Genomic DNA, 130,730 nt, shown 5'->3' with positions numbered 1-130,730 from the left:
TTAAATTGAAAATATTCAAAAACCTCTCCCCAATAAAAAATGAAATATCAAAGTACACAACCTTTACATACGCCAAAAAATCATATGTCAAATAACCAACACCTTAAAAAATCAAGAGATGAATATAGCTTTAAAAACTCAAAATTCAAACCTAAAATGTTCTTCAACCACAATACAATAAATTCTGAAAATAATAAATACTCACGCTCCGGTATCTATAGATTAAAATGTAATGAGTGCCTCAGCTCATACATCGGACAAGCAGGAAGAAGCTTCATAACTTGGTACACCGAGCATTTCAATGCTCAGAAACACAATAAACACTCAGCAATGAGCAATCACATGAAAGAAACTGGGCACAACTTCACCACAATTGAACAGGACCTTCAAATTTTAAAAAGAATAACAAAAGGTAGACTAATGCCCGAATTCGAAAATTTATACATAATTCTGGACTAAAAATTCAATACTAATAAGAATTTAAATGATCCAATATTTTCAAAACGGTATCAATAAACACACCTTCCACGTCAAGAAATACATCTCACCCCTTCCCCTCCCAACTTTAATTCCCCTCCACGCGCCAATCTTAAACCTTTAATTGCTTCACGCCCCTCTGCTTCTCCCACTGTACACAACTCCCTCCCGTTCGCCAATCACAAGTCTGACTCCCCGCCCATTTCAACCCACCCCCCTCCAACCCAGACGGCATGCATACAACACAAGGAGTAAAAATGTTAGTGTTCACCAGTATCCCGATAACGCTTCACACAACAAGTCAAACTGGCTAACAATGCCATAGGTAAGCACCAAGATCTTCTCTCCAACAACACTTCGACAAAACCTTCCCAAGTTTTTTCTGTTCATTCTCATCAAAATTAACTCCATTTTTTTTCTTCATTTCAGAACCAACCAATCACAACAATAATTCAGCAGCCCCATCAAACTTCCACAATATCTTCAATAATATTATTTCCACTATCAATGTTTTGAAAATATATTGTCATTCAGACGAAGAAAACAACAGCCATTCAACCTTCACGTCAAAATCATACCAACGTACAGAATAACAGCTCATCATCAGCTCTACAAACTTACTTGGATGACTTAAAATAAATTCAAGCTAACTATAAACTTCGTGTCAACACAGTCTCGGCCAAGAAATCTATATAACCTATGAACTGTTGACCACTAAACATCACGGGCAAATATGCGCTAACGTTAAATAATATTTGCCCAGCAAAACTGGAATTTTTTCCTTTATATTTTATATTCAACAATATACTTTATTTCATATTTATTCACTATATATTAGCATGTTATTTTACTTATACTTCAAACATTGACTATGGCTTTAAGCCATCAACTGTCACTCATAATTATATGACACCTCCATCCTTAAGTGTACTACCTAAGAATCTATTGGTTTTTAAGTATCATTTGAATGTATTGTATATCCTCACTGAAATGTTTTTATATGCCTTCCACTATATGTTAGATATCTAGTATTGACTGAGGCTTTAAGCCATCATCTATGCTACTGTACCATCAAATGACATCCTATTCTTCAAGTGAACTACATATGAGATTATCATTTTATTAGATTTTTAGTCATTTATGTACATTTTTTAATAACTGCCATTTTTTCACCTATAATCATCATCAAACACAATTTAGAATAATTTTTACCTGATGCCTGACAAAAGTAATTAGGTCTTGATAGTGACTGAAGATGCCTTACAGTAGGAGGTGAAACGTGTCTATCATTTAAAAAATGTTTTAACTTAAATGCCAACATCTTGTATTGTATTGAATAGGTGACAATAAAAATTAAATAATTTCCTATATTCATTATATGACACTTTCAATACGGACGAAAAATGAATTTCATCACTTGTAATAATCCTTGCACTTCTCCTTCGGCCAGTCCTCCTTAGCTACCCTGCACTTTTCATCTACTTCATTCTTTAATCGCCTGTATTTTCATCGTTCATCCATCAGGTCTAGTATCTCCTGAGTTATCCACTGATCTTAGTTGATCTTTTCTTCCTTCCTAACATTTCTTCAGTAGCCCTGCTGACTTCATTTTTCATGATTATCCACTCTTCCTCTATTGTGTTTCCTTCATCCTTTCTTTCAACTTGTCTAGATCCCATCTTTTTGCATTCCTTCCTTTCTTCAATTTCTTCAGCTTCAGATGGCATTTCATGACCAACAAGTTGTGGTCAGAGTCCACGCCTGCTCCTGGGAAAGTTTTGCAATCCAACACCTGGTTTCTGAATCTCTACCTAATCATAATGAAGTCTATTTGATACTTTCCATTGTCTCTAGGTCTCGTCCACGTATAAAGTCGTCGTTTGTGGTGTTTGAACCAAGTATTGGCAAGGACTAAATTATGCTCAGTGCAGAATTCAACCAGCCGACTTCCTCTTTCATTCCTTTGTCCCAATCCGAATTCTCCTACTGTATTACCTTCTCTTCCTTGACCTACCACCGCTTTCCAGTCTCCCATAAAAATTAAATTCTCGTCACCATTTACATATTGTATTAAATCTTCTATCTCTTCATATATTCTTTCGACTTCCTCTGATATGCATTTACAAGTTGCTCTCACTTCATCAGTCCACCTACATGTTTACTTTCTCCCAACTTTACACACAGTTGTTCCTAGGCATTCCTTTGGTGCTTCTACTACAGCATCCCTGTGTGCCATTAATTCTCTTCGCATATACTGAACCTGCTTACCGTCCATTGTTACAAATATTTTGCTAACCATATCCATGCACTTCTGTCTAATTTCCTCATCTGTGAGCTTGCATCTGTGAGATACTGGGTTTGAATCCCACTGTTGGCAGCCCTGAAGGTGGTTTCCCATTTTCACACCAGGTAAATGCTGGGGCTGTACATCAATTAAGGCCACAGCTGCTTCATTCCAACTCTTAGCCTTTTCCTATCCCATCATTGCCATAAAACCTATCTGTGTAGGTGCAACATAAGGCCACCAGCAAAAAATTTCTCAACCAGGAGATTTTCCACACTTATTTGACTGTAAACATATTTTACTTTCTCTATCCTGAGCGTAGAGATTCTTGGTTCAATGCAGATCAGATATGTGTATGTATGATTGAAAAATCCCCAGAAAACTCAAATATTCCAAACAGATGTTCTGAATACAAAATTGGTTCTGATATATTCTATTATGGATATGGTGTCCATGTACATCTGCAGAATGCTTTAAGAATGTATTCATAACTGCTAATTCCAACCAGCGCAGAAGTCCAGCAAATGCTTCCCATTCCTATTAGCTTTTATATCTTCACCACACTGAAGAGTTTTACTGTAGTAATAGTGCCCGACTCATATTAACACGTTACTGTAGAGCACTCACACTATCAAATTGAAAAATGGATAAAAGCTGACACAAAAAGAAAGAATAGAAACTTCTCAATTGTGATGTTACCCACATGTGTAGAAAGTCAGGTGGATAGTTCAGGTCACAAATTAGGAGATAGTGAATAAGATTGATAAGTGATGAAACGTCTGGCGAAAGTTGACTTAAGAAAAAGATTGACGGGATGTATGTTGGGAAAGCCAGAACTTGATCAACTGACTTCAAAGGTAAGTATATAGGGTAGGAATTTGGTACCAGTAGGGAAATGGTACAGATCTGAATAGATTGAGGGCATAATAGTTCAATAGAGAGATAGAGAGATTCATGGAGATCTGTATCAAGCCAGTCTACAGACCTGGAGGGTAGTGGCATTGTCATTGACTTCTTACCAAGGTGCCCATGGTTCAGTCCTAGCCAGTGCATGTGGGTTGTTCGAAATAAGAGCCTTGTCCCTGTGATCTGATTTCTGTGGATGACTTGAGGAAGTGATGAATAATGTAGAGGTACAGGCCTGCTTGCTTCCTTGGTTGGTCTATAAACTATGAACCTACTGATCATTATAATATTAATAATACAGATATATCAATTTTCTGTATCATTTTTCACTGAGAAGTTGGTGCAAATAATTTTCAGCTCATTTTCATATAAATACTTCTGTTGCTATGTGAAGTGGACCATAACATAGAGATCAAGGAAAAACCTGTCTGGCCTGAAGGCACAGCTAGTACATCGTACGTAATTATCATTCCTGATTACATTATAGTCGTCTGAATTGAATTGATATTCAAAACATTTTCAAATCTATAAATAATGAAGTATTTCATCTGGCATAATGTTTGGTGTGTAGAAAAGAGTCATAAAGTCTCCAATTATGAATGGTACTTTGTCAGATGTTTCATTGCACGACACATCTAGGTGGTAGTCTGGTAGGTATGCTGTACGTTGTCGAGTGGTGACGGCATGCTGGATGTCGTTCCTTGTTACTAGAAATGGTGGGTAGTTGTTGACATTTGAATGTTGTATCATGATTTCTTTTCCCGTGGATAGCTTAAAGATTGGTTACCTTGTAAGGTTGATATAATCTCCTTGAACCTCGTTCTCCTTTTGATGTTAGCAGAGGTATACATACCATTGTCTGTGTACTTCTGTATTGGCTCCCCCCCTCGCTCCCTATTACTAGCGAGAACGCCTGCAATTGCTAATTGTTGCGTTTCCCTCTTCTTTTCTCCTGATTGAATAGATTTCATGATATTGACAGAAAACTTTGACAATTGGTTTTCCAGTTTACTATATAATAGGCCTGTGTGATCATGGAGGGAAATTTTTGTTGTAATTTTTTCAAGTTTGTAATTGTTTTTGTACTATTTCTCATATTGTATTCCCTCTGCTTCCACTGAATTTATTTTCTCCTTGATATCAATATTTTATTTATGAATTTGTTGACTTAATGGTGTGCACATTCGTACTGACAGGTGAAAAATGTATAGCCGTTCCCAAGGTAAGAGCTACATTAAATTCACTCTGAAACATTCTGTTGAAAAACAACCAGAATATCAACAGTCATGGAACCACTGAAAAATAATGTTAAGAGAGAACTATGGGAGGAATGTGATGATCATTTATACTTCTCTACCTGAACAACCTATGGCTTGCTCAGGATGATTATATCACTTGGATGGAGCCAGTGGGGACATTTTTGAAATCAGTGTCCTTGCAATTGTAAGTACCCAATAGTGGTACTTAAGGAATGCTTTCAGTATGTAACCACAATTTAAAAAATCAGGCATCATATAAGGATATATAAATACTACCAGGTCATTCTCAGTACAGAGTCCAATCCAGTAATCTGAGAGTTACTTGTCCAGGTAGCAGTATAACTTCTATATATCGGCAGGTAAGATGGAACCCCATCTTGTTGGAACATTGAAATTACCACTATTATAACAACCTGAGCTGCAATGGATCAAGGTATAGCATACCTGTCGCAGTACCCTTTAGGATTCATACTCCTTGACCTGTGTTGGGGAAGCCATCTTGCAGTTTTACTCCTGTCTTTGTACGAGACAGATGCGCCATGTTAGAGATTACATTTTTCGATGGTTTTTTCCTGGTTTTCCACCCCTTTTGGGTGGGAGTTTTGGTAGGTTCGGTCCGTTTTATTTTTACTTGTATCTGTTAACGTTAATTGTGCTTGTACCATTATTATTATCATTCTAGATTCTCTTCCCGACCTGGCATTTTCGCTAGTAACAGTAACTTATTTGCTCATTCGTCCATAACTGACCCCTTTCCTAAAACACATTTTCTGCTGGTTCTTGTATTTAAGGTCACCTTTGTTAATTTAGACCTGCCGTTCTGGAGGTCACCAATCTTGTTAATTAAAAGGAATGTAGTTCTGCATCATTTTAAGACTTGGCAATAGTTAAATATGCCTAACCGTTCTGTAAGGTTAACTTTTATCACCAACCACCCTGGGTGGTAAATTGTTATTAATTGTTTTAAAAGGAGCTGAGGAAAATGAATACCAATCTGTTCAACGGTGTTTTGTCACTCGTTGACTGTCTGTTTTTAATTTGCGGTCGTCTTGGTGACTATTCTTGTTAATGATATTGATTGATCTTACGCGATGACGGTGTGTTGGTTGGAGACTGGCAGAGATTACGGTTGGAATTGGTTGTTCTGTGCTTAACCTGGAATTTTGGGGAATTATTATTCAAATCAATCAAATCAAATCTCTTTATTTGCAAATGAGGTGTCTACCACGGCGGCAAATGGTACACTAAAATACATTATTGTCAAGCACTAAATATTAAATTAACAAGAGAAGAAAATTTTCCTATAATACAATATTATACAATTTACGTTAACAATGTTTTCTATTAAACACACAGCTCATCCTTACTAAATTTATATTGTTTACAGAATTCTACTTATAATATCTCCTGTACTACTTACAAATACTGAAATACAGAATGTGGAATTACTTCAAATGATACTATACAACTGGTATAAGATTAATATTTACATTGCATTTATTTACTTATTTACTTTTTTTTACCCGTTCTGGAACCTAAGTAGCATAACGACCTGCTGCGTCTTAACCAGAAACCTTTTTGCCACCACTTTTCAGAGTTCCTGAAGGGCCTTCACAGCTACCGTAGTGGTCCCAGGGCCCTCGAAGTCCCCACTGTACTTCACCCCTACAGGCAGTCCCCTACTTTGGCTGTCTGAAGTCCTTAGACCAGGGGATGGAATTAATTTATTCACACACATTTTTTTCATTTACAATAACTTGCAATGGTCGAATACCTTCTAACATTTCATTTATTTTCTCTGTTGCTGTTTATTCTCTTCTTGAATATCTGTACAGATTTTGGAAAAGGATCAAACACTACCCCTGGTAAACTGTTCCACTCCTTCACACCCTTCCCAATGAATGAAAATTTACCCCAATCGCTTCCGCTAAAATTCCTTCTAATTTTATATTTGTGGTCAGTTCTGCCGATATAATTATTTTCCAACTGAAGCCTCTCACAGATATCTCCCCAGGCTTCTTCTCTTGTATAGGCTGTATATAATCCTATGTCTAGTTTTCTCCCTTCTCTTACTTACAGTTTCCTATCCAAGTTCCTTTAACATTTCTGACACACTACTCTTTCTCCTGAAATCCCCTGTTACAAATCTTGCTGCTTTCCTCTGCACACTATCTATTTCTTTTATTAGGTATTCTTGGTGAGGATCCCAAACACTGTTTGCATATTCCAATAATGGACGAACCATACTCAAGTAACTTTTTTCTTTTAATTCTTTGTTGCATCCTTTAAGTAGCCTCATTATGACATGGAACGATCTGTATGCTTTCCCAACAATGTCATCAACATGACCCTTCCAGTGCAAATTACCTTCAAATCTCACACCTAAGTATTTGCACTTGCCATCTTTTGGGATAACTACCTCATCAAAAGTATATTCAAATTCAGTTTTAAAGCTCCTGTTTGTAAAAGTTGTAAGAGTTGATTTGCCTCCATTAACCTTCATATTATTTTCTTCAACCCACTGGTGGATACTTTTAAGGTCCCTTTGTAATTCTGAACAATCCCAATGTTGTTTATTTCCCTATAAACAATTATGTCATCTGCATAAATCTTATTTTTGATGTTATATTGTTCCCTAAATCATTTGCATATATTAAGAAAAGTAACAGACCGATTATACTACCCTGTGCAATTCCCTTCCAAACTTTCTCTTCCTGAGATACATTATTTCCTACTTTGACTTTCTGAACCCTTGAATTTAGAAATGTTTTTATCCAACATGTAACCCTTACATCCAATCCTATTCCCTCCAATTTCTTTAATAATATTCCATGTTCCGCTCTATCAAAGGCTTTGAAAAGATCTATGGCTATGCAATCTAACTGACCTCCTGAATCCAATTGATCTGATATGTCCTGCTGAAATCCCACCAGTTGTGCCTCACAAGAAAATTTCTTTCTAAATCCATACTGGCTCCTCATGAACCAATTTTTATCATCATATATCCCTCTGATGTATTTCGATATTAAACTCTCCAGTATTTTACAAACTATACTGGTCAGGCTGATTGGTCTGTAGTTCTCTGGTTTCCTTTTATCACCCTTTCCTTTATAAATTGGTATTATTATAGATTCTGCATTCCTTTGGTATTACACTATTATTTATGACATAGTCAAAGAGAAATTTTAAATAAGACACTATGTACCACCCCATTGTCTTTAATACCTCCCCAGTAATCTGATCACTCCCTGCTGCTTTTCCTTGCTGAAGCAGTTGGATTCCTCTGAAAATATCTTCATTTGTGAATGAGAAGCTTCTTGTTTCCCTCTGTCTCTCTTCTTCTCTATCTTCTGTTTCAGTTTCCAACTCTTGACAATCATCTACTGAATCTCTAAATTCCCTACTAAATAGGTTTGCTTTCTCAGTATCTGTTAAATAGTGTTCACCCCCTTCTCCCACCTTTGTAGGAATTTGGATTCCTTTTCCTTTTTGATTCCTGATATATGAATACCGGTACAGCTTTTTCCATTTCCCTTTGTGGTCATTACCCTCTTGAAGTATCCCATTCATATAATTCTCTTTTGCTTCCTTTTTCACTCTATTCAATTCCCTCATTAGCTGTTTTCTAGTTTCTGTACTCTCCCTACCCTCTTTGATTTTCCTGTTTACTATTCTACATTTTCTTTTTAATTTTCTTATTTCCCTTGTATAATAAACAGGGTCTGAGGTCATTTTACCCTTCTTAACAGGTACACATCTCTTCTCTCCTTCCCAAATGATTCCTTTAAATTTAGCCCAAAGTGTATCCACGTTACTCCCTTCACTTATCCAACAACTGAATTGTGATTTAAGGTAAGTCCCAAATTCATCAACTTTAGTTTTTCTGTACAATTTCTTGTCTTGTGTAACCCTCTTATTAAGCCTTTTTGGTACGACTCCTACATCCATTATTACAGCCTTATGGTCTCCTATTCCCTCAATTACCTCAGTTTTATCAACAATTTCCCATGGTTTAACCAAGAATACATCTAGTAAGTTATTGAGACGAGTCGGTTCTTGTACTACTTGTGTAAATCCTCCCTCCCAAATTAACTTATTTGCCAGTTTCTGTTCATGGGCTTCACTTGCAGCTCCATTCCATTCAACTTCAGGCAAATTTAGATCTCCCCCGATTATTACCATATCATTATTATTCTTTTTATGACTATAATCTATTATTTTCTCAAAGATGTCCATGTCTCTTTCCTCTCTTCCAGGCCTGTATGTTGCTATAATTCCCACCTCCTTCATATTATCACAAACTAATTTCATCCCTAATATTTCATCCCTTTCATCAGTAAACCATACATGTGAACAATAAGTTTCCTTCACCAGAATAAATACCCCCCTCCCTTTTTATCTCCTCAGTCTCTACGATAGACTGTGTAACCTTCTGGAAATACTTCTCTATTACCCACCCCTTCTTTCAACCACGATTCCACTCCTATCACCACATCAGTCTCATAAGATTCCATCAATGTACCGAATTTTAATTGTTTATTTACCACACTTTGACAGTTTACCAAGAGCAATCTCAGACCCCCTTCCTCCCTAAAACTTGACTGTTGCAATTGGGTAACTTGAAATTCCTTACTGTCCTGAGTTTCTTTTTCTAGTTGACTGAGCCAGCTTGAAGTACAGCTGGCTCTTTCTACTAGTTTTCCTGGTCAGTATTATAACTCAAGGGAGTTGCCTGTTTTACAGTACATATCTTAAGATTAATAAAATCCAGAACAATATTTGCTATCTTTCGTTTACCTGAATTGTTTAGATGGAGGCCATGATTTGTATAACAGTATCTGTCAAAACTGCTGCATTCAATAACATGAGTATTCCGAAAATGTTTTCAAATTTTAACAATGTCTGTATTGACCTTGTCCACTTCAATGTTCACACACGAGTCTCTACTCAAATCATGCCTGTAGGGCACGTTCACTACAAAGACGTTAGTGTGGGTCAGCTTCCCTAGTGTGTGTTTAAGTTGTGATCTTACATTCTTCGCGTCGTCGTGAGCTACGTCGTTCGTCCCACCGATGATAAGCGCTGCATCGCCGCTCCCGAAGTTCCTATTTGCTGCTTCTACGTTTTCCAGGACACTGCTGATAGAAGCTCCTGGATATATTTCTCCGGTTGCTGCTATATTCTCGTCGTTAATCACTCCCGCAATTCTCCTTCCTTGGCTATCACCAAACACAGCTACCTTCGCTGATTTAGGCCTAACTGGGTCTTGAATTTGAATTCTAGGCCTAAATCATAAACTCGGCACGGCAACGGCAGCGGATCGCGATGAATTGGTTTCACGCGCGCGATCACTTTCTTCCAGAATTAAATTATTTAGGGCGTAAACCTATTTCTGATGTTTATTTCCGGATTCTTAGCCGGCCATCCACGAACTACTTGACACCACGTGCTCGAATTTGTTACTGGTACCGGTATAAAACTTGACGAATGGTCAGTCCCAAATTCTAGCGATCGCAGTCTTTCTTTTAATTCTTGATTTTCAACTTTAAGAGTCTCATTGTCCTTTTTTAGAATGTTTATAATTTCTGATGCTCTTTTATATTCCTCATCGACTGTTTTCGGTGCTTCGTCAACGCCGTCGCCAACAACAACATTCCGAACACACTGCTCACAAATCCAGTCAACATTTTCATTAGTTTTTACGTCTCTAGGGCAATTTCCGCACTTATAATGCCACCATCGATCACATGAATCACACAACATTCCATTTTTCACTAATCTTCGACATTTTCTGCACTTTTCGTCACATTTTACGGTTAATTTACTCGGAGGATAAAACACTACTTCGTCATTACCGGGCGCCATTTTGAAAAAATTATTATTATTGGTTTACCTTAATTCTTTCCCCGGTATCTGATTGTTTATTGGGGGATCCGTGTTATCTCTCCTGGTGATTTCTGTGCGTGAAATATTGAATTCGGCAGTAACTTCTGCGAATCCAGGAAAGCTCTTGCTGAGTTGGTGTGGACTTTTATGGCAATTACTTCTCAGTATTTGTGATGCCATTCTGGATTTTTGGCCTATGATTTTATGTATGGAATATTGTATTTAGGAGAAATATCTGCTTGCTCTGTTATGCTCCTGAAGTGTTGTGTTTGTATTGCCGTATTACCCCTTTCCTGGACTCCACTGCCTCGGTGGTGTCGATGGTGGAATTTCCTGCAAGAATACACACACAGAAATATATTACATACACATATACCGTAAGTCAACAGGAATACACATAGGTTAAGTCTACAAACCGTATCGAAGTCGACACAAGACATGGTATAGGCCTACATGATTAGGTTAGGTTAGGTTCAGAATGAAATACTGCTCCATTTGAACTGATTGTCATTATGTCTGAAACTTATCATAGAAACAAGATAAAAACGAACACTTACCCCAGTTAATAATGAAACTCTTGCCATTAGCTTCGTATCACTGCGACTGATACCTTCTTCGTCGTCTTCGTGTTTCAATTGCTCGTAGCAATGTACAAGCATTTCTTGACCTGACGTTTGTAAAGGACGTAACTTTGCTTTCCTTTTTCGAGGAGTTCTTGCAGATTTTTCTTCATTCTTAGACATCCCAATCGAATTCTGTTCGTATAAGTATGGGACGAAATAGGAATAAAATGTAGTGCTCATCATTTCACACAAACTATGTTATTAAATGCATTATCCGAACATGCCACAATTCTACTTACCTGGTATTAGCCAAATAGATTTACAATCCCACAGACAAAGAAAATACGCTTTAAATATTCTCGCAAATGTATCACTAGTGACTTTAACAGCAATGCCGTGGTAACACGCAATTCACGCTAGAACAGTGATTGAACATTGCCAACGAGCCAGATTAACGGTAAATGTAAGACGTCGTATCGGCAAGTTGGGTCCCTAAACTGTATGGTTACCGACACTGAACAAGACCCAACAGCAAGAAAAGTAACTATAAATCAATACCTTAATATTACAGGGGAGAAAGGGTAAGGTTGCACCCTTAGGGTACGTCCTTACACGGGGACGACTTATACATGAAAGTGGACGCTTACTGCAGTGATGGATTGCTTCCCATCTTCTAACACAATGACTGTACCTTAGGGTATATGTTGAAGTGGATAACTACCCCAGCGGGGGATTGCTTTTTTAATACTTCCTTCAAATATTAGCGTATTTATTATTGTGTAAATATGTAGGATTTTATTCTATTACGTACTTGTGAGTGTAGTCATAGATCGAAACACGGTGAGTTACCTTGGCATATATGGCATCTATGTAAGTACGCTGTTTATGATTTACTTCTCTTAATATTATTTTACTGGTGTGTATCGTTAAATTTGAGTTGGTGTATTTATTGTGATCTGAATTGTATCTCGGGATTCGTTTTGTACGGCGTTCAAGCTTCAACTGAGTGTCGCGTGTTACGGCGATGCCATTAGTGTCTCGGTAATCTTGCCTGGCTAATTTGTTTTTCCTTGTATTTGCGAGTGTTTGCTGGATGCATGTGCGGTTACTATCGCTGTCGTTACTGTGCACCTTTCTGTTGTCATTCTCATCTGATCCATTCGTGCATCATTACGTGTGTTTCGGCTTTCTCCTGCCCGTGTTTCGACCTAAATACTACGCAAGCACTAATCATCACTGTTTTTTATGTTATTATTATCATCAAATTTCGCAAATTTTATATTACTTTGGTCCACATATTTAGGGTTAGGATTGTATATTTTCATCATTACTGTGTGTGTTTCAGTATATTATTGTTCTCATTAAATGGGCATCCCTGCATTAAATTTTAAAAAGATAATAATCTAATAATGTAACTTGTAACATAATGGGTTTCATTGAGGGGTTTTGGACAAGCCTAGTGTGAGCGATCTGAATTTCGGGTTCTTATCACTTCTCATTGTTCTCGCTTATCTTATCGTGGCTTGGCAGTTACGTAACTGAACTGTCATTACTGTCTTGGCTTGGATTGCGTCAAGTTCTCGAGTGGCGTCGTGAATATAATAATGAATTGTTTTTTCTTCGTGAGGCGAGATCGTGTGTTTGACTCGGTTGTGTTGATTGTACCGCCTCGTTACCTTCCTTATTTATATCTGTGGTGTTTGGTTGATTACCTAGTCTATGACAGCTTTGTGATTTAAATAGTAAATTTGTTAGAGTTAATATTTTCTGATTTCATAGCGGGCCTGTGCTATACATTTTGGTCTGTATATGTTTTAATTTTATGTGATGAGTTGTGGGACCAACGCTAATGTGGCTATTGCGGGGAATGATTCTCCCACTGGGGATTGTCTGAAGCTCTCTATCCAACACATTTCTTAAATTAAATGTTAATATTTTATTTTAGGTATATTCAAATAACTTATTATTTCATTGGATGGTGCACCAGCATTTCTTAATTTGATGAAAAGGTACCATTTACAATAGAAATATGTTTGTTTACATTTAAATTATTTATTTACTAAAAAGGAAATATACTATTGATTATTCTGTTCGTTTCAATTTCTCCTTATTTATCACAGTTTTCAAGTTTTTAAAATTGAATTTTGAAGTAAATATCATTTACCAAATTTAAGCTTAATTTTAAGTTTTTGAAAATTTGGTGTTTTTTTGGTAAGTACCTCGACATTTCCTTGAGATCCCAGCCTCTTGTTTTTATAGAACATTTCATACAGGAATACGGTCGCACGTTAGTATGTACGACGAGGTGTTTTCGAAGATTCGCCTTATGAGAAAAGTTTTTACCACACTGATCACAAGAGAATTCCTGTTTACTAATCAGATCGACTTGCCTTTCTGCAGAGGGAGAGAATGTGTGCTGATTGAGTACATTCTGAGGTGGTAGAGTTCTCATCAGCTTACCTCCACTTTTCATTACCTTGCAGCTACTATCACATGTGTCTCCTGGACCTCTGATCAGTAAAGAAACGTTCTCAAAGCTAGAATAGAGAAAAACAAAAATGATTAATTTTTCTGAGTAAGGGAACAGAATTAAACACAGAATCCAGAAGCTATTTCAATATAAGCACCAAAACGTTTCTCATCACAATACAAGGCAACTTCGCCACAAACAGTTTAAAAAACCTTACACTATAGTGGATAGACATGTTTGTTTGAGTCATCAGTCCGTAGACTGGTTTGATGCAGCCGTCCATGCCACCCTATAAAGTGCTAAATCTGCGTGTCATATTCATACCTTGGTCTACTCCTACCATTCTTACCACCTACAGTTTCCTCAGAAACCAACTGCACAAGTCCTGGGTGTCTTAAGATGTGTTCTATCATTCTATCTCCTCTTCTCGTCAAATATAACCAAATCGATTTCCTCACGCCAGTTCGATTCAGTATCTCTTCATTCGTGATTTGATCTATCCATCTCACCTTCAGCATTCTTCTGCAACACCACATTTCAAAAGCTCCATGTTTCACTTCCAAACAATGCCACGCTTCACACGAAAGTCTTCAAAAACATCCTTTTAATTCCTATATCAATGTTTGAATTGAGCAAATTTCTTTTCTTAAGAAAGCTCTTCCTTGCTTGTGCTAATCTGCATTTTATGACCTCCTTACTTCTGCCATCGTTAGTTATTTAACTACCCAAGTAACAATATTCATCTACTTCCTTTAAGACTTCATTTCCTAATTTAATATTTCCTGCATCACCTGCCTTTGTTCGACTGCACTCCATTACTTTTGTTTTGGACTTATTTATTTTCATCTTGTACTCCTTACCTAAGACTTCGTCAATTTCCTTTACTGCCTGTTCTATGTAAACATTGAAAACGAGGGGCAGACAAACTGCAGCGTTGCCTCACTCCTTTCTGGATTGCTCCTTCTTTTTCAAAGCCCCCGATTCCTATCACTGCAGACTGATTTTATACAGTTTGTAGATAATTTTTCGTTCTATGTGTCTGATCCCAATCACCTTCAGAATCTTAAATAATAGGTCCAATCAACATTATCGAATGCTTGTCCTTCTTGATTCGATCCGCTAATATCAGACGTAAAGCCAGGATTGCTTTACGTGTTCCTACATTTCTTCTGAGGCCAAACTGATCTTCTCCCAACTCAGCTTCAACTTGTCTTTCCACTAATACGTTTAAAATTTTGCAGGCATGAGATACTAAACTAATGGTGCGATAGTTTTCACACATGTCAGCACGGGCTTTCTTGGGAATAGGTATAACAACATTCTGCCGAAAATCGGATGGGACTTCTGCCGTCTCATACATCTTACACACTAAATAGAATAACCTTGCCATGCTGGTTTCTCCTAAGGCAGTCAGTAATTCAGAGGGAAGACATACGGACGCAAAAGTGAGCTTGTCTTCCGACGAGTGGTCGATACTGTACAAAGCTACGATATTTCACTACAGTGAGTATGAAGTGTGGCTGAAGACAAATACTATTTGAAAATCTGACACTCCATTGTGTACCGAGTTGGCGAGGTAGTAGGTAAATATATAGTCGGATGGTAGCTAATATCAAACATTTATTATCTAGTTTCTTATTCTGCACATTAACAGCTTACTGAGAACACACACTCATAGAACAGGACACATATTTACACAATTACGCACGCTAGCACACTCTTTTTCTCTCTGTTCACTGTACACTGTATTGAAAGAGCGGCCGCACACCTTACAGTTCCTGCGCGTAAAAGCAGTCGTACATACCCATGCAACATAGTCTTTGTTCTTCAAGGCCCCACTTCACACAGCTTTACTGTTTCGCCTTCGCACGCCAATCCGACAGTCACAGCCGTTCGCACACTTCGCATTACTGTACTCAGCTACACATTCCTGTCATGATCGCTGCGAATCACTCACTGCTGAGCTGCAATCTAAGCAGGCTCACGATCATCAGCTCCTTTATATAAGGAGACCGAATGTTCCAGAATGGTCCGGTAGCTGGATAAGTGTAGAAAACTCTCGAAGCAGAAGGCTCCAGATTCGGCACTCTCGTAATTTACTTGCTAAGTTCATGCTACCACCATAAGTGGGAAAGGGGGTCTGGTCATTCATGAATGGTGCGGTCTAAGAGGAAGCGGGCGGACGATAGCAGATGACGGCACGAGCCAGGAGGAAGTTGTCGAAATGGCATGGCGGTCGCTATAACCATTACAATAAATCGCCACACTGGAGAAATAAAGAACGCTTTTGAATAAGGTTCATACTGAGTAATTCTGAAGATTCCCGCCCTTTACACCCAGTAAATAACTTTTAAATTTCCATTAGAATGGTGAACAACTGCGTAGATACCACTACCGCCGGGAGTATCCGTGTACTCTGGCCTTCAACTTCCGGGAAGTCAGAGAATGTCAGAGTTCTCAGATATCATCAACACATTATTTAAACTCAAACACATTACAAACATTTAAGCAGTAAGGACAAGTACGCTCACCGTAAGCAATTTGTACCTCAATAAATGCTTATAAAATTAAATTATATAATTAAATGTATTTATTATGAACCCAACGACCTGTTAATGTAAACAGGATAGTGCGATTTTATTTAACTTTTATAATATTGCGTGTGGCATATATCTCTGGCTTGGCACTGTATTACCAAACAGATTGTGCTCAAATTTGATCACGAAAATGAAGTATGTGAGTATGGTACAAAACAAAGCACTCCACGCACAATCTGACGTCACATTGAGTACAAAATGTCCTTGGTATCCCTTCACAGTTCGCAGCAACACAACGCGCCCTTTTCTGCCTGGGTGGTTCCTATCATTACACTTCACACTTTATATGGCAACTTTTGGTCGACCAAGTGCTTTGGGAACATTTGGCCTGAGAGGTAATAATTCTGAATCCCGTATTTGAACAGTGGCTGGAATATATCAAATCCAAACATTCTGTGCAGAATCCATGGCCCTGATATTTATCCTATATTTGTCAGCACTCTCAACCATTCTGTCAGTTCCCTAAGTACCTGTCATATTGGCCTAGCAGGAATGGGTAGGGCACAGCGTTTACCTTCAGCTGTCCCAGATAACATGGCATGGAACACATATTATTATTATTATTATTATTATTATTAACAAATACAACGCAAATAGGAAATTTCCCGGTGGCAATGACCATTCACAGTTGTGTTACAATAAGGTAAAGATACCATAATTACCAACAACAACAAATAACAGAAACAAGAGGACAACAAGCAATTCCATAGAAAGAATATATTACAAGAAGTACTAATAATTAAACATTCTATATCCAGCATAATCATACACAAATTCAAATTTTCTAAGATTTACTATTTGCACCAGAATTAGTCTTCTTGATATTCCACACAATAAAATGTAACGATTTCCAGGATTTCTTAACTATATTTTCCACTTGCCCTGACCAGTTTAAGTCTTTTCTAATAGTAATACCTATGTACTTATAACTATCATCTTGAACAACACCTACCCCACCCAAGTTCGTAATCCCTCTTTCCTATCATTTTAGCCTTTACTGAAACACAATTTCTTGCTTTCTCCTCCGTGGATTTTATTCGACTTTTAATCGCATCAATAGATCGTTCTCCTGCCCTTATCTCCCAGTATATGATGCAATAATCAGCAAAGACGCGCACTTCCTATTTGATCGAATCAGGCATATCATTCATGAAAAGTGTGAAAACATTGTCGCAATAACGCTACCCTGCGCTACACCAGATGTAACGCTTACTGGAGAATATCGCGTTTCTCCCACGCGCGACCTCTGAGACCTTCCATTGAGGAGTTCTTGTATCCATTTCACCACTCCGATGTCAATATCTGTACGTGATGATTTGTTAAGGAGGATGTCATGTGACACTAGATCGAATGCCTTAGCAAAATAAATTACTACTGCATCAATCCTTGACACATTGTCGAGGTGATCCGGTATATCGTGAAATACGGAACAGAGCAGGAAATTTCCCTAGAACCATGCTCCCCATTAAATGTCATTCCAAAAGAGTCCCATTTCAATTTCAAGTAGTCCACATTTGTTTGCACACGGTCTGTGGTTAATCATGTCGCTATTGTCACCCCCTTTGTGAATAAGAAATACAATGGCCGATTTCTAACCGTCAGTTCAGTGATATATTACAGGTTCTTATTGAGTACAGTAAGATCACTCCACCCCCGAATTTAAGTGCCTCTTTGTAAATAGAATGTGGCCCGAAAGATTATTTTTACTGTAGTTTGGAAAGACCTTTACTCAATAACGAAGCTTTGCGTAGTGCTTATTTAATGCTTCTGCTCTACATATGTTGTCGCCGATAAAACCTCTCTATATAAAGAGAAGGAATTGATTTGTCCTCTCACTTCCATCTTCGTATATATTTAAAAAAGGGTTCCAAGAATTTAGGATATTGTCAAGATATCAAGATATTTCTCTTCATCCACTTTTTTCTGCTGTCAAATGCTTCGCCAAATTTCTATACTTCACTTTAGACGCATCATTATTGTTTCTTTTGTTGATGGCTCTCCTTGTATTACGTTCTAGTTTCCTAATAGTCGCGGTGTAGTATGGTGGATCTGACTTTTTCCTATCCTTTGGGAATTAATTTATTCAGCCCCGTATTTAAAATGGTTTTGAAATTCAAATGTCAACTCTGCAGTCCTTGCTAGAAATGTCGAATGCCACTTCCTTTCTAACCAGAGATTAATGAATTAAATATTCCATCGTATCCCGTAAGTCATCCCCTTGCCCTCCTTTCACCAATTATTATAGCACAACATAAAGTAGTTTTGAAAATATACGGAGTCTCCCTTAGCATAGTACCAAATAGTCTGGGAAATTCCCACATGCCTCGTATTACAAGTTCCCCAAGAGAGATGCACTGAATTACGTCACAAGATACAATATTTGTCCGTTCTGACTGGAAAAACATCTTAAAGTGATCGTTTACACGTGTTTTGGAAAAGTTAGCTGCTTCGTGCGATAGCCCCCCCCCCCCGCAGTGGACCCAGCTCAGTTTACTGACGGTAGATTATGATCCCCTGCAATTATAGTCATTTTCCTTTAGCTTATATTAACACATGTCAATTCTGAAAGCTGAGTGATCGTGTTTAAACCTGATTTTGGTGGGCGTTGAGCTCCAATAATGTCTATGCTTTATTTATTGGGTTCATTATTTACTTCACCCCAATCATATCGCAGTCATCGAGAAACGAAATTATGCTGACCTCTGACCTAACTCAAATGAAAACTGCCCCTCTTTTGGCCCACTGTCCCGTCTAAACGTAAGAAATTTTGGACTGAATATTACTGAATGATATATATCTGATAACAAACTTTTCATTCCCACAATTATTTCAGGGTCACTCGCATCAACAAGGTTTTCGAATTTTTGCGATTTTATTATCAATACTTCCACAGTTTATGTGCAACAAGCTAAGATACTTACCCGATCCGGTATCACACCCTCAGAATATTCTAATGGTGGCCCCGTTGTCGCTGCTTCGAATCTGGTCCTATCGTGGATATTAATTCGACTGCCCGTTGTGCACCGTCATCCGGTTGGGTGGAAAAGGACTGGGTAGCCCTCGAAAAGAGTTCACCTAGTCTCACTACTCCACGCCGGTGGAGGTTAAGTTGACCTCTGCTGAAGTCCCTGTCATCGACCCAACTGTTGCGGTCTAGAAAGAGTGATCCTGAACTTTCCGCCACCCAGTGAAGATCGTCGTTCAACCTTCAAATATTTTTCTATGATACATCTGGTCTCCTTAGTATACCACTAATTACAACATTTGCCCTCGGGAAGTTTTTCTTAATCGACATCACTAGATCATAAATGTCCCTCATTATGTATTCAGACCGTTGCCTTCTCCTACGTGGAGAATTACTGCTTCCTCATTTCCGCCGCATTCGTCCTCTATTTTCCTGTTCAACTGTTCCACTCGAATTCTCGACAGGCACATCACTTTCACTGACCTATTTTCCTGTCCTATACGCCGTACGATAGAATCGCCTATCACCACACAATTTACCGGTTTAATATTCTCCTCAGATAAATAAGTGTCTACATTTCTCAAACACACTTCCTGTAACTTCCTTCGTAGCTCTGTAATTACGAGATTTGCTTCATTTAGTTTGCGCTGAAGTACTTAAACTTTTCCTTTGTCGCTTGTCGGATTCCCATTAATTAAACCCTTGCTACAAGCCATCCTTTCATTATCAATGCAGCCAGTATAAAAAATTAGTCACCATTGGAGCTTATCATCCGCCAAAATCAGGTTTAAACACGATCACTCGTCTTTCAGAATTGGTTTTACTGAACCCTTTCTAGCCTTGTACAGTAGACTATGCCACCACGTAGGTTAAAGCCAAGTATATCCTTGACAACAGATGGGGTAACGCCAATGCCTGTGCAGGATTCGAACGCACACTTCTCCGCACCCGTGATCTTGATTACCGGCATTCTCGAGGTGGATTAGTAGAGTCTGGAAACTTAAAATCTAACTTACAGTCTGAAGGGTGTAGAGGAAAATTCAGGCCGTTCTATGCTAAAGCAAATGAAATTTTCCTAAAATGAGCAAACTAATATTTAATGGCCTTGGTGACAAATAAATGTCATTGAAAGAACTATAACAAAGCCATACATATGTTTACGTAGGTTATTAGGACCACATTTCGGAGCACGTTACCCTCCGAATAAAACACTCACATGCCGAGATGATTTTGAATTCGTTTCAGACAAGTACATCCGCATTACTAATACAGTAAAGTACTGTAATTACAAATGCGACAGCAAACTCTATATTACATTTCCAATGACACTGGGAACAAAGTTAAACAAGAATAATAATTGAAGCTATTTGAGTGGTTAATGGCCACCTACCAGTTACACGAAAGAACGAAACTAAACAAAATGAACGAGTAATTGGGTCCTGGGCCAGAACTTACTGCCAACAAGCAAAGAAAACCACATATATCACCCAAACATAAAACAACAAAATAATGAAACAATACGAAATCAACCAGTGGCTATGTGTAAATTTCTGTCAAGGTCATGGAAAACACCCGGGCGAAATCACGTTGGTTGCCGTTATTCCAACCACTGATCTCCCGTTACGGCAGGTTGCTAAAAAGGAAAACCTAAATACATTATTTAAGAAAAGGGGTTCCTAACTACCACATTCATTAATTAATTACCTGGCCTTACGACCGAACAATCTAATAGAATAAAAAACAAATGATTTAAAACTCGAGACGAGTATTGATCGTATAATACGAATACAGTAAAGGGAGTGCGTCCTTCTCCTATAGCACTGTACCTCCATCAGAGAGCCTCTCATTTAACACTGACAGCTGTAACATAAACGAGCAGTCACGCCCCTTTAGACCTTTAGTCTGGTACCCCATTCAACAGACACTTTTGAGACATCCACTCTAAGGACAACAATAACTCTCAAATCCCAGCTCACAGTAATGTCTCCAGCAAACATTCGGCAGGATATGCAAATCACAACTTGTAATTTTATCATCAAATAGGGACTATCTCGCTATCCAATTCCTGTTGACCAAGTCTCAAGAAATATATACCGGGTTTCATAACCTGAGCACGCCCAAGGGAAAAACTCAGGACACACAGAAATGATCTCTAAAATTTCTCTAAAATTTAGGAGAAAGGAGAAAATCAAAATCAAATGTTCTTCCTTATGGAAATCTCTATCTAAATGGTGGTTCCGGATTCGAATCCCAGCATCCTTCATAGTACACCATACAGCACATCTTCACTAATTTACATTACACAATCGAGTGCATTACTGATCCAACCAACAGGCTTCAAACACATCAATTTACATGCAATTACTATACCATTATGTTCAAACACCTCAATCTTTAAACTAATGCACTCAAGAAATAGATAAAAGTTCCTGTTCTGGAACTTTACAACTAATACACTCCAAAAATTGAAATATATGATGATTGCGAACTAATTATAACAGTTGAGTAATTACAAAGGTCCCTTCATGACTTCTGTTAAATTAAACTAAATTAACTCACTCAAAAGCTTCTTACATTAAATACCTAGCTAGGATAAATATACATCCTAATCGAATTATGAATTACTTACCAGCTGTGCATTCATCATTACTTATAATGGGATTACGTACTTATCTGATTACTGCATTTTGTTTTCCGTTCGAAAAAGGCCGTGGAGAGAGAGTTAGGACTCCATCACTAGTGTTATTACCACGGGAATATCAGGATTCAGAGCTGAGTTGGTGTTACCTGGTTTGAACCTCGTTCTCTACTGCTGAACGCTGTTGCAGAATGTTGGCCACACGTTCACGTGACTTCAAGTCACCACCACACAGTGACATCGTCCCGCACTGGATTTATGCCCCGATATCTGTGTTTCAGCGTGCTTTACAGTTTAAAACTATTCATCTTTCAATAATTAGCTGGCCCACACTAAATGCCTTTCCTCCATATGGTCGGCATTGTAATGATCAGACTATCACTGAGATTAATAATAATAATAATAATTGTTACCGTGTTTTGGTGGTAGTTATGCATGAAAGAAGGTGCTGGGTGGTGAAGGGGTCTCAAGCTACTAAAGTGAAATTAATTTTAAAATTTAACAAGGTTATATTTTCTTTTCAAAATTAGGTAACAACAAATAGAACAGGTACTTAGTAGCCGAAACACGACTGACAAATACATTTACATAGGTACCCCATTTGGGGCTTCAAAAAGTCAGAAACATAATTCTTGAGCCATGAGCCCAACCTTACAATGAACACCATACAACAAAGGGGCCGAAAACCCCCAAACATGCCAGAAACACCGGCTTCCAATTACATCCAAAAGCCTCCTTGAGGCAGAAACACAATTTTCAAAAAGGGCAACTTCCCCTTAAAATACAAGCCTATCATAGGCCACTCCGAACTCCACCTTTAAGCCGTCCTCAAAGGACATATACACAGGGGCAAAATACCCAATCTACTGAGGTCTGTTAAATGACAAGAAAGTTAATACATGACCTCTAAAATCACAATTTGAGAGGAGGCGAACTTGCACTCCTAATACACTTTGTCTTTAAGACCTATTTTGGCTCTAAGGCCACTGATGCAAGGGCTAATCCCATACTACAGAGGTGACTTAAGAAACTACTAACTTACATTACTGAAGAATAGGTTGCGAAAAATAAGTTCACCTCAAACAATGTGAGTGGGAGCTCGAGAGGGTTAACACTCTCTATCCCAGTATGTCGCTTTACAAGAGAATAGAAGAAAAGAGAAGTTACATTTTAGGAAAAGGTTACATAGGGGAACGCTTAGAACCTGCCCCGAAAGTTAAACTGCTGAGCTGGCAAAGAAAAAAATTTATTAATCGGCCATTACCTTATTGTTGACCGCTGCCGAGGAAAGAGGCGCTTCCCGCCTCCTGCTATGTACTTAATACACTGAAAGATGGAACAGAAGTGGCCCGGAGACCCTAAAATCAGCAGTTTAAATACTCTCGCAGAAAGTTCTAGGCGTTAGGGGAAAGAAAACACCCTCCCACAAAGATTTTATTGGGTAGGACCCCGCAACAGATTCAAGTTGGGGAAAAATACACCAGATTGGTCAGAAATTAATTGAAAAAATTCGTGATTGGATACATTCAAAACAAGGGGAAGAAAGGGGTAAATATTGCCAACTTAAACAATGACAGAAAGAAATTTAACAAAGAACAAACTCCTGAAATTAAATTTTCTCCAACAAAATAGTTCTTTGACTCCGCACTAGGGTGCACTATTGTTGATCTTCAGTAGTGTCCTCTAGAAGAGAAAGTTCACACTTCTTAATACAAGCAAGACAAAAGTACGTCGAAAATAACACAGTTCACAAACTCAAAATTTCCCAGGTAGTGACATCTTCTGAGAAATTTGGAAATTAAGACCGTAGATAAAGTTCAGACTTCCTCCAGAAGAGGAGTTTCAACTGGCGCAACTTTTAAATAAACGGTGTGGAGGTGTACCGCCCGGTACAATAATAATAATAATAATAATAATAATAATAATAATAATAATAATAATAATAATAATAACACACCCGTCTCTAAATGTCGAAGGAATTATTCTAAATTCGGGTGCTCTCATACAGATACGTCTGGAACTGTTTCTGAATAATACTATATACATCTAAGCACAGTATTTCTGCGTGTTGTCTCAGTTTATCCCCGCACAAAGATACTGACTTTCACGACGCGTAACGTGGAGATAGCACCATGACACTTCCCGGACTGCACAGGTGCAAGTTTGTCTGCCCTATTTATTAAAACTGGCACACGATGGCTAACCCTAGAAACCTCCCAGGCAGGATATCAATCTATTCCATTGATACCAATAATATCAGTGAGGGAGTGCATTCAGAAATTAGCTAATATGATGATGTTTTGTCGTATGAGGAAACTAATCTGATCGTAAATTTCTTGCAATCACCCAAAGCATAATCCCTGGATTTGAAGAAACCTGGTGACATTTCTGCAGTATACCACGTGGTCCGTGTGCTGCGTTGGGACGCACCCTTTATGTGATACCACAAATGCGTAATTTCCATTAGTTGGAAATGTATAGCACATCACTTCCGGTCATTTTTCTTCTAAATTCTAAAGAAACATACGGTGTCATTTGTTATCGTAATTACGGCGTAAATCGAAGTGCAAATTTAATTTAACTTCACTTTTTCATCCCGCTGGGCTGGCTTTCCATAGAAAATTCCTGAGAGGGGTATTAACTTCTTGCAATTTTCAGCCCCACGGAATTATCACATGGCATGCGTGCAAGACTTGCCTCTTTTGTTTTCGTCGCAAACTTTTCTTCATCTCACTCACTCTATGACATGGAAATTTCCACATCAGTACTCATGCGTCCTGCTCTCGTTTCCACACACACACACACACACACACACACACACACACACACACACACACACACACCTAATACAGAACTTGTTGAATTAAATTGTAAATTATATGCGCGTGGATGAGTATCATGGCTCTGATATCGCACAGTGCATCACGGCAGTTAGAAGCTGTTGTCAATGCTTTTAAAAATTGAAACTCCACTTTCTTTGCTACTTTTGTATACACAGAATACGCTACCGTTCTTCGCCATTAAGTTTTGGGTAGGGAGATAGGAGCACTTGGGCATACAGCTTTTTCAAGCTGTTCCCCTTCCTCCATAGTCACACTGACAGATAAAACAGTAGACCTTGAGAACTAGACAAACTGATGAAATAAAACTTAAAGGGCATTTATGGATAATCCAAAGAATACACAACAATCATTTGAAGCAAGATCGCTGCACACTTTTGTACTTATTTTTGGAAGTCAGTATTTATACAAGGATTTCTTCCTTGGTAGTTCTCAAAGTTCACTCACTGGTGTCTAGAATCCAAACTTTATATCCCAGTGGGATAGGTTTTTCATTGATAAACTCTTCACACCCATGTCTACCACAGTACGTTATCGTACACTAATCATGTCGGCTGGCTGGAAGTGAAGGAGGAATCGGCTCTTCAGCAGGTCGCAGTCCTTCAGATCTTGTCACCAAAATTGAATTCACTGTTATCAGAAACACGATAAACCGGATAATGGTTCTCAAACCTATCCTTCAATAGTTCGAAACTGTCATCCTGGTCTCCCTCTACTTCTCTTACCCTCCATAACAGAGTCCATTATTCTCCTAGGTAACCTATCATCACCCATTCGCTTCACATGACCCCACCACATAAGCCGGTTTATGCGCACAGCTTCATCAAACGAGTTCATTCCAAATTTAGCTTTTAATTCCTCATTCTTAGTACCCTCCTGTCACTGTTCCCATCTGTTTGTACAGCAATCAATCTCGCCACTTTCTTGTCCGTTAATTCTAGCTTTGGCGGGGTGAGTAGCTCAGACGGTTGAGGCGCTGGCCTTCTGACCTCATCTTGGGAGGTACGATCCTGGCTCAGTCTGGCGGTCAGCCTCGTGTCGGTAGATTTACTAGCGCTTAAAAGAACTCACGGGGGACATAATTCCGGCACTTCAAAATCTCCGAAAACATTTGAAGGTGGATATTGGGATTTGGCTCATGAATGGGATATCCTGAGTCCACCCTGCTTTCACTCCCGTAAAGCAAAGGTGGTCTGAAAACAGACTGGTTTAGAGCTTGCTTTGTCCGGGAGCTGATTTCCTTCTTACAGAATACTGTTGAAAACAAGTCATTTACAGAACGAGCCAGAGGTCAGCCATTTGTCACGTACAACTTAAGTCAGCGCCATCATGAATTTAGTTAGCAATGGAGAGACAGTGCGTCAGACGTAACGCTCACGCCACAGCATCACAGCCACGGTAAATTTCAGAAGAGAACTATCAAGGGGTTTCAAGATCAAAATTGGGGTATGACAAGGAGATGGCCTGTCACCAATTTTGTTCAACCGAGGAAAATAAAATGAGAAATCTAAGAATCAATGAGGTGAGCAGTGGAGCCGGGGCTAGAAAGACCCACGATCCCAGCGAACAACTGCGAAGATGCTGCCCTTGCTGTGCAAGTCCTACACGAGAGAGACTGCGTGTGCTTGACGCTGCTGGTGTTGTATACAGTAACAGTACATACTGAGTGTTGTTTGGAGTGAAATACTGAAGTGCTACTTGTCATCAGAGTGGTATGTACAAGAATTTAGCATAATTCCGTACATATAGTAGCCTAAACATATGTTAATTAAAATTATTATAATATGTGCATGTAGTACTGCATGCTTGCCTAAGATCATGAATAATTCATGCAACTTTTACTTTAATCGAATTAAGACCCTGCAAAATAACCTTGTAAAATATTTTGTATTCAGTTTATAAACTCATTCTCATAAAAACCAGAGCACCTTTAAAGAATACAGTACGTATGCACGAGTATGTTCTGAAGAAACCGTGTTGGTTCTCAGGTTCAAGGTCGGCGCACAACACCCACTAGTAAAATGTGCCTGCCGCTCTCGTTGTGGCTATAAACCGAAGGTGAAGGATCAGTGTGACTTGAACAGATGTGCGAAAATTGTACCGTCAAATGAGTTTGAAAGAGGGCGTATTATTGGCTTGAGAGAACGTGATGCGTCCATCCAGGAAATTGCTGCTCGTGTGGGACGAAGTATTCCGGCAGTGCAACGGGTGTGTACAGAATGGTTCACAGAAGGCCGTAGAACACGACGAGATGGGTGTGGTCGTACCACCCAGATCACCCCGGAGAAGAACGACACCTCATCAGAATTGCATTGCAGGATAGATCTGCGTCCTCCTCGCTCTGATTCAACACTGGAACAGTGTAACACATCGTACTCTATCAAGAGTGACGTGTATTACAGTCGGCGTTACCAGCCTACCTTTGACTAATGAGGATAAACATGCTAGACTGCAATGGTGTACGGAACGACAGGAATTGCAGCAGAGAGTATTTTCGGACGAATGCACGCTCGGTGTAGACAAGACAAGTGGGTGCAACCACAAATCACAGTTGGTTTTCATCTACAAGAAGGATATCCTGCGACCCGTAGCCATACACTTTTCTGCACCCCAGATGCCGTATTTCAGCAGGACAAACACGTGCCTTCTTGTTGTCACATGACGTCAGACTGTTACCGGACTTGTGTGGGACGGCGGATGTGACCCAGTGCCAACCACCAATGATGAACTGTGGAACCATTCGCGCCTTATCATGCGTGGAACAAGTTATCAATGCCCATTAAGCACCCCGTGCCTACTAGGTAACACGACACATGATGAACCTAGGTAACTGAAATGCTAATTGTCTCTGCAGAACACAGCCTACTAATGAACATGTCCTGTGAATATGAACTTCCTATCTCCAGTCTTTCAAGGTGTTCTGTTTGTTATGAACATTGGAGTACAAAGTATGGCCTACTTATAAGCAATCATCTATTTGAAGTATAATTTTTTCACTTGCAGGTGTCGGCATATTACGTACACAACGGTTTATTACTGTGTGCTGTACCACAAAGTGGGAAAAGTAAAGGCCTTTCGGTTCACAAATACCCAAGTGGTAAAGACCTAAGACAGAAATGGCTGAAAATCATGTGACCAGATGCCTTTATTCCTAATTGTGTATTCAGAAAAACCTGTGTGTTTAGAACAGACAACGAATAAGTATTTGAAGCCGACAAAGAAAAGAACAGTTCAAGACTGAAACGGTGAAATGCCAATAACAAAATAAAGAAGATGCCTGCTGATTTTGAAGTAAAGATAGAAAAGACAGATGAGTTCAACAATCAGTTTCATATTAACTTTAAAGGAATAGTCGACACAAATGAGCACAATCCTGAATAATCAAACATGTGATTTATACTGCACCAAATTTTAAATTACAACAAGTTGCCAGACAGTTGGACAGGAAACTGCATAAAGCAGTGGATTATCTGTAAATTTTTTCGAAAGGCTTATGCACAAATAATTTATTCCAGCTGCATTGGCGGGGCATACTGGGCCATTACATAGTAGAAAAAATTGTACCATACAGGAGTGGCAGATACCGTCAAAGAATAAATGAGGCCAAAAAGTATGCTCCCTCATTACCGATGCTTACCTATATCTGGCATATCAACCTCTTACAAACTTCCCACCAACCATTTCTTTTCGAAGAGGCTGCCTGGTGTTGAACTGAACAATCTGACACTGTCAGTCATCAAACAGGTTGAAAAATATTTCTTTCATAATTTTAAGACTGGTTACAAATAACCTCATGAGAAATATGAATACCATATGACAATTACGAATATCATATGACAAACTGACTATCAAATGGGAAAGTATCAGAGTCTCAGATTCCTCAACCCACCAATTAAGACTGACCTCTATTCCTAGCCTTCAACCAGTGCTGCATTCTTAAAAAGTCAGGATGTCACTTTTATAGAAAAAACATGCATGCTGAGAAGATGAAACTAGTGGTAGCTATATCATAAATGTATGATGATGCACTTTTCTCAATATAAGCTTAGTGAGAATGGAATGGTTACAGAAGGATTTTGGCATAACTCAAATGGTCAAGAGAGTCAAGTAATGTGCATGGAATGACACTGTTAAGCAAAGAAACATTTGTAGCAAGCTGGGAAGCACATTCAGAAGCAATGACATGTTGGAATGCAGAGCAACAATATGCAATATGAATAGGATGTTAAAAAGGTTTTTTTCCCGGTGGATACAAGAGAACTCCGACTGTGAATTGATCCTTACGAAAAGATACAGGGACTCAGGAGGTCGGATGCTTGGTTCCAGGCAATGGCAGGTGGACACTGAACAAGCTTCATCCATCTTAAAGTAAGTAAAGTATTTGCCTTTTCTCACAGTGTGGTATTTATAACCCTTCTGTGCCTGTTCACCTGTTTCTATTTCTTGCATGTATCAATGGAACTGGCAACACTGACATATATTGCAAGCACAGAAGGAAATCAACTGCAAGTTCTGTTGTATTTGGTGGGAAATCAAAAATGTAGCTCCCTTTCAATTGACGTAATTTTAAGAGGGACACTTGTGGTAAACTGCACGAATGTGAGTGCTGAACATACTGTCAGAGTTTGTTGTTAAAGGTATGAAGTTCAAATTTGCTGTGACATGTGTGACTGTAACAGAATGCATTCTTCCTGAACCATAATTGTGCCCTGCCCTTAAATAACATGCCTCATCGCACAACAGGCTTGCGGAAAGGTTGAGCTTACTCGTAAATATGCTATACCCATCTTTCTGGAAAACACTGCTTCACAAGTAACTCAAAGGTTTGCATGTGTTTAAGTTCTAAACATGAAGCCAGCATGGAGGAAAGTCCCGTATTTGTGTAATCTGCCAGCCAGTGCACCGATCAATATTCTAGTAGTCCTGAGAGGCAAATGGTGGAGAAATTGCACTTTAGTTCAATTTACGTGGAGTGGAAAGGAGTGAAGTGTACAGCACAAAGCGATGGTTCACCCCAATGACAGAGACGGCACCGCCCCCATAAAGAGGTTCACTAAACTCAAAGCTGCCAATAAACTGCCGGGAAACCGATGTATCAACAGAGCATTTCAAAGCATGACAAGATCGATCACAACAGAACTGTAGTCAGTCCACAGTTCCTACGCTCAGCAGAGACTCTAGGAGTGACAAGCTTTGTGTACACATATAACTCATAAGACTGGTTTTGAACTCTACTATTGTCCAAAAGTTAAGCACAATCACTAAACGATTCCATACCGCTGACAGGAATGTCAGGCGGATTGCTGAACAAACGCAAGCTGAATCGCACACCACATGTCACACAACTTGTCCATAAAACAGTGCCATAAAGGTTCTCATAGCTACATTACACATTTGACAACAACTAACACAATTTGGCAATGTCTTCCACAACAAAATATGATGTTAATAAGGTGTACGGTTACAGCTTCGCAGTGACGTGGCATGCCCTCTATCAGATGCTCCAAGAGCTGTTGTGGCAGTCGATCCCATTCCTCCGAATAGGCAATGCGAAGGTCTTGGAGGGTCCTTAGTGGAGGCTGACGGGATGCAATTCACCTCCCCAATGCATCCTAGGAATGTTCTATAGGATTTAGATCAGCAGACCTCGCTGGCCAGTCCATGCGATGAATGTCTTCCCCAGTCAGAAATTCATCCAGCAGAGCAGCGCGGTGCGGTCAGGTAATATCGTCCGTTAAGAGGAAGTCTGGACCAACTGCACCTCTGAAGATCACAATGTTAAAAAGAGTCGAACATGTGGTCTCAGTACCTCATCCCTATCTCCGAGCATTAACAGTGTTCCTCAGACTACCCATGATGATATGCAGGTCCGTACGACCATTTAACATGATGCCACCACCACCACACTGGTCCCGTTCCACGATGTTCCTGTGGTTTTATCGGCTACTCGGTTCTTTCGAGATTAATGTGTTATGGGAACCGTTCTGCAAACTGAAGCGAGATTCATCTGTGAAAACCTTATGCCTCCATTCATTCATGGTCCAGTTTCGATGTTGACAGCTCCACGGTAAACGGGCCCGCTTCTGTGATCGAGTGAGCGGAACGCACACCGCTGGACACTGGGTACACAGCCTTGCTGTTCTGAGCCTCCGGTACACAGTCTGCCGGGAAACGGCAAACCATGAGACGGCTGCAAGTTCCGCCAGCAATTGTCTTGCAGCTGCACTCCGATTTCGTCAGACAGTTAAGGCCAGATATCGGTCCAGCTGTGGGGTGGTTGTCCTTGGTTGACCTGGTACTGGCCAATGACTAACATCTCCTGTGTCTGGAAATTGCCTCCAAACTTAGAAATCACACTTTGTGGCACATTCAAGGATACGACAACGTCGGTCTGTGTTTGGCCTGCTTCCAGACGGTCGAGTATTCTACCCTGCAAAATGGGGTCAAAATGGCGTCGTTCTGCCATTATGTTGCCACATTCAGCACGAGGCTCCACTGCGCACCCTATAACACGGCAAACGCGACTGCGGGAATATGAGGCGCAGGCACTGGCTGTGTTCACCTTGCGCTTACGCCGCTAGTCAAAGCAGGAAACACTCCTTTCCTATACAGAGGGAACACGTAAGGCTGATAGGTGCATATGTCGGGCGATTAGCGGTCTATTTCCTGTTGCCCTGCTAACTTGTAACTTATGCTTAATTTTTGGACACTAGTGTATATTTCAGAGTTAAAATCATCCTGTAACAATTGACATAGATGATGTTATTAACAGTGAATTTAGAAATAATACCTTTTTACAGTATGGGTACAATTAATGAAATAAAGGATAAGTACAGTTCTTGAACATGCAAACAGAACCTCTGAGCACACTGCAGGTTTGTTCATGAAGGTCGTTACAAGTCCAAAAAAGATTTGAAGTTCACCTAAATTCACAGATGGTGCTTCTGCACATCACTCACACAATTACTATATTTGACACAAGATGGAGCTAAACTCAAAAACTTAACAGTGTCTAACTGATGTAATCATAGACTTCATCAGGCGGGTTTTCAAATTGCACAATCTTTGTAGCAGGGCCAATGGTGTATTCATGAAGACTAGTTGGCTTATATGCAATATCGGCCTGGCAACTGCTGCAAAGTAAGAGAGCCATGCACAACTTTGTAGACGCTGGATCCATTCTCCAACAAGACATTTTCAATGGCTGTCCTTTCATCGGATCTTTTTCAGACTGGCTTCTTTGTACGGGAGTGAATGCTGGTTGACTGAGGATGCCATATTCACGTTAGAAGTAACACATCACATAACAGGAAGAATGAGCTGCTTGTACAAACAGGCCTTGGTGATGCGGTGAAATCGGCTGAATGAAGGAGAATTTTGGATGTGCTATCGACAGTAAGAGAAATAGGAGATCCAGGCAGTGTAAATAAACAACATCAGATCACCACAAGCATACAGACGATTGTAGAGGCACTTAGTTAATTCACAGAGGCTTGCAGACTGAATGCTGAAAGACAAAATAATTTATAACAAATTTGTAGGATATTTTGTTCTGTTTTTATTAATTTGACTTACACAAAGATGTCTACTTGAACAGAGAAACACAAGTCATTCAGAGTGAAAGATGTTATTCAAATATTATTGATGTTTAGAGGATCACCACCTGAATTCTGTTCCACAGGCGTTCTTGGACATCAACATGGAATTGTTCAATTCTTATTCTTCCCTAATCCTTGTGCACAAGTTCTACACGTAATCATCTACATCCCTGAAGCTTCAAAACGACAACTATTCATTTGTCTGATACAGACTGATTATCACCAGTCTTGTCATGTAATGTTCTAGCATAAGTAGAAATTATTTAAACGTGCCACCGTAAAAGTTGACCTTTGTTCCTCAAATGTTTAGAAATAAGAGTGATAATGAAGAATGAGATAGAAAACGCAATATATTGAACCCATAATACTATGATAATTTTTTTATTTATATTATATATATTTATTTCAGCTACAAATAAGTTTTTGAGAGTAGCCATATTTTATTTCGAGAGTCTCGCACCCTCCGTAGGAACAGAACTCACCGTGACGGGAGAACCATCCTCTCGTGAAATGCCGGGACACTTCGGTTGACAACGAGTACTGACTAATTTAGCAAGAAAATCCTTCACAACGAGAGATTTTGGCGGCAGGAATAAAGGATTGAAATTAATAATAGACATTACATGGAGACAGAATCCCCAGGGTGAATATAAATGCAATTAAGCCCGGAGGAATCTTGGCATCCATACTCGGGGATGTGTGACACATGTCGAGGTCATCTCTGAAGAAAGACCGCGAAATTACATGTCAGAAATAAATTTCATACGTCCGTTGCAAGTTTGAAAAAATATAAAAATAACACCAGAGTGAATTATAATTGTCTGAACTTGTGGAATCAATTTCAATAAAGTTGGTCCAGCAGATGTGGAATTAGGATTTTGCACCACCAAGCTTCATGGTGAGGGTAGCGTCCTCTATAAAAGGAACCCCCTCCACCTACATTACAACACTCTATCTAAAGGTCTGGACGGTGGAACCCACATTGCTCGTCTACAAGATAGTGCGGGGTTTATTTCTCAAAATAACAAGTTATATATTCGTGTCGATGATTCAAGTAGAGTATTCAATTGAAGGTGATAGAAATTCTTCTGAGCTTCCACCAACGAAAACTGTGAAGACATAGATATCTCTTTAAAATACTTAGCTGATTTCCTCTTATTACACTGTGTGTGTTTGATATTGTAAAAAGGGAGTTTGGAGGCTAGTCAGAGGGAGGTCTGATTTTTGTTATCTATTGAAACACTTGGCCGGTTATTAGGGTGAACTAAAGCAGAGTCCCGGGAAACAGTCGCAGTCGCCACTAGAGAGGGAGGTTCGTTGCTAAAAAGCGAAGGAAGTGCGTCATTTGCGTTCTCAATCGATAGCGAGTGTAAAATCTGTGTATTTTTGAGCTATCTATAAGATGATGTATCCTGTAGTCATGAGTGGCCAAATCCGAGGTCAGCTGCCAAAATGTAGCCAGAATCTCCAAGATGACTCTTTACAGGTCTTATGTTGTAGATCGAATTTGTTTGTTTCAATAACATTTTCAGTGCGTGTCGAATTAATATTTAATAATGATCAGGCGAAAGTGTTACATTTATGGTCGTCGTGTGGAATTCTTCAGGGCAGCAAAAATCACGTTGAGAAACTGTAAAATGCGAAGTTTAAATAATGTGTTAAAATTCTTTGAGACAGTGTTCAAACTGATTAAAGTTGGGAAGGTGATAACGATAATATAGTCGCAGCGAACATGATCATTTCGAATATCCTATGAGTTCAGAAATATTAAGTCGAAATAATAATAATAATAATAATAATAATAATAATAATAATAATAATAATAATAATAATAATAATAATAATATTTACAGCGGGATAAAATTTTTCTATGTTATACATGTATTTAACAGAAATGTTGAATAAGATTTGCGTTCGTCTCGAAATCCAGTGAAGTCTGATAAAGTTATATTTATTCGCGGGAAGTTAATTTTTGTGACATCGTGTATGTCGGTGATATACGTAATCACGGTGTGTTATTGTGTTCTTGACGTCCGAAAGTTGTAATAAAATTAATGAGAAGATTTGTTCGTCATGGGAGTATTCGAGGTTTGAAAGGTTTTCAAACAGGAAGGAAAGGATTGTGCCGGAATGATATGTTGAGAGAACAGCTGTGTAGATATTGAAGGCATAGGAAGCCTGTATTTCATGAGTGATGCCGCCGTGATGATAGGCGATGAAGATGAATTTTTGAGACAGGCTATATTTGTAGATGGCGAAGAGTTTTTGAGTCAGGATATATATTAAACTAGAAACTACGTTAAAATCTACATTAAGTAATAGCTGGATAATTTCAAAGTATTTAAATAAAGGTGCTATCTTCTTTCTTACATCATGAATTAGTGAGATCGCTGGTGTTTAAGAAGATACACTGACGAGGGATTGTATTTAAGAAGATACGGTTACATTTAAATAAAATCGACACCATTTTTGATCAGTAAAGGAGATGGAACAAATTATTAGACTTCCAAAAATCTCCCTAATCATTCAGCTTGTTACACACCGGTAACTTTATCTTATTTCGTAGAATTGCCCTTCTCTTCGTTCATTATCGTTTTTTTTTTTGCTTCCATTGACATTAGAAGCGGTACTCATTGATCCAACATCTCACAGGTGATAGTGAGATAGATGAATTGCACAATTACTGAAAGAACTAGCTCTGCGACGTACAAAGGAGAGGGCGAGGAAGACGGAAGATGGCGTATACAACTAATAATAATGTGTTAGAATTGGGAAGAATAGATGCTTGTGACACGGAGCCATCATTTATCAGTCACCTTTCCCTTTAATCTAACTCGTAACTCGCTTGTATCCGACGATGATCATCAATACGGACGAGTGTCTTTACACAGATTAATAAGCTCTTTTTATTCCTTAAGCTATTGTCATGAGAAGAACAACATCAGTGAGAGCCTTCCTTCTTGAGGACACTAAGGTAGAGGGTTCGATGTTGTCTGAGATTTTTAAAATTTAGAAATGTCTTAATAAGGTAGCTTCTGTCTCAGTGGGACCTTGTAAGTTATTTCCATGTAGGTCCTATATCTCATTAATTTCTTTGAATGTGTAATAAATCAAAATAACCTTAAAGTTGAGAAACTTGAACAGTCTGTAATCCATCAATCAAGCAATCATCAATGATCTGCATGTTAGGGGGTCGCCCAGGTGGCAGATTCCCTATCAATTGTATACCTCATAATTTACATTTATTTATAACTGGCTGATGTACCCGTTCTTCGCTACGGGATTCTCAGAAAGCGTCTTTGTGGTTTTCATAACTACAGTTAACTTAGGCCATTAAAAAACGTCAGTAGGAATGTAGGGATTAAAAGCAATGTTATGATATGAAATTCTCGCTCAAATGCAAAACCGCACATTTCCTCTCTTTTAACGACGAGTACTACAATGCCGATCTAACTGTCCAAAGTTCAAGTACTGCAATGACCAGGCCGCAGACAATCGTGAACACCCCTCTGCCATTGCTCTGTTAAATATCCACACTGCTCATTCCCATCAGTGCCTCAGGGTAGGGATTGAACGAATACTATTGTCAACCAGTTTGTTACGTACCAGTAGTATCAGAAAATTTATGAACCAGAGGAATGGCATGCTTCAGCTCCGCAGCTACTTCCCGCCAATATACAGAGAGGCTGTTATACTCGGTACGAACGGGCGAGTTGGGCGTGCGGTTAGGGACGCGCAGCTGTGAGTTTGCATCCGGGAGGTAGTGAGTTCGAAAACCACTGTCGACAGACCTGAAGGTAGTTTTCCGTGGTCTCCCATTTTCACACCAGACAAATGCTGGGGCTGTACCGTAATTAACGCCAGGGCCGCTTCCTTTCCACTCCTGGCCCTTTTCTATCCCATAAAATATACTCAGTATTGTACCGGTTACGAACTGTACATGCATATTTTTTGAGAGTGGATCGTATTTTATCACCACGCGTATTACTCCGTGCAAGCCTGGTTTGTTTACATTAAGCAAGACGAGCGAGCAAGCTGAGAACAGCTGTATGCGTGACGTAGCCGCAGGGGCTAGTTAGATCACCCGCCTGTCATGCCACGTGCAGCTAGCCTGAACTCGTATGTTCCAGATTCAAGCGTCACACCTTCCGGAACATTTGATGGAGAAAAATTTATAACTCCCATAATAATTGGGGTAGCGACTTGATCATCATGTCATTTTTAAAGGGAATTAAATAAACGTCGCAATGCTTGAATTTGAAGAAAATCCGTCGAGGGATTCAGGAGATAACCAGCTTCACGGCATATGTGACGTAGATGTCCCAATGGCTCAATATAGCCTGATATCTCAGTCAGTCAGTGACAGTCGAGTAGTTAACGTGGCCCTACTCGCTGCCATTATCGTCGGAAGCTATCTTCGTGTGGTTATAGTCTCACTGAGGAACTCTGCATTTTTCTAAGTCTTTATAAATAAGACTTGCAATATCTACGAGCGTTGAGGAACTCTGAATTTTTCTAAGTCTTTATAAATGGGACTTGCAATATTTACGAGTGTTGAGGAACTCTCAATTTTTCTAAGTCTTTATAAATAAGACTTGCAATATCTACGAGTGTTGAGGAACTGTGAATTTTTCTAAGTCTTTATAAATGGGACTTGCAATATTTACGAGTGTTGAGGAACTCTGAATTTTTCTAAGTCTTTATAAATGGACTTTAAATTTTCGCTAGTGATTATTCAAAGACTTGTAATATTTACGAGTGATGGACTCTAAATTTATTCGAAGTTTCCATGAGCATAGACTTGTGATCTTTGTCAGTGATTACTTGAAGACTTGTAATTTTTTTCATTGATGAACTATAACATTTGTTACCGTGGTTTGGTGGATTAGCAGAGGTGAAAGAAGGTGCGGGGGTGAACGGGCCTCAAAATACGAAATTAAAGTTAAGATAAAATTTAACAAGGTTATATTTTCTTAGCAAAATCAAGAAATAACAATAATGGTAGGTACAGAGTAGCAAGGTAACAAATTACAATTACAGTATTCACAAGATTTGGGCTTCGAGCCCCGAACTCACAATTCTTGAGCAATTAGCCCAACTTTACTCCAAAACAAGTTTCAACAGAGGGGCAGAAAACCCCATTCATGCCCAGGAGCACTTGCTCCAAATTACACAGTAAGGCCTCCTTGAGGCGCGCAGAAAACAAAATTTTCAAGAAAGAGCAACTTGCTCTCAAAATTTAAGCCTGTCAAAGGCCACACCAAATTCCACCTTCAAGCTGTCCTCTAAGGACATAAACACAGGGGTAAAATACCCAACCTACTGAGGCCTATTAAGTGAGAAAAGGTTAATTACATGGCCTCTAAAATACCAACTTGAGAGGAGGCGATCTGCGCTCCTAATACATTTGTTTAAAACCTAATCTGGCTCTAGGCCGCTAATGCAAGGGCTAATCCCATACTAAAGAGGTGACTTTAGAAAGAAACAATTTACATTACGTTAAGGAAGAAAAGTAGAGAAAATAAGTTCACCTCAATGCAATATGAGTGGGAGCTCGAGAGGGTTAAGCACTCTCTATCCCGATATGCAGCTTAAGAGAGAATAGATACAAAGAGTCTTTACATTTTAGGGAAAAGTTACATGGAGGAAAAGCTTCGGACCCGCCCCGAGAATTAAACTGCTGAGCTAGCAAGAAAAGAAGTTATTAAACGGCCATTACCTTGTTGTTGAACTGCTGCCCGAAGTTAGAGGCGCTTCCCGTCACCTGCTATGTACTTTACACACTGAAAGATGGTACTGAAGTGGCCCGGAGCCCCTAAAATCAGCAGTTTATATACTCTCGCGGAAAGTTCGAGGCGTTTGAGGAATGAGAACACCCTCCCACAAAAACTTTATTGGCTAGGGTTAAGCAGCATATCCCCGTTGAGGAAGATACATCTCATTGGTCATAAATTAATTAAAGAAATTCGGGATTGGCTAAATTCAAAACAAGGGGAAAGGGTTATACAGCCAACATAAACAATAACAGAAGGAAATTTAACAAGAAACAAACTTTTGAAATAAAAATTTCTCCAAAAAACAGTTCTTTCACTACGCACTACGGTGCACTGTTGTAGTTCTTCAGTAGTGTCCTCTAGAAGAGAAAGTTCACACTTCTTACTACAGGTAAAACAAAAATACATCAAAAACGACCCAGTTCAGAAACTTCAAAATTTCCAAGTAGTGACATCTTCTGAGAAACTTGAACATTAATACATTAGATCAAGTTCAGACTCCCTCCACCAGAGGAGTTTCAACTGGCGCAAATTTTGAATAAGCGGCGTGGAGGTGTACCGCCCGGTACAGACCTCCTCCCCCCCCCCAAAAGTCCCTCCAGGGGTGACACATGAAATTTGTTTGAAAACAAGATCCAAGTTATGATGTTGATATGGAGATTAATTGCAGAAGCATTTATAAAAATTTTCTAAATTTGGTTTGACCAGTTTCAAAATTCTTGTAGTAACTGTTGAAGTAATGTCTTTATGTTTGTCGAAGTTGAATTCAGAAGGAAGAACTTTAAATTCTTGAAAGAGAAGAAAATTTTCTAAGTCCACCAGATATTGCAGGAAATCCGAAAAAAAGGTAGTAATGTTGAACTGGAATGTCCATATAGCTGACTAAATATATCAGTTGCCGATGTCTTTGACGGCCAGGCCAGCCGCCGCTGCTTGAGTCCAGAGGAGGCCACTCGCACCCCTCAAGTACCCTGAGATACCGCTCGCCCGCACTATGAGAGGAGTAGTGGTGTAGAAGCACGCCGTGCCCGCGGCGAACATATACAGGCTGCGGGCAAGTAGCAGGTCGTGCGCCGCACATCAGCCTTGGCCGGGAGGAGGGCTCCGGCTCGCCGTGCACAGGTCGACCTCGCTGGAGAAGAGGGGGCCCTTCCTCTATCCCAGTCGCGGCACGGCGCCGCGCGGCTGCGGGGGCACTGAAACATTAAAGCTAGGCGGCAGAATTTTGTTGGACCAGAATGATAGTAGGGTACATTCATTGTGGTGAGGTTGAGGGGCCAGCGGCGTGGAGAAATTCTTTTCATAAGCAAGCCACTGTGTGTAGTGGAGCAGGAGACGGGAGCGTGGTAATTGCCGTGACAAGGACAGGATGGCAGTTTAACTGTGCGGGGAGGGTTTACAATAAATGCTTAAATATAAAAAAAATATTATAGAAAGGGCAGAAGGCCTTAAAAGTGAAACCCCTCAGAAAAAATATAACCTTCATATTTCTTTCAAAATTATATGAAGCAAGTTAACACAGAAATTACACCGGTTTCACCTGTGACAGGTGAACCCTAAATATCCTCTCGGTGGCTGGATTACTTAATAACAACGTAACCGGCGTAAGGAAATCAAGAATAGTACACGGCCCATGAAATCTGGGGGCAAGCTTGCCCGCGGGAACAAAATTCTTGACCATCACCTGGTCGCCTACCTTCAAATTGGTTGGTCTCCGTCCACGATCATATCTTTCAATAACCTTTTCATGAGACACTTTAAGATTGGCTTTAGCCTACTTCCAAAGATCTTTGATGTTGTCCGGGTCTATTGTCTCAGGTAGAATGTCACTCAGAGACCAGAGGTTAGAGAGCGGCGTGTTGGGAACGAACTTGAACATCAAAGAAGCTGGAGTAAACTTGTGAGATTCATGAACCGCCGAATTCAAAGCAAAAGCTAACCAATGCAGGGACGTGTCCCACCTAGAATGATCTTCATGATGATAGGCAATAAGCGCGGACCTGAGATTACGATTAACCCGTTCAGCCAAAGATGGTTGAGGGTAATAAGCAGAAGTCGTCACATGAGAGATGGACAGGTCAAAACAGAATTTACGAAAAAGATTTGATGTGAAGGCCTTAGCATTATCAGACACAATATATTGACACGGACCAAAAGAAGCAAAGATAGAATTTAGACAAGTAATGGTGGACTGAGCGGTAGCCAGCTTAGTCGGAAATAACCAGGAAAATCTTGTAAAAGCATCTACGCATACAAAGATGAACTTGTTGGCGTTTCCCTTTGACTGGGGGAAGGGTCCTACATAATCAATATACAGGCGTTCCATGGGGCGCGACGCTTGATGAGAAGACAACAGGCCTACCTTGGTGGACATGGTTGGTTTACTAAGCAAACAGGATTTACAAGCCTTTACTAGTTCACGGATTTCACCGTCCATACCCTTCCAGATGAATCTTTCACGAATCTTTTCACGAGTTTTAAAGATACCAAGATGCCCGCCTAATGGGGTCTCATGATAGTACTTGAAGATCATAGGTACAAGAACAGCTGGAACGACAACCTTCATCATCTTATCATGCCTCGATGGGCAACATAAAACACAGTTCCTCAGAACATAAGGGACGACATTATCGGAGCCAGCGTCGGATCTGCACGTTGGTATTTCTCGATATCCCTAAAGAGCATGGGAGCATTTGTTAAGATGGCATTAACATCAAATAGTATGGACTCGGGAGGTGATGAACTGTCGACCGGTTCATGGGTCTCAACGTCGTTGGAAAACATACGGCTGAGTCCATCAGCAACAACATTTTCGGTACCTCGGATATGCCTGACATCGAATTGGAAGGCAGAAATACGGATGGCCCAACGGGCTATACGACCAGTACGACGCGGCCTACCTAAGACCCAGCTTAAGGCTTGATTATCTGTCTCCAGGTCGAATTTGACATGTTCCAGATAGAGACGGAACTTTTCTAAGGCAAATAAGACTGCCAACCCTTCGAGCTCATATATGGAATACTTTGCTTCTTGAGCCGACAAAGTCCTAGATGCATAGGCGATGGGTAGCCTCCCTAGTTCAGTCTCTAGAAGAAGGACTGCAGCTACCGCCGACGACGACGCGTCGGTTTGGACGATGAATTTCTTTGAGAAATCAGGCATAGCAAGGACAGGGGCATTACAGAGAGCTAATTTAAGATCTTCAAAATCGGCTTGTTGAGAAGGTCCCCACTCGAATTTGATGCCTTTCCTACGAAGAAGGTTCAAGGGCGCCGCTCTATTAGCGAAGTTAAGAATAAACTTCCTGAAGAAATTCACCATACCAATGAACCTGGCGATACCTTTGATGTCCTTGGGAGGTTTAAAATCACGGATGGCCTGTGTTCTAGAATGATCGACTGCAACACCATCAGGTGAGACAATATGCCCTAGGAATGACATGGAGGGCTTAGCAAAGGCAACCTTGGACAATTTCACCGTTAACCCAGCCTTACGAAGGCGATTGAGAACTTCTCGCAGATGATCTAGATGTTCTTCAAAGGTTTCCGAAAATACGATGACATCATCCAGGTAGTGATACAAGTACTCAAATTTGATGTCGGAGAAGACCCTATCTAGCAATCTAGTGAGTACAGCTGCTCCCGTGGGGAGCCCGAAAGGCACGCGATTGTATTCATACAAATTCCAATCCGTGGCAAACGCTGTAAGATGTTTAGACTCTTCGGCAAGTGGAATTTGATTATAGGCCTGATTCAAGTCCAAGATAGTAAAGAACTTGGCCTTACGAAACCATGAAAAACAAGAATGAAGGTCAGGAAGGGGCACAGATTGCAAAACCACCTTCCGATTGAGAGCCCTATAATCAATGACAGGCCTGAAGCCACCTTGGGGTTTCGGGACTAGAAAAATAGGCGAAGAATACGCCGATTTAGAGGGCCGAATAATACCATCCTTCAACATCTGATCGATGATTTCTTTCAGAGCCTTAATTTTAGGTGGAGATAGCCTATATGGTGGAAAACGGACAGGAATCGAATCCGTGACCTCAATTTTGTATTCGATAAGGTCAGTAACACCAAGAGTATCCGAGAACACCTCTGGAAACGACTGACACAACCTACGAATACTATCAGCCTGCTCCTCAGGTAGATGTCTAAGGTCTAATAACATCTCATCCTGGGTAGGCGAAATAGATGAACATGATGCAGAATTACATTTCAATAATGGGATTTTACCATTAGACGCAAATTTGAAAGTGCACGACCTACTCTGAAGATCGAGCACAAGACCAGTGTGAGAAATGAAGTCAGCTCCCAATATAATGGGGCAAGACAAGTGCTTGGCCACAAACAATTTAATTTTCCATGTAAATTTAAAAATACGAATTTTGACATGTAAAGAACCTAGAATTTCTAATGGAGATGAATTAGCCGAAACATATTGAACAGGAGATGAGCCATAGTCAGGTAGTTTACAAACAGATTTCAATTTTGAATACCATTCAGCCAAAATAATAGAACAAACGCTGCCTGAATCTAATAGAGCAGTTACAGGTTCATGATTTAGTTCAATTTTAAGAAAAGGAACAGGTGCGGGGGTGTCCGCCGCAATCCTAAGACATTCTTTGGGGCCTTCAAAAGATGAATTTGAAGGCTGACCTTTCCCTGAATTTTCGACCTGTTTACCAGGGGCTGAGACTCGGAAAGATGGATTAGTCGACTCAGCCGAAGCCACTAGTCACTTTTTATTATTGGCATTGGTGGAATTTGCACCAGAAGTTGAGCAGGAGGGGGTGCTATTTGAATTTGGGCAATTCTTGGCGATATGTGAGAAAGCCCCACATTTAAAACAGCCTTGTGATGAACCAGCTCCATTCCTTGTCCCACTAGACTTGATTGATGGACACTTATTGCGAAGGTGGTCAGGCGACCCGCAAGCATAACATTTACGGGGTGTGACTGCTCGACGAGGTGGAGGCCGAGGATTACTAAAAGAAGGAGGGGGTTCTTTCGCGACACGCAAGGAATCGGCGTATCTAACTCCTTCCGCTGAGACGGCCAATGCTTCAAGTTCGGAGAAGGTTTGCGGGTACGCCGCGAAACACAAGTATGACCTATACTATGGTGAAATACCTTCCACAATAGCTTGTACAATCTGATCCTCAGGAAAGTGAAGAGCAAACACCCTAGTATAGAACTTAATATCTTGGATGAAGTCTGCCAAGTTTTCATCCAAGCGCTGTACACGATAATAGTACTTCTGAATAAGGGAGGACCTTGCCCTAGCCGGGATGAAGTTAGCTAGCAAGTGGGCGTGGAAGTCCTCAATCGATGATTGCTCGGCAATGGCTCTTACTATTTTGTCTGAGAGAATACCAATTGCATAGGGATAGATGATTTGCAAAATCTGACATGGAGAAAGAGAAAAAACAAGGGCATGATCCTGAAATTCAACTAAAAACCTTAAAAAAGAAATAACTTCACTGGTAGTGTTAACAGAAAATTTCGAGATACCTCTGAGCAACATTGCCAATGGATGAGGCAAGCTGCTGAACCCAGGTGACATAGTAGGTAAAGGTTTAAGTGGCAAAGACGTTAATTCAGAACGAACATTATTCAATGAGTTACGGCGTTCAGACTCGTTGTCCAATGGGGCAACGGTTGTTTGAGCTGCAACGGTTTTCCTATTGACATCTCCCTTAGGAGGCTCTTCCTCGCTACCTACATTCACCGTGGTGGGTTGATCGATTTTGGGAGGAACTTCCCCAGTTAACAATTGGGTAACCTTACTAGATAATTCAGAAAGATTTTCAAGAACCATACTAGCTTCCTTCCTCTGAACGTCATTCAACTTTAGAGACAACAGATCGTTAACTCTATTTGAAAAATGAAATAGCCTGGCTTGCACACGCTTAATTTGATTAGGCGAAGGATCATTTTCTTCAAAAAAACTTACTACAGATGCTAGCTCAGTAGTATTATCAGTGATCGTGGAAAGAGAGTCGTCAATTTCTTTCTCTCCCAAAGTGGGGATGGAAATGGGCAAATCAAGGGACTCTCTAAGCTTATTTGTGTCTACCGCAACCGTGCCTCCAGATTGCACATTTCTAATAGTCAATTCATAGATCAACTCCTAGTTGCGCAAATAGTTAAGATGGAGAACATCGCGAGGGCCGGGCATGATGACAGAACAATTTTGAAAAAGGAAAATTTAAAAATTCCAGCAACTGAGAAAATTGTTAGAGTTCGAATCAAAGCAATGTTTAGCCGTCAAAAGGGGCTAAATTGAGACCCATTCAACCACGCTCTGCTACCACTTGTTACTGTGGTTTGGTGGATTAGCAGAGGTGAAAGAAGGTGCGGGGGTGAACGGGCCTCAAAATACGAAATTAAAGTTAAGATAAAATTTAACAAGGTTATATTTTCTTAGCAAAATCAAGAAATAACAATAATGGCAGGTACAGAGTAGCAAGGTAACAAATTACAATTACAGTATTCACAAGATTTGGGCTTCGAGCCCCGAACTCACAATTCTTGAGCAATTAGCCCAACTTTACTCCAAAACAAGTTTCAACAGAGGGGCAGAAAACCCCATTCATGCCCAGGAGCACTTGCTCCAAATTACACAGTAAGGCCTCCTTGAGGCGCGCAGAAAACAAAATTTTCAAGAAAGAGCAACTTGCTCTCAAAATTTAAGCCTGTCAAAGGCCACACCAAATTCCACCTTCAAGCTGTCCTCTAAGGACATAAACACAGGGGTAAAATACCCAACCTACTGAGGCCTATTAAGTGAGAAAAGGTTAATTACATGGCCTCTAAAATACCAACTTGAGAGGAGGCGATCTGCGCTCCTAATACATTTGTTTAAAACCTAATCTGGCTCTAGGCCGCTAATGCAAGGGCTAATCCCATACTAAAAGGTGACTTTAGAAAGAAACAATTTACATTACGTTAAGGAAGAAAAGTAGAGAAAATAAGTTCACCTCAATGCAATATGAGTGGGAGCTCGAGAGGGTTAAGCACTCTCTATCCCGATATGCAGCTTAAGAGAGAATAGATACAAAGAGTCTTTACATTTTAGGGAAAAGTTACATGGAGGAAAAGCTTCGGACCCGCCCCGAGAATTAAACTGCTGAGCTAGCAAGAAAAGAAGTTATTAAACGGCCATTACCTTGTTGTTGAACTGCTGCCCGAAGAAAGAGGCGCTTCCCGCCCCCTGCTATGTACTTTACACAATGAAAGATGGTACTGAAGTGGCCCGGAGCCCCCAAAATCAGCAGTTTATATACTCTCGCGGAAAGTTCGAGGCGTTTGAGGAATGAGAACACCCTCCCACAAAAACTTTATTGGCTAGGGTTAAGCAGCATATCCCCGTTGAGGAAGATACATCTCATTGGTCATAAATTAATTAAAGAAATTCGGGATTGGCTAAATTCAAAACAAGGGGAAAGAAAGGGTTATACAGCCAACTTAAACAATAACAGAAGGAAATTTAACAAGAAACAAACTTTTGAAATAAAAATTTCTCCGAAAAACAGTTCTTTCACTACGCACTACGGTGCACTGTTGTAGTTCTTCAGTAGTGTCCTCTAGAAGAGAAAGTTCACACTTCTTACTAAAGGTAAAACAAAAATACATCAAAAACGACCCAGTTCAGAAACTTCAAAATTTCCAAGTAGTGACATCTTCTGAGAAACTTGAACATTAATACATTAGATCAAGTTCAGACTCCCTCCACCAAAGGAGTTTCAACTGGCGCAAATTTTGAATAAGCGGCGTGGAGGTGTACCGCCCGGTACAACATTATTAAAAGTCTTCATGACCACGGACTTGTCATTTCCATGAGTGTTAAAGAGTGGATTCTTAAAAGTCTTTAAGAACTTTATCTCGTGATTTTACTAGTGGTGAGAAAACTCATTACTCAAGGTTTTCATGAACTTTGATTTATTCTGCGAGTGACGAAGAGCACATTTTCGGAGTTTGCATTGATTCTATCAACCTCATTGTACTTGGGTAATGTGACTACCCTCAACATCGCCAGGAACCAGCGGAGGTCATCACGAGCATCGGAAACTTGAGGCGTATTCCGTGCAGCCAACCTGGATGGTCCACTCGCATCTTGACGGAGTGCCTGGGCCTCTTCTGGAACGTGTTCCAGCCGGTGCGGCCTGGTGAGCTGGAGACCCGGGTCATTTAAAAGACAATGTGGAAGACAACCTCTATCTACCATGAGGTGATGTGCAATTTAACATGCATTACATGAATAAACTCTTATCAAATCAGATTCAAATTTTTCTTGTAGATAGGACCCTGTCTCCTGTACCAAGCCCTAGCTATTATTCATCCAGTTTAGCCCTGAGAACTATTCCATGCTTGCGTTGAAAATAAATCTTAAAGTCGGGCTCTTTTACTGGTACAGTATGTAGCAGTAATCCCATCTATCGGACATGACTGGCAACAAAAGACACAAAGCACATCACAACAAACAGTGGTCAATGTAATGTTTTTGCTGTTCAATGTTATAACCTTTCTGTATTGCAGGTCTTCATATTTAGTTTTCTTTCGACTCTATGATATTAGGGCACCTTACGAAATTATTTATAGCGTAGACTGTAGTTCCTTATTCCCCGACTTTACATAACGATTTTCATTAAAATCTGTTTACCCATTTTCTTGTGATTTGGCGCTGATATGGACTTACTGTAGCAACAAAATCCAAATTCATGAAAATCTCTGTAATAATAGCCAGTACGGCTAAAATGTATAAGACATAAATGATCGGAAACTCAATACTACAGTATATAACTTAAGTAACGTAGTATTTGTCGACAGGACCACTAATAACAAACAGTTGAGGATTAAATTTTACGCCTTCTCCTAAACTACCATTCCATTCAGCGTGAATAAAATTATTTATGGCCTGGATTGTAGCGACTTATTTCCCAACTTTGCATACCGATTTTCATTAAGATAGAACCTCTAATAACATAAATATTTGAGTATTAAATTTTAGGCCTTCCCCTAAACTACCATTTCTCTCAGCGTGAATAACATTATTTATGGCCTAGATTGTATTGACTTATTTCGGGACACTACATACCGATTTTCATTAAATTCTCTTCAGCCGTTTTCACGTGATGCGTGTACATACATACAGACAGACAGAAATTACGGAAAATTAAAAAGTGCATTTCCTTGCTACTATGGACATGGCCGATACAGAGTCAGCCTCCGTAGCGTAACGGTTAGTGTTATTAGCTGCCGTCCACGGGGGCCCGGGTTCGATTTCCGGTACTGCCAGAAATTTAATAATGGCAGGAGGGCTGGTATGTGGTTGAAATGGTACACGCAGCTCACTTCCAATGGGGGTGTGCCTGAAAATAACTGCACCACCTCAGGATGAGGACACGAGTTTACTTTTACCGATATAGAAATACCATCCTTTTTAAATTCTATGCAATGTACAGACAAAACTCTTATTTTATATAGATATATATATGTGATATTTCTGAGGCAGGCTGTATTAAAATTCCGTTAGCAATCCGGAACAGCTGACTGGTTGAATGGTGGTCAAAGTCGAAGTGAGTGCTTTGTGATGCACATTATGATTTCAAGTGGTTTCACAAGGAGTGTTCCGGAGTTAATGCGGGTGACTTCGCGACTCTCAAAAAGCCTAGCACTACATTGCTATGGATGTGCAAGATATGCAAAGATGATTTAATTAAGACATGGAAAAGAAGAATTAAAAGCAATATGGGAAGAAATAAGAAGTCTTAAGGAAAGCATCAAACAAACGGTTGCGGAAGAGATAAATAAAGCGATGCCTAGACAAAATGAAGAACATAAGAGCAGTTCGAAAGGAACCAGTACTTCTGTTATAGTTCAGCATCCTCAAATCACTGCCAAGAAAGGATTGGCCCCGAAACCACCAAAAGTGGAGTCAAATAGCCACGAACAGAACATTCGAGTAATTGAAGACAAAGAAACGTCATCTGATAACACCGAAGAGGGGACTTGGACGGAGGTTGTGAAGCGAAACCGGCACCGTAGACAGGTAATCATAGGTTCGAGAAAGGCTGATGAAACTAGCAACCTAAGAGCGGCTAAAAGAACAGCCTGGTTGTACATAGGCAAACTTCATCAGAACACGGAGAGGGAGGATATTATTAAATTCCTTCGAGATAACAATATATCTGATGACATTATTTGTGACCAATTAGACACAAAAGGTACAAAGAAGGCGTTCCGAATTGGTATTGGATTTGACCACCTAGAAAAAGTAAATAACCCAGAATTCTGGCCAGGGAGGATTTTGGTGAGAAGGTATAATTTTCGACCCCATAACGACCCGGGTACAATGCTCTCAACCAAATCCCGATAAGGACGACAACGTTTTGCCTACATCAAAGATTAAGCTACTATTATGGAATATTGAAGGACTGCTGAGCATGACAAACACACTAGAAGAGATGATACAGGAATTTGATGTAATAATCCTAGTGGAAACATTTTTAACGCATGCGTGGCAAACTAGTAGACATTATTCAACACTCGTCATGGCAGAAAAACCTCCAGTAGGGAGGCCCAAAGGAGGCATTGCATGTCTGTTCACTGATCAGTTCTCACCATTTAGTGTACAATACAGATCTACGAACGTTTTAGTAGTTCGAACCAAACCATGTGTTTGTGTATGTGTATATTTCCAGCCAGATTTCTCATGAACTGAGATTATTGAGGAAGTTAGTAAAGCTTTAACTGTGACTACTAGGGATGATGCCATTATCCTTGCCGGAGACCTAAATTGTCGCATCGATGCAGAACATCGAAAATCAACAGAAGTTTTGGACTTCTTAGAAGAGGAAGGTCTTCGGTTGGTGAATGCCTCTGACATGAATACCTACATGTCTCATAATGGTGCTAGCACAATAGATCTGGTGTTTATAAACTCTAAGTTTGTGTCGATCAAGCAGGAGGTTATTCTCGAGGCGCAACGGAAACACCTACCAGTTGCAACTTCCTTACAGCTGGAGAATAGGCCTAGTATGCTTGATACAGTTAGAGACCGTATAAAAATAAGTAGAAAAAGTAATCCGTCTCTTATCTGTGGTGAAGATAATCAAACGATACTTAACCTATTACGAGAGGGTAATCTTAATGAGGCTGCATTATATCTAGAAGTGCTGCTCCAGAATGCTACTTTACAAACAATACCTGTGGTCAGGAAATCTCAGCCCTGGTTCACCAATGAATGCTATAAATGTCGTAGAGATGTGCTGGAAGCATTACATACAGCCCGAAGAGAGAAAACAAAAGAATTCCTTGAAATATATGCCAGTAAAAGGAGAGCATACAAACTACTACTAAAAGAAGCCAAAAATCATTATAGAGAGGAAGAAGAAAAGAAACTTATAGAACGTGCCAGTCTAGATCCTTACCTGGCTCTGAAGCCTAGACAACCGAAGTTCTCCAGGAACTTACCAATGGAAGTTTGGGAAAAGCACTTGAGTGCAGTGCTTCAAGAGAGAGACACACGACCTACTAATTATTGTGTGCCAGTTTTTCAAATAATCCCTGAAATTGACGAATTTTCAATTAATGAGGTTGTATCAACTATTACAGTATCTAAAGATAACAAGGCATGTGGCCCAGATCACATTTTTAATGAACATCTTAAAGCTGCTCTCCCAAAATTGGGTGAATCCATCACTCGCCTAATGAATGAATGCTTGCGGCAAGGTAGGATACCAGACAACTGGAGAAAATCTACTATTAAAATGCTATATAAAGGCAAAGGTGATACCGCAGATCCCAACTCATATAGAGGAATAGCGCTAGAGTGTACTCTACTAAAGACTTTAACTTCATTAGTGGGTAAACGTCTCATTAAACTGGTGGAAAATAACCTACCGGAGTCGCAATTCGGATTTAGAAAAGGGAAATCAACGACTTTAGCTATCCGCTGTCTCCAGAATGACATAGAAGAAGCCTTAAAGAAACCAGGGGGTAAATTGCATGCCATCTTTATAGATTATTCGAAAGCTTTTGACACCATAAGCAGAACCATACTGTTAGAAAAATTGGAGAGTTTCATTGGTAGTACGAACTACCTTATACCGCTGATTAGGAACTTACTGCTCAACAATTCAATAGAAATAGATGATGGTATTACCAAATCTATTATTTTGGAACAAACAACCGGGGTATTACAGGGAGACCCGTTAAGTCCATTATTATTCATCATTGCGACAGCAGACATAGTAGATTTGGTAAACCAGGAAAGCGTCAAACTATTAATGTACGCTGATGATATGGTCTTAACATCAACGTCAGAGAAGGAACTCCAGGAATCATTCAACCAAATAATAGGCTGGATAAAGAAAAATGAGCTCAAACTGAATGTATAAAAAACAGTGTCCATGACGTTTAGAAGAGGGGGACCTCATGGAATCTTCTATTGTGAAGACCAAGAACTTAAGTCCGTAAAGCATTTTAAATACTTGGGCGTAATTTTTCAAACCCAAGGTAATGTTTTCACCCTCCATCTCATAGACCGTCTAAATGCATCTATGAAAGCAATATCTGACATTAAGCACCTGAGAAACTTGTCTTTAGAAACGGCCATGAAACTCTTTCATCTAAAAATCAGCCCTATAGCAACATACGGCTTGGAAAACATTTGGGAACATTTGAGTATGAAACAGTTAGATAAAATCGAGAAGTTGAAGGCAATCTACTTGAAACGGGCTCTGTGCCTCTCCAAATATTCTCCTTCCCGGCTCGTGTATGAGCTATCCAGAGAGGGATTTTATGTGGAAGAGCTAAGGTTACAGTTGTTACTTCCAGCAACAACACCCTATATACATCTGCTTCGAGACCTACGATCGAAGAAGGCTGACATCTGGGAAGATTTCTACTCTACCGATGCCATGCTAAATCGCGAGTGGGTTCAAGGTGGATACGAACTGCGACACCTGCTGACAAGGTTCTCCGTTCATGGGTTCCATTATAAACTGTGTAATATTCAGCGTTATCATGAACCAGGTTTGAACTGTGTATGTTTAAGATGTGGTGCACACTGTACTAGGTACCATGTTTTAAATTGTAAACAGCGATCAGAATCACTGGTGAAATTTTGCAACGAAGACTAATGTTCTATATAGTAATTCTTTGCACATTGTGCGCGTTAAATAAATTATTATTATGATTTCAAGTCAAGGACTCCCCGTGCAAAAAAAAAAAAAAAAAATTCTGTAGAAGATTGTAGCTCTAGGCAGATAAGTCCAAATGACGACTTATGTAACGTTAGCGTAGGGAATGTTATAGAACGCGACCTCAAGAATAGAAGGGCATTCTGAATACATTACGAGACGAGATTATTATTAAGTCAGAAACATTGTGAGATGAGATATAGGACGTTATTAAAGTGATAGTTTGGCTGTGTATATTCACTGAATTTCGCTTCACCGGATAATTTATGGATATGAATGTTTGGAACAGTGAGATGGTAGGCGATCTTTGGGTATCACCCTAGAATTACACTGAATTTCTCGTGATGGTGGTGGTTACTGTTTTGGCGATATTCACGTAATGTTGGACGTGTGCTGAAATTTCTTATTATTTTTCCAAACTTCACTGTGTATGTTGAGATCGTTTTTGAGCCGTGGATTGAGTAGCCGCGCGTTATTTATTTTCAATTCCATGTTATATTGACGAGATAAAGACTTAGTTGTATTTCCAGACTTGCGTTCATTTTGTGCCAAGATTCGTTTCATTGTGTGCTATAGTTTCGACAAGATTTCCAGCTAAATATCAAAGAGTGTGTTTGAAGTTACGATTTCGCCTGACATTTTAGAGAATGAGTAGACATCCCAGTTTCCGCTCGACAATGGATTTAGGACGTTACGCGTTATCACAGGAGTGTACTGATGAGTAGACATCCCCATTTACTCTCAGCGATACGTTTAGGAATGTATGTGTGTACATAGATGTTAGTGTTAGGGTGCGTAGACACTATGGAAGCTCGACGAAGATTTGGTGTGTCGTCTGTATATATTCAACTCTTAGGTTAGGTGTTTTTGCGCAGTGACTTGAACGATGGTAGTGTCGGCAGTAGTGTTAGCAAAGTAATACTGAGGCCATGTTTCGGCACAACCCTTACCAGCTGGAAGGTGTTTACATAAGATTATGGAACCACTAGTGGCCTCAACGTCAGGGTTGTCCAGTATTGGATACTGAGCTAACGGTAACTGACTATTACTGCTGTTTGCCACACGCGTTTGAGTTCATTGAACTTTAGTATTTTAATTTTAGTTCTTGATTTAATTGTTTTGTCGTTCAGACATCCGATTGCTTTGATAGTATGCGTTTTGACACTTAGCTTATTTATGCGAGGCTTGAGTTACGAATGCGGTTTCGATTCGTCAGCGGGGAATATATTTTATTTTCAATTTTCGTTCTTTCATTTTGATAATAGTTGACTGTGGTCAATCAATAACTTGTAGTTAGTTTATTGGCACAAACATAAGCAGATGGATCTGTAATGGTAGTCATCAGTTGTAAATTGGAAAGATTTCATTATATTGTTTTGGTATTTTTGTGGTTTATTTTATCACGTGGACTTGTTAGTTTATTAAAATAATAATAATGTTATTTGTTTTACGTCCCACTAACTACTCTTTTACGGTTTTCGGAGACGCCGAGGTGCCGGAATTTAGTCCCAAAGGAGTTCTTTTACGTGCCAGTAAATCTACCGCCACGAGGCTGACGTATTTGAGCACCTTCAAATACCACCGGACTGAGCCAGGATCGAACCTGCCAAGTTGGGGTCAGAAGGCCAGCGCCTTAACCGTCTGGGCCACTCAGCCCGGCTTTAGTAAACTTAATGTAACCGTTTGTAACCTCAAAGTTGGTAAGAATATTTTTGAAGCGATTTACCACTTTTTCTTTAACTTCAGTGTTTGGCATTTTTTTCTAAATGTGTGCTGAATAAGTGCTTCCTGCATTTTGCAGTTTTGTTCCTTCAGAACGACGTAACGTAAAATCCTCTCGGATCGAGTTGTTGTTGGTTCCTTCTGAACAGCTGTTTGGGCGATGCATGTTCCAGCATCGGGATTATTCCATAACTTAAGGATGTCACGAGATGACAACACACGGTGGAATTTTATTTTTAATTATGACTGCTGCTGTTAACTTGTAGTGAACACCATGCTTTCCAGTAGTATTTCACAACCTATCCAAAGCAACTTATAGTCAATTTGGTTCGATTAAGGGTCCATTCGGTGCGTGTTCCCATATCCGACAGGGTATTTGACTGGTAGATAAACTTAATTAAATGTAAATCTATAATTCTATGGAATTCTACTTGTTGAAGGTCAGATTTTCCACGGATCGTGTGGATTAATTCTCAGTTATCGTTTGGATCAAAAGGTGCCCGATTTTCAGGTTTTATTTTCGTTTCTCTAGTTTTCGCTGTCCACTAATCTGTGATATTTCTACTAGTCTCCGAAGAAAGTTCTTCGATAAATGTAACTGATAAAACTTACGCAATGCAATGTGACTGTGTTGAAACGTTAAATGATTAAAATTTTCTTGATGAATGATTCCATAACATACTTTTTTCTTTTTGCATTTTGATAATCCAATAAAAGTTAGTAAGTACATATTGGCTGCTCAATGCAAGTAGTTAGGCTTTCTTCTGAACCCCATCGTTTAGCCGAAATATTCTCACTACGACCCCAAGATTTAAGAATTCAGTATTGCTCTACTGCAGCAGCTGTGGCCAACCAACGATGGATTGGTAAGTTCAAGGGTTCAATATAAAAAAAATCAGGTTCATAGCAGGAAATGATAATTGAATTTCATCAACTGCAAATGTTACAACATTCAAGCTCTTTCATGTTTAGGTTTTTTTTTTTAATGATGAAATTACCAGTGCTTCACTCCAGTTCAGTAGCAGGCTCATCCAAGGCTGAAACGCTGGCAATAGTATGCTGTTGTGACACCACTGCAAGCCTCCTATGTAGGACAATGGAGTGGAACCTTACTTTTTGATATAGGCCAAAGGCAGGTATTTATACAAGTGGAGGCACAAGTTTACCCTAGTGCACCGTCTCTGCATTATCCTACATGGGAGACTTGCAGTGGTGTCTCAACAGCGTACTAACACCAGCATCTTGGAAACTTATGAGGCGGCTACTGCACGGGGGATAAACGCTGGTAATTTCACAATTGGAAAAGCCTAAGGAATGAAGAACTTGAATGTTTTAATCATAATATATTTACAGAAGTCTCAATGCAGAGAGACAGAAAACTGATGTCGTTGCTCAGGTCAGTGACCACATTATCATAAAGTAAGGGATTTTCAAGAGGAAAAAGGGGAGATCACTCTCATGGTTGACATGATGGAATGGGGAGACCATTACACTGTGTCCCTGTTAACTGAAAAATGCAAGATAAAGACTATCCTCTGTTGTTCCAGACAGCCTTTCTTGTTAGCTGAGGATTATTTTTGAATCCTTCTGCAACAATAAGACTTTGTAAAACAGCCAAGTTAATACACAGTTTGTCTAAACACAGCATGTAATTTAAATTAATGAAGTTCATTAAACTGGTGGTAGATCAGGCCATACTAAGAAGAATATATCCATAACACTGAGGTCTTTTTATAAATTTAAAATGAAGTTTACAATGAAGGCTGTCCAAAACAATAGAAGATAGTCTTCTTGCAGTTTTAATTTGACAAGAGGACAATATAATGGTCTCCACACCTATCATGTGCTGCTCCCTATCAATGTGTTCTTAAAGGGACCATCAGAGGGGTGTTCAGCAACTTTCCAGGCAGCAATGCCAAAGTACATCTACGATAGCTAAAGAGACTTGAAGTGAGTCACGATCATTGAGTTGAATTTACTGGGTAATCCAAGGACTACTTTGCCTATTGACAGAGATAGTCAGCTGATATGAGAATAGCACTGCTCATTCTTGGAAAACCTCAATGTATAGAAATTGCTATTGTTGTTGTTAAAACCTCAGATAAATTGGGGTATTTGGACCGGTAGTAGTGTAAAGTCTACAATATAAGTGTGGAGGTCATTAAGAAATACATTGATTGTTTGTTTGACTGACTGTTTCAATGAATGATTGATTGAACAAAATCATTTCAATAACCAGCCCAGATATGGACACGTTTCACTGTCCTACATATATATCACATGGTCCTACCCAGATATGAATGCAGGGTTCAATGGAGAACGACTATGAACAAAACACTCTTCATGGTGCGAATGGTTACCGGATGAAATTAAAGAAAATAAAACTCCTCGCTGAGCTGAGCCTCTCAGTTTCAGATCTTGGTTGGTTAATGTGAACTTTGTGCTGGACAAAGCAGAGGCTATGGGAGTTCCCTCCGGAATCTCTGGTCTCCCAGCCAATTTAATTTCAGTAAAATCAATAATCAATTATTAATCATCACCCCAAAAGTGTAAGATATTTTCTCATTCACTGATTAATGCCATTTCACCTTCAGCTGCTGTAACTATAGAAAAGATAAGGGTAGGAAAGTAGGAAAGATCACAATATGAACGTAAAGTTAGAATTCAAGAGGACAAATTGGGGCAAATATACATTTATAGGAAGGGGAGTTAGGGATTGGAATAACTTACCAAGGGAGATGTTCAATAAATTTTCAATTTCTTTGAAAACATTTAAGAAAAGGCTAGGAAAACAACAGACTGGGAATCTGCCACCTGGGCGACTGCCCTAAATGCAGATCAGTATTGATTGATTGATTGTTTAAATCTGGTTGCTGCTTTTGTGGATTCTAGCCGATACTTGTAAAGGGTGTTCTGGGTTTTTAATTAGTAAAGGATAAACTTCAACCAATAACCGGACTGTCAGCCTGAGTACCTCAATTTGTCAGTCGCTGTCATTCTGGGCCAAATTTGTGTGTTCAAATCTAGCTCAGGTTGATGACCTTTAAAGGTTTACAGTTCCATGTTGTTCGAACCCAGCAAGTCAAAGAACTACAGCAGGACATAATACCAAGTGAACAAGTAGCATTTCTGAAGGACATAAAACAAATAGCATTATGTGATATTGCACATATGAAATGTGCACATTATTGCGTGAGTGAGGCATTCTTGAGCTCAAACTCCCAGAAACGTAGTGATGTATCATATCTTCCAAGTCTAGTTCGGCAATGAAAGGTTTTGTGTAAGTGATTCAAATACCATTGTAAAGTACCCCTATCCACTAATATGACTACAAAATGGCATCACATTAGCGAGCATCCCCAGAGGAGTGGATATTTCTGTTGTTCAAAAATACAGAGGTTACACAGCAGAGAGGAGGTTGGTCAGCCTTTTTCTCGTGCTTGAGTAACTCTTATTATATATTTACAGTTCTTGCTTAGTCCACAATGTCAGCTTAGTATGTGCCATGTAAGTCACTTTAGCTCAAAATGGTCCGGAACTCTCAGAGCTATCATAAGAGTGCCGTTAGTAGTGAAAATAAGCCTGACCTATGCTCCAGAGCAGTCAGAGCTTAGGAACAAAAGCACAGGTAACATGACTGTGTGGAGGGTGAGTGTAAATAAAGATGGCATTAATGGGGAAAATATGGAGGTCACCACGGTGAATTTTCCAGGGTGCCAACCTAACTTTTTGGACACTGAACACTTTTTAAATTCAAATTTGGACATTTTCATATTTAATACTAACTAATGTTGAATTTTGACTTAAAACCTGGTGTTCTAGGCAGGGAAAGCATTTTGAAATAATTGGACACAACTGATAAAGTGAAAACTTGTATTATTTAGAAGTTGGCAGACCTCCGGTACTCAATGATCAAACTTCTAGAGGACATTTTGAAGATCTGAAACATATTCAATATGGCCGTTGAGCAATCGGAGCACAGTTGGCACAGCCAGGTGGGGTAAAAGTTAGCAGTAGGTTAGGATACAACTGAGCATGTGAATATACAAATGAGCAGTGGTAAGGATGAGCCATTTGCATTGGCTATTATAACATCGACAACGTTAATTCAATTTAATTCAAACAAAGTTATAGTTTTTTCCTATTACTGTAATGGTGTCTTGCCACTTCACTTCATAAGAGTTAAATAATATCATGTGTGTACAGGAAATGGTGGACATCTCGGTGTTGGTCACCGAAGGTCAAACTTTCTGCCATCTGGGAATCTTTTATCTCCTTGACTGTGTTGTTTTGTTATTTTTGGGGACAGTAAGAAAAATGGCTTTCCTGCACATTGGAGCAGCGTTTCTGATTTATCAGAATGTTTTTAAATGTTTTAAGTGTATCTGCTACAACCTTACGTTTTTCTGTTTGAGTCCTTGATAGTTCCAGGTATTTGTTGACTCCTTGAGAGGTCCTGTATTAGTAAGTTATTTTATATTTAAATTTGGGTTTTCCTATTTTCGATATGCAATGTTTACCCTGTTGTATGAATGGACTGTGCGCACCTGAGCTTGGTACTTGATTGTTATGCTATCTTGGTTACGAGAGGGTCCAGCATATACAGTATTATTGTGTCTGCTTTGTCGCTTGCCATGAACCATCAGATTGTGAATGCCTTTCGTGTGATAGCGAGAAACTCTTGCCTTGTATGAATCACGGTCGTGACGAGAATATTTCGGTGGGTTGGATTACACGTTCTTGCTGCCGTATTCCTTGAGCACATTCCTGTGACCGTCTGAGTGACCCTTGGATGACCTTGGGGTCACAATATTAGTGATGTTATATTACTGTTGGATCAGTGTGACTGGTCTAATTTTTGCATATCAGTGCCGAAATGTATAGCGGTGTGGATGAGTGAATGGGTGTGTTGGAGTACATGTGTCATATCGATAACCCATTTCAACAACTCATTTCCGTTTTATCCTTTTATGCCGATTCTAAGCTCGCAGTTTTTTACCCGTATTAGCTTCTCACTATACTATTTCTTAATATTGTCAACTCGTTTATTTATTAGGTCCCATCATTTTTCACACTGCTTTGACCTGAGCCATTTGTTTTGTCTTTCTTTCTTTTAACTTACTGGAGCTCTTGGAACATATATTACCTTTTGCCTATTCCAAAGATGCTGGGAGCGGATAATGAGGGAGATGTATTTTTGACAAAAGAGTACGCGGGTGGATGGAATTACATCTTTCGAGCAATAACATATCCCCAGGAAAGTGTGACATTCGTGACTCTGTTTTACAAATATCAAAAATTAAGTGCGATTGTAATCCGGGTATGTGTGAGAAGTGGTGAGGACACTAGTGAGCATCGGTAAGGACATAAGTGAGAAGTGGTGAGGACATAAGTGAGAAGTGGTAAAGACACAAGTGAGCATCGGTAAGGACATAAGTGAGAAGTGGTGAAGACACAAGTGAGCACTGGTGAGGACATGAGTGAGCAGTGGTGAGGACACAAGTGAGCACTGGTGAGGACATGAGTGAGCAGTGGTGAGGACACTAGTGAGCAGTGGTGAGGACACTAGTGAGCAGTGGTGAGGACACAAGTGAGCAGTGGTGAGGACATGAGTGAGCAGTGGTGAGGACACAAGTGAGCACTGGTGAGGACACTAGTGAGCAGTATGTGAGGACACAAGTGAGCAGTGGTGAGGACACTAGTGAGCAGTGGTGAAGACACAAGTGAGCACTGGTGAGGACATGAGTGAGCAGTGGTGAGGACACAAGTGAACAGTGGTGAGGACACAAGAGAGTAGTGGTGAGGACACAAGTGAGCACTGGTGAGGACACTAGTGAGCAGTGGTGAGGACACTAGTGAGAAGTGGTGAAGACACAAGTGAGCACTGGTGAGGACATGAGTGAGCAGTGGTGAGGACACAAGTGAGCACTGGTGAGGACACTAGTGAGCAGTATGTGAGGACACAAGTGAGCAGTGGTGAGGACACTAGTGAGCAGTGGTGAAGACACAAGTGAGCACTGGTGAGGACATGAGTGAGCAGTGGTGAGGACACAAGTGAGCACTGGTGAGGACACTAGTGAGCAGTGGTGAGGACACAAGTGAGAAGTGGTGAAGACACAAGTGAGCACTGGTGAGGACACTAGTGAGCAGTGGTGAGGACATGAGTGAGCAGTGGTGAGGACACAAGTGAGCACTGGTGAGGACACTAGTGAGCAGTATGTGAGGACACAAGTGAGCAGTGGTGAGGACACTAGTGAGCAGTGGTGAGGACACTAGTGAGCAGTATGTGAGGACACAAGTGAGCAGTGGTGAGGACACTAGTGAGCAGTGGTGAGGACACAAGTGAACAGTGGTGAGGACACTAGTGAGCAGTGGTGAGGACACTAGTGAACAGTGGTGAGGACACAAGTGAGCAGTGGTGAGGACACTAGTGAGCAGTATGTGAGGACACAAGTGAGCAGTGGTGAGGACACAAGTGAGCAGTGGTGAGGACACGAGTGAGCACTGGTGAGGACACTAGTGAGCAGTGGTGAGGACACTAGTGAGCAGTGGTGAGGACATGAGTGAGCACTGGTGAGGACACTAGTGAGCAGTGGTGAGGACACAAGTGAGCAGTGGTGAGGACACAAGTGAACAGTGGTGAGGACACGAGTGAGCACTGGTGAGGACACTAGTGAGCAGTGGTGAGGACACTAGTGAGCAGTGGTGAGGACACAAGTGAGCAGTATGTGAGGACACTAGTGAGCAGTATGTGAGGACACAAGTGAGCACTGGTGAGGACACTAGTGAGCAGTGGTGAGGACACTAGTGAGCAGTGGTGAGGACATGAGTGAGCACTGGTGAGGACACTAGTGAGCAGTGGTGAGGACATGAGTGAGCACTGGTGAGGACACAAGTGAGCAGTATGTGAGGACACTAGTGAGCAGTATGTGAGGACACAAGTGAGCAGTGGTGAGGACACTAGTGAGCAGTGGTGAGGACACTAGTGAGCAGTGGTGAGGACACTAGTGAGCAGTGGTGAGGACACAAGTGAGCAGTATGTGAGGACACTAGTGAGCAGTATGTGAGGACACAAGTGAGCACTGGTGAGGACACAAGTGAGCACTGGTGAGGACACTAGTGAGCAGTGGTGAGGACACTAGTGAGCAGTGGTGAGGACATGAGTGAGCACTGGTGAGGACACAAGTGAGCAGTATGTGAGGACACTAGTGAGCAGTATGTGAGGACACAAGTGAGCACTGGTGAGGACACAAGTGAGCACTGGTGAGGACACTAGTGAACAGTGGTGAGGACATGAGTGAGCACTGGTGAGGACACTAGTGAGCACTGGTGAGGACACGAGTGAGCAGTGGTGAGGACACAAGTGAGCAGTGGTGAGGACACTAGTGAACAGTGGTGAGGACACAAGTGAGCACTGGTGAGGACACTAGTGAGCAGTGGTGAGGAAACTAGTGAGCAGTGGTGAGGACACTAGTGAGCAGTGGTGAGGACATGAGTGAGCACTGGTGAGGACACTAGTGAGCAGTGGTGAGGACACTAGTGAGCAGTATGTGAGGACACTAGTGAGCAGTGGTGAGGACACTAGTGAACAGTGGTGAGGACACTAGTGAGCAGTGGTGAGGAAACTAGTGAGCAGTGGTGAGGACACTAGTGAGCAGTGGTGAGGACACTAGTGAGCAGTATGTGAGGACACTAGTGAGCAGTGGTGAGGACACTAGTGAACAGTGGTGAGGACACAAGTGAGCACTGGTGAGGACACTAGTGAGCACTGGTGAGGACACTAGTGAGCAGTGGTGAGGACATGAGTGAGCACTGGTGAGGACACTAGTGAGCAGTGGTGAGGACACTAGTGAGCAGTGGTGAGGACATGAGTGAGCACTGGTGAGGACACTAGTGAGCAGTATGTGAGGACACTAGTGAGCAGTATGTGAGGACACAAGTGAGCACTGGTGAGGACACAAGTGAGCACTGGTGAGGACACTAGTGAGCAGTGGTGAGGACATGAGTGAGCACTGGTGAGGACACTAGTGAGCACTGGTGAGGACACGAGTGAGCAGTGGTGAGGACACAAGTGAGCAGTGGTGAGGACACTAGTGAACAGTGGTGAGGACACAAGTGAGCACTGGTGAGGACACTAGTGAGCAGTGGTGAGGAAACTAGTGAGCAGTGGTGAGGACACTAGTGAGCAGTGGTGAGGACACTAGTGAGCAGTATGTGAGGACACTAGTGAGCAGTGGTGAGGACACTAGTGAACAGTGGTGAGGACACAAGTGAGCACTGGTGAGGACACTAGTGAGCACTGGTGAGGACACTAGTGAGCAGTATGTGAGGACACTAGTGAGCAGTGGTGAGGACACTAGTGAACAGTGGTGAGGACACAAGTGAGCACTGGTGAGGACACTAGTGAGCACTGGTGAGGACACTAGTGAGCAGTGGTGAGGACATGAGTGAGCACTGGTGAGGACACTAGTGAGCAGTGGTGAGGACACTAGTGAGCAGTATGTGAGGACACTAGTGAGCAGTGGTGAGGACACTAGTGAACAGTGGTGAGGACACAAGTGAGCACTGGTGAGGACACTAGTGAGCACTGGTGAGGACACTAGTGAGCAGTGGTGAGGACACTAGTGAGCAGTGGTGAGGACATGAGTGAGCACTGGTGAGGACACTAGTGAACAGTGGTGAGGACACAAGTGAGCACTGGTGAGGACACTAGTGAGCAGTGGTGAGGACACTAGTGAGCAGTGGTGAGGACATGAGTGAGCACTGGTGAGGACACAAGTGAGCAGTGGTGAGGACACTAGTGAGCAGTATGTGAGGACACTAGTGAGCAGTATGTGAGGACATGAGTGAGCACTGGTGAGGACACAAGTGAGCACTGGTGAGGACACAAGTGAGCAGTATGTGAGGACACTAGTGAGCAGTATGTGAGGACACAAGTGAGCAGTGGTGAGGACACAAGTGAGCAGTGGTGAGGACACTAGTGAGCAGTGGTGAGGACACTAGTGAGCAGTGGTGAGGACACTAGTGAACAGTGGTGAGGACACTAGTGAGCAGTGGTGAGGACATGAGTGAGCACTGGTGAGGACACAAGTGAGCACTGGTGAGGACACAAGTGAGCAGTATGTGAGGACACTAGTGAGCAGTGGTGAGGACATGAGTGAGCAGTATGTGAGGACACAAGAGAGCAGTGGTGAGGACACAAGTGAGCAGTATGTGAGGACACTAGTGAGCACTGGTGAGGACACAAGTGAGCAGTATGTGAGGACACTAGTGAGAAGTGGTGAGGACACAAGTGAGCAGTGGTGAGGACACAAGTGAGCAGTGGTGAGGACACTAGTGAACAGTGGTGAGGACACAAGTGAGCAGTGGTGAGGACATGAGTGAGCAGTATGTGAGGACACAAGAGAGCAGTGGTGAGGACATGAGTGAGCAGTATGTGAGGACACAAGTGAGCACTGGTGAGGACACAAGTGAGCAGTATGTGAGGACACTAGTGAGAAGTGGTGAGGACACAAGTGAGCAGTGGTGAGGACACAAGTGAGCAGTGGTGAGGACACTAGTGAACAGTGGTGAGGACACAAGTGAGCAGTGGTGAGGACACTAGTGAGCAGTGGTGAGGACACTAGTGAGCAGTGGTGAGGACACTAGTGAACAGTGGTGAGGACACTAGTGAGCAGTGGTGAGGACACTAGTGAACAGTGGTGAGGACACTAGTGAGCAGTGGTGAGGACACAAGAGAGCAGTATGTGAGGACACTAGTGAGCAGTGGTGAGGACACAAGTGAGCAGTATGTGAGGACACAAGAGAGCAGTATGTGAGGACACTAGTGAGCAGTGGTGAGGACACTAGTGAACAGTGGTGAGGACACTAGTGAGCAGTGGTGAGGACACAAGTGAGAAGTGGTGAGGACATGAGTGAGCAGTGGTGAGGACACGAGTGAGAAGTAGTGAGGACATTAGTGAGAAGTGGTGAGGACACAACTGAGAAGTGGTGAGGACACAAGAGAGCAGTGGTGAGGACACAAGTGAGCAGTGGTGAGGACACAAGAGAGTAGTGGTGAGGACACAAGTGAGCAGTGGTGAGGACATGAGTGAGCAGTGGTGAGGACACAAGAGAGCAGTGGTGAGGACACTAGTGAGCAGTGGTGAGGACATGAGTGAGCAGTGGTGAGGACACAAGTGAGAAGTGGTGAGGACACAAGTGAGCACTGGTGAGGACATGAGTGAGCACTGGTGAGGACACAAGTGAGAAGTGGTGAGGACACAAGTGAGAAGTGGTGAGGACACTAGTGAGCACTGGTGAGGACACTAGTGAGAAGTGGTGAGGACATGAGTGAGCACTGGTGAGGACACAAGTGAGCAGTGGTGAGGACACAAGTGAGCAGTGGTGAGGACACTAGTGAGCAGTGGTGAGGACACAAGAGAGCAGTGGTGAGGACACTAGTGAACAGTGGTGAGGACACAAGAGAGTAGTGGTGAGGACATGAGTGAGCACTGGTGAGGACATGAGTGAGCAGTGGTGAGGACACAAGTGAGCAGTGGTGAGGACACAAGTGAGCAGTGGTGAGGACACAAGTGAGCAGTATGTGAGGACACAAGTGAGCAGTATGTGAGGACACAAGTGAGCAGTGGTGAGGACACAAGTGAGCACTGGTGAGGACACTAGTGAGCAGTGGTGAGGACACTAGTGAGCAGTGGTGAGGACATGAGTGAGCAGTGGTGAGGACACAAGTGAGAAGTGGTGAGGACACAAGTGAGCACTGGTGAGGACATGAGTGAGCACTGGTGAGGACATGAGTGAGCAGTGGTGAGGACACAAGTGAGCAGTGGTGAGGACACAAGTGAGCAGTGGTGAGGACACAAGTGAGCAGTATGTGAGGACACAAGTGAGCAGTGGTGAGGACACAAGAGAGTAGTGGTGAGGACACAAGTGAGCAGTGGTGAGGACATGAGTGAGCAGTGGTGAGGACACAAGAGAGCAGTGGTGAGGACACTAGTGAGCAGTGGTGAGGACACTAGTGAGCAGTGGTGAGGACACTAGTGAGCAGTGGTGAGGACACTAGTGAGAAGTGGTGAGGACATGAGTGAGCACTGGTGAGGACACAAGTGAGCAGTGGTGAGGACACAAGTGAGCAGTGGTGAGGACACTAGTGAGCAGTGGTGAGGACACAAGAGAGCAGTGGTGAGGACACTAGTGAACAGTGGTGAGGACACAAGAGAGTAGTGGTGAGGACACAAGTGAGCAGTGGTGAGGACATGAGTGAGCAGTGGTGAGGACACAAGAGAGCAGTGGTGAGGACACTAGTGAGCACTGGTGAGGACACTAGTGAGCAGTGGTGAGGACATGAGTGAGCACTGGTGAGGACATGAGTGAGCAGTGGTGAGGACACAAGTGAGCAGTGGTGAGGACACAAGTGAGCAGTGGTGAGGACACAAGTGAGCAGTATGTGAGGACACTAGTGAGCAGTGGTGAGGACACAAGTGAGCAGTATGTGAGGACACAAGAGAGCAGTATGTGAGGACACTAGTGAGCAGTGGTGAGGACACTAGTGAACAGTGGTGAGGACACTAGTGAGCAGTGGTGAGGACACAAGTGAGAAGTGGTGAGGACATGAGTGAGCAGTGGTGAGGACACGAGTGAGAAGTAGTGAGGACACTAGTGAGCAGTGGTGAGGACACAAGAGAGCAGTGGTGAGGACACTAGTGAGCAGTGGTGAGGACACTAGTGAGCAGTGGTGAGGACACAAGAGAGCAGTGGTGAGGACACTAGTGAACAGTGGTGAGGACACAAGAGAGTAGTGGTGAGGACACAAGTGAGCAGTGGTGAGGACATGAGTGAGCAGTGGTGAGGACACAAGAGAGCAGTGGTGAGGACACTAGTGAGCACTGGTGAGGACACTAGTGAGCAGTGGTGAGGACATGAGTGAGCACTGGTGAGGACATGAGTGAGCAGTGGTGAGGACACAAGTGAGCAGTGGTGAGGACACAAGTGAGCAGTGGTGAGGACACAAGTGAGCAGTATGTGAGGACACAAGTGAGCAGTGGTGAGGACACAAGAGAGTAGTATGTGAGGACATGAGTGAGCAGTGGTGAGGACACAAGTGAGCAGTGGTGAGGACATGAGTGAGCACTGGTGAGGACACTAGTGAGCAGTGGTGAGGACACAAGTGAGCAGTGGTGAGGACATGAGTGAGCACTGGTGAGGACACTAGTGAGCAGTGGTGAGGACACTAGTGAGCAGTGGTGAGGACATGAGTGAGCACTGGTGAGGACACAAGTGAGCAGTATGTGAGGACACTAGTGAGCAGTATGTGAGGACACAAGTGAGCAGTGGTGAGGACACTAGTGAACAGTGGTGAGGACACAAGAGAGCAGTGGTGAGGACACTAGTGAACAGTGGTGAGGACACTAGTGAACAGTGGTGAGGACACTAGTGAACAGTGGTGAGGACACTAGTGAGCAGTGGTGAGGACACAAGAGAGTAGTGGTGAGGACACTAGTGAGCAGTGGTGAGGACACAAGTGAGCAGTGGTGAGGACACTAGTGAACAGTGGTGAGGACACAAGAGAGCAGTGGTGAGGACACAAGAGAGCAGTATGTGAGGACACTAGTGAGCAGTGGTGAGGACACAAGTGAGCAGTATGTGAGGACACAAGAGAGCAGTATGTGAGGACACTAGTGAGCAGTGGTGAGGACACTAGTGAACAGTGGTGAGGACACTAGTGAACAGTGGTGAGGACACTAGTGAACAGTGGTGAGGACACTAGTGAGCAGTGGTGAGGACACAAGTGAGCAGTGGTGAGGACACTAGTGAGCAGTGGTGAGGACACTAGTGAGCAGTGGTGAGGACACAAGTGAGCACTGGTGAGGACACGAGTGAGCAGTGGTGAGGACACAAGTGAGCAGTGGTGAGGACACATGTCAGCAGTGGTGAGGACACTAGTGAGCAGTGGTGAGGACACAAGTGAGCAGTGGTGAGGACACAAGAGAGTAGTGGTGAGGACACTAGTGAACAGTGGTGAGGACACATGTCAGCAGTGGTGAGGACACTAGTGAGCAGTGGTGAGGACACTAGTGAGCAGTGGTGAGGACACATGTCAGCAGTGGTGAGGACACTAGTGAGCAGTGGTGAGGACACATGTCAGCAGTGGTGAGGACACAAGAGAGTAGTGGTGAGGACACAAGAGAGCAGTATGTGAGGACACTAGTGAGCAGTGGTGAGGACACTAGTGAGCAGTGGTGAGGACACAAGTGAGCAGTGGTGAGGACACAAGTGAGCAGTGGTGAGGACACAAGTGAACAGTGGTGAGGACACTAGTGAACAGTGGTGAGGACACTAGTGAACAGTGGTGAGGACACTAGTGAACAGTGGTGAGGACACTAGTGAACAGTGGTGAGGACACTAGTGAACAGTGGTGAGGACACAAGAGAGTAGTGGTGAGGACAATAGTGAGCAGTGGTGAGGACACAAGTGAACAGTGGTGAGGACACTAGTGAGCAGTGGTGAGGACACAAGTGAGAAGTGGTGAGGACACAAGTGAACAGTGGTGAGGACACAAGTGAGCAGTGGTGAGGACACAAGTGAGAAGTGGTGAGGACACAAGTGAGCAGTGGTGAGGACACAAGTGAGAAGTGGTGAGGACACAAGTGAGCAGTGGTGAGGACACTAGTGAACAGTGGTGAGGACACTAGTGAACAGTGGTGAGGACACAAGTGAACAGTGGTGAGGATACTAGTGAACAGTGGTGAGGACACTAGTGAGCAGTGGTGAGGACACAAGTGAGCACTGGTGAGGACACGAGTGAGCAGTGGTGAGGACACAAGTGAGCAGTGGTGAGGACACTAGTGAGCAGTGGTGAGGACACTAGTGAGCAGTGGTGAGGACATGAGTGAGCACTGGTGAGGACACGAGTGAGCAGTGGTGAGGACACAAGTGAGCAGTGCTGAGGACACTAGTGAGCAGTGGTGAGGACACAAGTGAGCAGTGGTGAGGACACTAGTGAGCAGTGCTGAGGACACTAGTGAGCAGTGCTGAGGACACTAGTGAGCAGTGGTGAGGACATGAGTGAGCAGTGGTGAGGACACTAGTGAGCAGTGGTGAGGACACAAGTGAGCAGTGGTGAGGACACTAGTGAGCAGTGGTGAGGACACAAGTGAGCAGTGCTGAGGACACTAGTGAGCAGTGCTGAGGACACTAGTGAGCAGTGCTGAGGACACTAGTGAGCAGTGCTGAGGACACTAGTGAGCAGTGGTGAGGACACAAGTGAGCAGTGCTGAGGACACTAGTGAACAGTGGTGAGGACACAAGTGAGCAGTGCTGAGGACACTAGTGAGCAGTGCTGAGGACACTAGTGAGCAGTGGTGAGGACACAAGTGAGCAGTGCTGAGGACACTAGTGAGCAGTGGTGAGGACACAAGTGAGCAGTGGTGAGGACACTAGTGAGCAGTGCTGAGGACACTAGTGAGCAGTGCTGAGGACACTAGTGAGCAGTGGTGAGGACATGAGTGAGCAGTGGTGAGGACACTAGTGAGCAGTGGTGAGGACACAAGTGAGCAGTGGTGAGGACACTAGTGAGCAGTGGTGAGGACACAAGTGAGCAGTGCTGAGGACACTAGTGAGCAGTGCTGAGGACACTAGTGAGCAGTGCTGAGGACACTAGTGAGCAGTGCTGAGGACACTAGTGAGCAGTGGTGAGGACACAAGTGAGCAGTGCTGAGGACACTAGTGAACAGTGGTGAGGACACAAGTGAGCAGTGCTGAGGACACTAGTGAGCAGTGCTGAGGACACTAGTGAGCAGTGGTGAGGACACAAGTGAGCAGTGCTGAGGACACTAGTGAGCAGTGGTGAGGACACAAGTGAGCAGTGGTGAGGACACTAGTGAGCAGTGGTGAGGACACAAGTGAGCAGTGCTGAGGACACTAGTGAGCAGTGGTGAGGACATGAGTGAGCAGTGGTGAGGACACTAGTGAGCAGAGGTGAGGACACAAGTGAGCAGTGCTGAGGACACTAGTGAGCAGTGGTGAGGACATGAGTGAGCAGTGGTGAGGACACTAGTGAGCAGTGGTGAGGACACAAGTGAGCAGTGGTGAGGACATGAGTGAGCAGTGGTGAGGACACAAGTGAGCAGTGGTGAGGACATGAGTGAGCAGTGGTGAGGACACAAGAGAGCAGTGCTGAGGACATGAGTGAGCAGTGGTGAGGACACAAGTGAGCAGTGGTGAGGACATGAGTGAGCAGTGGTGAGGACATGAGTGAGCAGTGGTGAGGACATGAGTGAGCACTGGTGAGGACACAAGTGAGCAGTGGTGAGGACACAAGTGAGCAGTGCTGAGGACACTAGTGAGCAGTGGTGAGGACATGAGTGAGCAGTGGTGAGGACACTAGTGAGCAGTGGTGAGGACACAAGTGAGCAGTGGTGAGGACACAAGTGAGCAGTATGTGAGGACACATGTCAGCAGTGGTGAGGACACAAGTGAGCAGTGGTGAGGACACAAGTGAGCAGTGGTGAGGACACAAGAGAGCAGTGGTGAGGACACAAGTGAGCAGTGGTGAGGACACAAGAGAGCAGTGGTGAGGACACAAGTGAGCAGTGCTGAGGACACTAGTGAGCAGTGGTGAGGACATGAGTGAGCAGTGCTGAGGACACTAGTGAGCAGTGGTGAGGACACAAGTGAGCAGTGGTGAGGACACAAGAGAGCAGTGGTGAGGACACAAGTGAGCAGTGCTGAGGACACTAGTGAGCAGTGGTGAGGACATGAGTGAGCAGTGGTGAGGACACTAGTGAGCAGAGGTGAGGACACTAGTGAGCAGTGGTGAGGACACAAGTGAGCAGTGCTGAGGACATGAGTGAGCAGTGGTGAGGACATGAGTGAGCAGTGGTGAGGACACAAGTGAGCAGTGGTGAGGACACAAGAGAGTAGTGGTGAGGACACAAGAGAGCAGTGGTGAGGACACAAGAGAGTAGTGGTGAGGACACAAGAGAGCAGTGGTGAGGACACAAGTGAGCAGTGGTGAGGACACAAGAGAGTAGTGGTGAGGACACAAGAGAGTAGTGGTGAGGACACAAGTGAGCAGTGGTGAGGACACAAGTGAGCAGTGGTGAGGACACAAGAGAGTAGTGGTGAGGACACAAGAGAGTAGTGGTGAGGACACAAGTGAGCAGTGGTGAGGACACAAGTGAGCAGTGGTGAGGACACTAGTGAGCAGAGGTGAGGACACTAGTGAGCAGTGGTGAGGACACAAGTGAGCAGTGGTGAGGACACTAGTGAGCAGTGGTGAGGACACAAGAGAGCAGTGGTGAGGACACTAGTGAGCAGATGAGTGAGCAGTGGTGAGGACACAAGTGAGCAGTGGTGAGGACACAAGAGAGCAGTGGTGAGGACACTAGTGAGCAGTGGTGAGGACACAAGAGAGTAGTGGTGAGGACACAAGAGAGCAGTGGTGAGGACACAAGTGAGCAGTGGTGAGGACACAAGTGAGCAGATGAGTGAGCAGTGGTGAGGACACAAGAGAGCAGTGGTGAGGACACTAGTGAGCAGATGAGTGAGCAGTGGTGAGGACACAAGTGAGCAGTGGTGAGGACACAAGTGAGAAGTGGTGAGGACATGAGTGAGCAGTGGTGAGGACACAAGAGAGCAGTGGTGTGGACACAAGAGAGCAGTGGTGAGGACACTAGTGAGCAGATGAGTGAGCAGTGGTGAGGACATGAGTGAGCAGTGGTGAGGACACAAGAGAGCAGTGGTGTGGACACTAGTGAGCAGATGAGTGAGCAGTGGTGAGGACATGAGTGAGCAGTGGTGAGGACACAAGAGAGCAGTGGTGTGGACACTAGTGAGCAGATGAGTGAGCAGTGGTGAGGACATGAGTGAGCAGTGGTGAGGACACAAGAGAGCAGTGGTGAGGACACAAGAGAGCAGAGGTGAGGACACAAGTGAGCAGTGGTGAGGACACAAGAGAGCAGTGGTGAGGACACTAGTGAGCAGATGAGTGAGCAGTGGTGAGGACATGAGTGAGCAGTGGTGAGGACACAAGTGAGCAGTGGTGAGGACATGAGTGAGCAGTGGTGAGGACACAAGAGAGCAGTGGTGAGGACACAAGTGAGCAGTGGTGAGGACACGAGTGAGCAGTGGTGAGGACACAAGAGAGCAGTGGTGAGGACACAAGTGAGAAGTGGTGAGGACATGAGTGAGCACTGGTGAGGACACGAGTGAGCAGTGGTGAGGACATGAGTGAGAAGTGGTGAGGACACAAGTGAGCAGTGGTGAGGACACAAGTGAGCAGTGGTGAGGACACATGTCAGCAGTGGTGAGGACACAAGTGAGCAGTGGTGAGGACACAAGTGAACAGTGGTGAGGACACAAGAGAGTAGTGGTGAGGACACAAGAGAGCAGTGGTGAGGACACAAGAGAGCAGTGGTGAGGACACAAGAGAGTAGTGGTGAGGACACAAGAGAGCAGTGGTGAGGACACTAGTGAGAAGTGGTGAGGACACAAGAGAGCAGTGGTGAGGACACTAGTGAGCAGTGGTGAGGACACAAGAGAGCAGTGGTGAGGACACTAGTGAGCAGTGGTGAGGACACAAGAGAGCAGTGGTGAGGACACTAGTGAGAAGTGGTGAGGACACTAGTGAGCAGTGGTGAGGACACAAGAGAGCAGTGGTGAGGACACAAGAGAGCAGTGGTGAGGACACTAGTGAGCAGTGGTGAGGACACAAGAGAGCAGTGGTGAGGACACTAGTGAGAAGTGGTGAGGACACTAGTGAGCAGTGGTGAGGACACAAGTGAGCAGTGGTGAGGACACAAGAGAGCAGTGGTGAGGACACAAGAGAGCAGTGGTGAGGACACTAGTGAGAAGTGGTGAGGACACAAGAGAGCAGTGGTGAGGACACAAGAGAGCAGTGGTGAGGACACAAGAGAGCAGTGGTGAGGACACTAGTGAGCAGTGGTGAGGACACAAGAGAGTAGTGGTGAGGACACTAGTGAGCAGTGGTGAGGACACAAGAGAGCAGTGGTGAGGACACTAGTGAGAAGTGGTGAGGACACAAGAGAGCAGTGGTGAGGACACAAGAGAGCAGTGGTGAGGACACAAGAGAGCAGTGGTGAGGACACAAGAGAGTAGTGGTGAGGACACAAGAGAGCAGTGGTGAGGACACAAGAGAGCAGTGGTGAGGACACTAGTGAGCAGTGGTGAGGACACAAGAGAGCAGTGGTGAGGACACAAGAGAGCAGTGGTGAGGACACTAGTGAGCAGTGGTGAGGACACAAGAGAGTAGTGGTGAGGACACTAGTGAGCAGTGGTGAGGACACAAGAGAGTAGTGGTGAGGACACAAGAGAGCAGTGGTGAGGACACTAGTGAGAAGTGGTGAGGACACTAGTGAGAAGTGGTGAGGACACAAGAGAGCAGTGGTGAGGACACAAGAGAGCAGTGGTGAGGACACAAGAGAGTAGTGGTGAGGACACTAGTGAGCAGTGGTGAGGACACAAGAGAGTAGTGGTGAGGACACTAGTGAGCAGTGGTGAGGACACAAGAGAGCAGTGGTGAGGACACAAGAGAGCAGTGGTGAGGACACTAGTGAGAAGTGGTGAGGACACAAGAGAGCAGTGGTGAGGACACAAGAGAGCAGTGGTGAGGACACAAGAGAGCAGTGGTGAGGACACTAGTGAGCAGTGGTGAGGACACAAGAGAGTAGTGGTGAGGACACAAGAGAGCAGTGGTGAGGACACTAGTGAGAAGTGGTGAGGACACAAGAGAGCAGTGGTGAGGACACAAGAGAGCAGTGGTGAGGACACAAGTGAGCAGTGGTGAGGACACAAGAGAGCAGTGGTGAGGACACAAGAGAGCAGTGGTGAGGACACTAGTGAGAAGTGGTGAGGACACAAGAGAGCAGTGGTGAGGACACAAGCGAGCAGTGGTGAGGACACAAGAGAGCAGTGGTGAGGACACAAGAGAGCAGTGGTGAGGACACTAGTGAGCAGTGGTGAGGACACTAGTGAGAAGTGGTGAGGACACAAGAGAGTAGTGGTGAGGACACAAGAGAGCAGTGGTGAGGACACTAGTGAGCAGTGGTGAGGACACAAGAGAGTAGTGGTGAGGACACAAGAGAGCAGTGGTGAGGACACTAGTGAGAAGTGGTGAGGACACAAGTGAGAAGTGGTGAGGACACAAGAGAGCAGTGGTGAGGACACAAGTGAGCAGTGGTGAGGACACAAGAGAGCAGTGGTGAGGACACTAGTGAGCAGTGGTGAGGACACATGTCAGCAGTGGTGAGGACACAATAGAGTAGTGGTGAGGACACAAGAGAGCAGTGGTGAGGACACAAGTGAGCAGTGGTGAGGACACTAGTGAGCAGTGGTGAGGACACAAGAGAGCAGTGGTGAGGACACTAGTGAGCAGATGAGTGAGCAGTGGTGAGGACATGAGTGAGCAGTGGTGAGGACACAAGAGAGCAGTGGTGTGGACACTAGTGAGCAGTGGTGAGGACACAAGAGAGCAGTGGTGAGGACACAAGAGAGCAGTGGTGAGGACACAAGAGAGCAGTGGTGAGGACACAAGAGAGTAGTGGTGAGGACACAAGTGAGCAGTGGTGAGGACACAAGAGAGCAGTGGTGAGGACACTAGTGAGCAGATGAGTGAGCAGTGGTGAGGACATGAGTGAGCAGTGGTGAGGACACAAGAGAGCAGTGGTGTGGACACTAGTGAGCAGTGGTGAGGACACAAGAGAGCAGTGGTGAGGACACAAGAGAGCAGTGGTGAGGACACAAGAGAGCAGTGGTGAGGACACAAGAGAGCAGTGGTGAGGACACAAGAGAGCAGTGGTGAGGACACTAGTGAGCAGTGGTGAGGACACTAGTGAACAGATGAGTGAGCAGTGGTGAGGATATGAGTGAGCAGTGGTGAGGACACAAGAGAGCAGTGGTGTGGACACTAGTGAGCAGATGAGTGAGCAGTGGTGAGGATATGAGTGAGCACTGGTGAGGACACGAGTGAGAAGTGGTGAGGACACAAGAGAGCAGTGGTGAGGACACAAGTGACAAGTGGTGAGGACATGAGTGAGCACTGGTGAGGACACGAGTGAGCAGTGGTGAGGACACAAGAGAGCAGTGGTGAGGACACAAGTGAGCAGTGGTGAGGACACATGTCAGCAGTGGTGAGGACACAAGTGAGCAGTGGTGAGGACACATGTCAGCAGTGGTGAGGACACAAGAGAGCAGTGGTGAGGACACAAGTGAACAGTGGTGAGGACACAAGTGAGAAGTGGTGAGGACACAAGTGAGCAGTGGTGAGGACATGAGTGAGAAGTGGTGAGGACACAAGTGAGCAGTGGTGAGGACACAAGTGAGCAGTGGTGAGGACACATGTCAGCAGTGGTGAGGACACAAGTGAGCAGTGGTGAGGACACAAGTGAGCAGTGGTGAGGACACATGTCAGCAGTGGTGAGGACACAAGTGAGAAGTGGTGAGGACACAAGTGAGCACTGGTGAGGACACGAGTGAGAAGTGGTGAGGACATGAGTGAGCACTGGTGAGGACACGAGTGAGCAGTGGTGAGGACACATGTCAGCAGTGGTGAGGACACAAGTGAGAAGTGGTGAGGACATGAGTGAGCACTGGTGAGGACACGAGTGAGCAGTGGTGAGGACATGAGTGAGAAGTGGTGAGGACACAAGTGAGCAGTGGTGAGGACACAAGTGAGCAGTGGTGAGGACACAAGTGAGCAGTGGTGAGGACACAAGAGAGCAGTGGTGAGGACACAAGTGAGCAGTGGTGAGGACACATGTCAGCAGTGGTGAGGACACAAGAGAGCAGTGGTGAGGACACAAGTGAGCAGTGGTGAGGACACAAGTGAGAAGTGGTGAGGACATGAGTGAGCACTGGTGAGGACACGAGTGAGCAGTGGTGAGGACATGAGTGAGAAGTGGTGAGGACACAAGTGAGCAGTGGTGAGGACACAAGTGAGCAGTGGTGAGGACACATGTCAGCAGTGGTGAGGACACAAGTGAGCAGTGGTGAGGACACAAGAGAGCAGTGGTGAGGACATGAGTGAGAAGTGGTGAGGACATGAGTGAGCAGTGGTGAGGACACAAGTGAGCAGTGGTGAGGACACAAGTGAGCACTGGTGAGGACACGAGTGAGCAGTGGTGAGGACACAAGAGAAAAGTGGTGAGGACACAAGAGAGCAGTGGTGAGGACACATGTCAGCAGTGGTGAGGACACAAGAGAGCAGTGGTGAGGACACAAGTGAGCAGTGGTGAGGACACAAGAGAGCAGTGGTGAGGACACGAGTGAGCAGTGGTGAGGACACAAGTGAGCAGTGGTGAGGACACAAGAGAGCAGTGGTGAGGACACGAGTGAGCAGTGGTGAGGACACAAGTGAGCAGTGGTGAGGACACAAGAGAAAAGTGGTGAGGACACAAGAGAGCAGTGGTGAGGACACATGTCAGCAGTGGTGAGGACACAAGAGAGCAGTGGTGAGGACACAAGTGAGCAGTGGTGAGGACACAAGAGAGCAGTGGTGAGGACACAAGTGAGCAGTGGTGAGGACACAAGAGAGCAGTGGTGAGGACACAAGTGAGCAGTGGTGAGGACACAAGAGAGCAGTGGTGAGGACACAAGAGAGCAGTGGTGAGGACACAAGTGAACAGTGGTGAGGACACAAGAGAGTAGTGGTGAGGACACAAGAGAGCAGTGGTGAGGACACAAGAGAGCAGTGGTGAGGACACAAGTGAGCAGTGGTGAGGACACAAGAGAGCAGTGGTGAGGACACAAGAGAGCAGTGGTGAGGACACAAGAGAGCAGTGGTGAGGACACAAGAGAGCAGTGGTGAGGACACAAGTGAGCAGTGGTGAGGACACAAGAGAGTAGTGGTGAGGACACAAGAGAGCAGTGGTGAGGACACTAGTGAGCAGTGGTGAGGACACAAGAGAGTAGTGGTGAGGACACTAGTGAGCAGTGGTGAGGACACAAGAGAGTAGTGGTGAGGACACTAGTGAGCAGTGGTGAGGACACAAGAGAGTAGTGGTGAGGACACAAGAGAGCAGTGGTGAGGACACAAGAGAGCAGTGGTGAGGACACTAGTGAGCAGTGGTGAGGACACAAGAGAGCAGTGGTGAGGACACAAGAGAGCAGTGGTGAGGACACAAGAGAGTAGTGGTGAGGACACTAGTGAGCAGTGGTGAGGACACAAGAGAGTAGTGGTGAGGACACAAGTCAACAGTGGTGAGGACACAAGAGAGCAGTGGTGAGGACACAAGAGAGCAGTGGTGAGGACACTAGTGAGCAGTGGTGAGGACACTAGTGAGCAGTGGTGAGGACACTAGTGAGCAGTGGTGAGGACACAAGAGAGCAGTGGTGAGGACACAAGAGAGCAGTGGTGAGGACACAAGAGAGCAGTGGTGAGGACACAAGAGAGTAGTGGTGAGGACACTAGTGAGCAGTGGTGAGGACACAAGAGAGTAGTGGTGAGGACACAAGAGAGCAGTGGTGAGGACACTAGTGAGCAGTGGTGAGGACACTAGTGAGCAGTGGTGAGGACACTAGTGAGCAGTGGTGAGGACACAAGAGAGCAGTGGTGAGGACACTAGTGAGCAGTGGTGAGGACACAAGAGAGCAGTGGTGAGGACACAAGAGAGCAGTGGTGAGGACACAAGAGAGTAGTGGTGAGGACACTAGTGAGCAGTGGTGAGGACACAAGAGAGTAGTGGTGAGGACACAAGAGAGCAGTGGTGAGGACACTAGTGAGAAGTGGTGAGGACACAAGAGAGCAGTGGTGAGGACACAAGAGAGCAGTGGTGAGGACACAAGAGAGCAGTGGTGAGGACACTAGTGAGCAGTGGTGAGGACACAAGTGAGCAGTGGTGAGGACACATGTCAGCAGTGGTGAGGACACAAGAGAGTAGTGGTGAGGACACTAGTGAGCAGTGGTGAGGACACAAGAGAGCAGTGGTGAGGACACAAGAGAGCAGTGGTGAGGACACAAGAGAGTAGTGGTGAGGACACTAGTGAGCAGTGGTGAGGACACAAGAGAGTAGTGGTGAGGACACAAGAGAGCAGTGGTGAGGACACTAGTGAGAAGTGGTGAGGACACAAGAGAGCAGTGGTGAGGACACAAGTGAGCAGTGGTGAGGACACTAGTGAGCAGTGGTGAGGACACAAGAGAGTAGTGGTGAGGACACAAGAGAGCAGTGGTGAGGACACTAGTGAGAAGTGGTGAGGACACAAGAGAGCAGTGGTGAGGACACAAGAGAGCAGTGGTGAGGACACAAGTGAGCAGTGGTGAGGACACAAGAGAGTAGTGGTGAGGACACTAGTGAGCCGTGGTGAGGACACAAGAGAGCAGTGGTGAGGACACAAGAGAGCAGTGGTGAGGACACAAGTGAGCAGTGGTGAGGACACTAGTGAGCAGTGGTGAGGACACAAGAGAGCAGTGGTGAGGACACTAGTGAGTAGTGGTGAGGACACAAGAGAGCAGTGGTGAGGACACTAGTGAGCAGTGGTGAGGACACAAGAGAGTAGTGGTGAGGACACTAGTGAGCAGTGGTGAGGACACTAGTGAGCAGTGGTGAGGACACAAGAGAGCAGTGGTGAGGACACAAGTGAGCAGTGGTGAGGACACAAGAGAGCAGTGGTGAGGACACAAGTGAGCAGTATGTGAGGACACAAGTGAGCAGTATGTGAGGACACAAGTGAGCAGTGGTGAGGACACAAGTGAGCAGTATGTGAGGACACAAGTGAACAGTGGTGAGGACACAAGTGAGCAGTATGTGAGGACACAAGTGAACAGTGGTGAGGACACAAGTGAGCAGTATGTGAGGACACAAGTGAGCAGTGGTGAGGACACAAGTGAGCAGTATGTGAGGACACAAGTGAGCAGTGGTGAGGACACAAGTGAGCAGTATGTGAGGACACAAGTGAACAGTGGTGAGGACACAAGTGAGCAGTATGTGAGGACACAAGTGAGCAGTGGTGAGGACACAAGTGAGCAGTATGTGAGGACACAAGTGAACAGTGGTGAGGACACTAGTGAACAGTGGTGAGGACACTAGTGAACAGTGGTGAGGACACTAGTGAGCAGTGGTGAGGACACAAGTGAGCAGTATGTGAGGACACAAGTGAACAGTGGTGAGGACACTAGTGAACAGTGGTGAGGACACTAGTGAGCAGTGGTGAGGACACTAGTGAACAGTGGTGAGGACACATGTCAGCAGTGGTGAGGACACTAGTGAACAGTGGTGAGGACACTAGTGAGCAGTGGTGAGGACACAAGAGAGTAGTGGTGAGGACAATAGTGAGCAGTGGTGAGGACACTAGTGAGCAGTGGTGAGGACACTAGTGAACAGTGGTGAGGACACTAGTGAACAGTGGTGAGGACACTAGTGAGCAGTGGTGAGGACACATGTCAGCAGTGGTGAGGACACTAGTGAACAGTGGTGAGGACACTAGTGAGCAGTGGTGAGGACACAAGAGAGTAGTGGTGAGGACAATAGTGAGCAGTGGTGAGGACACTAGTGAGCAGTGGTGAGGACACTAGTGAACAGTGGTGAGGACACTAGTGAGCAGTGGTGAGGACACTAGTGAGCAGTGGTGAGGACACTAGTGAACAGTGGTGAGGACACAAGAGAGCAGTGGTGAGGACACAAGTGAGCAGTAGTGAGGACACTAGTGAACAGTGGTGAGGACACAAGTGAGCAGTGGTGAGGACATGAGTGAGCAGTGGTGAGGACACAAGTGAGCAGTGGTGAGGACACAAGTGAGCAGTGGTGAGGACATGAGTGAGCAGTGCTGAGGACACTAGTGAGCAGTGGTGAGGACACATGTCAGCAGTGGTGAGGACACAAGTGAGAAGTGGTGAGGACACAAGTGAGAAGTGGTGAGGACACAAGTGAGCAGTGGTGAGGACACAAGTGAGCAGTGGTGAGGACACTAGTGAGCAGTGGTGAGGACACTAGTGAGCAGTGGTGAGGACACAAGTGAGCAGTGGTGAGGACACAAGTGAGAAGTGGTGAGGACATGAGTGAGCAGTATGTGAGGACACAAGTGAGCAGTATGTGAGGACACTAGTGAGCAGTGGTGAGGACACGAGTGAGCAGTGGTGAGGACACAAGTGAGCAGTGGTGAGGACACTAGTGCGCAGTGGTGAGGACACAAGTGAGCAGTGGTGAGGACACAAGTGAGCAGTGGTGAGGACACTAGTGAGCAGTGGTGAGGACACAAGTGAGCAGTGGTGAGGACACAAGTGAGCAGTGCTGAGGACACTAGTGAGCAGTGGTGAGGACACAAGTGAGCAGTGGTGAGGACATGAGTGAGCACTGGTGAGGACACGAGTGAGCAGTGGTGAGGACACTAGTGAGCAGTGGTGAGGACACGAGTGAGCAGTGGTGAGGACACGAGTGAGCAGTGGTGAGGACACGAGTGAGCAGTGGTGAGGACACTAGTGAGCAGTGGTGAGGACACAAGTGAGCACTGGTGAGGACACGAGTGAGCAGTGGTGAGGACACAAGTGAGCAGTGGTGAGGACACTAGTGAGCAGTGGTGAGGACACTAGTGAGCAGTGGTGAGGACATGAGTGAGCACTGGTGAGGACACGAGTGAGCAGTGGTGAGGACACAAGTGAGCAGTGGTGAGGACACAAGTGAGCAGTGCTGAGGACACTAGTGAGCAGTGGTGAGGACATGAGTGAGCAGTGGTGAGGACACAAGAGAGCAGTGGTGAGGACACAAGTGAGCAGTGGTGAGGACACAAGAGAGCAGTGGTGAGGACACAAGTGAGCAGTGGTGAGGACACAAGAGAGCAGTGGTGAGGACACAAGTGAGCAGTGCTGAGGACACAAGTGAGCAGTGCTGAGGACACTAGTGAGCAGTGGTGAGGACATGAGTGAGCAGTGGTGAGGACATGAGTGAGCAGTGGTGAGGACACAAGTGAGCAGTGGTGAGGACACAAGTGAGCAGTGGTGAGGACATGAGTGAGCAGTGCTGAGGACACAAGAGAGCAGTGGTGAGGACACTAGTGAGCAGTGGTGAGGACACTAGTGAGCAGTGGTGAGGACACAAGTGAGCAGTGGTGAGGACACAAGTGAGCAGTGGTGAGGACACAAGTGAGCAGTGGTGAGGACACAAGTGAGCAGTGGTGAGGACACTAGTGAGCAGTGGTGAGGACACAAGTGAGCAGTGGTGAGGACACTAGTGAGCAGTGCTGAGGACACAAGTGAGCAGTGGTGAGGACACTAGTGAGCAGTGGTGAGGACACAAGTGAGCAGTGCTGAGGACACAAGTGAGCAGTGGTGAGGACACTAGTGAGCAGTGCTGAGGACACTAGTGAGCAGTGGTGAGGACACAAGAGAGCAGTGGTGAGGACACTAGTGAGCAGTGCTGAGGACACTAGTGAGCAGTGGTGAGGACACAAGAGAGCAGTGGTGAGGACACAAGTGAGCAGTGCTGAGGACACTAGTGAGCAGTGGTGAGGACATGAGTGAGCAGTGGTGAGGACACTAGTGAGCAGAGGTGAGGACACTAGTGAGCAGTGGTGAGGACACAAGTGAGCAGTGCTGAGGACATGAGTGAGCAGTGGTGAGGACATGAGTGAGCAGTGGTGAGGACACAAGTGAGCAGTGGTGAGGACACAAGAGAGTAGTGGTGAGGACACAAGAGAGCAGTGGTGAGGACACAAGAGAGTAGTGGTGAGGACACAAGAGAGCAGTGGTGAGGACACAAGTGAGCAGTGGTGAGGACACAAGAGAGTAGTGGTGAGGACACAAGAGAGTAGTGGTGAGGACACAAGTGAGCAGTGGTGAGGACACAAGTGAGCAGTGGTGAGGACACAAGAGAGTAGTGGTGAGGACACAAGAGAGTAGTGGTGAGGACACAAGTGAGCAGTGGTGAGGACACAAGTGAGCAGTGGTGAGGACACTAGTGAGCAGAGGTGAGGACACTAGTGAGCAGTGGTGAGGACACAAGTGAGCAGTGGTGAGGACACTAGTGAGCAGTGGTGAGGACACAAGAGAGCAGTGGTGAGGACACTAGTGAGCAGATGAGTGAGCAGTGGTGAGGACACAAGTGAGCAGTGGTGAGGACACAAGAGAGCAGTGGTGAGGACACTAGTGAGCAGTGGTGAGGACACAAGAGAGTAGTGGTGAGGACACAAGAGAGCAGTGGTGAGGACACAAGTGAGCAGTGGTGAGGACACAAGTGAGCAGATGAGTGAGCAGTGGTGAGGACACAAGAGAGCAGTGGTGAGGACACTAGTGAGCAGATGAGTGAGCAGTGGTGAGGACACAAGTGAGCAGTGGTGAGGACACAAGTGAGAAGTGGTGAGGACATGAGTGAGCAGTGGTGAGGACACAAGAGAGCAGTGGTGTGGACACAAGAGAGCAGTGGTGAGGACACTAGTGAGCAGATGAGTGAGCAGTGGTGAGGACATGAGTGAGCAGTGGTGAGGACACAAGAGAGCAGTGGTGTGGACACTAGTGAGCAGATGAGTGAGCAGTGGTGAGGACATGAGTGAGCAGTGGTGAGGACACAAGAGAGCAGTGGTGTGGACACTAGTGAGCAGATGAGTGAGCAGTGGTGAGGACATGAGTGAGCAGTGGTGAGGACACAAGAGAGCAGTGGTGAGGACACAAGAGAGCAGTGGTGAGGACACAAGTGAGCAGTGGTGAGGACACAAGAGAGCAGTGGTGAGGACACTAGTGAGCAGATGAGTGAGCAGTGGTGAGGACATGAGTGAGCAGTGGTGAGGACACAAGTGAGCAGTGGTGAGGACATGAGTGAGCAGTGGTGAGGACACAAGAGAGCAGTGGTGAGGACACAAGTGAGCAGTGGTGAGGACACGAGTGAGCAGTGGTGAGGACACAAGAGAGCAGTGGTGAGGACACAAGTGAGAAGTGGTGAGGACATGAGTGAGCACTGGTGAGGACACGAGTGAGCAGTGGTGAGGACATGAGTGAGAAGTGGTGAGGACACAAGTGAGCAGTGGTGAGGACACAAGTGAGCAGTGGTGAGGACACATGTCAGCAGTGGTGAGGACACAAGTGAGCAGTGGTGAGGACACAAGTGAACAGTGGTGAGGACACAAGAGAGTAGTGGTGAGGACACAAGAGAGCAGTGGTGAGGACACAAGAGAGCAGTGGTGAGGACACAAGAGAGTAGTGGTGAGGACACAAGAGAGCAGTGGTGAGGACACTAGTGAGAAGTGGTGAGGACACAAGAGAGCAGTGGTGAGGACACTAGTGAGCAGTGGTGAGGACACAAGAGAGCAGTGGTGAGGACACTAGTGAGCAGTGGTGAGGACACAAGAGAGCAGTGGTGAGGACACTAGTGAGAAGTGGTGAGGACACTAGTGAGCAGTGGTGAGGACACAAGAGAGCAGTGGTGAGGACACAAGAGAGCAGTGGTGAGGACACTAGTGAGCAGTGGTGAGGACACAAGAGAGCAGTGGTGAGGACACTAGTGAGAAGTGGTGAGGACACTAGTGAGCAGTGGTGAGGACACAAGTGAGCAGTGGTGAGGACACAAGAGAGCAGTGGTGAGGACACAAGAGAGCAGTGGTGAGGACACTAGTGAGAAGTGGTGAGGACACAAGAGAGCAGTGGTGAGGACACAAGAGAGCAGTGGTGAGGACACAAGAGAGCAGTGGTGAGGACACTAGTGAGCAGTGGTGAGGACACAAGAGAGTAGTGGTGAGGACACTAGTGAGCAGTGGTGAGGACACAAGAGAGCAGTGGTGAGGACACTAGTGAGAAGTGGTGAGGACACAAGAGAGCAGTGGTGAGGACACAAGAGAGCAGTGGTGAGGACACAAGAGAGCAGTGGTGAGGACACAAGAGAGTAGTGGTGAGGACACAAGAGAGCAGTGGTGAGGACACAAGAGAGCAGTGGTGAGGACACTAGTGAGCAGTGGTGAGGACACAAGAGAGCAGTGGTGAGGACACAAGAGAGCAGTGGTGAGGACACTAGTGAGCAGTGGTGAGGACACAAGAGAGTAGTGGTGAGGACACTAGTGAGCAGTGGTGAGGACACAAGAGAGTAGTGGTGAGGACACAAGAGAGCAGTGGTGAGGACACTAGTGAGAAGTGGTGAGGACACTAGTGAGAAGTGGTGAGGACACAAGAGAGCAGTGGTGAGGACACAAGAGAGCAGTGGTGAGGACACAAGAGAGTAGTGGTGAGGACACTAGTGAGCAGTGGTGAGGACACAAGAGAGTAGTGGTGAGGACACTAGTGAGCAGTGGTGAGGACACAAGAGAGCAGTGGTGAGGACACAAGAGAGCAGTGGTGAGGACACTAGTGAGAAGTGGTGAGGACACAAGAGAGCAGTGGTGAGGACACAAGTGAGCAGTATGTGAGGACACAAGTGAGCAGTGGTGAGGACACAAGTGAGCAGTGGTGAGGACACAAGTGAGAAGTGGTGAGGACACAAGTGAGCAGTATGTGAGGACACAAGTGAGCAGTATGTGAGGACACAAGTGAGAAGTGGTGAGGACACAAGTGAGCAGTGGTGAGGACACAAGTGAGAAGTGGTGAGGACACAAGTGAGCAGTGGTGAGGACACAAGTGAGCAGTATGTGAGGACACAAGTGAGAAGTGGTGAGGACATGAGTGAGCAGTATGTGAGGACACAAGTGAGCAGTGGTGAGGACACAAGTGAGAAGTGGTGAGGACACAAGTGAGCAGTATGTGAGGACACTAGTGAGCAGTGGTGAGGACACAAGTGAGCAGTGGTGAGGACACATGTCAGCAGTGGTGAGGACACAAGTGAGAAGTGGTGAGGACACAAGTGAGAAGTGGTGAGGACACAAGTGAGCAGTGGTGAGGACACTAGTGAGCAGTGGTGAGGACACAAGTGAGCAGTGGTGAGGACACGAGTGAGCACTGGTGAGGACACGAGTGAGCAGTGGTGAGGACACAAGTGAGCAGTGGTGAGGACACAAGTGAGCAGTGCTGAGGACACTAGTGAGCAGTGGTGAGGACATGAGTGAGCAGTGGTGAGGACACTAGTGAGCAGTGGTGAGGACACAAGTGAGCAGTGGTGAGGACACAAGTGAGCAGTATGTGAGGACACATGTCAGCAGTGGTGAGGACACAAGTGAGCAGTGGTGAGGACACAAGTGAGCAGTGCTGAGGACACAAGTGAGCAGTGGTGAGGACACAAGAGAGCAGTGGTGAGGACACAAGTGAGCAGTGCTGAGGACACTAGTGAGCAGTGGTGAGGACATGAGTGAGCAGTGCTGAGGACACTAGTGAGCAGTGGTGAGGACACAAGTGAGCAGTGGTGAGGACACAAGAGAGCAGTGGTGAGGACACAAGTGAGCAGTGCTGAGGACACTAGTGAGCAGTGGTGAGGACATGAGTGAGCAGTGGTGAGGACACTAGTGAGCAGAGGTGAGGACACTAGTGAGCAGTGGTGAGGACACAAGTGAGCAGTGCTGAGGACATGAGTGAGCAGTGGTGAGGACATGAGTGAGCAGTGGTGAGGACACAAGTGAGCAGTGGTGAGGACACAAGAGAGTAGTGGTGAGGACACAAGAGAGCAGTGGTGAGGACACAAGAGAGTAGTGGTGAGGACACAAGAGAGCAGTGGTGAGGACACAAGTGAGCAGTGGTGAGGACACAAGAGAGTAGTGGTGAGGACACAAGAGAGTAGTGGTGAGGACACAAGTGAGCAGTGGTGAGGACACAAGTGAGCAGTGGTGAGGACACAAGAGAGTAGTGGTGAGGACACAAGAGAGTAGTGGTGAGGACACAAGTGAGCAGTGGTGAGGACACAAGTGAGCAGTGGTGAGGACACTAGTGAGCAGAGGTGAGGACACTAGTGAGCAGTGGTGAGGTCACAAGTGAGCAGTGGTGAGGACACTAGTGAGCAGTGGTGAGGACACAAGAGAGCAGTGGTGAGGACACTAGTGAGCAGATGAGTGAGCAGTGGTGAGGACACAAGTGAGCAGTGGTGAGGACACAAGAGAGCAGTGGTGAGGACACTAGTGAGCAGTGGTGAGGACACAAGAGAGTAGTGGTGAGGACACAAGAGAGCAGTGGTGAGGACACAAGTGAGCAGTGGTGAGGACACAAGTGAGCAGATGAGTGAGCAGTGGTGAGGACACAAGAGAGCAGTGGTGAGGACACTAGTGAGCAGATGAGTGAGCAGTGGTGAGGACACAAGTGAGCAGTGGTGAGGACACAAGTGAGAAGTGGTGAGGACATGAGTGAGCAGTGGTGAGGACACAAGAGAGCAGTGGTGTGGACACAAGAGAGCAGTGGTGAGGACACTAGTGAGCAGATGAGTGAGCAGTGGTGAGGACATGAGTGAGCAGTGGTGAGGACACAAGAGAGCAGTGGTGTGGACACTAGTGAGCAGATGAGTGAGCAGTGGTGAGGACATGAGTGAGCAGTGGTGAGGACACAAGAGAGCAGTGGTGTGGACACTAGTGAGCAGATGAGTGAGCAGTGGTGAGGACATGAGTGAGCAGTGGTGAGGACACAAGAGAGCAGTGGTGAGGAAACAAGTGAGCAGTGGTGAGGACACAAGAGAGCAGTGGTGAGGACACTAGTGAGCAGATGAGTGAGCAGTGGTGAGGACATGAGTGAGCAGTGGTGAGGACACAAGTGAGCAGTGGTGAGGACATGAGTGAGCAGTGGTGAGGACACAAGAGAGCAGTGGTGAGGACACAAGTGAGCAGTGGTGAGGACACGAGTGAGCAGTGGTGAGGACACAAGAGAGCAGTGGTGAGGACACAAGTGAGAAGTGGTGAGGACATGAGTGAGCACTGGTGAGGACACGAGTGAGCAGTGGTGAGGACATGAGTGAGAAGTGGTGAGGACACAAGTGAGCAGTGGTGAGGACACAAGTGAGCAGTGGTGAGGACACATGTCAGCAGTGGTGAGGACACAAGTGAGCAGTGGTGAGGACACAAGTGAACAGTGGTGAGGACACAAGAGAGTAGTGGTGAGGACACAAGAGAGCAGTGGTGAGGACACAAGAGAGCAGTGGTGAGGACACAAGAGAGTAGTGGTGAGGACACAAGAGAGCAGTGGTGAGGACACTAGTGAGAAGTGGTGAGGACACAAGAGAGCAGTGGTGAGGACACTAGTGAGCAGTGGTGAGGACACAAGAGAGCAGTGGTGAGGACACTAGTGAGCAGTGGTGAGGACACAAGAGAGCAGTGGTGAGGACACTAGTGAGAAGTGGTGAGGACACTAGTGAGCAGTGGTGAGGACACAAGAGAGCAGTGGTGAGGACACAAGAGAGCAGTGGTGAGGACACTAGTGAGCAGTGGTGAGGACACAAGAGAGCAGTGGTGAGGACACTAGTGAGAAGTGGTGAGGACACTAGTGAGCAGTGGTGAGGACACAAGTGAGCAGTGGTGAGGACCCAAGAGAGCAGTGGTGAGGACACTAGTGAGAAGTGGTGAGGACACAAGAGAGCAGTGGTGAGGACACAAGAGAGCAGTGGTGAGGACACAAGAGAGCAGTGGTGAGGACACTAGTGAGCAGTGGTGAGGACACAAGAGAGTAGTGGTGAGGACACTAGTGAGCAGTGGTGAGGACACAAGAGAGCAGTGGTGAGGACACTAGTGAGAAGTGGTGAGGACACAAGAGAGCAGTGGTGAGGACACAAGAGAGCAGTGGTGAGGACACAAGAGAGCAGTGGTGAGGACACAAGAGAGTAGTGGTGAGGACACAAGAGAGCAGTGGTGAGGACACAAGAGAGCAGTGGTGAGGACACTAGTGAGCAGTGGTGAGGACACAAGAGAGCAGTGGTGTGGACACTAGTGAGCAGATGAGTGAGCACTGGTGAGGACACAAGTGAGCAGTGGTGAGGATATGAGTGAGCACTGGTGAGGACACGAGTGAGAAGTGGTGAGGACACAAGAGAGCAGTGGTGAGGACACGAGTGAGCAGTGGTGAGGACACGAGTGAGAAGTGGTGAGGACACAAGTGAGAAGTGGTGAGGACATGAGTGAGCACTGGTGAGGACACAAGTGAACAGTGGTGAGGACACAAGAGAGCAGTGGTGAGGACACGAGTGAGCAGTGGTGAGGACACGAGTGAGAAGTGGTGAGGACACAAGTGAGAAGTGGTGAGGACATGAGTGAGCAGTGGTGAGGACACATGTCAGCAGTGGTGAGGACACAAGTGAGCAGTGGTGAGGACACAAGAGAGCAGTGGTGAGGACATGAGTGAGAAGTGGTGAGGACATGAGTGAGCAGTGGTGAGGACACAAGTGAGCAGTGGTGAGGACAGTAGTGAGCAGTGGTGAGGACACAAGAGAGCAGTGGTGAGGACACAAGTGAACAGTGGTGAGGACACAAGTGAGAAGTGGTGAGGACATGAGTGAGCACTGGTGAGGACACGAGTGAGCAGTGGTGAGGACATGAGTGAGAAGTGGTGAGGACACAAGTGAGCAGTGGTGAGGACACAAGTGAGCAGTGGTGAGGACACATGTCAGCAGTGGTGAGGACACAAGTGAGCAGTGGTGAGGACACAAGAGAGCAGTGGTGAGGACATGAGTGAGAAGTGGTGAGGACATGAGTGAGCAGTGGTGAGGACACAAGTGAGCAGTGGTGAGGACACATGTCAGCAGTGGTGAGGACATGAGTGAGCACTGGTGAGGACACAAGAGAAAAGTGGTGAGGACACGAGTGAGCAGTGGTGAGGACACAAGTGAGCAGTGGTGAGGACACAAGTGAGAAGTGGTGAGGACACAAGTGAGCAGTGGTGAGGACACAAGAGAGCAGTGGTGAGGACACGAGTGAGCAGTGGTGAGGACACAAGTGAGCAGTGGTGAGGACACATGTCAGCAGTGGTGAGGACATGAGTGAGCACTGGTGAGGACACAAGAGAAAAGTGGTGAGGACACAAGTGAGAAGTGGTGAGGACATGAGTGAGCACTGGTGAGGACACGAGTGAGCAGTGGTGAGGACATGAGTGAGAAGTGGTGAGGACACGAGTGAGAAGTGGTGAGGACACAAGTGAGCAGTGGTGAGGACACAAGTGAGCAGTGGTGAGGACACAAGAGAGCAGTGGTGAGGACACAAGAGAGCAGTGGTGAGGACACGAGTGAGCAGTGGTGAGGACACAAGTGAGCAGTGGTGAGGACACAAGTGAGAAGTGGTGAGGACACAAGAGAGCAGTGGTGAGGACACGAGTGAGCAGTGGTGAGGACACAAGTGAGCAGTGGTGAGGACACAAGTGAGAAGTGGTGAGGACACAAGTGAGCAGTGGTGAGGACACAAGAGAGCAGTGGTGAGGACACGAGTGAGCAGTGGTGAGGACACAAGTGAGCAGTGGTGAGGACACAAGAGAGCAGTGGTGAGGACACAAGAGAGCAGTGGTGAGGACACATGTCAGCAGTGGTGAGGACACAAGAGAGCAGTGGTGAGGACACAAGTGAGCAGTGGTGAGGACACAAGAGAGCAGTGGTGAGGACACAAGTGAGCAGTGGTGAGGACACAAGAGAGCAGTGGTGAGGACACAAGTGAGCAGTGGTGAGGACACAAGAGAGCAGTGGTGAGGACACAAGAGAGCAGTGGTGAGGACACAAGTGAACAGTGGTGAGGACACAAGAGAGTAGTGGTGAGGACACAAGAGAGCAGTGGTGAGGACACAAGAGAGCAGTGGTGAGGACACAAGTGAGCAGTGGTGAGGACACAAGAGAGCAGTGGTGAGGACACAAGAGAGCAGTGGTGAGGACACAAGAGAGCAGTGGTGAGGACACAAGAGAGCAGTGGTGAGGACACAAGAGAGCAGTGGTGAGGACACAAGTGAGCAGTGGTGAGGACACAAGAGAGTAGTGGTGAGGACACAAGAGAGCAGTGGTGAGGACACTAGTGAACAGTGGTGAGGACACTAGTGAACAGTGGTGAGGACACTAGTGAGCAGTGGTGAGGACACAAGTGAGCAGTGGTGAGGACACATGTCAGCAGTGGTGAGGACACAAGTGAGCAGTATGTGAGGACACAAGTGAACAGTGGTGAGGACACTAGTGAACAGTGGTGAGGACACTAGTGAACAGTGGTGAGGACACAAGTGAGCAGTGGTGAGGACACAAGTGAACAGTGGTGAGGACACATGTCAGCAGTGGTGAGGACACAAGTGAGCAGTATGTGAGGACACAAGTGAACAGTGGTGAGGACACTAGTGAACAGTGGTGAGGACACTAGTGAACAGTGGTGAGGACACATGTCAGCAGTGGTGAGGACACTAGTGAACAGTGGTGAGGACACTAGTGAGCAGTGGTGAGGACACAAGAGAGTAGTGGTGAGGACAATAGTGAGCAGTGGTGAGGACACTAGTGAGCAGTGGTGAGGACACTAGTGAACAGTGGTGAGGACACTAGTGAGCAGTGGTGAGGACACTAGTGAGCAGTGGTGAGGACACTAGTGAACAGTGGTGAGGACACAAGAGAGCAGTGGTGAGGACACAAGTGAGCAGTAGTGAGGACACTAGTGAACAGTGGTGAGGACACAAGTGAGCAGTGGTGAGGACATGAGTGAGCAGTGGTGAGGACACAAGTGAGCAGTGGTGAGGACACAAGTGAGCAGTGGTGAGGACATGAGTGAGCAGTGCTGAGGACACTAGTGAGCAGTGGTGAGGACACATGTCAGCAGTGGTGAGGACACAAGTGAGAAGTGGTGAGGACACAAGTGAGAAGTGGTGAGGACACAAGTGAGCAGTGGTGAGGACACAAGTGAGCAGTGGTGAGGACACTAGTGAGCAGTGGTGAGGACACTAGTGAGCAGTGGTGAGGACACAAGTGAGCAGTGGTGAGGACACAAGTGAGAAGTGGTGAGGACATGAGTGAGCAGTATGTGAGGACACAAGTGAGCAGTATGTGAGGACACTAGTGAGCAGTGGTGAGGACACGAGTGAGCAGTGGTGAGGACACAAGTGAGCAGTGGTGAGGACACTAGTGCGCAGTGGTGAGGACACAAGTGAGCAGTGGTGAGGACACAAGTGAGCAGTGGTGAGGACACTAGTGAGCAGTGGTGAGGACACAAGTGAGCAGTGGTGAGGACACAAGTGAGCAGTGCTGAGGACACTAGTGAGCAGTGGTGAGGACACAAGTGAGCAGTGGTGAGGACACGAGTGAGCACTGGTGAGGACACGAGTGAGCAGTGGTGAGGACACTAGTGAGCACTGGTGAGGACACAAGTGAGCAGTGGTGAGGACACGAGTGAGCACTGGTGAGGACACGAGTGAGCAGTGGTGAGGACACAAGTGAGCAGTGGTGAGGACACTAGTGAGCAGTGGTGAGGACACTAGTGAGCAGTGGTGAGGACATTAGTGAGCACTGGTGAGGACACGAGTGAGCAGTGGTGAGGACACAAGTGAGCAGTGGTGAGGACACAAGTGAGCAGTGCTGAGGACACTAGTGAGCAGTGGTGAGGACATGAGTGAGCAGTGGTGAGGACACTAGTGAGCAGTGGTGAGGACACAAGTGAGCAGTGGTGAGGACACAAGAGAGCAGTGGTGAGGACACAAGTGAGCAGTGGTGAGGACACAAGAGAGCAGTGGTGAGGACACAAGTGAGCAGTGCTGAGGACACAAGTGAGCAGTGCTGAGGACACTAGTGAGCAGTGGTGAGGACATGAGTGAGCAGTGGTGAGGACATGAGTGAGCAGTGGTGAGGACACAAGTGAGCAGTGGTGAGGACACAAGTGAGCAGTGGTGAGGATACAAGAGAGCAGTGGTGAGGACACAAGTGAGCAGTGCTGAGGACACTAGTGAGCAGTGGTGAGGACATGAGTGAGCAGTGGTGAGGACACTAGTGAGCAGAGGTGAGGACAGTAGTGAGCAGTGGTGAGGACACAAGTGAGCAGTGCTGAGGACATGAGTGAGCAGTGGTGAGGACATGAGTGAGCAGTGGTGAGGACACAAGTGAGCAGTGGTGAGGACACAAGAGAGTAGTGGTGAGGACACAAGAGAGCAGTGGTGAGGACACAAGAGAGTAGTGGTGAGGACACAAGAGAGCAGTGGTGAGGACACAAGTGAGCAGTGGTGAGGACACAAGAGAGTAGTGGTGAGGACACAAGAGAGTAGTGGTGAGGACACAAGTGAGCAGTGGTGAGGACACAAGTGAGCAGTGGTGAGGACACAAGAGAGTAGTGGTGAGGACACAAGAGAGTAGTGGTGAGGACACAAGTGAGCAGTGGTGAGGACACAAGTGAGCAGTGGTGAGGACACTAGTGAGCAGAGGTGAGGACACTAGTGAGCAGTGGTGAGGACACTAGTGAGCAGTGGTGAGGACACAAGTGAGCAGTGGTGAGGACACTAGTGAGCAGTGGTGAGGACACAAGAGAGTAGTGGTGAGGACACAAGTGAGCAGTGGTGAGGACACTAGTGAGCAGAGGTGAGGACACTAGTGAGCAGTGGTGAGGACACTAGTGAGCAGTGGTGAGGACACAAGTGAGCAGTGGTGAGGACACTAGTGAGCAGTGGTGAGGACACAAGAGAGCAGTGGTGAGGACACTAGTGAGCAGATGAGTGAGCAGTGGTGAGGACACAAGTGAGCAGTGGTGAGGACACAAGAGAGCAGTGGTGAGGACACTAGTGAGCAGTGGTGAGGACACAAGAGAGTAGTGGTGAGGACACAAGAGAGCAGTGGTGAGGACACAAGTGAGCAGTGGTGAGGACACAAGTGAGCAGATGAGTGAGCAGTGGTGAGGACACAAGAGAGCAGTGGTGAGGACACTAGTGAGCAGATGAGTGAGCAGTGGTGAGGACACAAGTGAGCAGTGGTGAGGACACAAGTGAGAAGTGGTGAGGACATGAGTGAGCAGTGGTGAGGACACAAGAGAGCAGTGGTGTGGACACAAGAGAGCAGTGGTGAGGACACTAGTGAGCAGATGAGTGAGCAGTGGTGAGGACATGAGTGAGCAGTGGTGAGGACACAAGAGAGCAGTGGTGTGGACACTAGTGAGCAGATGAGTGAGCAGTGGTGAGGACATGAGTGAGCAGTGGTGAGGACACAAGAGAGCAGTGGTGTGGACACTAGTGAGCAGATGAGTGAGCAGTGGTGAGGACATGAGTGAGCAGTGGTGAGGACACAAGAGAGCAGTGGTGAGGACACAAGAGAGCAGTGGTGAGGACACAAGTGAGCAGTGGTGAGGACACAAGAGAGCAGTGGTGAGGACACTAGTGAGCAGATGAGTGAGCAGTGGTGAGGACATGAGTGAGCAGTGGTGAGGACACAAGTGAGCAGTGGTGAGGACATGAGTGAGCAGTGGTGAGGACACAAGAGAGCAGTGGTGAGGACACAAGTGAGCAGTGGTGAGGACACGAGTGAGCAGTGGTGAGGACACAAGAGAGCAGTGGTGAGGACACAAGTGAGAAGTGGTGAGGACATGAGTGAGCACTGGTGAGGACACGAGTGAGCAGTGGTGAGGACATGAGTGAGAAGTGGTGAGGACACAAGTGAGCAGTGGTGAGGACACAAGTGAGCAGTGGTGAGGACACATGTCAGCAGTGGTGAGGACACAAGTGAGCAGTGGTGAGGACACAAGTGAACAGTGGTGAGGACACAAGAGAGTAGTGGTGAGGACACAAGAGAGCAGTGGTGAGGACACAAGAGAGCAGTGGTGAGGACACAAGAGAGTAGTGGTGAGGACACAAGAGAGCAGTGGTGAGGACACTAGTGAGAAGTGGTGAGGACACAAGAGAGCAGTGGTGAGGACACTAGTGAGCAGTGGTGAGGACACAAGAGAGCAGTGGTGAGGACACTAGTGAGCAGTGGTGAGGACACAAGAGAGCAGTGGTGAGGACACTAGTGAGAAGTGGTGAGGACACTAGTGAGCAGTGGTGAGGACACAAGAGAGCAGTGGTGAGGACACAAGAGAGCAGTGGTGAGGACACTAGTGAGCAGTGGTGAGGACACAAGAGAGCAGTGGTGAGGACACTAGTGAGAAGTGGTGAGGACACTAGTGAGCAGTGGTGAGGACACAAGTGAGCAGTGGTGAGGACACAAGAGAGCAGTGGTGAGGACACAAGAGAGCAGTGGTGAGGACACTAGTGAGAAGTGGTGAGGACACAAGAGAGCAGTGGTGAGGACACAAGAGAGCAGTGGTGAGGACACAAGAGAGCAGTGGTGAGGACACTAGTGAGCAGTGGTGAGGACACAAGAGAGTAGTGGTGAGGACACTAGTGAGCAGTGGTGAGGACACAAGAGAGCAGTGGTGAGGACACTAGTGAGAAGTGGTGAGGACACAAGAGAGCAGTGGTGAGGACACAAGAGAGCAGTGGTGAGGACACAAGAGAGCAGTGGTGAGGACACAAGAGAGTAGTGGTGAGGACACAAGAGAGCAGTGGTGAGGACACAAGAGAGCAGTGGTGAGGACACTAGTGAGCAGTGGTGAGGACACAAGAGAGCAGTGGTGAGGACACAAGAGAGCAGTGGTGAGGACACTAGTGAGCAGTGGTGAGGACACAAGAGAGTAGTGGTGAGGACACTAGTGAGCAGTGGTGAGGACACAAGAGAGTAGTGGTGAGGACACAAGAGAGCAGTGGTGAGGACACTAGTGAGAAGTGGTGAGGACACTAGTGAGAAGTGGTGAGGACACAAGAGAGCAGTGGTGAGGACACAAGAGAGCAGTGGTGAGGACACAAGAGAGTAGTGGTGAGGACACTAGTGAGCAGTGGTGAGGACACAAGAGAGTAGTGGTGAGGACACTAGTGAGCAGTGGTGAGGACACAAGAGAGCAGTGGTGAGGACACAAGAGAGCAGTGGTGAGGACACTAGTGAGAAGTGGTGAGGACACAAGAGAGCAGTGGTGAGGACACAAGTGAGCAGTATGTGAGGACACAAGTGAGCAGTGGTGAGGACACAAGTGAGCAGTGGTGAGGACACAAGTGAGAAGTGGTGAGGACACAAGTGAGCAGTATGTGAGGACACAAGTGAGCAGTATGTGAGGACACAAGTGAGAAGTGGTGAGGACACAAGTGAGCAGTGGTGAGGACACAAGTGAGAAGTGGTGAGGACACAAGTGAGCAGTGGTGAGGACACAAGTGAGCAGTATGTGAGGACACAAGTGAGAAGTGGTGAGGACATGAGTGAGCAGTATGTGAGGACACAAGTGAGCAGTGGTGAGGACACAAGTGAGAAGTGGTGAGGACACAAGTGAGCAGTATGTGAGGACACTAGTGAGCAGTGGTGAGGACACAAGTGAGCAGTGGTGAGGACACATGTCAGCAGTGGTGAGGACACAAGTGAGAAGTGGTGAGGACACAAGTGAGAAGTGGTGAGGACACAAGTGAGCAGTGGTGAGGACACTAGTGAGCAGTGGTGAGGACACAAGTGAGCAGTGGTGAGGACACAAGTGAGAAGTGGTGAGGACATGAGTGAGCAGTATGTGAGGACACAAGTGAGCAGTATGTGAGGACACTAGTGAGCAGTGGTGAGGACACGAGTGAGCAGTGGTGAGGACACAAGTGAGCAGTGGTGAGGACACAAGTGAGCAGTGGTGAGGACATGAGTGAGCAGTGGTGAGGACACAAGTGAGCAGTGCTGAGGACACTAGTGAGCAGTGGTGAGGACACTAGTGAGCAGTGGTGAGGACACAAGAGAGCAGTGGTGAGGACACAAGAGAGCAGTGGTGAGGACACAAGTGAGCAGTGGTGAGGACACAAGTGAGCAGTGGTGAGGACACTAGTGAGCAGTGGTGAGGACACAAGTGAGCAGTGGTGAGGACACAAGTGAGCAGTGCTGAGGACACTAGTGAGCAGTGGTGAGGACACAAGTGAGCAGTGCTGAGGACACTAGTGAGCAGTGGTGAGGACACAAGTGAGCACTGGTGAGGACACGAGTGAGCAGTGGTGAGGACACAAGTGAGCACTGGTGAGGACACGAGTGAGCAGTGGTGAGGACACAAGTGAGCAGTGGTGAGGACACAAGTGAGCAGTATGTGAGGACACATGTCAGCAGTGGTGAGGACACAAGTGAGCAGTGGTGAGGACACTAGTGAGCAGTGGTGAGGACACTAGTGAGCAGTGGTGAGGACATGAGTGAGCACTGGTGAGGACACGAGTGAGCAGTGGTGAGGACACAAGTGAGCAGTGGTGAGGACACAAGTGAGCAGTGCTGAGGACACTAGTGAGCAGTGGTGAGGACATGAGTGAGCAGTGGTGAGGACACTAGTGAGCAGTGGTGAGGACACAAGTGAGCAGTGGTGAGGACACAAGTGAGCAGTATGTGAGGACACATGTCAGCAGTGGTGAGGACACAAGTGAGCAGTGGTGAGGACACAAGTGAGCAGTGCTGAGGACACAAGTGAGCAGTGGTGAGGACACAAGAGAGCAGTGGTGAGGACACAAGTGAGCAGTGCTGAGGACACTAGTGAGCAGTGGTGAGGACATGAGTGAGCAGTGCTGAGGACACTAGTGAGCAGTGGTGAGGACACAAGTGAGCAGTGGTGAGGACACAAGAGAGCAGTGGTGAGGACACAAGTGAGCAGTGCTGAGGACACTAGTGAGCAGTGGTGAGGACATGAGTGAGCAGTGGTGAGGACACTAGTGAGCAGAGGTGAGGACACTAGTGAGCAGTGGTGAGGACACAAGTGAGCAGTGCTGAGGACATGAGTGAGCAGTGGTGAGGACATGAGTGAGCAGTGGTGAGGACACAAGTGAGCAGTGGTGAGGACACAAGAGAGTAGTGGTGAGGACACAAGAGAGCAGTGGTGAGGACACAAGAGAGTAGTGGTGAGGACACAAGAGAGCAGTGGTGAGGACACAAGTGAGCAGTGGTGAGGACACAAGAGAGTAGTGGTGAGGACACAAGAGAGTAGTGGTGAGGACACAAGTGAGCAGTGGTGAGGACACAAGTGAGCAGTGGTGAGGACACAAGAGAGTAGTGGTGAGGACACAAGAGAGTAGTGGTGAGGACACAAGTGAGCAGTGGTGAGGACACAAGTGAGCAGTGGTGAGGACACTAGTGAGCAGAGGTGAGGACACTAGTGAGCAGTGGTGAGGACACTAGTGAGCAGTGGTGAGGACACAAGAGAGCAGTGGTGAGGACACTAGTGAGCAGATGAGTGAGCAGTGGTGAGGACACAAGTGAGCAGTGGTGAGGACACAAGAGAGCAGTGGTGAGGACACTAGTGAGCAGTGGTGAGGACACAAGAGAGTAGTGGTGAGGACACAAGAGAGCAGTGGTGAGGACACAAGTGAGCAGTGGTGAGGACACAAGTGAGCAGATGAGTGAGCAGTGGTGAGGACACAAGAGAGCAGTGGTGAGGACACTAGTGAGCAGATGAGTGAGCAGTGGTGAGGACACAAGTGAGCAGTGGTGAGGACACAAGTGAGAAGTGGTGAGGACATGAGTGAGCAGTGGTGAGGACACAAGAGAGCAGTGGTGTGGACACAAGAGAGCAGTGGTGAGGACACTAGTGAGCAGATGAGTGAGCAGTGGTGAGGACATGAGTGAGCAGTGGTGAGGACACAAGAGAGCAGTGGTGTGGACACTAGTGAGCAGATGAGTGAGCAGTGGTGAGGACATGAGTGAGCAGTGGTGAGGACACAAGAGAGCAGTGGTGTGGACACTAGTGAGCAGATGAGTGAGCAGTGGTGAGGACATGAGTGAGCAGTGGTGAGGACACAAGAGAGCAGTGGTGAGGACACAAGTGAGCAGTGGTGAGGACACAAGAGAGCAGTGGTGAGGACACTAGTGAGCAGATGAGTGAGCAGTGGTGAGGACATGAGTGAGCAGTGGTGAGGACACAAGTGAGCAGTGGTGAGGACATGAGTGAGCAGTGGTGAGGACACAAGAGAGCAGTGGTGAGGACACAAGTGAGCAGTGGTGAGGACACGAGTGAGCAGTGGTGAGGACACAAGAGAGCAGTGGTGAGGACACAAGTGAGAAGTGGTGAGGACATGAGTGAGCACTGGTGAGGACACGAGTGAGCAGTGGTGAGGACATGAGTGAGAAGTGGTGAGGACACAAGTGAGCAGTGGTGAGGACACAAGTGAGCAGTGGTGAGGACACATGTCAGCAGTGGTGAGGACACAAGTGAGCAGTGGTGAGGACACAAGTGAACAGTGGTGAGGACACAAGAGAGTAGTGGTGAGGACACAAGAGAGCAGTGGTGAGGACACAAGAGAGCAGTGGTGAGGACACAAGAGAGTAGTGGTGAGGACACAAGAGAGCAGTGGTGAGGACACTAGTGAGAAGTGGTGAGGACACAAGAGAGCAGTGGTGAGGACACTAGTGAGCAGTGGTGAGGACACAAGAGAGCAGTGGTGAGGACACAAGTGAGCAGTGGTGAGGACACTAGTGAGCAGTGGTGAGGACACAAGAGAGCAGTGGTGAGGACACTAGTGAGCAGATGAGTGAGCAGTGGTGAGGACATGAGTGAGCAGTGGTGAGGACACAAGAGAGCAGTGGTGTGGACACTAGTGAGCAGTGGTGAGGACACAAGAGAGCAGTGGTGAGGACACAAGAGAGCAGTGGTGAGGACACTAGTGAGCAGTGGTGAGGACACAAGAGAGCAGTGGTGAGGACACTAGTGAGAAGTGGTGAGGACACTAGTGAGCAGTGGTGAGGACACAAGAGAGCAGTGGTGAGGACACAAGAGAGCAGTGGTGAGGACACTAGTGAGCAGTGGTGAGGACACAAGAGAGCAGTGGTGAGGACACTAGTGAGAAGTGGTGAGGACACTAGTGAGCAGTGGTGAGGACACAAGTGAGCAGTGGTGAGGACACAAGAGAGCAGTGGTGAGGACACAAGAGAGCAGTGGTGAGGACACTAGTGAGAAGTGGTGAGGACACAAGAGAGCAGTGGTGAGGACACAAGAGAGCAGTGGTGAGGACACAAGAGAGCAGTGGTGAGGACACTAGTGAGCAGTGGTGAGGACACAAGAGAGTAGTGGTGAGGACACTAGTGAGCAGTGGTGAGGACACAAGAGAGCAGTGGTGAGGACACTAGTGAGAAGTGGTGAGGACACAAGAGAGCAGTGGTGAGGACACAAGAGAGCAGTGGTGAGGACACAAGAGAGCAGTGGTGAGGACACAAGAGAGTAGTGGTGAGGACACAAGAGAGCAGTGGTGAGGACACAAGAGAGCAGTGGTGAGGACACTAGTGAGCAGTGGTGAGGACACAAGAGAGCAGTGGTGAGGACACAAGAGAGCAGTGGTGAGGACACTAGTGAGCAGTGGTGAGGACACAAGAGAGTAGTGGTGAGGACACTAGTGAGCAGTGGTGAGGACACAAGAGAGTAGTGGTGAGGACACAAGAGAGCAGTGGTGAGGACACTAGTGAGAAGTGGTGAGGACACTAGTGAGAAGTGGTGAGGACACAAGAGAGCAGTGGTGAGGACACAAGAGAGCAGTGGTGAGGACACAAGAGAGTAGTGGTGAGGACACTAGTGAGCAGTGGTGAGGACACAAGAGAGTAGTGGTGAGGACACTAGTGAGCAGTGGTGAGGACACAAGAGAGCAGTGGTGAGGACACTAGTGAGAAGTGGTGAGGACACAAGAGAGCAGTGGTGAGGACACAAGAGAGCAGTGGTGAGGACACAAGAGAGCAGTGGTGAGGACACTAGTGAGCAGTGGTGAGGACACAAGAGAGTAGTGGTGAGGACACAAGAGAGCAGTGGTGAGGACACTAGTGAGAAGTGGTGAGGACACAAGAGAGCAGTGGTGAGGACACAAGAGAGCAGTGGTGAGGACACAAGTGAGCAGTGGTGAGGACACAAGAGAGCAGTGGTGAGGACACAAGAGAGCAGTGGTGAGGACACTAGTGAGAAGTGGTGAGGACACAAGAGAGCAGTGGTGAGGACACAAGCGAGCAGTGGTGAGGACACAAGAGAGCAGTGGTGAGGACACAAGAGAGCAGTGGTGAGGACACTAGTGAGCAGTGGTGAGGACACTAGTGAGAAGTGGTGAGGACACAAGAGAGTAGTGGTGAGGACACAAGAGAGCAGTGGTGAGGACACTAGTGAGCAGTGGTGAGGACACAAGAGAGTAGTGGTGAGGACACAAGAGAGCAGTGGTGAGGACACTAGTGAGAAGTGGTGAGGACACAAGTGAGAAGTGGTGAGGACACAAGAGAGCAGTGGTGAGGACACAAGTGAGCAGTGGTGAGGACACAAGAGAGCAGTGGTGAGGACACTAGTGAGCAGTGGTGAGGACACATGTCAGCAGTGGTGAGGACACAAGAGAGTAGTGGTGAGGACACAAGAGAGCAGTGGTGAGGACACAAGTGAGCAGTGGTGAGGACACTAGTGAGCAGTGGTGAGGACACAAGAGAGCAGTGGTGAGGACACTAGTGAGCAGATGAGTGAGCAGTGGTGAGGACATGAGTGAGCAGTGGTGAGGACACAAGAGAGCAGTGGTGTGGACACTAGTGAGCAGTGGTGAGGACACAAGAGAGCAGTGGTGAGGACACAAGAGAGCAGTGGTGAGGACACAAGAGAGCAGTGGTGAGGACACAAGAGAGTAGTGGTGAGGACACAAGTGAGCAGTGGTGAGGACACAAGAGAGCAGTGGTGAGGACACTAGTGAGCAGATGAGTGAGCAGTGGTGAGGACATGAGTGAGCAGTGGTGAGGACACAAGAGAGCAGTGGTGTGGACACTAGTGAGCAGTGGTGAGGACACAAGAGAGCAGTGGTGAGGACACAATAGAGCAGTGGTGAGGACACAAGAGAGCAGTGGTGAGGACACAAGAGAGCAGTGGTGAGGACACTAGTGAGCAGATGAGTGAGCAGTGGTGAGGACATGAGTGAGCAGTGGTGAGGACACAAGAGAGCAGTGGTGTGGACACTAGTGAGCAGATGAGTGAGCAGTGGTGACGATATGAGTGAGCAGTATGTGAGGACACAAGTGAGCAGTGGTGAGGACACAAGTGAGCAGTGGTGAGGACACAAGTGAGAAGTGGTGAGGACACAAGTGAGCAGTATGTGAGGACACAAGTGAGCAGTATGTGAGGACACAAGTGAGAAGTGGTGAGGACACAAGTGAGCAGTGGTGAGGACACAAGTGAGAAGTGGTGAGGACACAAGTGAGCAGTGGTGAGGACACAAGTGAGCAGTATGTGAGGACACAAGTGAGCAGTGGTGAGGACACAAGTGAGAAGTGGTGAGGACACAAGTGAGCAGTATGTGAGGACACTAGTGAGCAGTGGTGAGGACACAAGTGAGCAGTGGTGAGGACACAAGAGAGCAGTGGTGAGGACACAAGTGAGAAGTGGTGAGGACATGAGTGAGCACTGGTGAGGACACGAGTGAGCAGTGGTGAGGACACAAGAGAGCAGTGGTGAGGACACAAGTGAGAAGTGGTGAGGACATGAGTGAGCACTGGTGAGGACACGAGTGAGCAGTGGTGAGGACATGAGTGAGAAGTGGTGAGGACACAAGTGAGCAGTGGTGAGGACACAAGTGAGCAGTGGTGAGGACACATGTCAGCAGTGGTGAGGACACAAGTGAGCAGTGGTGAGGACACAAGAGAGCAGTGGTGAGGACATGAGTGAGAAGTGGTGAGGACATGAGTGAGCAGTGGTGAGGACACAAGTGAGCAGTGGTGAGGACACATGTCAGCAGTGGTGAGGACATGAGTGAGCACTGGTGAGGACACGAGTGAGCAGTGGTGAGGACATGAGTGAGAAGTGGTGAGGACACAAGAGAGCAGTGGTGAGGACACGAGTGAGCAGTGGTGAGGACACAAGTGAGCAGTGGTGAGGACACAAGAGAGCAGTGGTGAGGACACAAGAGAGCAGTGGTGAGGACACATGTCAGCAGTGGTGAGGACACAAGAGAGCAGTGGTGAGGACACAAGAGAGCAGTGGTGAGGACACAAGAGAGCAGTGGTGAGGACACAAGTGAGCAGTGGTGAGGACACAAGAGAGCAGTGGTGAGGACACAAGAGAGCAGTGGTGAGGACACAAGAGAGCAGTGGTGAGGACACAAGAGAGCAGTGGTGAGGACACAAGTGAGCAGTGGTGAGGACACAAGAGAGTAGTGGTGAGGACACAAGAGAGCAGTGGTGAGGACACTAGTGAGCAGTGGTGAGGACACAAGAGAGTAGTGGTGAGGACACTAGTGAGCAGTGGTGAGGACACAAGAGAGTAGTGGTGAGGACACTAGTGAGCAGTGGTGAGGACACAAGAGAGTAGTGGTGAGGACACAAGAGAGCAGTGGTGAGGACACAAGAGAGCAGTGGTGAGGACACTAGTGAGCAGTGGTGAGGACACAAGAGAGCAGTGGTGAGGACACAAGAGAGCAGTGGTGAGGACACAAGAGAGTAGTGGTGAGGACACTAGTGAGCAGTGGTGAGGACACAAGAGAGTAGTGGTGAGGACACAAGTCAACAGTGGTGAGGACACAAGAGAGCAGTGGTGAGGACACAAGAGAGCAGTGGTGAGGACACTAGTGAGCAGTGGTGAGGACACTAGTGAGCAGTGGTGAGGACACTAGTGAGCAGTGGTGAGGACACAAGAGAGCAGTGGTGAGGACACAAGAGAGCAGTGGTGAGGACACAAGAGAGCAGTGGTGAGGACACAAGAGAGTAGTGGTGAGGACACTAGTGAGCAGTGGTGAGGACACAAGAGAGTAGTGGTGAGGACACAAGAGAGCAGTGGTGAGGACACTAGTGAGCAGTGGTGAGGACACTAGTGAGCAGTGGTGAGGACACTAGTGAGCAGTGGTGAGGACACAAGAGAGCAGTGGTGAGGACACTAGTGAGCAGTGGTGAGGACACAAGAGAGCAGTGGTGAGGACACAAGAGAGCAGTGGTGAGGACACAAGAGAGTAGTGGTGAGGACACTAGTGAGCAGTGGTGAGGACACAAGAGAGTAGTGGTGAGGACACAAGAGAGCAGTGGTGAGGACACTAGTGAGAAGTGGTGAGGACACAAGAGAGCAGTGGTGAGGACACAAGAGAGCAGTGGTGAGGACACAAGAGAGCAGTGGTGAGGACACTAGTGAGCAGTGGTGAGGACACAAGTGAGCAGTGGTGAGGACACATGTCAGCAGTGGTGAGGACACAAGAGAGTAGTGGTGAGGACACTAGTGAGCAGTGGTGAGGACACAAGAGAGCAGTGGTGAGGACACAAGAGAGCAGTGGTGAGGACACAAGAGAGTAGTGGTGAGGACACTAGTGAGCAGTGGTGAGGACACAAGAGAGTAGTGGTGAGGACACAAGAGAGCAGTGGTGAGGACACTAGTGAGAAGTGGTGAGGACACAAGAGAGCAGTGGTGAGGACACAAGTGAGCAGTGGTGAGGACACTAGTGAGCAGTGGTGAGGACACAAGAGAGTAGTGGTGAGGACACAAGAGAGCAGTGGTGAGGACACTAGTGAGAAGTGGTGAGGACACAAGAGAGCAGTGGTGAGGACACAAGAGAGCAGTGGTGAGGACACAAGTGAGCAGTGGTGAGGACACAAGAGAGTAGTGGTGAGGACACTAGTGAGCAGTGGTGAGGACACAAGAGAGCAGTGGTGAGGACACAAGAGAGCAGTGGTGAGGACACAAGTGAGCAGTGGTGAGGACACTAGTGAGCAGTGGTGAGGACACAAGAGAGCAGTGGTGAGGACACAAGTGAGTAGTGGTGAGGACACAAGAGAGCAGTGGTGAGGACACTAGTGAGCAGTGGTGAGGACACAAGAGAGTAGTGGTGAGGACACTAGTGAGCAGTGGTGAGGACACTAGTGAGCAGTGGTGAGGACACAAGAGAGCAGTGGTGAGGACACAAGTGAGCAGTGGTGAGGACACAAGAGAGCAGTGGTGAGGACACAAGAGAGCAGTGGTGAGGACACAAGAGAGCAGTGGTGAGGACACTAGTGAGCAGTGGTGAGGACACAAGAGAGCAGTGGTGAGGACACTAGTGAGCAGTGGTTAGGACACAAGAGAGCAGTGGTGAGGACACAAGAGAGCAGTGGTGAGGACACAAGAGAGCAGTGGTGAGGACACTAGTGAGCAGTGGTGAGGACACAAGTGAGCAGTGGTGAGGACACAAGAGAGCAGTGGTGAGGACACAAGTGAGCAGTGGTGAGGACACAAGAGAGCAGTGGTGAGGACACTAGTGAGCAGTGGTGAGGACACAAGAGAGCAGTGGTGAGGACACAAGAGAGCAGTGGTGAGGACACAAGAGAGCAGTGGTGAGGACACAAGAGAGCAGTGGTGAGGACACAAGAGAGCAGTGGTGAGGACACAAGAGAGCAGTGGTGAGGACACTAGTGAGCAGTGGTGAGGACACAAGAGAGCAGTGGTGAGGACACAAGAGAGTAGTGGTGAGGACACTAGTGAGCAGTGGTGAGGACACAAGAGAGTAGTGGTGAGGACACAAGAGAGCAGTGGTGAGGACACTAGTGAGAAGTGGTGAGGACACAAGAGAGCAGTGGTGAGGACACGAGAGAGCAGTGGTGAGGACACAAGAGAGCAGTGGTGAGGACACAAGAGAGCAGTGGTGAGGACACAAGAGAGCAGTGGTGAGGACACAAGAGAGCAGTGGTGAGGACACAAGTGAGCAGTGGTGAGGACACAAGAGAGTAGTGGTGAGGACACAAGAGAGCAGTGGTGAGGACACAAGTGAGAAGTGGTGAGGACACTAGTGAGCAGTGGTGAGGACACAAGAGAGCAGTGGTGAGGACACTAGTGAGCAGTGGTGAGGACACAAGAGAGCAGTGGTGAGGACACAAGAGAGCAGTGGTGAGGACACAAGAGAGCAGTGGTGAGGACACAAGTGAGCAGTGGTGAGGACACAAGAGAGTAGTGGTGAGGACACAAGAGAGCAGTGGTGAGGACACAAGTGAGAAGTGGTGAGGACACTAGTGAGCAGTGGTGAGGACACAAGAGAGCAGTGGTGAGGACACTAGTGAGCAGTGGTGAGGACACAAGAGAGCAGTGGTGAGGACACTAGTGAGAAGTGGTGAGGACACAAGAGAGCAGTGGTGAGGACACTAGTGAGAAGTGGTGAGGACACAAGAGAGCAGTGGTGAGGACACAAGAGAGCAGTGGTGAGGACACTAGTGAGAAGTGGTGAGGACACAAGAGAGCAGTGGTGAGGACACAAGAGAGTAGTGGTGAGGACACAAGAGAGCAGTGGTGAGGACACTAGTGAGCAGATGAGTGAGCAGTGGTGAGGACATCAGTGAGCAGTGATGAGGACAGAAGTGAGCAGATGAGTGAGCAGTGGTGAGGACACAAGTGAGAAGTGGTGAAGACACAAGTGAGCACTGGTGAGGACACTAGTGAGAAGTGGTGAGGACACAAGTGAGCAGTGGTGAGGACACAAGTGAGCAGTGGTGAGGACACTAATGAGCACCAATAAGGACATAAGTGAGAAGTGGTGAGGACACTAGTGAGCACACGAAAGGACACAAGTTAGTAATTGAGGACACATTTAGTAATTGAGGACACATTTAGTAATTGAGGACGCAAATAGCAGTGGTGAGGCTGATATACGGATTCAACACTTATCATTACTGAAAGATGTGTATAGTAAATTTCTTTAGGTAAAGCACAATTAAATATGTCGAGTTTATTTTTTCCTGAGCCAGGACATTCTTTCTGTTTTGGCACGTAGAAAAGGAAAAGTCATTACTGACCCATGGAATGTATGAGCATTGTTGAACATTATGGGCAAGTTGTCAAACCACACAATTCAAAACAGCTGTAAGAGGCAAAATAGAGCTGCCCAATTTTCCACTGGCACTTAAAAATTGTAGAAGCAAACTGTTTCAAGGGCAAAGTCCCTGTTGTCATTAGAGAACATGTAGCATTCATGACATCAGGGCTAAACCAGTTTCTTCAGGATGTCAAAAATATGAAGAATGTGGCTACTAGTGGTAAGAACAGTGTGAGATTTCTCTGTAACAGACATTCACTGATGTTAGTTTTAATTTATGACTTGTTCAATGGCTGTGCTCCCATATTCTTCAAGAACTTTGTTATTTACAACAATGACAACTATTATCAAGATTGTGATTTATAATACAAAACCAGTATACAATAAACATTAAGCTCAATCAGTTCATACTGCTGTTTCAACTAATATATACTATTACATACTTCATTTGCAAATGTAACCTACTTCTGCAGCTTTAATTAAGTTGACAGTACTTGGCATGACAAAGAATCAAACTACACTAAATGTTTGACCCCTGAACCTTGACTACACCTTGGAACAGTTTTCCAACTCTCTTTTAAAATTAGTAAACTGTTATATGATTAGTTTTGAATCTTGGCTACTCAGTTCCATCTTATAAACTTTAAAAAGAAACCATAAACTTTATTATCGCTGGGTAGCTGAGACCTGGGAGAATTGTAATAAACATTTACTAATAAAATAATGTCAAGAAGCTGTGAGAAAGTCATGTGTTTGAAAAAACTCCATCTATTCAAACAACAAACAATGATGATATCCTGTTCATGAAATCCCAGGATTTGTAGTTGCAAGTTTTCAAGATTGGATACCACTTAACAACAGGTCATCAAAACCTCAGCGACAAAGATATTGTCTCCATGGTCCAGGAAAAACCTGATGGCAACATTGAAGTTAAAAGATCTCGTGTCAAATTCAGATGTTGCAAATGTTATTGTATCGGAATTACACTATGTAGAACAACACACTGCTATCTGCTGAGATGATTATGCGATGTTAATGCAATATAGCAGCATCTAATTGATTTAATTCCTTATGCAAGAGAAGTTTACTGATTTTTCAAGTTATGTGAAAGTTACTCTTTTAATATACAAGTGAAAGTTACATAATTAAGAGGAAAATTTAGTTAAAAAGTGCATTATAAAACTACATATTAAGTATGATGCTCTGATAAAATACTTCCTCTATATTGCAAGAGTAATTCAATACTGTTTTCCCTCCATCACAGATACAGTTCACTTGGATTAGTGTTGTTTGGATTACCAGGACTCTAATGTACTTCGTATTTACAAGTACCCTAATAAGATATGCATCACCATGTATATCAATGGATGTTTTAGAACACTGGTTCAAATCACGCCTTATGCTTCCTGTTAATGACATCATAATACAGTGAAACTTCCTGTATTGATCAGCAAGGCTATGTTTTATTGATTTAGGAGCTTAGATATGATAATCTGAAATATTTATATATTTTCAAAATATTCCATACCTATATATCTCAATGTCAACGCTGTTAAGCATAATCATTTCTCTGCAATAGGACAGCACATGCACGATAACAAACATAATTTTACGGATATAATGATTTGAAAATATTAAATACAAATCCGAAAGGCCCTTTGCTTAATATATATGAGGAGTTATACATAACATTTGATCAAATCTGATTTACAGAGCCTTTAATTTACCGTTATCAAAAACAGACCTAAACGAAGAGTTATAATTAATTCATGAAATAGCCAGAAAAAAATGGTTATAAAAAAGAGATGATAAATTCCATTATTTGTAAGATCGAATCCCATCCCAAAACTACACTGCCGAAACCAGATAAACCTAGAAAAGATTATGCAACTTTCACTTTTAATAACACGTGTATATATTCTCTATCTCATGTCTTTAAGAAGCATAATCTCAAAACAGCTCTCAGAACTACACATAACAGCAGCATATTATACATAATACCAAATCAGTCAATAATAACAACAAATATTTTCAATTAGGAGTATATCAAATCAGATGTAACAACTGCCTAACAAGTTGCATAGGGCGTACTGGAAGAAATTTTGCGATAAGGTATAATGAACATGACAACGCTATTAAGCATAATCATTTCTCTGCAATAGGACAGCACATGCACGATTACAAACATAATTTTACGGATATAGATAATGATTTGAAAATATTAAATACAAATCCGAAAGGCCCTTTGCTTAATATATACGAGAAGTTATAGATAACATTTGATCAATATACAAATCCCAATTATAATATCAATGAACTAACTGAGGAAACCAACATTTTATTTAATAAAATTATCCCAATTGTAAAGAATGATTACATCAAATTAGTTAACCAGCGTCATACGCAAGCCATAGCGCAGACAGCGGACACGCCGGCCCCGCTCATACACACAACAAGGCTTCCCCCACACACCCCTCCACAACAGCCGACAACATTATCAGAAGTACAAGGTACAATACGCGACAGACAGCCAAACAGCAAACATCTCAACCACCCCCACAGCAGTAAGTAAATTTCATAGAACTCACACTAGTATTCAACTTTTATTTCAGTCAGAATTTCTGATTCAATCATTTTGACTTGCAGATATTCACCATCATAAGAAAGGAAAGAGCCACCATTAACGACCTTGGATTCAAAAAGTGAACAATTTCTAGAACATTAATCAACGCCAAACAAATAGATTATCCAAAAGTTACAAATACTAAATTAGAAAGTGGTTGAGTAATATTCAATACATATTGGTAATGATTATAATAATTTAAGCTTAAAACTTGCAAACAACATAAGAAAGTGTCTGTCTCTTATTAATCTGGACTGTCATCTGAAGTTTACATCCAACGCACATTACAGTGATTTTAATGTTTTAATGTGTTTAAGAGTTTTGCTTATGAGCTATTTCACATAATCCTAACATAATATGCACTGCAACAACGCAAGAACTACCATTATCTGCCGCTTTAGACAGTCAACAGTGCAATTAAGTTAAACCATGTCCACTAATTTTTATTGTGACTTTTATTGTTTTAATGTGTTTAAGTATTATTCTAATATAACCCGAACTGTACAACGTAAGAACCAATATTACCTGCCGCATTAGACAATCAACAGTGCAGTCAAGCACGTTAAACTATATTTACTAATGTTTTATTTTGACTAGTCATTTGTTTTATTGAATTATCAACATGTATATCTCCACACTTAGTGTAAATTATTGTTAAAACAAATATAATACTGATTATTTTACAATTGTTCAATTAAGTTCATTTCATACAGGACTAAATATTCAAAAGATTGGAGATCAATTAAACTGACTAGGCAAATACCTATGTTAAAAATACTCTGACATACTCATCACATTAAAGAAAAGACGAACTCATATTAGTTTCTTACATATGTACATTGAGTCTAATAAGAGCAATTAATTTTGTAATTGTATAATATTGAATTCTCAACATGGGTATAACCACTTTAAAATCGTTGAATTCTAGAGTATGTCATTAGCTCTCAATATGAGGCATAATATGTAAATGCAATTCTAGTGTAGCTGAGGATGACCTCTTGAGAGGTCGAAACCGGTCCTACATGTGACAATAAAATTGATTAGGTGGAACTTCTCTTTCATTTATGACTTACGGTGACTATCAATACGGAATAAAAAATGAAATTTATCAATCAAGCAATTCTTATGTTACTGAACATTTCACTCCATGTGACTTTGTATTGCAGAGATCAAACAATCATCCTGAGCCTGGTAGTGTGAAGGCTGCCTGTTCCATTTTACTTTAGGCCTATTTAAATCTGTTGGACATCCACTGCTGAGTACAGCATAAAGTGTTATTCCACCCTATAAAAGTCTCCGCTGCACCTGAAGAGGTGATCTCGGGAACCAGTTGCTGATGATAGTGATCACATTCGATATTCTGTAGGATTAGGGCTACTTACTTGTTTTCTTCTTTGAAGCATGGGACCAGTTGGGCAAGTGTCTGTTCTTCTATGTTTATTTCATCCTTAATGTCTGCAACAGCCTAAAAATAATGAAATGAAGGAGGTAACAAGAATAAAAAATATAAACGAACAAGAAACAGATGTTAAGGTAAATTTTATAATTCCACAATTGAAATATCACCAGCTTCCAACGTCTAAAACTATAAGAATGAAAAGGAACAAACAAGTGTCAAATAAAATCTAATTATATAGAGAGATGGCAACAAGAAAAGGAGCACATAATAGGATAACCATAATGATATGAGAGCACCAGAAGAGAGAGCAGAGAAAAAAAAAGAGGAACTTTAAAGAACAAGAATAAAATGATAATTTCTCTTTGTTCTTCCCTTTTCTTACACTGACCTGTCATTGTGTTTATGTGGTCCATCTTTATACAAATGATGAACTGACCTGTCACATGTTTGCTCCCTTCCATCACCTGAGTTCACGAAGAGGATTCTGACACACTGGTTCTCATCCGAATGAAGCTCTCCTCATCTTACCATATCTAATTACATTCTGCAAATGGTCTGACTTTATGGACTACGAAAGCTTGACGAATACTGACTTAAGAAATTCACAACACTTATATTAAAGTCCTTAAAGACTCTGTTCCGGTATTGTAGCTTAAAACTACCATAAACAGGCTAGGTACATAAAGTTTAGAAAGCAGCGAGGAGGCGAGCAGCTAGACTAGCCAGACTGTTTTAATGTGCCAGTGTAGAGATTGTTTGGACTGACATTTGTAGATGAATAAGTTTCAGTAGTTATTAAATGTAGGGGTCATCAAAATATGAACGTACAGCTATAATTCAAGAGGAAATTAGGGTAAATACTTGTTTGTAAAAAGAGGAATTTCAGAATGGAATAAAGCTACAACAATCACTACTGATCTGCATTTAGGGCAGTCACCCAGGTGGCAGATTCCCTGTCTGTTGTTTTCCTACACTTTTCTTAAATGACTGCAAAGAAATTGGAAAATTATTGAACATTTCCCTTGGTAAGTTATTTCAATCCCTAACTTCCCTTCCTATAAACGAATATTTGCCCCAATTTGTCCCCTTGAATTCCAACTTTATCTTCATATTGTGATCTTTCCTACTTTTATAAATGCCACTCAAACATTCATCTACGGATGTCCACCCACGCCACCTCTCCACTGACAGCTCGGAACATACCACTTAATCGAGCAGCTCGTCTCCTTTCTCCCAAGTCTTCCCAGCCCAAACTGTGCAACATTTTTGTAACGCTACTCCTTTGTCGGAAATCAACCAGAACAAATTGAGCTGCTTTTCTTTGGATTTTTCCCAGTTCTTGAATCAGGCAATGCTGGTGAGGGTCCCATACACTGGAATCATACTCCAGTTGGGGTCTTACCAGAGACTTATATGCCCTCTCCTTTACATCCTTACGAAATCAAACCCCATGGCACTACAGCCCTTGAAGGGCCTTGGCCTACCAAGCAACAACTGCTCAGCTCAAAGGCCTGCAGAGTGTGAGGTAACGTGTGGTCAGCACGGCGAATCCTCTTGGCCATTATTCTTGGCTTTCTAGACCGGGGCCGCTATGTCACCGTCAGATAGCTCCTCAATTCTAATCACGTAGGCTGAGGGACCTCGAACCAGCCCTCAGGTCCAAGTAATTATCCCTGACCTGGCCAGGAATCGAACCCAGGACCTCCGGGTAAAGGCCAGGCACGCTACCCCTACACCACCGGGACAGCTTTACACCCTTACTACAACTCCCAAATACCCTCATAACAATGTGCAGAGATCTGTACCCTTTATTAACAATCATATTTATGTGATTACCCAATGAAGGTCTTTTCTTATATTAACACCTAGGTACTTACAATGATACCCTAAAGGAACTTTCACCCCATCAACACAGTAATTAAAGCAGAGAGGACTTTTCCTATTTGTGAAACTCACAACCTGACTTTTAACCCCGTTTATAATTATACCATTGTCCACCGTCCATCCCACAACACTATCGAGGTCACCCTGCAGCCGCTCACAATCTTGTAACTTATTATTACTCTGTACAGAATAACATCATCTGCAAACAGCCTTACCTCTGATTCCACTTCTTTACACATATCATTGATATACATAAGAAAACATAAAGGTCGAATAATAATGCCTTGAGGAATTCCCCTCTTAATTATTACAGGGTCAGATAAAGCTTTGCCTAATCTAATTCTCTGAGTCCTATTTTCTAGAAATATAGCCACCCATTCAGTCACTCTTTTTTCTAGTCCAATAGCACTCATTTTTGCCGGTAGTCTTCCATGATCTACCCTATCAAATGCCTTAGATAGGCCAATCGCAATACAGTCCATTTGATCTCCTGAATCCAGGACATCTGCTATATCTTGCAGAAATCCTACAAGCTGAGCTTCAGTTGAATAACCTTTCCTAAACCCAAACTGCCTTCTGTCAAACTAGTTATTAATTTTGCAAACATGTCTAATATAATCAGAAAGAATGCATTCCCAAAGCTTACATACAGTGCATGTCAAATTGACTGGCCTGCAATTTTCAGCTTTAAGTCTATCACCCATTCCTTTATACACAGGGGCTACTATACCAACTCTCCATTCATTTGGTATAGCTCCTTCAATCAAACAATAATCAAATAAGTATTTCAGATATGGTACTATATCCCAACCCACTGCCCTTAGTATATCCCCAGAAATCTTATCAATTCCAGCTGCTTTTCTAGTTTTCAACTTTTGTATCTTACTGTAGATGTCACTGTTATCATAGGTAAATTTTAATACTTCTTTAGTATTACCCACCTCCCCTATCTGGACATTATCCCTGTAACTCACTAGAGTCCTTAAAGTCTTCCTATAGAATGTACCACTTAGATGCATAAACCAATGGTGTGAATGTTGATGAGTGAATAATCGTCAGTGACTGTGCATGCAATTAATTTAAAAGTACTTTAAGATTAAATTTCATTTAGTAATTTTACAGAAATATGTACATATTGGTATAATTCTTATGTTGCATTTATTTAGAAATTATATTAAAAATAAGTTTCTATTAAAAGTTTTTTACTAAAAATAAGTTTGTCCATGATAAGAGTCACATTAAAGCTAAAACTTCCTCAAGTATAACATAACATATTTGACTAAAACATGGTCTTTTTTAATCTCGATGTGCAGAGGAACACATATATTGCTGCTAAATCTTGACAAAGCATATATTTAGAACATTAATCTGACATTTAAAAATCTTTAAAATATTTGTGGTTATTTGTCTTGTGACAAGAATAAAAATTGATCACTAATGTGATACAAAGTGCAGTTTGAATACAGCCAACATTCAACAGAGGCTTTAAAATCTATGTTCAGTGACCCCGTGAGGTGTCAAGATGTATATGCATAGGAAAACAAAAAATTAAAGGATATGTCTTTCACAAAAGCAGTTCAAGAAGCAATATACGATAATAGGGGTTAGCACAGTGCAATTTTGAATTGTAAAATCCAGAAGAAGTCGAAGATCAGTCACTTATATGTGGCAGAGTGCAAGTCCCTGAAGAGTAGCTCAACACACACAATGTTCGGCACTGTGCCTTAAAATGTTTACGAGAAGGGGTGAACAGTTCATTGAACGGGACTGCACACATTGCCAGGCATGAAGTCATAACACGATTTAATAAATTTGAAGTCCCAAAATTGTGTAGAAGTCAAAGACATGTCCCTTGAATAAAGTAAGTTGCTAGCTCCTGAGGATCAGTGCAACATACGCAATGTCTGCCACTGTGTTTTTAAATGCCGATAAACTCGGTGAATAGCTTAAAGAACAAGCCTGCAAATGCTTCAGTCATTTAAATAAATAATACAAGTTAATACAATTTAAGTATGTATCAATGTTAATAGGATCTTGTAGCTTCTTTAGAGATGCAGAACAGTTGATGTAAAACACAACTGTGAGGAGAAAAATGTTAAAAGCGCAATACTGGAAACAAATGAAAAACGCATATGGACAGCGTGTTTTTTCTTGAAGATAAGAATTTGGGTCGTACTTGAGGTAGTGTAAGGTATAAATTTGAATGTTGTAATGATCTGAACTGTAGGTGGTATTATAGTATACAATTCAATTTGTATAATAGATTTTTTTATAAATTGAGAGGGGAAGTGAAAAGAAAAGATAAGAAAAGATGGGATAAGGAAATAAAGGAGAAGGATTAGTATATAAGAGAAGATTAAAAGAGAACTGGAAGTTAAAAAAACATGGGAAAGGATAGGATAGGGAAATAAAGGAGGAGTAGTTTAGGGTGGGTTAGGAGGATGGGTTATTGAAGGTAGAAAACGTGGGTAGGAAATGTGTAACGCATGGAAAATTGACTTCAGGTTTAGAAATTTAGCATTTTTGAGAAGAAGAATTAGAAAGTTGAAGAGAATATTGGGTATATTCAGAAATGTTGTTTAAATGGAAATTCGGTTGAAGTATTTTTTTTTTTTTTTTTTTTTTTTTTTTTTTGCTAGGGGCTTTACGTCGCACCGAAGGTTGAAGTATTGGTCAAGGTGAATAAAACAATTTTCAGTAGTGATTAGAAGGGGGCCTTTGTTAATGATTTTAAGTATTTTTATGTCTTTTTCAATATTGGTGAAATTATGTTTGAAGTCTTGTATGTGTTGTCCTATAGCAGAGAATCTGTTATATTTAATAGCATTGATATGTTCGGAACATCTAATATTAAATGCTCAATCACTACTGAATCACTACTGATCTGCACTTAGGGCAGTTGCCCAGGTGGCAGATTCCCTATCAGTTGTTTTCCTAGCCTTTTCTTAAATAATTGCATGGAGATTGGAAATTTATTGAACATCTCCTTTGGTAAGTTATTCCAATCCCTAACTCCCCTTCCTATAAACAAATATTTGCCCCAATGTGTCCCCTTGAATTCCAACTTTATCTTCATATTGTGAACTTTCCTACTTTTAAAGACACCATCCAAACTTATTCGTCTACTGATGTCCTCCCACGCCATCTCCCCACTGACAGCTCAGAACATACCACATAGTCAAGCAGCTTGTCTCCTTCCTCCCAAGTCTTCCCAGCCCAAACTTTGCAACATATTTGTAACGCTACTCTTTTGTTGGAAATCGCCCAGAACAAATCGAGCTGCTTTTCTTTGGATTTTTTCCAGTTCCTGAATCAAGTAATCCTGGTAAGGGTCCCATACACTGGAACCATACTCTAGTTGGGGTCTCACCAGAGACAAAAATGCCCTCTCCTTTACAACCTTACTACAACCTCTAAATACTCTCATAACTATGTGCAGAGATCTGTACCCTTTATTTACAATTCCATTATGTGATTACCCCACTGAAGATCTTTCCTTATATTAACATCTAGGTGTTTACAATGATCCCCAAAGGGAACTTTCACCCCATCAACGCAGTAATTGAAACTGAGAGGACTTTTCGTATTTGTGAAACTCACAACCTGACTTTTATCCCCACTTATCATCATACCATTGCCTACTGTCCATCTCACAACATTATCGAGGTCATTTTGCAGTTGCTCACAATCTTGTCACTTATTTATTACTCTGTACAGAATAACATCATCTACGAAAAGCCTTACCTCTGATTCAACTTCTTTACATATATCATTGATATATATAAGAAAACATAAAGGTACAATTACGACTGTCAGAGGTAAGATTCCCAAACTACCTGACTCAAAAGTAATTGTAGTTAATGTGCCACCCAGGTATGACCTTTTAGAGGACTCATGTGTGAACAAAGCTGTACATGATGTAAATATAGAAATCAAGAGATTATGTAAGTTTTAGAAATGTCTATGTAGTAGATACTTTAGGTCTTGGCAGGCAAATGTTCACTAGGCATGGGTTACATCTGAATGGTAACGGAAAAGCAACTCTCTGTAGACAGATTGCTACAATTATCAACAGAGATTTGCAAACTAATATGCACTTAAAAAACCCATACCACTAAACTGGCACATACAGGGAAACTTGCCAGAAAACCCAGACCCTTAAATCAAGATCTATGTACAAGGATCTGGATTCCAGGGAAGTTCTCAACTCATAAGTCAAACGTTACCCAATTGCAACAGTCAAGTTTTAGGGAGGAAGGAGGTCTGAGATTGCTCTTGGTAAACTGTCAGAGTGTAGTAAATAAACAATTAAAATTCGGTACATTGATGGAATCTTATGAGACGGATGTGGTGATAGGAGTAGAATCATGGTTGAGAGAAGGGGTGGGTAATACAGAAGTATTTCCAGAAGGGTACACAGTCTATCGTAGAGACCGAGGAGATAAAAAGGGAGGAGGGGTATTTATTCTGGTGAAGGAAACTTATTGTTCGCATGAATGGTTTACTGATGAAAGGGATGAAATATTAGGGATAAAATTAGTTTGTGATAATATGAAGAAGGTGGGAATTATAGGAACATATAGGCCTTGAAGAGAGGAAAGAGACATGGAAATATTTGAGAAAATAATAGATTATACTCATAAAAACAATGATGATACGGTAATAATTGGGGGAGATCTAAACTTACCTGAAGTTGAATGGAATGGAGCTGCAAGTGAAGCCCATGAACAGAAACTGGCAAATAAGTTAATTTGGGAGGGAGGATTTACACAAGTAGTACAAGAACCAACTCGTCTCAATAACTCGCTAGATGTATTCTTGGTTAAACCATGGGAAATTGTTGATAAAACTGAGGTAATTGAAGGAATAGGTGACCATAAGGCTGTAATAATGGATGTAGGACTCGTAACAAAAAAGGCTTCATAAGAGGGTCACAAAAGACAAGAAATTATACAGAAAAACTAAAGTTGATGAATTTGGGACTTACCTTAAATCACAATTCAGATGTTGGATAAGTGAAGGGAATAATGTGGATACACTTTGGGCTAAATTTAAAGGAATCATTTGGGAAGGAGAGAAGAGATTTGTACCTGTTAAGAAGGGTAAAATGACCTCAGACCCTGTTTATTACACAAGGGAAATAAGAAAATTGAATGGCATTCTTCAAGAGGGTAATGATCACAAAGGGAAATGGAAAAAGCTGTATTCATATATTAGGAATCAAAAAGGAAAAGGAATCCAAATTCCTACAATGGTGGGAGAAGGGGGTGAACACTATTTAACAGATACTGAGAAAGCAAACCTATTTAGCAGGGAATTCAGAGATTCAGTAGAAGATTGTCAGGACTTGGAAACCGTAACAGAAGATAGAGAGGGAGAGAGACAGAGGGAAACAAGAAGCTTCTCATTCACAAACGAAGATATTTTCAGAGAAATCCAACTGCTAGTGCAAGGAAAAGCAGCAGGAAGTGATCAAATTACTGGGAAGGTATTAAAGACAATGGGGTGGTACATAGTGCCTTATTTCAAATTTCTCTTTGACTATGTCATAAATAATAGTGTAATACCAAAGGAATGGAAGGAATCTATAATAATACCAATTGATAAAGGAAAGGGTGATAAAAGGAAACCAGAGAACTACAGACCAATCAGCCTGACCAGTATAGTTTGTAAAATACTGGAGAGTTTAATATCGAAGTACATCAGAGGGATATGTGATGATAAAAATTGGTTCATGAGGAGCCAGTATGGATTTAGAAAGAAATTTTCTTGTGAGGCACAACTGGTGGGATTTCAGCAGGACATATCAGATCAGTTGGATTCAGGAGGTCAGTTAGATTGCATAGCCATAGATCTTTCCAAAGCCTTTGATAGAGTGGAACATGGAATATTATTAAAGAAATTGGAGGGAATAGGATTGGACGTAAGGGTTACACGTTGGATAAAAACATTTCTAAATTCAAGGGTTCAGAAAGTCAAAGTAGGAAATAATGTATCTCAGGAAGAGAAAGTTTGGAAGGAAATCGCACAGGGTAGTATAATCGGTCCGTTACTTTTCTTAATATATGCAAATGATTTAGGTAACAATATAACATCAAAAATAAGATTGTATGCAGATGACATAATTGTTTATAGGGAAATAAACAACATTGAGGATTGTTCAGAATTACAAAGGGACCTTGAAATATCCAACAATGGGTTGAAGAAAATAATATGAAGGTTAATGGAGGCAAATCAACTGTTACAACTTTTACAAACAGGAGCTTTAAAACTGAATTTGAATATACTTTGGATGAGGTAGTTATCCCAAAAGATGGCAAGTGCAAATACTTAGGTGTGAGATTTGAAAGTAATTTGCACTGGAAGGGTCATATTGATGACATTGTTGGGAAAGCATACAGATCGTTACATGTCATAATGAGGCTACTTAAAGGATGCAACAAAGAATTAAAAGAAAAAAGTTACTTGAGTATGGTTCGTCCATGACTGGAATATGCAAACAGTGTTTGGGATCCTCACCAAGAATACCTAATAAAAGAAATAGATAGTGTGCAGATGAAAGCAGCAAGATTTGTAACAGGGGATTTCAGGAGAAAGAGTAGTGAATCAGAAATTTTAAAGGAACTTGGGTGGGAACCTTTAAGTAAGAGAAGGGAGAAAACTAGACTTACAGGATTATATAGAGCCTATACAGGAGAAGCAGCATGGGGAGATATCCGTGAGAGGCTTCAGTTGGAAAATAATTATATCGGCAGGACTGACCACAAATATAAAATTAGAAGGAATTTTAGCAGAAGCGATTGGGGTAAATTTTCATTCATTGGGAAGGGTGTGAAGGAGTGGAACAGTTTACCAAGGGTAGTGTTTGATCCTCTTCCAAAATCTGTACAGATATTCAAGAAGAGAATAAACAGAGAAAATAAATAAAGTGTTAGAGGGCATTCGACCAGTGCAGGTTATTGTAAATAAAAAAATGTGTGTGAATAAATTAATTCCATCCCCTGGTCTAAGGAGTTTGGACAGCCAAAGTAGGGGACTGCCTGTAGGGGTGAAGTACAGTGGGGACTTCGAGGGCCCTGGGACCGCTACGGTAGCTGTGAAGGCCCTTCAGGAACTCTGAAAAGTGGTGGCAAAAGGGGCTCTGTTTAAGACACAGCAGGTCGTTATGCTACTTAGGATCCAGAACGGGTAAAAAAAAAAAAGTAAATAGATAAATGCAATGTAAATATTAATCTTCTAGTTGTATGTATCATTTGAAGTAATTCCACATACTGTATATCAGTTGACTATATTTGTAAGTAGTACAGGAGATATTATAAGTAGAATTTTGTAAACAATATAAATTTATTAAGGATGAGCTGTGTGTTTAATAGAAAACCTTGTTAGCGTAAATTGTATAATATTGTATAATAGGAAAATTTTCTTCTCTTGTTAATTTAATATTTAGTGCTTGACAATAATGTATTTTAGTGTACCATTTGCCACCAAGGTAGACACCTCATTTGCAAATAAAGAGATTTTGATTTGATTTCTTGTTATGTATCGAACATTATTCCAAATGAAATAGGCCTACATAGCAAATTATAGATTTTAGAATGCAATAAGTCATTTAGAATCATGCTGTATGTTGATAACTTATAATATTAGTATATTATAAGATTTCACTTCCAACAATAGCACTAATTTCTTTAATACAGTTTTGTTGAACATGAGTTAATTAGAATCACTATAAAGTAATCTGGAATGATACTTACAAAAGATACACCTTCTGTTCCATCAAGCCAGACTGGTTCCTCCTTGATCTCCACTTTCTGGTCCATTTCACACAGTAAGAGAAGTAATTACATCAACTTGAGCAGAAAATTGCATCTACTGATTGTCTACTGAAACAAGGAACAGAAAATAACTATATTATTATTAGTGTCAGAGTTTGCAGACCTACAATGTAAACAAGTAGGCCTTCAGTTTTCTATGATTGTGAATTTTATCATAGCCCCACAGTCATTAGTCCTGCAAGGAATCCTAACCACATGGACATGGCATTTATTTCAAACAACCCACATGCACTGACTGGGAATGAACCACCTCCATGCCACCACATCCTGACCTACCCTTCAGGTCCACAGACTAGTTTGATACAGCTCTCCATGTCAACATATTCTTTGCTTACCTACTCATTTCTACTTAACTATTACATACTTCATATGGTCCAATATATTTGCCATAACAATTTCTTACCCCATATATCCCCCTATGAAATCAGTTGAACAACTTTTGGTGTTCTCACTGTCCATTCTGTCAATCTCTTCTTAATGTCAAGTTTTGCCAAATCTTCCTCCTCCATTTGACCCACTCACTTTTCCTTTATTTGTAACCTGAACCATCCTCTGACTTTCCACACGTTCTGGTAACATCACAATTCAGAGGATTACATTTTCTTTCTTTCTATGTCAGCTGTTATCCATGTATCTCTTCCATACAGTGATGGTTCCACAGCAATATGTTAAAAAAGGTCTGTATAATATGAGTGTCAGTATTCAAGGTGAGCACAGGTCTTCTGCAATTACTATTATTATGATGCTTGTTGTTTAAAGGGGCCTAACATCTACGTCATTGGCCCCATTTCTATTATCAGCAGTGGATAGCAGTTCCAGGTGCTACTAACAAACAGTGTCCTAAGACAGTTTGTGAATTTATTCGAATATCTGGAGACCACTGTTATGATACATTATGGCTATCAGGCTCAACTCAGAGTAAGATGGTAACAGCTCCATGTGCTTCTCATGGACAGTCTCCTAAGAAATTTGTTATGTTCATTGTTTATTTTAACCCTTACACTGCTACGACTGACATATCTCGTCGGTAACTTTAGCTGAATTTCTGAAAAGGAAATATATACCTTTGGAGTTTCCTTCGTTTTTCAAACTTGAGAGGCTACAAGCAACATCTTTTAGCAGCATAATGGGCCATTAATCGAAATGCAGACTGCATTTTAACGCTATCTGCAGACAAATATCTGAACTAATGCACTCAGCTCAGCGTGCAACGTAGGTTGGTAGTCCCGCAAAGCACCTGTATCCAGGGTTTGTAAAAATGGCTTCAAGTAGCAGACAGCACGTTCTTTCCGAATTCAAACTTATAGAAGCTGTGAATACCCATGAATCGGAAGATGAGTACTCCGGTATCAGTGATTTGGGTAGTAATTACAGTCCTAGTGACAGTGATGACAGTGGTAGTGCTGAGCTTTGAGTACCAGCTCCACAAACCAGGAAAAGAATTTGTTCCGAACCTGATTTACCTCAATGGTGCATGAGTAATCTGTTGAGTCCTGTAATACACCGTTTTGATGACAGTTCATCGGGTATATCATTCGGTGTGATTCATGATGAACCAACGGCTTTAGACGTATTTCAGTGCTTCTTTTCATGAGAAATTATGGAGCATATAGCAGTTGAAACGAACAAGTACTTTGTATTTTTTACTCAAACAATGCCACCGTCTCCTAGTTCAAGGCTACAGTAATGGAGGGAAACCATACCTGAAGAACTGTATGTCTTTTTCGCCATGACAATACGTATGGCAAGAATGAAGAAACGTAGAATTCTTGAATACTGGTCAAATAATCCTCTGACAATGACCCCGAAAATCTTGGATTTCATGTCTAGAGACAGGTATCTCTTATTATTGCCGTTGTTACATTTCAATGACAACGACAGTCAGCCTGAAGGTTGTATAAAATAAAGCCTGTAATTGACCATCTCAGAAACAAGTTCAGACAAACGTTCACCCCATTTGAAAACATTTGCTTTGATGAAAGTTTGATGCTTTTCAAAGTCACGCTTTCATTCATACAGTTTATCCCATTTAAGAGACACATATTTGGAATAAGGACATTTGTTATCTGTGATTGCGAGACCAGACATGTGCTGGATTTTATTGTTTACACAGGGTCAACTACAGAAATAATTCCTGAACGTGAATTTGAGGTATCAGGTGCAATTGTCTTGATGCTAATTGAAAGGTACTTGCAGAAAGGACATACATTGTGGACAGATAGCTGGTATTCAAGTCAACAAATGTAAGATCACCTACACAAGAACAAAACCAACACATATGGTACCATCAGGAAAAACAGGAGGGGTATGCCAAAATTTACTACAAAATTGAAGAAAGGACAAACGGAATCAAAAGCGACAGATAACATGATTGCCATCAGGTGGTTCGATCATATGGAAGTTTGTATGCAGACCACGCGACATACGGACAACATGATATCTACAGGAAAGACGGACAGACAGACAGGACTTCCTGTAGAGAAACCCAATTGCGTTATTGACTATAACAAGTACATGGGTCCTGTTGACCGGTCAGTTCTATCGAGTGTGTGCGGAAGTCAATGAAATGGTACCGAAAGTTCTTTTTCCACCAGCTGGACATCACTGTTCTAAATTTTCATGCCCTCTTCTATGTCAAAACTGGACAGAACCTATCTCTATCAGATTTCCAGCTACAGCTCATAAGGGAACTCATCCAGGAGTACCACGTATCTAGACAAACCCGTAAAAGAGGACGTTCTACATCTGACGGAGACACATTTCCCATCCCCTGTACAACCTACTCCGCAGAATAAATTTCCTACAAGATTCTGCCATGTCTGCTCCAACACAACAACTGGCAAAAAGAAGAGGCGAGAAACCCGGTACATGTGCATCAAATGTGACGTGGCACTCTGTGTTCACCCCTGCTTTGAAATATACCACCATTAGTGAAGTTCTGAAGACAGTCACATTGTAGTATCATCTGTAAATTATGAAAGAATTTGGTGTAAATTAGGTGAGTTGATATTTTAGAACTTGGTGTATTCACTACATATCTTATTTTGGCAAACCCTGACATAAATTTAATTTTTGTTACTTTTCTGTAATACTGAAGTGTTCTTTGACTGCATTTTATTAGGAAATAATTGGTCATAACTGATCTATTTGACTGATACGGCCTTGTAATAATACTCAACATAGCTTAGCTGTGTTGATACTGCTACGCGGCTGAAAGCAACGGGAAACTACAGGCGTAACTAACTCCCGAGGACATGCAGCTCTGTCTGTATGAATGATGTACTGATGATGGCTTCCTCCCGGGTAAAATATTCCGGAGGTAAACTAGTCCCCCATTCGGATCTCCGGATGGGGACTACCTGAGAGGGGACGATCATCAGGAAGATGAATACTAACATTCTGTGAGTCGGAGCGTGGAATGTTAGAAGTTTGAATCGTTGTGGTACGTTAGAGAATCTGAAAAGGGAGATGGATAGGCTAAAGTTAGATGTAGTTGGTATAAGTGAAGTACGTTGGCAGGAAGAACAAGATTTTTGGTCAGGCGACTACCGAATTATCAACACAAAATCAAACAGGGGAAATGCAGGAGTTGGTTTAATAATGAATAAGAAAATAGGGCAGCGGGTAAGCTACTACGACCAGCATAGTGATAGAATTATTGTTGTCAAGATAGACACCAAAGCAATGTCCACCACAATAGTGCAGGTCTATATGCCTACTAGTTCAGCGGATGATGAAGAAATCGAAAGAATATATGAGAAGATAGAAGATTAAATACAATATGTAAAAGGTGATGAGAATCTGATTGTGATGGGAGACTGGAATGCAGTGGTAGGCCAAGGAAGAGAAGGTAGTACAGTAGGAGAATTTGGATTGGGACAAAGAAATGAAAGAGGAAGTCGGCTGGTTGAATTCCGCACTGATCATAATTTAGTCCTTGCCAATACTTGGTTCAAACACCACAAACAACGGTTGTATACGTGGACAAGACCTGGAGACACTGGAAGGTATCAAGTAGACATAATGATTAGGCAGAGATTCAGAAACCAGGTGTTGGATTGCAAAACTTTCCCAGGAGCAGACGTGGACAACGGCTGTATACGTGGACAAGACCTGGAGACACTGGAAGGTATCAAGTAGACTTCATTATGATTAGGCAGAGATTCAGAAACCAGGTGTTGGATTGCAAAACTTTCCCAGGAGCAGACGTGGACTCAGACCACAACTTGTTGGTCATAAAATGCCATCTAAAGTTGAAGAAATTGAAGAAAGGAAAGAATCCAAAAAGATGGGATCTAGACAAGTTGAAAGAAAAGAGTGTGAGGGATTGTTTCAAGGAACATGTTGCACAAGGACTAAATGAAAAGGCTAAAGAAAACAGTATAGAAGAAGAGTGGAGAGTCATGAAAAATGAAGTCAGTAGGGCTGCTGAAGAAATGTTAGGAAGGAAGAAAAGATCAAGTAAGAACCAGTGGATAACTCAGGAGATACCAGACCTGATTGATGAACAACGAAAATACAAGAATGCTAGAAATGAAGAGGGCAGAAAAGAATACAGGCGATTAAAGAATGAAGTGGATAGAAAGTGCAAGGTAGCTAGGGAAGAATGACTGAAGGAGAAGTGCAAGGATGTCGAAGGCTGTATGGTCCTGGGAAAGGTAGATGCTGCATACAGGAAAATCAAGGAAACATTTGGAGAAAGGAAATCTAGGTGTATGAATATTAAGAGCTCAGATGGAAAACCACTTCTAGGGAAAAAGGACAAAGCAGAAAGATGGCAGGAGCATATCCAACAGTTGTATGAAGGTAAAGACGTAGATAATTTGGTTCTGGAACAAGAAGAGGCTGTTGATGCTGATGAAATGGGAGACCCAATTTTGAGATCAAAATTTGACAGAGCTGTGAGTGACCTCAACAGGAACAAGGCACCTGGAATTGATGACATTCCCTCTGAATTACTGACTGCCTTAGGAGAAACCAGCATGGCAAGGTTATTTCATTTAGTGTGCAAGATGTATGAGACAGGAGAAGTCCCAACCGATTTTCGGCAGAATGTTGTTATACCTATTCCCAAGAAAGCCGGTGCTGACAGGTGTGAAAACTACCGCACCATTAGTTTAGTATCTCATGCCTGCAAAATTTTAACAGGTATTATTTACAGAAGAATGAAAAAACAAGTTGAAGCTGAGTTGGGAGAAGATCAATTTGGCTTCAGAAGAAATGTAGGAACACGTGAAGCAATCCTGACTTTACGTCTGATCTTAGAGGATCGAATCAAGAAGGACAAGCCCACGTTCATGGCATTCGTAAATCTAGAAAAGGCATTCGATAATGTTGATTGGACCAAGCTCTTTATGATTCTGAAGATTATAGGGATAAGATACCGAGAACGAAGAATCATCTACAATCTGTATAATAATCAGTCTGCAGTGATAAGGATAGAGGGCTTTGAAAAAGAAGCAGTAATCTAGAAAAGAGTGAGGCAAGGCTGCAGTTTGTCCCCCCTCCTTTTCAATGTTTACATAGAACAGGCTGTAAAGGAAATCAAAGAGAAATTTGGAAAGGGAATCACAGTCCAAGGAGAGGAAATCAAAACCTTGAGATTTGCCGATGACATTGTTATTTTATCTCAGACTACAGAAGATCTCGAGAAGTTGTTGAATGGTATGGACAAAGTCTTGGGTAAGGAGTACAAGATGAAAATAAATAAGTCCAAAACAAAAGTAATGGAGTGCAGTCGAATGAAGGCAGGTGGTGCAGGAAATATTAGATTAGCAAATGTAGTCTTAAAGGAAGTAGATGAATATTGTTACTTGGGTAGTAAAATAACTAACGATAGCAGAAGTAAGGAGGACCTACAATGCAGACTAGCACAAGCAAGGATTAGCTTTTTTAAGAAAAGAAATTTGCTCACTTCAAATATTGATATCGGAATTAGAAAGATGTTTTTGAAGACTTTCGTGTGGAGCGTGGCATTGTATGGAAGTGAAACATGGACGATAACTAGCTCAGAAAGAAAGAGAATAGAAGCTTTTGAAATGTGGTGTTACAGAAGAATGCTGAAGGTGAGAGGGATAGATCGAATCACAAATGAAGAGATACTGAATCGAATTGGTGAGAGGAGATCGATTTGGCTAAATTTGACGAGAAGAAGAGATAGAATGATAGGACACATTTTAAGACACCCAGGACTTAATCAGTTGGATTTTGAAGGAAGTGTAGGTGGTAAGAACGGTAGGGGTAGACCAAGGTATGAATATGACAAGCAGATTAGAGCAGATGTAGGATGCAATAGTTACGTAGAAATGAAAAGGTTAGCACAGGATAGGGTGGCATGGAAAGCTGCATCAAACCAGTCTATGGACTGATGACTCGAACAACAACAACAACCGATCTATTCAAAGCGATGACCAGTGAGTACATTGACTATTATGGACAACCCTGATTTGAAAAATAGGTAAAATGTCTAACATTCGTAATTGTTGAAAGAGCGTTGTGCAATTTGGTGAGAATTTAGCTTTAGTGAAAGAGGAATTATAGGAAAGTGTATTTTTGGCTCACATGGACAACCCTGATTTTTTCTGTTGTTAATTTTTGTGAAAAGCTAAAACTGAAAGCTGTTCTGGAATTATTTGCCAGTTCATGTGAAATATCTTGCACAAAATTCATATTTTTCATGTAATTTGAGGCATTATATTTTAAAAAAGGAATTCAGCACGGAGGGTTCGGATAGTCGCTCACAATATTAGCAGCAAAAAGGTTAATACACTGTGGCTCTTGATGTCACCCCTTAGGGTTCACATACCCGACTTTGAAAACAAAGCCAGAAAGACATCATATAGTATATATACAACAGAAACATAGATAAGGAGTCACCGTATACCATCAGTGGAACAGAACAATGGTGCAATCACAGTTGGAGAATGGGAGATACTGAATAAGTGGTTGCAAGAGGAGGTCTGCATAGAGATCCATTTTCTAAGGAAATGCACTCACCTGGTTTTCATTTACACAGGACCGCAGACTGATAAGTATTAGCAACTTCTGGCTTGGTGAAGAAAACCATGGGAAACTCCTCACAGTTCAAGTGCATACTATGACTCTTCAGTGACGCCTAGACTATTTACAACAGCTGATGGCGGAGCTGCTGAGGATCAATGTACATACCTAATGAAAATGTGGTGTCTGACAGCAAATACAGAAATGATGCGAATTTGCAAGATATTGGAACGACTGTGACAAATCACAAGTGGAGATGCTGTGTATCAACATCAATATGCATTTGAGAAAGTGCACAAGAACAGACATGCGGCAATGAGTCACTTGCAGGTGCACTTAATTAGTGGCATGACGAGCAGGGCATGACTTTTTAACAGGAAAAAATATCTTATATTACTTGTAGAGAAAAACATATTTACGCTATGATTAGTGCACTAATATCTCTTGTGAATAATTTGAAAAATAACACATTTCTGAAACCAAACAGAGTCTTTCATTCTGGCCTACCTTTACCCTTGTGCCACAATAAACTGAAGAAGCTAACTTTAGTGAATTATACTTCATAGCAAGTAAAATTTACTCTTGGCATACTGTTTGATGCATGCTAGATAACGGATCAAATTGAGATCATGGTGGCGAGTTAGCCTGGTTGAGCTACTCTGCATTTGCAAAGTAATGTGATGAAAAGACTTCCTTTGCTATGGCAAAATAAAGGACAACATTAAATTTACCTACCACAAACAGAGGACTGAACATTGCTAAAGGGAAGAATTAAGCTCATTTGATATGTATGTAATGTAAGAATACAAATGGAAAGTTTACCTAACGGACATTTACTAAACTTGATAATCATATAATGTAGTGCTACAGAAGAATGCTGCCAGTGATATGGGTACAGCGAATATCAAATAATAAGACAATGAAATGAATCTGTGAGAGGAAAGTGATTCAATGAAATATGATAAGAAGAAAGGGCAGAATGATAGAACATATCCTAGGACTTGTTCAGTTAGGTTTAGAGGGAAGCACAGGTGGTAAGAACAGTAGGGTAGATCAAGTCATGAATATGACAATCAAATTAGAGTAGATGTTGGATGTAGCAGTTACATAGAAATGAAATGTTTAACAGAGGACAGGGTCGCAAATAACGCTGCATGAAACCACACTATGAACTGACGATAGAAACAACAACTAATACCTTCAAGGAAACCATCCTTCAGACAACAGGAATAAGTGTAACATCCCCACAGATGATTTTCTGAATAATATTTAATACATCTGAAATAGACTTTTAGGTTATTACGTGGTGTAGAGTACATCTAGTATAGGCTACATAAATTACAGTATAAATATAGTCAACTACATACATGTGGAAATGTAACGCACTACCCTACGTCATGCCACACTGAGTGGCTCAGACAGTTGAGGTGCTGGCATTCTGACCCCTACTTGGCAGGTTCGATTCTGGCTCAGTAATGCGGTATTTGAAGGTGCTCAAATACGTCAGCCTCGTATCGGTAGATTTACTGGAACATAAAAGAAATCCTGCGGCACTATATTCTGGCACCTCGGCGTCTCGGAAAACCGTGAAAGAGTAGTTAGCGGAACGTAAAGCAAAATAAGACTATCATTATTCCCTCACGTCATACCGTGTCGATATGAACAAGAAACTGGCATTCAGCAGTCAAAGTAGTGTTTAATTAAAATCCCTGACACGTTAGAGATTATATACGGTACGTACTGAAAGTGAGGAAATCACAATTCCTTAATGAAGGGAACCATACAGAAATTACATAATAAAGGGAGTAAAACTGTGCAATGTATGGCGATACGTCCTAAACCTCAATATTAAGCAACAAACGTGCCACTTCGAAACAGAACCGTAGGCCTATTTATACACTTGTAACAATTACGGTATTCTCTTTCCATTGAAACATACCATGGGTACCAATCGCTTAACTTAATAATAATAATAATAATAATAATAATAATAATAATAATAATAATAATAATAATAATAATAATAATAATACACATGACGCACTTTCATTACCAAAATCAAAGCAGCAGTTGTTTTTTTTTTTTTTTTTTTTTTTTTTAGGGAGATTACTTCCCAGTCACAAGTCCAATGAAATATTGCACTTATCACTTCAGCACACGTTCACATCAATACTAACCGTTTTAGACAGAAATACACTTAGATATATTTACCGCAAAAAGCATTATTCTGTTTTTTTAGTGGAAAGCCATGAAAGTATTGCACTATTACACTATATGCACCGCTCGAATACACAGATATCCTATGGATCTTTAGCAGTATGAACGTAATACACTTTGCAAGGTTGAGACGAAATAAAACTCTTGGGGCTAGATACACTCACCAGGAACGTACAGAAGTGCCACTTCACAACATGCTGGAAAAAACATCTGAATGTCTATAGCATAATTACAATTTGATACGAGTGTTATCAATATATTAGTTTAAAATATTGATGACAAGTGGCACTGCCTTCGTAATGTCGAAGGCAGTCACGAAGGCAGTGCAAGTGGTGAAGGGTGAGTTAGCAAGACAGAAAGTCGAGTAGGCAAAGGTACGTGTACTCTAATTAATTTCTGCATCAAAATTTCCTGGTAGCGTGCGTATTGGGGGCATTGAAAAAATAAATGGTCAATGTCTCCATAAGGGTGTCCACAGGAACAAGTTGGGTCATTCGTAATGTGAAAACGAGATAAGTAGACAGGTGTTAGTGAATGATTAAAGCGCAGTCTAATTATATTAGTGATGTGACGTCGCGTGTACTTACCGTTTGCAAACCACGGACGTGTTGGAATATTCGGTTGCATTTGATAATAATATTGGCCTTTCGTACTAGCTGATAGACGCCATTGTGCGAGCCATGTTAGGTGAGCTTCGTGTTTAATACATGGAAAGAAATCGGAGACCGGAATTTTGATTTGTAATAAGTGCTCGGTATCTGCACTAGCCTCTTTGGCTGCTATATCGGCTATGTCGTTGCCTACGTGCTGACTATGCCCTTTTATCCATAACAACGTGATAACGAAGCCAGACGTTTCGAGTTGAAAAAGAAGATGTTTAACTTCGTAGACATATGTATTTTGACAGGGGGTGAATGATTGTATTATCCGCACACTTTATCTTGGTGCGTTTGTGTACGGGGGTGAGGAGTAAGGAGGGAGCTGTCCCGCTATCGATAGTGCTGCCTGGTGCTGCCAACTGAATGAAAATGAAATCTGAATTGAATCGAGAATATGATCGATCGATATGAAATTTCTAAACTGTTATCATCTTAAGCCAACAACTATGTCACATACACATTACATAACATTATAAAACATTTCTCGATGCGAATCTTGTTCCTAGCATGAATTCTATACCTTGGCTTTGTTGTGTAAACAACAACAGTACTTGTTGAGAAAAGTGCTTATAATGTAACGTTAACACAATTTAACACAAATGCTCCAATTTATTTACATAAAACAAGTTTACAATTCACTGCACTGACCAAGAGATACATTGTACGCCATGATCTACACCACAACCAAAGATTACACAAACAAGATAAACAGTATTGTGTCACTTGTAATGTTCATAGATATGCCAGTAAGATATGACACGGCAGTCCATGGAATAAATGTGGTTCCGTAACATCCTCCCACCTTGCAATTGTTATTTTCAATTGCAAAATACTCCGTACCACAACTGAAACAAAAACACATAACACAATAAATAAATGAACACAAAAGCAAGGTCACATCAAGAGTATTCACAAATCAAGTCTTGATGGCACTTTAATTCTCCGCCCCCCTTTTGACAATTTGAATTCTTCATGTGGAGGCTTTGTCTCAGGCGAAGTGATAGTCACAGTTTCAGGCTGCTTCCACTCCTCTGGAGTTGTGTGCACCTCCAATGGATAGAGATGCTGGAGTGGTCTGATCAGCTCTCCCTCAGATGTCTTCAGTTTGGCTACTCTTGCTACTTCATCCTTCCCTGGATACACTTCCACGACGACCGCGAGGGGCCAGTTGATACGTTTTGTGGAATCTGCTCCTATCAATACCACATCTCCCACCTTGATGCTGTTGGTCTTCCTCTGGCCGTGGTGAACTAGGAGCGCCAAGTATTCATTCCTGAATCTTTGTCGTAGGTCCTCACGTAGTTTCTGGAGGTACCTACATCGTTTAACATAGTCAACCTTGTCAACTGCATCCAAATCTGGAGTCTCATTTGTAGCAATACCCTGCAGAAATGTTGCTGGTGTCAAAGGCTTTAGTTCAGACGAATGGTCCTCAATGTATGTAAGTGGTCTAGAGTTGATCGTCGCCTCGCAATCACATAACACAGTATATAACTCTTCATAGTACACAGAGGCTCGTCCCAAGATTCGACGCAGTAGTTCTTTCACTGTTCTGATTAGTCTCTCCCACCATCCTCCCCACCAGGCTGCTGTAGGTGGGATAAATTTCCAAGTAATCTTTCTCACAGCCGAGTGGGTGACAATCTCATCCCAATCCAACGCTTTCAGGGCATTATTAAGTCCTATGAAATTGGTCCCGTTGTCTGAGTACAGCACAGAAATTCTTCCACGCCGGGCAATGAATCTTCTTAACGCCAGAATGAAAGCATCAGTTGTCAAAGACTGCACCAGCTCCAGATGTATCGCACGATACACCGCACAAGTAAATAATACAACCCACGCCTTTTCTCCAGACTTTAGGTACAGCGGTCCAGCATAATCCACTCCCGAGACCTCGAAAGCTGCTGTTGAGCCCACTCTATCCTTGGGCAAAGGAGCAAAAGCTGGTGCTGTAGGACTAGCCTTGTACCTTTTACATTTGACACATCTTGCAATAACTCTTTTTGCCACTTTCCTAACTCCAAGAATCCAGAATCTTTCCCTGAGTCTAGCTAACAGCGTCAGTAGCCCTGCATGCTGTGACCGATGATGTTCGTCCCAAACCAATCTGGTCACGATGGCATGGTTTGACGGCAACAAGACGGGTTTCGTGAATGCTTCACTTTCTTCCCCAAAGGTAAGTTTTGTTTCAACCCTCAGAACTCCCATTTCGTCCTTGAATACCCTGACTTTCTTCTCAAGTTCCTGCTCGTGATCTCGAAAGCATTCCTGCTGCACAACTCTCAACAAGGTGTTCTCGGCTTGTTGCATTTCTTCACCAGTGAGTTCACCTCTTCTTGCTTGTTTTGCCTTAGTAAGGTTGCGGAAGAATCTGATGATCCAACCAATCATTCTGACTATCTTGACATAACTTGAGAAATACAAGAGACGCGAGCAAAAGTCAGGTGAACTACACGCCACACTCGATATAACTGTCTTCCGTTTCTCAATATTGACTTCGTCTTCAGGTGCGGCAATTTCATAAAAAGGCCACTGCTCTGGATTATCCTTTAGCCACCGTGGTCCTTCCCACCATTTGCTCTCAAAGAGTGCCTTTGGACTGCATCCCCTTGATGGAAGATCTGCTGCGTTCAGAGTCCCCGGTAGGTGGCGCCAATCCTCAGTATTGGTGTACTGTCGTATTTCATGACAACGGTTACCCACGAATGTACTCCAGTTGTCCGCCCGCTTTATCCAAGTCAAGGCTACTGACGAGTCGCTCCAAAAGAATGTTCTGCACCGTTGTAGTCCCAATGCCTCTCTCACTTGGGTAGAAATTCTGGTACCAATGACTGCTGCCAACAGTTCCAAACGTGGTATAGTGACATGTTTGACAGGAGCAATCCTCGCCTTAGCCTGGACCAACTGGACCGATACCTCTGCGCCTCTCCTTGCCCTTAAGAATACACAAGCTGCATAAGCAAGTTTGCTCGCATCACAAAATACATGAAGACTGATATCTTCCGCTCCCCAGTCCACTTGTACCATTCTCCTTGGAAGGCGACATCTAGCTAACCATTGCATCTGCTCCACCCAGTTCTTGAATTTACTTGTAATGCTATCCGGAAGCTCTTCATCCCATCGAAATTTGTGTTTCCAAGTTTCTTGCAGCATCAGCTTTGGTAGTAAGGTAGACGGACATGTGAAGCCAATTGGGTCGAAAACACGCTGAGCCACAGACAACAGATTCCTCTTGGTAACTCGACAAGTGGTCATCGCAATGGTTTTGACATCACAGAGAAGCTCATCTGTAGTGACATCCCATAAGAGACCCAGGACTGGAACAACTCCATCTTGCATAGCAGCTCTGTCTTCTTGATGAACGGGGCTGCTGATCCATCCGCGAAGATCAAATTGTG

At 44.0% G+C, this 130,730-nt stretch overlaps 1 protein-coding gene across 1 annotated transcript; it reads right to left on the bottom strand.

The window, feature by feature from the left end:
- Window positions 1–11,059: 11,059 nt before the first annotated feature.
- LOC136865920 (uncharacterized) lies at window positions 11,060–117,486 on the bottom strand. Its single transcript, XM_068226547.1, has 4 exons — window positions 117,377–117,486; window positions 107,722–107,804; window positions 13,719–13,912; window positions 11,060–11,145 (listed from the first exon to the last, which is right to left on the bottom strand). The coding sequence occupies exons 1-4, from the start codon at window positions 117,440–117,442 to the stop codon at window positions 11,060–11,062; spliced, it is 429 nt and encodes a 142-aa protein (XP_068082648.1). The 5' UTR covers window positions 117,443–117,486.
- Between the last annotated feature and the right edge of the window lie 13,244 nt (window positions 117,487–130,730).

Source organism: Anabrus simplex, chromosome 3 (genome assembly GCF_040414725.1).
Source record: "Anabrus simplex isolate iqAnaSimp1 chromosome 3, ASM4041472v1, whole genome shotgun sequence".
NCBI classification, from domain to species: Eukaryota; Metazoa; Arthropoda; class Insecta; order Orthoptera; family Tettigoniidae; genus Anabrus; species Anabrus simplex.
The sequence above is the reverse complement of the archived record's forward strand: the minus strand, read 5'-3'. Positions and strand labels throughout refer to the sequence as shown.

Excerpts from the sequence above, each read along its gene's own strand:
- LOC136865920 (XM_068226547.1), bottom strand. The coding sequence starts at position 117,442 with ATGGACCAGAAAGTGGAGATCAAGGAGGAACCAGTCTGGCTTGATGGA. Across the intron at positions 13,913-107,721 it reads TGCTTCAAAGAAGAAAACAA|CTTTGAGAACGTTTCTTTAC; the intron begins GTAAGTAGCCCT and ends TCTCTATTCTAG. Across the intron at positions 11,146-13,718 it reads ATTCTCTTGTGATCAGTGTG|GAAATTCCACCATCGACACC; the intron begins GTAAAAACTTTT and ends GTATTCTTGCAG.